Here is a 144,179-nt window from a genome sequence, read left to right on the forward strand (position 1 = left end):
CAAAGAAAACTGGTGGTTTCAAAATTATGCTTAAGCCAATTCTGCCTCAGGAAGGAGGGCTGCCCTGCCCCTAGGACCCAGAACTCTATGTTATCCTTCAGCTATATTATGGGGTCCATGAGCTAGCCCAAGAATAGACCAGCAAGCACAATAACTCTTTGGTGGGGAGATTTGTTCTCAGTTAACTAGGGCCCAGAGGACTTGGAACTGGGGCTTTCTAAGCCTGGTCCTTGGAACATGATGTTGAGATAGGAAGGTAATCTCCTCCGGGAATAAATTCAAACATCCAAAATGATTCCCTTTAGTATAACTATTGAAGAAGGAGATTCCCAGATATTCTCAAAGGTTTATCTTCAAGATAGTTGTACACCCATATTCATAGCAGCATTATTCCCAATAGCTAAAACATGGAAGCAATGCAAGTGGCCATCAGTGAATGGATGGATAAGCAAAATATGGTATATACATACAATGAAGCATTATTCAGCCCTAAAAAGGAAGGAAATTCTGACATATAGCTACAACATAGATGAACCTTGAGGATACTACGCTAAGTGAAATAAGCCAGTCACAAAACACAAACACCATATGATTCCGCTTATGTGAGGTAGGGAGAGTAGTCAGAATCATAGAGACAGAAAGTAGAATGGTGGTTGTCAGGGGCTGGGGGAGGAGGCAATGGGGAGTTAGTGTTAAACTGGTACAGAGTTTCAGTTTTACAAGATGAAAAGAGTTATGGAGATGGTTGCACAACATTATGAATTATTTAACACCACAGAATTGTACTCTTAAAATTACTAAGATGGTAAATTTTATGTTATGTATATTTTATCACAATAAAAAAATACACACACACAAATTTATCTTTAACCACTCACACCTGACCAGAGGCGAGGGTCTCTGAGCCAGAGGAACAGAGAATCTTGCAGTGGCTGCCTGGGTCCCTTGAAAGTTCTTCAGGGGTAAAGATGTAGCAATTCTTAAATAAGAGGCAGTGGAAAAATTAGATTCTATTTGTGAAAATGCCATGAAAGACAAGTTTTCAGGTCCATGCTGTGCCTTTTGTAGGAAGCAAAGTCCACCTAAGCAGCAATTCTCCCTTGGGCTGGAGGTTTTCCAACTTCCCTCAAAATAGAAGGGTGACAATGGCTGTGGGGAAGGTGGCATTTCTCAGGAGAATTTGCTCTCAGGAGTCCATGCCACGTGCTAGCATGATGTAGGGAACCCGGGTAATTCAGTGCACTGAAGATAAGGCTGGGATTCAAATCCCTCTCTGCCACTTACCAACTGAGGAATCTTGGAGAAATGGCTTAAGCCTTCTGAGCCTCAGGCTCCTCATCTGTAACAGATGTATCAGATAGCTTTTACTGAAGAACAAACTACCCGAGAACATGGTGGCTTACGATAAAAAGCACTAACTGTTTCTCATGATCCTCTAGGTTAGCTGGGCAGTTCCCCAGGTCTGAGCTGCCTCGGCTGGGGCTGGCTGGTCTAGGATGGCCTCACGTCTATGCCTGGGCCTCAGCTGGGATGGCTGAGACAGCTGGGGTCTTGCCCCACGTGGTCTCTAATCCTCCAGGAGGCTAGCCTATGCTTGTTCACACAGCAGGAAAATGGTTCAAAGCAGCAAGCGAGGGCAAGCCCTGATGTGTAAGCACTTTTCAAGCCCCTGCATGTGTTGTGTTTGCTAATACCCCGTTGGCCAAAGCAGGAAGATGGTCAATACCAGATTCAAAGGATGGAGAAACAGACTCCACCTCTTGATGGGATGAGGTCCAAAATATCGTAGCTATTTTTTGCAATCTGCCACTAAGAAGAATAACAAAACCTACCTCAGTGGGTCATTGTGAGGTTCACATGAGATAGCACATAGAAGTCAAGCTCTCGGCATGGTCCTGGCACATAGAAGGCCTTCCAGGAATGTGAGTCTCCTTTCCTCCTCTCTCTCCTTCCTGGTTAAGAACATGTCTTTATGAAAGACACCATGGGTCTGTGGGCTCTAAGTCCATTCTCTTGCAGAACACATAGAAATTGAAGCCATGTGGCACTTAACGAGAGATCAAATAGTGCCTTAAATGTCCCAGCACAGCAGCCTTGTCCCCAGAGCCTCGGGCAAGCCCCTGTGATGGGGCCTGCCCTGCCTGGTGCTCTGGGCCCCACTCTTCCCAGCCTGCTGCAGGTTGGTCTTTTTTTCGTTACAAATTGCTCATAAGCACAGGCATCCCCAGATGCCCGCATAAAAGCTGGTATTAAAGTTGTGTAATGGTGGTGGAGCCTTGTTATGATTAGAGCCGCAGTAAGCTGTTCCCCAGAGCTCGAGGCTCTAGTGGGAAAAGCCCTGGGAGGCTGCACACATTCACCAGTACAGTCTGATGCTCCCCACCCCAGTAAGGCTGGAGGGAGGAAGATACTGGGCTGTGCAATCTGATGGTGAATCAGCTATCAAGGGAAAAAGAATTAGCAGGGGGACAGAGATCTCTGAGGGGGGAGACCCCAAGGGACAGAAGATAAGCATTTGAGATCTTCAAAGCACTCTGCTGATGAGTTTTTTCTGAGGCAGGCACCACAGTCCTTGGCACCTGTCAGAGAATACTGTGCCCTGCATCTGGATGGCAGTTCACAGGGGACCAGCCTCCTTGTTCTCACAGCCCAGTGAGCTTGCAGTGCGTTAGCCCAATTTTACAGATGTGGACACTGAGGTTTTAGAACCCAATGTTATTCGTTCCCTAGGAATGCTCTTTTCTCTGCATTTGGTGGCCCCTCTTGTTTCTTGATCTTGAACCAGCTGTATTCACCAATGATGATAGTGCTGATGAAACATTAATTAATGACCTCCCAAATACACAATCTGTAACAAGTAAGAGTATGCGTTGTGTGTATGATTATATATTGGATGATAAATCATCCTTGGCTTCTTACCCTTGTAGCAACCAGAGTTTTTATGATGGCTGATGCAAATCTCGTGATGAATACTGTGCTCAATGGAAATGAGAAGCTACAAAAACCCAAGCCTGGAGGGTAAAAAAAGCTGCAAGCTAGGAAATGGGCCACTGCTTCTTAGAGCATTGGTCAGCACCAGAATGGCAGAGAAGGCAAGACAGCAGGCTAAGGCCAGCATTTGGAAGGCTATGATAATAAAGATAATACTATTGAACATTTATTAAACCTTTTCTGTGTGCCAGAAACTGTGCTAGAGGTTTGCCTGGATTGTTTCCTTTCATTATCACCAGCACCCATTAAGTATTACCACCATGTTTGGTGTTCCCTCATATCTGCTTCTCTTCTCCTAGGCACGATGTTGATTATGCTTCCCCATGTCCTTGCTGGAAGTAGGGCCATGTGGCCAGCTTTAACCAATGACTGGTGAATGGGAGTGATGTGCGTCACTTCTGAGCCGAAACATTTAATCATCTCTGTGAGGCACTCCAGAATCCTATTCCAATTGTGGAAACGGTGGTTGGCAGAGCTGGCACTTGGTTGAAACAGCCTGGGTTGCTGAGCTTCCATTTGGAGGACAACTGCCTTGGGAGGTCCTTGGACCTGTAGCCCACTTTGCTTAAACAAGAAATAAGCCTTTGTTGTTTAATGCACTGAAATCTTGGGGTTGTTACTGCAGCACAACCTAGCATGTTCTGCCTAGAAGACACCCTCATTCTACAGGTGAGGAAAGTAGGGCTCGGAGTAGGTCAGGAATTTGCCCAGGGCACGTGGATCGTAAGTGGGAACATTGGGGTTTGGGCCCAGATATGGCTCCAGAGCCCAAGCTCTTAAACGCCATGATATGATTCCACATGCAAAAGTCATGGCCAGCTAAGTCATGAGGGGACTTTTCAAGCTGGAGGCACCCTGATGACAGGAAGGTTTGCGGGAACCTGACCTGGCTTAGACATGGAGGGTGGGCTGGAGAAGGGGGATGAAGCATGTGTCCACGGCCAATCAGGTCACCTGAGGTTTGTGCTTCTCCAGCTTCTGCCTCATGGAGGGGCAGCCTTGTCACCTGCCGTGCCTGGCCTTGTCACCACTGATATTTGCTCGTCTGAGGAGAGGGCAGCAAGAACCGCTTCACCTTGGGAGCAGAGAGTGGCAGGATGAGAAGGGCCAGCTGGGTAAAGGTGGGGGAGATGCTGCCAGGGAGGGGGCAGAGAAATGCTCCATCCCTGTCCCACATCACCACAGCCCATGTTTCTGACAGCTGACTCAATGCCATCTTACCCTGACCTTCTCCTGGCAGAGACCTCCTCTACCTTACAGTGAATGCCACGTACCCTGGGTGGGGCGTGTCATTTGAATGAGTTTTTACTGTCTAGTTCAGCCAGATGGTTGTGGTGCTGGTTTATGGCAGTGTTTCCATGGCTTGTCTGGACATCGAACACCTGGGGCCACAGACCATACCCTGTCCCCTACCCGCCAAGATTCTCATGCAGTCGATTTGCTGTGGGGCCTTGAGCTCCCTGCACTTCACAAGCCCTCCAGAGGATGCTTGCCTTCTGGCAAGGTTTGGAAATGGTGCCTCACGCAGTGCCCTGTCTGACCGAGCTGTGGGAGAAGGTGTTATGGGTTTTTCTGGTGTCCTGCACACAGCACGGAGCCCTTGTCCCTGACCCCGCTGCAGCCAGCACGATTCTTTTGTCTATTTCATTCCTTTACATTTTAAAAATAGACTTTAGTTTGAGGAAAGGGTGATCCAGGGTTTTTTTCAAGATGAAAACCAATGGTTTAGTACGGATCTTTAAGAACCCATGTGAGAAAACGCTTTGAAGTCTCCCTCCTGGGAGCATCTGTGATTCTTTTGAGTAATGGTTTGCTTTTTCCCTTAGTGACGCTGTGACTCTGGTAACTGACAGTATTATCCTCTTTGCTCTGGCATCTGGGAAGCCCAGAGCCAAATTTATAGTTCCCCTTAGCAAAGATTTTATGTAGCAACCAGGATTCATCTTATTTTTCTACCCTCGTTTTTCAGTCGTTTGCTGTATTTTTTTCATCCTATGGGCCCTTCTATAAGCTTCCACAAATCCTGTTTGGAATGAGGTGGAGTGGACATAAATAAAGATAATTCTAGGGAAATAATTTTCCAGTTTCTTGGCTCAGAGTTTCAGCTTGTAGGAACAACAGCAGCTCTGAGAGGAAAGTCCAGCAAAGCGATCCTGTGGTACAGAGGGGAGCGATGCTCTTGGGATCATGGGACAGAGAGAGGCAGGTCCAGGGGGAACCCGATGCAGGCCAGGTTCTGGAACACTACCCTGTGGAGGGGTTAGTGTGGGTGGTGAAGGGCCACCTTCAGCAGGGCACAGTTCGCTCTTGTCCAGAACAGCTTTCTTAGCCCCTGAAACATTCAACGGTTGGGAGTTAACTCCTTTGGGTCTGGATAAGTCTTAATTTTTCAGAGTCTCAATGAAAGTGCAAACATCCCTGGGAAGGGAGCAAGCCTTGGCTGTCTCGGCTGGTTCCAGGGGAATCTCCAGAGGGGACGGGGAGCAAAATTCCTGAGCAAATGAGTGAGCCTGGCTGTCCCGGTCGAGCTGGAAGAGTGTGTATGTGCCTGGGAGAAGGAAGCAGAAACTGTGGCTCTTCCCTAAGGCGCTGGGCCCCATGTGGTCCTCCTTCAGCCTAGGACCGTGATGAGTAAGATGGAAAAAAGGCCCACTTGGCAGCTTTGCCAAAGACTGACTGGCAGAGTCTCCAGGTACTTCTGTTGCCCTTGAGAAGGATGGTGCCTGCTCCTTTTTAAGCTCCGCCCCTGTCCCCATGGAGGCAGCGACGGGCCAAGTGCTCAGAGGAGCCGCTCACCTCCGCAGCGTGAGGCTGTGTGAGGAGGCCCGGAGAGCGGGAACAGTGGACTGTGGAGGGAAGTGTTCAGAGTAAGAATGCGGAAGCGATGAGACACGCCAATTACAGTTCTTGGTCTCTCTGGCCTCTTGGCTCAAAGGTCCCCTGACTGTGGGGACTCGAGCCTGGTGGCCTTGCGGCCTCAGTGTCCCTGGTGGGATCTGACCCTGCCTTGGCCCTTCATGAGACACACGTGTGCGTGCGTGTGTCTGAGTGTGAGTGTGAGGCCCGGTGGGCACTCAGAGGCCCGCCGACGTCTATTACATGAAGAAACATCTGTTTTCTGCAGAACGTCCACAGTATCAGATGTTTTAGTGCAAGGAACCCATTTTTTTAATAAAACGAAAATGAGACATGGAAATCAAGGTAACCACATTTTAAATGTTTATGGAAGATAAAGGTTTAACCACAAGTCTTTCATCAAATGGAGGACAGTAGAAAAAAGTTTAGGGAATGCCCTTTGGCTGTCCTCGCCTGTGCGGTGAAACCTCACAGCGTCTCACCTCATATAGTACAGGGGCCCTCTGGGCAGCTGGAACTATTTAGCAATGTGTCTAAATGTTGCTGCACAGCAGCCCCACGATCGGGCCTGTCCGGCCACGACTTTTGGGAGGGAGAGATTTGCTCAAATGAAAAGCCCAGACTCAAGTGTGACGGGCAAATGGCACCCCAGGGTACGGAGCAGCGAGAGGCAGGAGGCCTTGCTGTGAGGATGCGCCTCTGGGCTTATCCCCGAGCTCTGAGGGGGTGAGCAGACGGAGACAGGAGGGCCCAGCCGACTTGCCCCTTTGTTGCTGGTTTCCTGAGGTCCGGGGGTGCTGGGTCCCCTTGAAGACAGAAGGAGTGAGTTTGAGTGTCTTTCTGAAGGTGCTGTGGAGGACTTTGTCTTCTTAGGGATCCATCACACATGCCTTTGGTGAAAATCCAAGTCCCGCCATCATTCCCACTCAGCAGCGTCACTGCTGGTGGACACAATGGAGCATTTTCTCTCGGTGACATGGTCCCGAGGATGGAAAGGAAGCTTTTTGCCCATTTCAGGGCTTCTTCCTCCCAAGGACTAATGCGCACTCATATTTTATCTCATTTTCTCAGCAGGAAGCTGTTTCCATGTTACAGATGAGAAAGTGGGGGTCCAAAACCTCTCGACACAGTTCTGAGGTTGCCTGCGGCACAAAGAGAAGGGCCGAGTCTTCCTGTGGGGGTTCAGAGAGGAAAATGGGGACTTGTGATGGGCTCCCCCCAGGGCGATGCCCCCTCCCCTCCTCTCTGCGGGACCTTGTGCCAGTTGCTCCTCTTTGGATCTAAAGTAACTTTTTCCATTTTAGAGCGATCCCTCAGCTTGCAGCCCCCTCGCAGGGACTTATCTCTCTCACCATCAGCCGCCATGTCCCCCTAAGCACATAAAGAGTAGGATGGAGTGAGGGATCAAGTTGAATTATGTGACCTGCAGTTTATGGTGGGGGCCCTCCGGACATCCGATCCAGTGTCTGAGCTCAGTTACCATGGCTCTGCCGCGGGCTGATTAGACTTTCCTGAAAGCGGAGCAGTTCTTGAGGGAGAGGATGCCGGGGAGGAGGAGGGAGGGGCCAAGACCTGTGAGCTCCGTGTGGCAGCTGGGCCTGGGCACACTTTGGGTCTCTGTGGCCTCGTCGCTGTTCAGATCCCTGAACAGCTCCAGTGGTGGTGGTGGCGGTGGCAGGGGTTGTTGGAGGAATGAAGTGAGATGGAGCCCACTGGGGGCTGCTTTGGCTTGCCAATGAACTGGGTTTAGGGACAAGAGGTATCTTTCTCCCCAACAGCCGAGTCCTTCTTGCTGAGTTAGCAGGAACTGAAATGTAAGAGGGTTTTCAACTGGGGCAGTGAAACCAAAGGTATTTCCTAGACTCCCAAACCTCTTATGCTATCAAATAAACTGAAGGATTCTGCTTGGCCTCCGAGCTCAGGCTTTGTTAGAGCTGCCACAGCCCAGCTGTTTGGCGAAGAGTCGCCCACAGAACAATGCTCTGTTTTCTTAGGCATACGATACAGGAATATTTGCAAAACTCCGAGACAGGCCACTCTAGTCACGATCCTTTCTGAGGGACCTTGCAGCCCGAGACTCGGATTCTGGGAGTCCCAGCATGCATTAGACTAACGTGGAAAGGCTTGAGGAACTCTAAAGCTTCTGTATCAGGTGTTAGAACAAACCCACGACTTAGAGCCAGGCCCAAGGTAGGGTCTCAATAAATATTTGTTGAATGAATAACTTTGAATAGGAATCAAGAGACCCAGATCCAGGTCCTGGTTCTGTCGTTTGCTGTTTTAAAATAAAACATGAACCTTCTGAGCCTCAGTGTCCCCTTCTGTGAAATAGCCTGCAAACCCCTGTCTGAGACGCCTCCGAGGGCTGCTATGAGGATCAAATGAGAGAGTGGTTGTGAAAGTGTATTACATCCTGCAAGGTCTTCAAATAAAGACCATATTACTGTCTCCTTTTGTTCTCAGAGGCTCCCCTGGATCACCAGCTCTGACCCTTGTTCACTCAAAGGCACCCAGCCCTTCTTGGACTGGTGTCTGTGCCTCCAGTGCCGACTCTTCGGGTAAGCCACTCTCTTAGTTTTCTCCAAAGGTATGCTGGAGGGCGGTCTCTCATGTGAGCCTTTCTACTGCTCTCAAGAGTGTGTGTGTGTGCACGTGTGTGCATGTGTGTGATGTGTATGTATGTGTAATGTGGGTGGTATGTGTGTGTGATGTATGATGTGTGTGTGTGTGATGTGGATGTGGATGGGATATAGTCTGATGAAGGAGAGCCCTTCACTTTCAAGCTCTTGGTTCCTCTCAACATTTGTCTTTCTCAGCTGAAGACCTCAGATCTTTAACGTAGCCCTGGACAACCATGTCTATCTCCACACCACCCTGTCTGCCAGCCCACTGGAAACAGTTTCAGCTCTCCAGGAAGGTGGAGCTCCTCTTCTTTGGGTCCAGCCTTGTCCTGGTTGGCAATAATAAAACAATGATGACTCATCTTGTCCTAGAACTTTCCATTTAGAAACCATTTCTCAATAATAAAATTGCTGCCATTGTCACAGTTACTATGCTAAGCACTTTACATGTCATAACAAATGACAAACTAAGAAAAAAAAGTGTGGCATTGATAAGGAAGGGTTAAAGTTTATAATATATAAAGAGCTCTTACAAATCAGTAAAAGATGTGTCCAAAAGAAAGGTGGACAAAGATCAGCAGTTTGCAAACAAAGAAATACATCAATCTCATTACTTCTCTCCACAGGCCAGTCCCCATTTCATGGATAAGGAAACTGAGGCCAGGGGAGGTTAAGAAACTAAAGTTACACAGTTAGTGCTCCTGAGCAAGACTATGAACCCAGATGGGTAGAACCCAGAGACGGGTATTATCATCCTAATTTTATAGATAAGAAGGCGGAACTTCTGTCCATCTACCTTTGAGCCCACACTACTTAAAGACGTGATTATCTGCTCTTGACGTCTGCTTAGCCAGTTTGCTGGCTGCCTGAGGAAGTGGTGGGTTTAGGAATTTGGGTTTGGGATAGTGATGGCTGGGAGTGCTTGGGCAGACTGAAGTTAACAATGGTCAGGTGTGGGTTCTGCCTCTCACACGGTCACCCAGCTGGTGAGTGGCCGAGCTGGGTCTCTGACCCAGGCCTTCTGAATGCAGAGCTGACCCTCAGTGCTGGGCCTTGTAACCTAGCCCTCCGCTGACTTTGGCCTCCAGCTCACCGCTCCACCCTGGCTGGGCATGGAGGATCCAGTGAAGTGTAAGCACAGCTTGATTTTTGCAGCCTGCCAAGCTGTGGTGGATACCTAATCTGGGGGGACCTCTGATTCCTGGACTCAGAAATTAGGATGTAAGGGCAGAAACCTAATAGCTAACCAAAGACAAGGTCTCTAATAAACCTAATAAGGTTTAAGTGTTTCTATTTGTAATCTGAAATGACCTGGCTGGGTTGCTGGGCTGGGCTGTAATATATGTTTGCTACCAGCTGCCGAGGGAGCCTTCCTGTCTGTATTATTAATATGATATAGGTCTTTGGTTTCCAGTATCATCTCTTTGGAATTTCTGTCTCAGATCCTGTGCAAATGAACATAATCCTCTGGCAGGAAAGGCGTTTTGGAGTCCTGGCATCAGGCTTGGGGCCTCTGGGTTTCACGTGAGGAATGCCAGATGCTGTCAGCATCTCCACACTAGAGGCATTGCCCTCCACCCATCCCCGACCATTAGGGTCTGAGTTTATCTCTGGACAGGGGGAAGGAAGACTTGGGGTGCTCTCACTGGGTGGGAGGAGGCTGCTGGCTCATGAGGGCTCTCATCCAGTGACTTTCCTAAGACAGAGGATGCAGAGCAATTTTCTGAATATCCCAGGATAACCAGAGAGGGTTGGGGTGGGGTCACAGCCCACCTTCCAAGTTTTTAATTAGCAGGATAAATCTTTACTCATAAATGAGACTGTGCTATACTTTCCCAATCATACCACATGTAGAATAATTGTTGGACATCCTAAGGAAAGTAGACACAGCTGCCTCCAGCCAGAGGAAGCTGCTGCCCCAGCAGCTGAGAGGATGTGGGTCTCAGTCCACCCGTAAGCCATCAGGGCCTGTGAGGTGTGACAACCAGCTGGTTGGGGAGCTCTGGCAGGGATACGTGGAATGGCTTAGCCGAAGATTGTCAGGCTGCCATTCATTTATTTTACATTTGCCCCACAGACATTACTGAGCCAGTGTGACAGGTGTCATGTTCAGTGCTGTGGATGGATACTGGGAGGGACACAAGCAGGTACATATTGTCCCTGGCCTCGTGGAACTGAGGGAGGCAGACACACAAGCAAATGTTTCTGTCACTGACTACCAGAGTGACCTTAAGCAAGTCACTTAACCTCTCTGAGCTTCACTTTCTGTCTGTCAAATGAGAATAAAGTGAATGTAACTGATGGGGTTGTTGTGAGGATGGAAGGAGGTCATGTTTATTACACAGCCTAGCTCAGTGACCGGCTAGTAGGAGGCACTTAAGTGGGGAGGCACCTGATCCACAGTGAAAGGCTGCTACAGGGTTATTGGGTTATCATTCCCCATCTCTTACTCTGCATTGCCTGATGATATTTTTACAGTGCTTTCCCAAAATGGAGTCTTCAAACAGTTGCATAAAATTATTTGGATGGGGTGGGAGGAAGGGAGAAAGTGAGAGGGGAGGAGGCTATTGCTAATGTACTGATTTGTCCTTTCCTATTCTTAGAACATTCTGGGGAAAGTAGACAAGGATGCTGGCAGCTGGAGGCTATTGGTCCAAGTTCTCTGTGCTAGTGTAGGCTTGGGGAGTATCTTTTTTCTAAGTTTTCAAGGTAATTCAGATGCAAAGCAACTTTGAGAAACACTGATGTGGTTGACACTTTGGGGGGTGACTTTCCTGTCTGTGTCCTACAGCCACAGGTCACAAAGGTGTATAGCCATAGGCCCTCTGCCAGCCACGTGGGAGGCACGAACTGACCCCAGCCCCCAGCCACAGCTGACTGGATAAGGGGTTGGCACCTGGGTTAAACCTTGACAATCAGCATTCCTTACCGAAAATCTGGAATAAGGGACCAAGAGATTCCATTCTTGTTTGGACTTTTGAACAAAGGAGAAATAAAAATTTAGCACAAGCAAGGAGGGTTTTTTCCACTATGTGGACTGAGTCAGCAGAGAGAGAAGAATGAAGTCATTGGGCGAGGAAGAAAGAGGATTGCTGGGAGCCTGATGGCCTTCCATTTTCTGATTCCAGCCCCTTCCTTGGGCTCAGCTGCTCCTGCCTTCAGGTTCCGTGAGACCTGCACTTGGGTGTTGAAGTTAGCATGAGTTGGTTTCTGTTTCTTGCAACCAAAACAGTTCGCCTTAATAAGAGCAGGGGAGCCTCTTTATTTTACTATGGAGAAGAAATGAGAGGGTTTGGAGGGTTGAGTGATTGCACCAGGGGCTCCAGAATGGATTTCATTAAGTTAGGGTTAAATATCACATCATCTCACTTAAACTAGTTTTTAGCATGGAGTCATCTCAAGCTTGGACCTGAAGCTTTGTGGTCTGCTTCCTATACCTGAGAAATGGAGTGTTCTTTCAATTCCACCCAGTCTGCAGCCCGAACGATAATGATGATGGTCCCTCACATTTGTACGGTGCTTTACAGTTTATAAAGCTGGGGTCACATTTGTAGGAAATCGCAAACACAGTTATTTAATTTGTTTATTCTGTGTATCTGCTGTGTTCCGAGCATTGTGCCATGTGCTATTTAAAATTGTCTTTTAGTTCGCAGAGGGCTCCTGCTAGAAACTTTGCAATCTGCATTTTCCCCCTTCGTGGATGATAGCACTAAAGAAAATTGGTTTAAAGGAAGAGAGAAAGTAGCTCCCATTGGCAATGGAGGAAGAAGCAGTGGGTGATGGAGGTCGGGAGTGGGACCACGTGCCCGGAAATGTCCGAGAACAGAAGTGATACGATCAAGACATATGCTTGTCTGATGGCAGAGGCTAGAGCCCTGGCTCTTGGTCTTTCCCAGGCGTTTGTGTTTCTAAATGGTGAAGTCGTCTCTGAGGGAACGGTCATACCGCAGTGGCCCAGGTTTGGTTCCTGTTATCACTGAAGCCATTTCTCCATCCGTAAAATGGGGTTGCTAACACTGCCACATATCAGTCAGGGTTCTCCAGAGAAAGAGATTTTAAGGAATTGACTGATGTGGTTGTGGAGGGGCAAGTCCCAAATCTGCAGGGTAGGCCTGCAGGCTGGTGGCCCAGGGAAGAGTGGCAGTCTGAGTCCAAAGGCCATCCTTCTGCTGGCAGAATTCTTTCTCACAGGGATGGCCTGTGTATGACAGGGAAGGCCAGTCTTTGTTCTATTTAGGCCTTCAACTGATGGGACGAGGCCCACCCACATGATGGAGGGTCGTCTCCTTCACTCAAAGTCCACTGATTTGAATGTTAATCTCATCCAAAAAATGCCTTCACAGAAACATCCAGAATAGTGTTTAACCAAAATATCTAGACACCATGGCCCAGCCAAGTAGACACAAAAAATTAACCATCACAGCTGGTCTCATAGGACAGGCTGAAGATTTCATTAGTCAGGAAACGTGAGAAGTGCTTTGTAAATGGTAAACTGCTCTATGTTTTAAGAGAGTGGGGAGCTCTGTGGTTCCTCCCCTACCCCCAAGAGACTGGCACACGGAGGGTTAAGGAGCCCCTGCCCCACTCTTCTTCCACCTGCTGTCTGAGCTGTCACTACCCCCTCCCCGACCCTCAGGTAAGGAGGGACTGGAGAGGGGCTGAAGTTGCCTGACACAGGATACTTCCTTCCTGCCTGGATTAGAGTCATATTGTCAATATCATGTCAGTGTTTACCAAATTAACAAATGGACTTCAAGTTAAACACTGGGCGATTTGTGAGATGGATTTTTAAAAATGTGACCGGGCTCAGGGGATCACTCACAGGTGATGGGCTGTTTGCCTTTTTTGGACTCCTGGCCTTTAACATCATGTCACTTTAAATTGCTTTTCACGGAAAACCGCCTCCCTGCCATTCCTCAGCCTCCTCAGAGAGCCTGGGGGCAGGCATTTCTGTGCACAGCTGGAGCATTGTCTTGCTGTGGGGCAAACTTCTTTCTTCTGGGCCCAACAGAGACAAATCTCCTCTGGTTAGTGGCTCCAGAATGGAAAATAAAGTGTGTTGAAACACTTCACTCCCCACCAGGAATTTCTACCAACAGAGCAGGGCTGAGCAGGGCTTCCAGCCAGCCATTACAGTCCGCTAATGAGTGGCGAAGAAAGCATAGGTTTCTCTGTGAGGTGGGTATGACACCAGCGTCTGGTCTGGTGTTGCTTTTGCATCTAGGTGTTGGCATGATGTCCACAGCGAAATACCCAGGGATGCGACCTCGTCTTCTCCTGGCAGTTGAGAAGCTGCCTCCGCGGGTCCAGCCTGCCCTGTTTGAGGGATGTGCTGACTTCAGTGCCTCTCAGCAATGGGAGACACCTTGAGCTCAAGGAGACAGTCTGCACCGAGAAGCGGACCTTTGGATAGACAAAGTGATGAATGTCTTTTCTAAATTTCCATACTGAGCTTCATTTTGTAGCCTATTAATTTTTAAATGCTATTTATTTTGGAAAGACGTTAAAAGGGAAGAAAGAAGTGGGTTTCAGCACCTTCCCCATGTGCTGGTCTGCAGTTGTTTCTGTAAGGCAGCACGGCAACCATTTGAAAAGTGAAAGACTTAGGTCAATTATTTTTCTTTCCTTGGCTTACTGGACAGCAAAGGGCTGGTTTAACTGAATTGACCAGTTGTTTGATGAATCAAGCAATCAGCAAATATTTGTTCTGTGAGGCCTGCGAGCAAGGCACTCACTGTTTGATTAAATTGTTTGATGAAACAGAACAAATAGACCTGTCTTCTAGGCTCCTTGTAGACACAGTCTAACCGTGTGCAGCTAATTGCCCTACCACCTCTAATTACAGTTACACACTCAAATGGAGCTCTTTTCCTTGAACCAAAAGTTAATCCTGGAAATCTGGTAATGCAATTACTATGCTTGTTTCAACAAGTGAGAGAGAGACGGAGGGAGGGAGGGAAATAGGGAGACAGAGAGAGAGAATATGAATATGCCTCATTTATGCAGCCCCACAATGAGTGAGACTTACAAAAGGACTTTTATATTCAAGGAGAAATGAAGGTCTGTAATTGAGCATGATCTGGTGTCCAAGATTTGGCTTTGAAAAGGGGCCGGAACCAACTTTCCTAAGTGGCATTTAATGTGCTCCCATGGGTTTAGCTTTTTCATTAGCTTAGTTTTTAATTGATGTCACAACTCAAAGTCAGGACCATATTTCAAGAAGGAAGGAAAGAATGAAAACACTCAGGAAACACACAAAACAACCACAAAACTCCAAACCACAACTGTGAAAAAACATGTCTTTCTTCTAAACATCATCTTAGTATGAGGCAAACTAATCTGTCAGATATGCTTGTCATATTCACATACTTTATAATCCAATATGTTCAGGCAAGAATTTTGGCACAACCTGCCAACAGCAATTCTGAACTTTTCTTGACACTTTGAAAGGCACATAATATGTTGGGGAGCAGGGGGAGGTGGGATTTTGAGGAGGACTTAGCCCTTTCAATTAGTACCTGAAGAGTCCTTTGGAGTAAGCGTCACCTAAGAACAGCCCTGGGGGGGGACCTGCCACAGGCATAGGGGGTGACCAGCCTTGAGCTCTGACAGCGGCTGTTGCATTAGCCACCACCTGGGGCTCTCCCCAGCACGTGAATCAGCAAGAGCTTTAAGCCTTACCCTCTCTCTGGGCTGACCTCTCTGGGAATGCCATCCAACTCAGCTCAGTCCACAGCGTCACAGAGTTGCATGGGACTGTTGTCATGATCTAATCCAGTGGATCTCAGTCTTGGCTGCACATTAGAATCACCTGGAATGCTTAAAAAAAGGAAAAAAACTGACGTCTGGTCTTACCTAATACTATTCAAGCAGATGCCCTGGAGTAGGCCTGGCTGTTGAGATTTTTCCTAAGTTCCCAGGTGACTCTAACATGATGCCAGCGTTGAGAACCATAGTCCCACCTCTCCTTTTATGGATGAGGAAACTGAGGCCCCCAGATGGAGGTGACTGCCAGTGTCAGGACCAGGACTCGTGTCCAGGCACAAGTCAACTTGGTTTGCTAGGTGGTTGTTGAACACCTGCCGAGTGTTCAGTCCTGCCCTGGGCACGGTGGGGTTACAAGAGGAAGCTGCAGCCTGCTCCCTGCCCTCGAGGAGCATACAGCCTCAGTGGGATGGCAGAACTAACGGGTGAAACAGTCAAATGAACACTGTAGGGCAATGTCTGGTCAAGAGCTGAGCTTCATAACATCAAATGCCAAGTCCAGACTGAAGTGTCCTGGAAGAGATGCCAGCAACACTGGTTGGAGTAGAGGGAAGCATTATTGGTCAGGAAGTCACAGGCAGAGCTCAGGATGGGGAGGCGTGGCCAGCAAAGGGAGGAGAGGGCACATTCCAGTGGGGAGAGCTGGGGTGACAACTTGGAGGTTGGAATGAGTGATGTGCAGGTCACGTGCTTTGGTGGCCTTTGCTGGAGAGAGAATAGGGCTTAAGGGAAGCATGTGGAGTTTGAGGAGGAAGTCAGGGCAGAGAGACTGGAGCTGCCAACAGGGGAAATGCAGTCGGCAGGTAAGGTAGAAGGTGACTGCCTGCTCCATGTGGAGGAAGGTTAAAGGCAGAAGGGACTCAACATGATGGTGTCTTTGGTGAGAAACTCTGTTCTGATTGGTTGGTGCCTAAGTTGTACCAATAGTTAACTATTTGAAGATCTCTGCATCGCATCCTTGGCCCTGTGGTGCCGGGTTCTTTGGGAGCATTATCTTTGGGGAGTCCTGTGCTACTGCAGGGAGGAGGCAAGTGAAGCTCAGTAACTGTCATGTGGATGGGGGTGTGGGTGTTCAGAGGTAAGTGGGTGAAGGAAGGCTTCAAGCCAGTGCTAATAAAAGCTCCATGTTCTCAGATATTCAGCTTGTGGTGCCTGCTGCAATCCACAGCAGTCGATGGACCGTGAGATTTGTGGGGCCTCTCCTCCCTTGTACACATCTTCTCCCTTGTCTTCTCTTTTCCCTAGACCTCTTGTGTGGTTATCTGCTTCCTCCCTTGATTCAATGGATCAAACTTGCCTTTACTGTGTTTTGTATAAGATCAGGTCCGAGGGCAGGGTCTTGGGGCCAGCATCCTGGGCCAAGAAGTAGCTTTTGGAAGGGGAAGGAAGATAAGGTTTCAGTACCAGATGTCCCTGTCCTTTAGGGCCATTTTGCTCAGAGCCCCTTAGGAGCCCACAGGAAGACAGGCGTTCCTCTTTGGTCCACTCTTCGGCTGTGCTGCCTCCTTTCACATCACATGTTTGTCACTTGATTGTGGTCTCCTCTATTTGCTCTCTAGGTGCGTGTGGTTCTTAAGAAGCCACTTCCATTCTGTAGAAGTCAGTCCTACCACAGCACTGTGTATGTCTTGGAAAGCCTCTGGGATCCTTGCTCTCCAAGCCCACTCCAAGGGCTTCTCCCAGGAAGCCTTCTAGGATTCCATTTTGCCTAACTTGATTCTAATGTGAAGCCAGCTCAGAATTCCCACCTACCAAAAAGTGGAGGAGAATAACCTAAGGATGATCTGGCCGTCTTGGATTTGTCTTCGTAAGAAAGCATTTCTCTTCATTTGATCGTGTTCCTTGTGCTTTAGCCCTGGGAGTACATAGCTGAAAGAGACCTAGAGATCACTTGATCCACCCCTTCACTTTATAGTCAGTGCAGATGAAAGACTAAGAAGAAGGGCCTGGTGTCACATTAACTGGGTTTAAATCTTGGTCCCACTGCTTTGAAGTTGCACGACCTTGGACACATCACTTACCTTTTTGAGCAGCTTTAATAATACTCCTTGTTTCATTGGGTGGTAGCCATATTTAAAGAAGATAATCCATATAAAGTACTTAGAATAGAGCCTCGCACATAAATATTATTTTATTATTATTGCTATAAACGAAGAAGGTGAGACATGGACATATTCTGTCGACTTGCTGGAAACTGGATACTGGATCCTGTGAACTATTTTGTAACTTGTCACGTTAGTTAAGTGGTTCTTAAAAAACTTTTCACCAAAGCATCCCTAATATCAGAGAAGAGTAGAAACGTAAATCCAAGGAATCTGGAGCTTAGCTCCATTCCATAAGAGTTAAATCTCTTGGACTTTTATGTTACCTTCAAAGACACTTGCAAATTTTGCATGTTATTTTTTAATGTTGCTATGTTTGTTCCAATATAGAAATAATGGTTTCCTCTCAAACTCTTTATAAAACAAGCTACCCTAAACGTAAGTGATGGTTAGTCATCGTATGGCGAGCATATTTAAGAGTGTGTAAGTCCAGTTTGAGGGCCATGAAGTTAGTATATGGAGCACTTTAGACAGCCAGCGACTGTTTCCTGAAGGATGGGATTGCAGACCTTGACAACAAGCAGGAGGGAGAAAGCTACACACATAAGCAGCACCTCCTCTCTGGGAAGCAGGTGAGGCCAGCCGTGTGAGATGATGATAACTTCATCCCTGAAAGCTGGCAGCTTTTTGTTCTTGGCAGACCCAGAGGCCCCTCTGTGTGACTCTCTGGGCTCCAGACTGGGGACTCTGGTCCTGTCATGCCCCGGGGAGGCCAGAGTCTGAAAGATGTAGCGTGACTTGATGCCTCGAGGCTGCCTGTGTGCTAAAACGGAGGCGAGACAGACTGTCAGCGTGGAAACCATGTGGTGACAGCTTCCTTCACCCTCCAGACCTGTCAGCTCATGGGGGAACTGACAGGTCTCAACTAATAGGGTAAACAAAGGCTTTGGAGCATGGAGGAGGAATGCCGGAATTCTTTCTTTAATGTTTCTCTATTCATAACATGTCACAGAGTTAACGCCTGGCCCGGTAGAGGTAGCAGTTCCTGGCTTTTAAGATCTCCCAAGGGTGGTGAAGGGAGAAGGCCAGAGGCTGAGCTCAGAGTCAGAGCAGCTGTCTTGATGCTAGGCCAGGCATCTGGCCACTTCTTGGAAAGTCCATGGCTTCCACGGTTGCATATTTGAGCATAAAGTCCAGACTCTAGCCTGGTGGTCGAGGCCCGGTCATGGCCATTGTCCAGCTTTATCTGCCCCTGATTCCAGTGCTCCTCATACTCGCTCACCTTTCCCATCCCAGAAATTCAGTTCCAGTTCTCTTTGTTGATCTAGACAGCTTCCAGGAAAAGCCACCTCAGCTTTGCCTTATCAGAGATCTAGCCAGTGTATACACATTCTCATTTGGCTCCAGAAAAGCGGCCAGCTTTTCTGGATCAAATCCCCCCTACCTTGGGTGTTTCTGCCTTCTGGGCCTCTTTCCTATCCACCCACCCTTGAAAGGCAGAACCCCTTTCCAGAGCTAGGATGGCAGTAATACAGTACTTCTGTGCTATTACTTAAAAAGACAAATGGCCTGTTAGCCTTTTAGGATGTAATTTAAAAGCCATTTGTCTAGTGGTAATAACTGGAAATGGACTTCCTCTGTAGGCCAGTATGACTTCCTCCAGGAGCGAGCGATCGGCTAATGGCGACCAGTTGGCCGCGTCTGTTCTCAGACTTGCCCACTGTTTCTTTCCACTAGAAAGCTCAGAGAGGAGAAAACGGCATTTTGAGGGGCCTGTGAGCTCACAGACGGCTTTGGAGAAAGGCCGACGCCTTCTCTGGAGCCACACAGCTGCTCTCATCTGTCTTACATACTGAGAGGAGCAGGAATGAAAGTAGGTTCAAAGGGCTGGGGACCGTGATGGTTTTAACAGCCAAATCTCACCAGTCAGAACCCTTGAAATCTGAAAAAGCGGGGCTTCAAGAATCTGCAAGCAAATTTGAGTTATCTGGCTTTGGTGTAACTCCGAAGTGACATTTCTCAGACGACTGAGGCTCTTTGCTGTAGATAGCAAAGCTTTTATTTTAACCATTCAAAATAGACAGTTTTCAAGAATGTGTTACCTGTGCCTCTTCTTTAACAGAATTGTTACAGATGTTAAATGTTCATTGATGATGCATGGCCATTACTTTGAATGTCAGTTTTAAAGACTTTGTCTCCTCTTTGCTATTCTTTTGTTCATTATATGATATTTTACAATTATCTGACTTTATCTTGGTATTTAATGTACATTTACTCCTTATTTAGTGGGGGGAAAATGATGGAAACATCCCAAGTGGTAAAATAAATGATTGTGTATTCACTCAATGGGTTGCTCTGTGACCTTTGAAAATGATATAGAAGACTGTTGCTGTAGAGATTGGAATATTGGGAAGAGGTTTGTGCAATATCACTGAGATGCAATAGGCTGCTAAGCTGTAGCTTCACTGGCATGGCCCCTGCGCCTGGAAATCCTAGAGAGCTCTGATTCCAGACTCTTAAAATGTATGAGGATGTCAAAGTACTTCGCCTGAGATGAAAGTTCTGTGCATTCAGTTAAAGGATTCCAGGTAAAGGAAGCAACATTCCCTGATCACCTAGCAGGTGCCAGACACTGTTTTAGGAGCTTTCATTTGTGACCTCTGTTGATCCTGAGAATGATGCCCTGAGGTCACCTGTGTTCAATGGATGGGGAAGCCAAAGCTAAGACAGGTTGTGTAGGTTGCTCAGATTCACACAGTTGAAAGACAGTGGAACTAGGATTTGATATAAATAAAACTGACTCCAAAGTCCATGTTCTTTCTACTACACTGTACCAATTATCTATTGCCTCAATAATACTCCATGGTGCATAGCAAACAACTGCAAAACCTCAACGGCATACAACAATAAGTGCATATTGCTCACCGCCCTGGGGTCAGCAGGGAGTCACCCAGGCACTTCTGTTTTTCTTGGCGGGGCTCACTCACACGTCTGGTGGCTTACTGGCCATCGGTTGATCTAGGCTGGCCTTGTCTGGGACAACAGGGTGACCCGGTTCCACTCCACATGTCTTTCATCCTTCAGCAGGCTAGCCTGGGCGTGTTTCCGTGGCAATGGCACAGGTGGAAGAGAGCAAGAGGAATCACACAGGCTGCTTGAGGCTAGGCTGGGAACCGGCACGTGGTCATTTCTAAATTGAAATTCACATGGTCGTTCGGCACATGGCCAAACCAAGTCACGTGATCCAACTCAGAGTCAGGGGTGGGGAATATACTCCTCCTCTTTTATGGAAGGATCTGCAAAATTATGTGGCAAAGGATGTGGATCCAGGGAAGGGTGAAAAATTGGAGCTATTAAAGCATTCAGCCACAAACAACATGCTGCCTTATTCAGGCAGGTGTTCTGAGGGCTTCATCTAGGTGTTCACCTAAGGTTTCTGAGGCTTTGGTAAAGTATGAATGATGGGGTGGGGACAAGAAGGTGGTTGAGGGGAGAGGAGGGAGACAGATATATGTTTAAGCAGAATAATGTCGTTCTGTAGTATGCTACTAGTATATTGAGGGGAAGATTCGTCCATCCTTAAATTTGGGAGATGCTGAATAAATCGAAGTTCAGGTTTATCTGCTGCGCTATTTCTCAGTACCTTCAATATTTCAACGTGCAATGTGAATACATGGGGGGAGTACTAAATATTTCCCAAACTAATTTGACCATGGGATTCTTTTTACACAGCCTACCTATTAACATCTCTTAGAAAAAATGTTCTGGGAAACCCCAGTTTTGGAAACACTGGACGAGGTGATTTTTAGGGTGACTTTCGACACCACATTCATGTTGTGATATGGGGGTGCACTCTGCGACTGTCAAGGGAAGGAGAGGGTTTTTGCTGGTGGTGCTGTGTGTTTTTTCCGTCCCTCTGCTAAATAGACCCAGATTCATGACCAGAAAGAAAACAGACAGGAGTGTTTCCACAGCACTTCTTTGGGTGTCGGCAGGTACCGTGGTACCGCTGTTAGTGCTTTTTCCTGCCAGCTTCTGCCTGCCAGATGCCGCATCTGTGCAAGGGACTGAAGGACATGTGTGCTGTGAATAGTACAGTGCGTGAGCTTTGTGGAAGCTCCCTGCTCTCAGATATTTTTCCACTTCCCAGGGGCTATCGTGATATTTGTGTGTGCTGAGACTCCTGCAAGGCTTTCCTTCCCGGAACTGCTGTCGCATCCATAAAGTCGCAGGAGGAAAAGCAGCTCAATTTGAAGAACGGTTGTCACACACTCGAGGAACGTGTTCTTGGATACAATCAACCTTGTGAATTAGAAGTGATGATTCTTCTCGATTTGGTAAGCGGGACCACAAATTTCTACTTGTCAATCTTTGTTAACCTTGTTCACAGCCCTGTATGTACATGAAAATACCAAAGTAACATTAAAAACAAAAAAATCTGTAACTCAGACTTTTCACTGAAAAGTGGTTGGAGTTTTCTAAGGGGGGCTTCACTGCTTGTGCTGATTCACCCTCAGCTGAAGGCTGAGCGTGGCTGCCCCGGGCTCTGCCTCGTGGCCGTTCTGGCTCACCCTGCCACTTGCCTGGGAGCCCCGCTCAGCGAGGACTGAAAGGTGATGACACCGCTTCGGTTCCCCTTTGCTGCCACCTGGGCAGCTGAAGGACCGGGTCCATGGGCCTCGTTCCTGCCCTCCACCCCCATCCTTTGGAACTGCATCCATTAATCCCCACCTTGGACCCTGCTGTCTAGAAGTACCAGCCACCCAGCCTGCTGGGAGTTCTGGCAGGGAGTTTGGTGGTGGCTTGTAACAAACAGCACCAGACAACTGACTCTTACTTTCCTCCAGAGGCTTAACAAAAATGATCGTAGCTGTTTGGCAGGGTTAGAAATGATCCATTGTCCCCCTCTTCCAATGAGCTCCGTGTCTGATATGGGCACAGTGCTCATTGTTCTGGGGTTCACACCCCCTGCCTGTGTGAGAGTGGGTGAACTAGTGCTCTTTGGAACTTTGTGTTCATTTACATAACACATTTCTGAGGTGCATGTAAGTTATGCATGAGTCTGTGTCGTGAATCATTTGAAATTTAAATTGAACACCATAATTTTTTCTTATTCCTCAGTTTTCCCTCTCTTTCCCACCTGAGCTCATGCAACACTTCAGAAGCCACTTAAGTCTCTTCTCCCGACTTTTTACTTTAATTTGTGTGTGTGTTGGGGGGGGGGGTGCTCAGAAGCCCAGGTGGAGTAGGGCATCTTCCCTGAGGTCGCTTAATGGGCCACTGGAGGATCTGAGTGACCCCAGGAGTCCCTGCCCACAAGCCCTTCCTCTCTCCTCATCTTCTTTTCTCCAGGCTTGGTGCCCTGTCTCTGCTACAAAAGCTAATTGATGAGGTGGCCAGGCCATCTGTGCTCAGGCTTCTGAGAGCCTTTCCCAGAATTCCACCAGGCAAGGGCACTCTATATATTGATTAATGTCCAATGATGCTTTCCCTTTGCCAACTAGAATTCTCAAAAGCCGAGAAGGATTCTTTCTCACACACAAGAAGGTGTGAGTTGAAGAACTACAGAGGACAGAACTCTAATTAGTTCTCATCAGGGTTTCCCCCTGCGGGAATTCCTCTCCCGGGCCTGCTCCATCCTGCACCCCCCTCCCCCACCGTGTCATGACCTGAGCAAAAGGCAAGTTCAGTTCCCACAGGTGCAGAGATCCCACTCTCCTAAATGAGGGAGAAGAGGAAAGTGATGAGAGCCGATATCCCTGCTCCCGAAAACAGGAAGCAGGCTGGGTAGATTGACCTGATATGGAGCTATCAGACTGCCGCTCGCTCACACTGGGGCTTTTATCACTGCCAGTCATCAGCACTCTGGCAAGCTCATGAATAATGCATGTCCCAGTGATTTCCTTCCTTATTTGCTAGCTTGAGGCAATATTGATGAAAAAAAGTCTACACAGCTGAGCTGTGTTGTGGTAACATTTATTTCAAATGATTGCAAGACAGAATACACAGAGGTTTATCTTTACATCCGTGTGTTGATGTCTGTCGTCGGTGGACAATGACATTGGTTTAAGGGGTCACCGTGGTTATTCAGCAATGTTTTTCAAATCAAAGCTTGGTTCAGATTGGAGCCCCATGGTAGGGTGAAATAGCGTTGTGGTGGTGATGGACCAGGAAGACAGAGTGGAGTGGGAGGAGGTGGGGGTGGACTGGAAGGAATTACAAGTAGGGAAACTGAGCCGTCGAGTTATCGGTAAAGTCTCTTGTTCTTCAGCTGAGGGCTCTCTCTCTCTCTCTGCCATGGATGCAAAGCCCCTCCTGGCTGCACCAGTCTCCATGCCCAAGGAGCAAATGTGACGATGATATGTGGGTCATGCTCCCGCAAGGGGACTGAAACAACAAAACAACATCAGTGCCAACCAGTGTTGGTGACCATGAGGCTGAGCTTGGAGAAAGAAGAGGTCAAGTGGGGCTGGGGTATCAGAAATTCCCATGGGTGGCCCTGTCCTGCTGAGCTGCCAGGACCCGCCATGTGCCAGTGAGTGCCTGGCATCCTCACCTGCTGAAGGCTCCTGGCTCAGAGCCTGTTGACTTCCTTTATGATTCTCAAGAGCTGACAGAGAGAAGTGCATACCTGGAATTACTGTGCTGATGGCAGGCCTGGGGCACCCAGCCCTGCTCACCTCCCCACCACCTCAGGCGAGCCAGAGACACACTTCCAATTTGACAGGCTGTCATGGCCTCCCACTTAATTATACTGTCACACAAGCTTTTAGGGATTCCGAGAAGAGAGCCCTCTTCGGGGAAATTTAATTCTCCTCCCAGACCACTCACTGCCTCCACTTAGCCCTCTCCGCCCCTCACCACGCTGGTCTTTCCCTTTAAAAGCTCAAGAGAAAGTTCAGCAAGTGCCAGACGCCTGCTTGGTGTTGAAGGAGGGTCTGACAGGAGGAGGAGGTGGCTCCTCCCCTAATCCTACCTTAGACCTCCCTCTCCTGGGCACTCAAGGCTCAGGCGTTCATCTCCTGGGGCGGGTAATGGCGGAGGTCGAGAGGTCACTGACGTCCTGGAGAGAACCCAAAATGTTGTGGAGCTTCAGAGGGGTAGAGGGCACTGTACAGCTGTCAGGGTGACCCACTGTAGCGGTAGTGGGTAGTCAGTGGGTAGTCAGTGGGTGGGAGAGACTCAACCCACTGACTCAACCCTCTTACCAGTTAATAATCAGGACCCCAAATTCTCATTCATACGGCCCCCTACTATTTTGAAGGCGTTTTCACATACAGTCACGCACTACATAATGACATTTTGGCCCATGACTGACCGTATGTATGATGGTGGTCCCGTAAGATTAGTACCATGTAGCCTAGGTGGCTAGTAGGCTATACCGTCCAGGTTTAAGCAAGTACACTCGATGATGTTCCACAATGGCAAAATCGCTTAACAACGTGTTTTTCAAAATGCGTCTCCATCAAGTGAATCATGTATAGTGTTATGTGAACTGCCCCAAAAGTCTAGAAATTTCCCCCACATCATTCATTCAGTTGTCTTATCTAGTAATAGTTTAAACTCTCTCTCTTTCCTTCAATTCCAAACGTGTGAAAAAAAGAAGGTTCCATCCCCGCTGCCTCCACTTCCTGACTTACGATCCTCCTCCACATTGACTGGAGCGGTCTTCTTCAAGGTGACCGCTAATGTTCAGGTCTAATCCTAGGGCCATTTCTGAGTCCTCACTGGCTGTGGTGCATGTTTTTCCTGTTACCAGTTTCTAATTCCCCTCCACCTCCTCCCACTCCACCCCCACCTCCTCCCAGTCCACCCCCACCTCCTCCCAGTCCACCCCTACCTCTTCTCAATGCACCCCACTCCTCCCAGTGCACCTCCACCTCCTCCCAGTGTATCCCCCACCATGTTCAAGCTGGTAACATGGTTAACCCAAAGAAATGGGTTTCTAATGGTGTCATTCTAGGCATCAGATGCAGATAATATTTTGGGTCAGGCAACAATGCTAAGTGGTTCTTTAAAATCTTTCCCTTTGGACAACCACTGACTTGGCTCACATACAGAGGCAGCCCTTGCTCCCTGTTGCTAGTGACACTGGGAAGTCACTGAGCACTGAGTCTCGCCCACTTTCATCTCTTTGGTCCCCAGGTGGGCTTGGAGGCCTCAGTGCTCTGTGTTTTGGACTTCTAGTTTCCCCGTTTGCTGAGCAGCAAATGGAACTGAGAGTTCGCACCTTCTCCCCCAACCTCGTTGAGTGGGCAGCTGGAAGCTGGAACTCCTTTCAGACTTGAGTCTTTGCTTTTGCTCACCTACAAAGGAAAAGGCTGGAAGAGAAGGCGTATTTCCTCTACAGGGCGTGGAGAGCTGGAGCATGCGCCAGCCGACTCTCGTTTATTTGAAATTGCTCCGTGGTGCAAGGCCTTCTAATCGATCATTCCTCTGCAGATGTCAATGGGAGAAATGTGAGTTCCGTATTTACAAAGCTAGAAAAATGGGGGCTTGTCCCCCGCCTCCCAGGTGTGTATTTATGCACTGATGAATGACCCCAAAGTGGGTTTATTATAGAAAACGTCCGTGCCAAAGCCAGGAGCCTTGCATCTGGAAACACAGTCTGACAATTAGGCCTCTGAGCCTGGAGGCCTTGCTCAGGCTCCATGTTCCTTTCCTGGCTGTGACTGTCACATCCTCAAAGACGGGGAAACCCAAGAGTTCTGGAATTTGAATCCTCATTGTTTCCACAGTAGTGTCCCCTGAGATCGCTTTTTGTTCTATTTTGGTTTTGTTTGTTTGTTTGTTTTTGGCACTGGGAGTGGAGCTTTAAAAATCTTGGAAGCCAATACAATTCAGTGCAGGAGAACAAAACTCTTACTTTAGTCTTGTCCCGAGAGGAGTCATGAGGAATAAGGAGCAAATGTTCAAAAGACCCTTTGAAGTAGTTGGATGGGGAGTTGGGGCGTCACAGACTTGGGGTGTCCTGATTGGATGGGCATGTCCCAGGAGCCTGGCCCTCCGCGGCTCCACCTTGGGGAACGTGCATGCCTGGGCCAAGAGGCGACCCCTGACCCTGGCTTCTGTCCCCTCCTTCTCCCCTCCAAACCAGCATCTCCTTTCTTGCCCTCTAAACAATGGCACCCTTTGTCTTAAAAAGGACGCTGAAACAGGAATCACACTTGCAAAGTAACATTTACGAAAAGGGACAGCAGTGAAAAATTAGCAGTGGCTAAGTCAAAAATGGAGTGTTCTGCTGTGGCTCCTGGAGATCTTCCTCCTTTCGCAGGGCGTCCCCAGGTGAAGTCTGAGCGGAGTGACATCTGACTAATCGGTGTCTTGAGTTTCATGCTACGGAAAAAACCAGCTGTTGTGAAAGGGTTAAAAATGAGCTCTCTTGGTAAGAGCCCCAAGCGACAAGCACGTTCAGTTTCAGTCGGGAAGAAAGACAAGTGTTTGGTTAGTAACTGGATATGGCTGGAGCTGGGTTCTGGCCTCGGGTCCCTCTGCAGGTTGAGAGCTGGGGATGGCCCAGTTCTTGTGGTTCTTTGGAGGTGGAATCGAGACAGGCGGCCCTGGAAGGCAGCGCCTGGAAAGTGCCGCCCACCTCACCTTTACACGGAAGGAAACCAGGCCCAGAGAGGGCTTGGGTCTTGACCCAGGTTATCCTAGTCAGTGGCACAGCAAAGACAAGAGTGGGAAGGTCTCGCTTCCAGTCCCAGAGTCCTTTCTGGAAAGCACTGGGTTGTATAGACATGGATTCCGGCAGGCATGGACTCAGGGTTGGTTCAGCCTCTTCTCGGCTGGGTTGTCCTCTTTCTCCTTCATCTTTTTCCCCCTCTATCCTAGATCCTCAACTGTGAAGAGAGGTTCAAAACAGCTCTTTGGCTGGCTATTAAATGAGACAGTACATATAAAGACCAGAGGCTAGCGGGCTCAGAAAATGTCCATTCTTGGGCTAGCAGGGATGCTCCCACGCTTAGGACGGTTGGTGCGGATGGAACAGCCACTTCTGAATCAGTAGGGATATAAATGGAGCCTCAGAAAACCAAACATCTCTGCTGAGATCCTCCATACTCTGTGCACAGCCCCTTAGCCGAGGAACCCCGCGTTAGAGGAAAAAGCAAAGGGGCCAGGAGAATGGGAGAGCCTTTTCTGAGCGAAAAGGACTCACCGCAGAGAAGCGCCGAGTTAACGACACCCAGAGCAGGCCTGTGAAGTCAGAGAGGCCTGGAGATTAGAAGCCCGGGAGGAAATAATGCTTTTCTTGTCTTGGCGGCTGCAGTGCGGGGGCAGAGGGGGAGCAACAGCTGGCGGGCATATGCAGCCTGTTAGGGGCACGCTCCCGTCAGACAGAAGGAAATCCTGCTCGGTGCTGGCAGGCCCGCAGCAGCCACTGGGGAGCAGGCGGCCCGGGGTCTCAGGGAATCAGAGCCGTTGCTGCCAAGGCTTGGGGCCCTGTGTGTCCCGCCCCCGCCCCCCCCCCCCCCCCCCCCCCCCCCCCCCCACCGTGGCTGCCTGAGCAGGGGGCCTCCCTCCCCAGCCGCATGCCCCTAAGGCCCTTCCCCTTCCCAGGAGGTGTCAGATCCAGTGATGCTATCGATAGAAACGCTGAGGAAGCTTGGGGTTTGTTTTGCATTGACTTCAAAATGCCCGTGAATCCCCCCTGGCCTCTGGCTGTGCCTGGAGGGGCGACTTTGGCCCGCTCTGTAGCCTGGAACCCTTCTCCCAGCCAGGCCAGACAGTGAGCGGCCTTCTTGTTCCTCCTCCCCCTTTTCTTTGGTTTTCTTTCACCCGCCAAGGGATCAAACTCCTGAGAGGTGAGCCAGGGCCCTCTTGGACCCTCAGCCTCTGAGCCGTTGGCCCGTGTGACAAGATGCCCAACATTAGGGTCTGCTAATTAATCAGAAAACTGGCTCCCTGTTGGCCTGTAGCTTTTTACAAACCTGAATTAAACGAAGTGTTTATGTGACAGATATGTGGGAGGGATTTCAGATATAATCACCATCAATCTGGCTGCAGCCAAAATAAATTCTGTGAAAAGTAAAACAAACTATTGCACAGACAAAGTAGGCCTTAGGGGTCTCCAGCAATAATCTGTGTTTTCTTATTTAGCCGAGTCTAATATTTCTGCTTTTTTCATCGGAGATAGGATCTCTGCGCACAGGGCACTCTTGCTGCAGCTGACTGGGCTGGACACCCGCTTCCCTCCTGCCAAGTGGAGGAGAGGGGAAGGGATGTTGCATTTTCACATTTAAATTCCTAGTTCAAATAAACCAGCTCCGGCTGGGCACAGGGTGGGGTGGGGGCGGGACATGGGGTGGAGGGCTCGCTACAGTCTCCTCCCCTCCAGCCTGCCTGGCTTAGAGCTGAGGTAGAAATCTCAGAGACCCTGATCCCTCCAGGGGCTGGGTGAGGAGGCCCTCAGTGTGAGTGGGCGGTGTGAGGCTTTCCGAGCTCCCTCTCCTTCGGTTATTTCAGCACACCCGTGAGGAAAGAATGAGGAAATTGAAGCTCTTTCATAGTGACAGCTCGCCCAGCTCTCAATCGCCCAGCCTTGACCCTGACTCTGAAAGCCCCGGTCTCTCTCCACAATGCCTTGCGAAATAAAGAGGAACCAGGCTCAGCCACTCCTCTCTGGGAAGAAGCCTTGGGCACCTGGGTCAGCCCTGCCTAGCCGCCCTGCTCAGCATCCCTCCCTCTCGCACAGCGGAGGCTGCTTCCTGCCCCTGCTCCAGCTCTCCCCCTTGGGCTCAGCTTGTCCCCACTCCACAGACCAGGCCTGGAGTGAGGGAGGGGGTGCTGAGGTCTCCAGACTAGAGCTGCTCGTCCATCCTTCAGGTCTGGTTCCCAGAACAGCTCTGGCTCCTCTCCGTCTACCAGCCTCAGACCCCAGCAGCCCCCAAGCTTAGAGACTCCAGCTTGCTCCATGCAGATGTCTGGGTGCTTAGAGCCAGCTCTCCAGCCCGCTTGCACCCAGGCTTGGCATGCTTGCTGAGATTCCACAGCTGCAGGGAAACCCCCTCCTCCCCCGACCCCTGCCCCACTGCTCAGCCTTCACCTGGGCCTGGGTCTAGAAGCAGCCGTGCCCGTTGAACGCTACGCCTGCCCATCTGCCCTGAATCCCTGTCCTGTTCTTGTGCTGTGGCATCGGTGGAGCCGGTGCCACCTTCCGTCCCTCCTCAACATCTAGATTTGCTTCATGTTGCACTCGCACTGCGACTCCTTCCTGAGTCTGAGATGTGGAAGCCCCTCTGAACATCGACTGCGGGGGATATGTTTTCCTGTTTTTTCCCATCTGCTTCTCTGTTTCTCTTTGCAAGAACCCCATAAAAAGGCCCATGTCCAGGGGAAAAGATACCAGATCAGTGGTTCAGGCGAGAGCTGCCCCTTCTCCCCTCGACAAATAACGGGACAGAGTCCCTGCTTCCCAACAAGCCAGCAGCACCAAAAAGAGTCGATTATTGCGGTTAGGTTTAAATACGTTTGGATAGACCAGAGAGAAGACCCCTCTATGAAACAAAAGTGTGGTTGTAACTTTGCAAGCTCTTGAGTCACTTTAGTATTTATTGAGGAACTTCTGTGTGCCTGACACTGTTCCAGGCTCTTGGGATACAACAGCGAATTATAAATCCCTGCCCGCCTGGAGTTTATATTCTAGCAGGTGCAGGCAGGTGATAAATAGTAATCATAAACAATAAGAAGTGTATACAGTGTGATAGGAGGCAAAAAAGTCCAACTAACAAAACAGAGCAAGGTAAGAATGACTGGAAGTACTGGACTGGGGGGTGGGTTCTGTATTCAAATAGGGTATTTGGGGCAGGCCTATTCGAGAAGGTGATGTTTGAATATAAACTTGAGGGAGGAGAGGAAGTTAGCCATGAGTGTATCTGGGGAAGTGTGTTCCAGGCAGAGGGAACAGCCAGTGCAAAGGCCCTGAGGCAGGACTATGTCTGACATGTTTAAGGAACAGTAGGAAGGCCAGAGGGGCCAGAGTGAAGAGAGCAATGGGGAAAGAAGAAGGAGGTGCTGTCAGAAAGATGACAGGGCCCAGATCACGCAGGGCCTTGCAGGCACCGTAAGCACTTGGACTTTTTTCTGTCCCTACTCAAGTAAATTCATAAAGGCCAGTCTCTCTCATTAGTCAAGCTAGAGTTCAAGAAATTCAAGAAATATTCCTTGACTTTCTATGCCTGGTCCTGAGGCGTACATTGATGAGTAAGGCAGTCTGCCTTCAGGAAGTTCAGGTTTGAATCACAGTGTTGCGGCAGCATGGTGCAGAGGAAAGAGCACTGGGCTGGGGGTTAGGAGACCTGGGTTCTAGTCCTGCCTTTCCATTTAACCTTGGCCACTGGCCAAACCTCAGCTTCCTGTTGCTGCAGATAATTACCTATGCCCTGGTCACCTCCTAGGTGCTGTGCTGATCAATGAATTAAGAAATGTAGACTCTTTGAAAACTGAACAGCCCTGTCTAAGCAGGAGGGGATTAGGAGATGCGGTTCCACACGGTCCTTGCCTGGTTCCCCTTCCTTAGGCCCGGTAGACTCGGTCTGTGTTCTCATCTTTGCAGCGCCCACTGCTCTTTCCATGACCTCATTGGCACTCACTTCGCCTGGTGAGAACCACCATTGCCATTCATTCAGGTTGATGCAAATCTCCAGCATGAAAAATACATTGAGGGGTGCCTGCTTTGCAAAGGAAATTTACCCATTCCTTCTCTAGTTCATGCTTCTCTGATCAGATAAAGCTGCATTTGGTGCTAACTTTTAAGTCAAGTATGCACAGCTCCAACCAACAATAACAAAAACAGGCCCACAGGTTGCCGAGCACGGCGAGCTTTTAGAACACATTCAGACAGTGCGACGATATTAATAGGGAGACGTGTATCTCATTTCAGGCTACAAAGCAGATCCCACAGTGGGACATGGAAATGCTGGGTGCTTCAAGGTTAGCTTAAGCTGAAGAGAGGGACTTGGCTGGAATACAGACACGCCAGAGGCTGTGTCCCAGATGCTGAGCTTCCAGCTCTAATGGCACAGTCTGTCAACTCGGCTCTGTTTTGAGTAGAATTGGACACTCAATGATGGCCAAAAACGGCAGTTGACTAAAATAATGAAGCTACGTGCAGACAATGATGGAGGCAGAGAAAGATGGAGCTGGACGGGCCCTTTGGAAATCATCTCGAATGCTCTTCCTTTACGTTACAGGTGAGGACACCAAGACCGGCAGGTCACATGGCAACTGCAATAATGATGAGACTCCAATGTCATTTTCACCGTGGGTGCATTTGCCTCCTCCGGAGTCTCAGCATTCCAAATATCTCAAGCTATCCTTTTTGTGTGAGAGTGGCCCTCCGGACCCCTGACTAGCAGAATGGACACTGGAGATTTTGAGATTGAGTCATGGAGATGGACTGTGTCGGTCGCAGTGGAAAGGGCATTGAATGAGGAGTCCAAAGACCTGGCCTGAGGCCTGGCTCTGGACTTATTTGCTGGGTGACAATTATCTCTCCATCTGTTTTCTCAACTGCAAAACATGAAGTGTCACTAACAGAATGTGCATTAAAGGACTCTGAACACTGAAACTATGCATGTGGATTTTTATGACTATTGTTTTCCAACTCTCTTTTCCAGATTCCAGCATGTCATTTGTGAGGACATGCTTCTAAATTAGGGGTGAGGTCTCTGAACAGGGGGTGTAGGGAAGCTGGCTGTCCCCAAACGGACCCTTGGCCTTCCTGGTCATTGTATGCAGGGCTCTTCACCATCGGAGTCCCCCCACACCCCCATACATCCTATCACCCACACTCCAGTTCTCCAGCCTTCTCATCAGTTGCCAAGTTGGTCCTCAAGTTTGCAAATTTCTCTTCTTCACCTGGGGAACTCCTCCTATCCTTTAAAATGGCAGCTTCATGGCCTCCATAGGACCATTCCCAGCTCCCCTAGACATATTAGTTGCTATCTTCTTTGTGTAGTAGTGAAGAGAATGAACACTAGAGCCAGACCATGTGAATTTCAATCCCAGCTCTACCATCTACTAGGGCCTTGCCTTGGGCACATTATTTAGCCTCTCTGTGTCTCAGTTTCCTCGTTTATACAATGGGGATAATAACACTAGATCATAGGGTTACTCTGGGGAGTAAGTGAGTTAGTATAAGTTAATGCATTTAGAACAATGCCTGGTATGTGGTAAGTGCCACATAAATATTTGTTACTATTATTAGAGTACATATTGTATCATGTGCAATATAATGGTTCACAGAGCTGCCTCCCCTACTCAGACTATTAGAGCCAGAATGGAGCCTTCTTTTCCTCTGTTGTCAGTGCTTAACACCATGTCAGGAACATATTAAGTGCTCAAAAAATACTTGTTGGATAAGTCGTTGGGCATAGTCTATGTGGTTATGTCCATGACATCACTCTTGCCATTTTTTTCATTTACTATAAAGTAAAGTTCATAGGACAAAAAAATCTGCCAACTATCCTTCTGATACTGCATATGAATTTTCTTGTGGTTTTAAAAATACCCTAAATCTCATTCTTGCTTAAATAACAAAAGAAAGATGTCATGGAATTTTAGCCAGTAGAACTATAATGTAAAAACAAGTGAAACTCAATTGGTAATAAATCTTTCCGCTCAGAGTTGTGGTCCCAGCCACACTGTTCTTGAAATGGTTTCAAGAACAGAGTCCGAGGCTCGGTTATATTTGGAGAGTAAAGGAAGAGCCTCTCCACAGTCTTTGGGACCATATGGTGTGAAAGAGTACAGACAACTTAGACAGTGAACACAGCCCCCAGAAGGAGACAGATGAGCTGAGGATATGCAGCATGAGGGGGAGGCCAGAGTGGGGCTGGGGTTATCATTTCCTGGGAGAAGTAGATTTTAAGCTGCTGGTTCCACTTCGTGCTCTTCAGCTGTTGCTGTGCGCAGTATCTTGAAACTGACACCTGAGAGACTGTCTATCTGCCAGTTTGGGTTTGGGGTGAGAGTGCTGTGGGGGAAACATCTATCTTCTTATTGTATTCTTAATTTTCTAAGTCCAATTGTATTCTTAAATACAACAACATACACTCTCTCTGAGGGACTGTAGGGTTCAAGTTCAACCACATTTTCTCTTTCTGATAGTCACTAGTGAAGATAATCTAATAAATGGTCGCATTTGACAATATTTAGATATTAGCCAAAGCAATGATGAAAATATGTATGTTTATGAATATAACATCCATGTGTGGTTATATTAATATTTAAACAATTTAAATGAGGGATGGATAATTAGGAATATCAACATACCCTCTTCATCTATTTTATAACATGATTTTCAGGCCAATAGGCACACAACAGGATCCACCCAGTGAGCCGAGGAAGGGGTATGAGAAATTGTCTTCAAAGATGGCTGCCAACAATTCCTCCCCTCCCTAGGTGTGCGTGTTGTGCCTCCCAGCAAGAGGTGGAGTCTATTTCTCCTCCCCTTGAATCTGGGCTGGCCATATGACTTGCTTTGGCCAAGAGAATTCGGCAGAAGCAATGCTTTGCCAGTTCTGAGCCTTGTAAGAGGCCCTCAAGAGGCCTGATAGTGTCCACGTTCACTCTCTTAGAGCCTTGAGCCACCATGTAAGGACATCTCACTATCCTGCTGGAGAGGAGGACCTGCCAACCCCGGCTATTCCAGCCTCTCTAACCAAGGTGCCGGGCCCGGGAGTGTGAAGCCATCTTGCATCCTCCTGCCCCAGTCACGATCCTCCCCCTTAACACCACTTGGAAAAGAGATGAGCTGTCTCCTGAAAACCCTGTTCAAATGATGCCATCATGAGCAAATAGTTGTTGTTTTGAGCCACTTTTATTTGGAAGGTTGTGACACAGCGACACATACCTGAAACAAGATGGCACCAAGTCTACGTCCGTGTAGATCTCTTCCTATTTGATCCGCTCTTTGGATTCTGACAAGATGGGAAAAATCTCGAGTGCCTCTCTCCCCATTGCTCATGGCAGACACTGCTAGTTGACACACCTCTCTTTCCCGTTCAGCGCAGATACTGTCTTCAGCCTCACCACAGAGCTCTGACAACTACTACTAAGCCATTGATGTAGGCCTTTGAACTGAAATGATTTGTCACTCTAGGATCACTCATCATGTTTCCAGAGTTTCTGTCAATGAGAGGAAAAGGGGAGTGGTGGACCCTAGTAATCCATTAGCACCTCCTAGAATCATGGAATGTTAGAGATGATAGAATCTTAGAGATCATCTAAGCTAAGTGGTTCTGAACCCTGGCTGCAGATTGAAATTACCTGGGCTGCTTTAAAAATTGAACCAACGCCTGGGGTTCACCCCCCCAGTGGTTCGGATTCAACTGGGCCTCAGTATTTTAAAATATGCACATTCCTTAGGAGCGAAGAAATTTGACTTCACAGATTGGGGCCCAAAGGGGCGGATCACAGCTGGCTGAGCCCTGTTGAGGAATAATTATGAAGATTCTTGGGATTTCGGGGTCAGACAGTCCAAGGACTCTGAGCATCGGAAAGAGGGGAAGGTTTCCAAAAGGGAAAATGAGGATTCAAGTGATGGAGAGGAGAGAAGGGCAGGCACTCAGGAGAGCCAGCTTCTGGGTCAGAAGATACACATCCCTTTCCTTCTGTCAGGAAAAGCCAGCAGCTGATCTGTGAGGGCAGGTTTTGATATGTGGCTCCAGATGTGAGTGGAAGATACGGTCTATGTTTTGAGGTTTTTCCTGTAGAGAATTTCTTAAACCTCAGACTCAATTGTCAAAAAGAGCTGAATCGAAGTACGAAGCGCACAGAGATGTGTTTGACACAATAGGGTCAGAAAAGTTCAGGGTGCCTTCTCTCTTGGCAAGTTTGGCAGGAATGTTAAACTATAGTGAGAGGACTGGAAACCTTATGACAGTAAAATTTTAAGGCTTCATTTTTTGTAAAATATGACTTGCTGTCAAGTATATGAGTTGGTAGCTTTGATGCAAATATATAGTAAATCTCACCTCTTTACTGAAATCTGAAGAGATTTTCTGCATATAAATAAAACCATGAGTGCGATAAAATTGCTTTTGATCACCTCACATGAAAGGTGTTAGGAACTTTCAAACTGTTACCATAATTAAAGTGCTATGGGATGAAAAAAAATTTTACTTGATCATCTCTCCTCCGCCCCTTCTTAAAAGGGGTTTGTGGAGAAAAGCACACTCACCCACTTCACTATCGTTTTGACCCTAACTTTGTAGTTTGAAGAAAAGTTACAGCTTTTAGTGACAGCAGGAAAATTGTGTTGCAGTTGAAAACACTACAAACCATGAATGACATTGGAATGTGCAAAAATGAACCAAGTTTCTCCTCATATCCTCAGCTGAAATGGGTGACTTGTAAAGGGCTCATTTTTGTTGATAAAGGAGTTGCCTGGAGACTTTCCTTCCTTCTTTTACTGGACCTTTCTTGATCTCCTGTCTGTGGGGTCACAGTGGGGAATAATCTTTGCCTGGCTTGTTCTTTCTACAGGTCTTTTTTAAAATCACTTTTTGTATTTGCTTTATATACTAAGCACAGTTTTTATTCTGCAGTCGTAGGCTAAGAATGGGAGAAGGATCATTACTCCAGCAAATACTCCCATCCGCTCACACTGGGAGCATCACAATGGCTGCCTTGTTGGTCATCCTGGCTCTGTCTCACCTGCTCCAGTTCATCCCACACTGTTTTGAGACTTAATAGTCAGAAGCTTGACTCTGCATATGCCACTGCTCCACTCAGATTTTTAAGGGATTCCGTTTTGCTTACAAAATAAAGCTCAAACGCCTTAGCCTGGTCTTCAAGACCCTCTATAATTGAGTCCAAAGTTATCTCTGGCACTTGCCTCACTTGCCGCCTTGGATCCAGCCTTCCTGCTTTACTTCCTCCTGCTCCCATTTCTGGCACCTTGACTTCCATCCTGCCAGAAATGTCCTCCTCCCTCTGGTACAATTCCTGCAAGGTCCACCTCACTCCCACCTCCACTGGGAAGCTTTCCTCAGTTACTCCATCCAAATCCCTTGAGCTTTGGTTGGAATTATTTGATATTTAGTATACATTGACTTACATTTTTATTTCTTTTTTACATATGTGCCTTATTTTCCTTTCTGGATGGTGAGATTTCATTCATTTACTCAACAAATATTTGTGGTGGACTAACCATGTGTGAGGTCTTGGTTTCCATGTGGGAATGCTGCAGTGAATAAGACAGACATGGTTCCCGCCCTACAGAGCTTCTAGTCTAGTGAGCAACAATAAGCATTCAGTGCGACAAGTGCTATGTAGGGGATAGTACTGGATGTCATGGGAGAACATAAGAGGACCACTTAACCATACTCAGGGAGGCAGAGAGGCCTCCTAGAAAGAGTGATGCCCTAAGTGAGACTTAAAGGATGGAGAGGAATTAACTAGGCAAAGATGTTTGCAAGCCTAATGGGAAAGATATGCAATGCACAACAGCAGATGGGTAATAAGAAAAAATAAGAATCAAATTGAAATGCTAGAAATGAAAGACATGGTAACAGAGATGAAGAATGCTTTTAGTGGGCTCATTAGTAAGCCAAGGAAAGAATCATTGAACATGAAGATCTACCTTTAGGAAGTTACCCAAACCAAAGCACGTGCACACGCACACAAACAAACATAAGAAAGAAAAACAGAACAGAGCGTGAAAAATCTGTGGGACAATATCAAATGGTCTAACATACATGTAAATTACCATTCTAGAAAGAGAAGAGGGGCTGGCCCTGTGGACGAGTGGTTGGGTTCGCGCGCTCCGCTGCAGGCGGCCCAGTGTTTCCTTGGTTCAAATCCTGGGCACAGACATGGCACTGATCGTCAGGCCACGCTGAGGCGGCATCCCACATGCCACAACTAGAAGGACCCACAATGAAGAATATACAACTATGTACCAGGGGGCTTAGGGGAGAAAAAGGAAAAAAATAAAAAATCTTAGAAAGAGAAGAGAGAGAAAAAAGCCCAAAGAAATATTTAAAGAAACAATGGCTGAGAATTTTCCAAAGTTAATTATAAAAAATACCCATGGATCTAAAAAGCTCAGAGAACATTAAACAGAATAAGTACAAAAACAAAACAAAACAAAACAAAATAACCTAGGCAGATTATATTCAAACTGTTGAAAGCCAAGGATAAAGAGAAAAGCTTGAAGACAATGAAGAAGAAAAAAAGACATTATATACAGAGGAACAAAGATAAAAAATTACAGCAGACTTCTTGTCAGAAACTATGTAAGCCAGAAGATGATGAAGTGACATCGTTAAAGTGCTGATGGGGAAAAAACCCTGTCAACTAGAATTTTATACCCAGTGGAAAGACATTTCAAAAATGAAGGAAAAAATACTTTCTCAGACAAACTAAGGTATTGCCAAACACAAGTGAAAAATGGAGATGGTATCCCACTACTGTTTAATCCATTAGTAGTGAGCTGAGAAGCTGATCATTTTTTTTTATGTTTAGTATTGACTTATAGTTTGTCTTATATGATTTGCCAATTCATATCTTTCACCCATTTTTCTATTTTTCTATTTGTATTTTTCCTGTATATTTCCTTACATATTTTGAAAACCAATCCTTTGTTATATATGTAGCAAATATCTTTTTGTAATGTTACTTTTCTTTTTGTATCTTTATGGTGACTTCTCTTGACAGAATTTGACAATTTGACAAAATTAAATTTAATCATTTTTTCCTGTATAGTTTTTGCATAGGCTTTTCCTATGTCACTTTCTCTAAGATTTTCTTCTAAGGTTTTATAGTTTTGTATCTTATTTAATCCTTTAATCCTTCTGGCACTTATATTTTTGAATAGTGAAAAGTAGTGATGTAAATTAATTTCTCCCAATGGTCAGTAAATTGGCCCGATACCATTCTTTGAATAGTCAGTCTATCCTTTCCCTATTGATTCAAAATGCCACATTTATCATGTAATACATTCCTATATGTTCATGGCTCAGTTTCTAGCTTCACTTTTATGTCCTTTTGAGCTATTCTGTACCAGTGTCACAAGGTTTTATTTCCCATAGCTTTATATTATGTTTTGATATTGTGATAGGCCTTGGCCAGGCTTGTCCTGCTCAGCTCCTCCCAGTAGGTAAATGCCTGAAATTTTGAAAAAGGAGTTCCGAAAGAGAGCACATGCTCTTCTACATTTCTGAAGTAGTCCAACAGACCGTGGGCTTTAGGAGGACTGGTGATGATAACCAGGCATCACACACGACCTGTCAGAGTGTCTTAGGGCACCCAGGCATGTTTGATGCCTGGTTATTATCATTCGATTTGTGTTTAGTGCAGCAATATGGCATTATGGCAATATAGCAAGAAATTGAACCTGATGATAGGTCTGGATAATGTGGCTTACCAAAAGTGGTTTTGTAAAAACCATTCTAGAGTTTTGAGGTGTTGTGGCTGGGGACCTATGGGCTCCAGAAAACACTGTTCAAGACTTTTCATCACCTGGAAGTTTCCCCCTGGCAGGCTGACCAGCACTCAAGCCTGTCTCTCATGGTGGAATTAAGGTAAACTCGAGAAGCTGTGCTCCCCAAGTTCTCCTGGTTGTTGCATTCTCTTATCTTTTAAGGTTATTGCAATGACATGTAATTTGTATACTACCTGTGTGCCTGAGGGTTCCTTCTTACTCAACTTCAAGCCCAGCCTCTGTTGGACTACTTCAGACACTTAGAACAGCATGCTCTCTCTTTTAGAACTTCTTTTTCAAAATTGTTCTGGATATTCTCACACATTTTTTCTTCTAGAAGAATTTTAGAATCAGTTTGTCAGTTCTTTGAAAAATCCCACTGGGAATTTGATTGTGATTTCACTGAATTTATAGATTAATTTAGGGGGAACAACCATCTTTATGATGCCAAGTCTTTCCAACCAGATACATGAAGATTTTCTCCACTTGGGGGGAGGGATTTCTTTTATGTCTTTTAGTAAAATTTTATCATTTTCTTTTTCATTTATATCTTGAACATTTTTAGTTTATTGTTAGATATTTTGTACTTTTGTGGCTTTTGGGAATAATATCCTTATTCAGGACATTTTGTAATAGTTATTGTAGAATAGAGGCATGCTATTGTTTTCATCTGTTAATACTGTGCTTGGCCTCCTAAACTGAACTCTGTGAATTATGATAGATTACATCAGATTCTCTTGCATCTTCTAGATACACAATTATATTGTCTGAAAATATTGACAGTTTTGTCTTTTCCTTTAAAATCCTTATGTCTTATTTCATTTTCTGATCATTTAAGTGGCTAGGACTTCCAGGTCAATGTGAAATAGCCTTGGGCATCCTTGTCTCATTCTAATACCAGTAAGAATAATTCTCTTGTTTCATCATTAGGTATGATATTTGCTCTAGGTTTTTGGCTGACATTCTTTATCAAGAAAAGAAAAATTTTCTTCTATTTCCAACTTGCTAAGAGTTTCTTGGGAACAAGTGTTAAATTTCTTGAAATAACTTTTCTGCTTCTCTTGAGATAATCATATAATTTTTCTCTTCTAGCCAACATTTTGAAATGTTGACCCAAAATTGCATTTGAGGGAGTAAATGTTATTTTATTTTTCCTAGTTGTGGGAATAATGCTTTTGGTTTGTTTATAAATACTTAAATGAGACAGGCAGTCTTTGGTTTGCCTGAAAACTAACTGCTCAAAGGTCTCCTCTGACTCCATTGTTCTATTGTTTTTGTCCCTAGCGATGGAGTTTGTGGTCATCCTCTGCGAAAGATTTATTGTAGATTATTTAGGGGAAACCAAGAATATTTGGGACATATCCTTAACCTTTAAAAGTTGGCATCACAGAGGACAACCAGGGCACACCAACTGGTGATGGGCACCTGTGGGAAACACAAACCTACGTTTGAGGTGGGCTGAGGGGTTTGAAAAGGGGTTATCCATGACCCACAAGAGAATTGTGTGTGGTTCATCTTCATGTAAGAAAACATGGAAAAGTACACACGATTACGTAAGAGTAGAGAGGATGTGCCTTCTTGGAGTGAGTCAATCCAAAATCCAGGACACAGACAGGAGGCTAAGGTTCTTTTGGTTTACATGACGACAGGAGGCCGATTTCCCATGACGTTAATGAAGCTTAAGCTTCAGCGCCCCTCACTTAAAAGGGTCCCTTCCAAGGCTCTGCGCCCCATTTTGTATTTGTAATTTTGTATTCTTTTCCTTAAAGAGAGACCTCAAGTTGTATAAGCCTTAGACCCCCACAGAATCTGAGTCCTAATGACGACCTCAGCCACCAAGCCTGGACCCAGGGCTCTGAAAGCCCTTTCTGGCAACTCTGATAATTCTCTCCGTTTAGCAATTAGAGTGGGTGGCAGATTAAATTACCCTGTTGCTTCCCAGCTGGGCTGGAGAACTGTGGCCTGACACTGAAGCTGGTGGGTGTCACATGGAACCAGTGCTCAGCTATCTCACACTTTTCTCTCTGTGGCGGCACGTGACCAAATTCATTATTAACGCTGAGCTGATCTGGTTACCTTGATTGACACTAAGTGATTTCAGCCCCGGCCCTATTTGTCTTCGTGCAGAAAATGACTGCTGCTGAGCTCAAGGCTGATTTCCCTCTTCACACGCGTTCGGGGCTGTCACTGCAGAGCTACGCACCCTGACATCAAAATCCGACCCACGGGCTTTGGAAGACAGCGAATGACATCACGGGCAAAGAATGGTGTCAGCGTCGTTTTGTTTTTTCCTTCTCTTTCTGAACTCTGACAGAGAAGTAGTTTGTCTAGAATTTGCAACACTTTCAGGCGAGGAAAAGGAAGAATGAAGAGTAGCAGTACTCATTTAGCACACACAGAAAACTAGTTTCCGGGACATACTTCTCTGTCCTCCTGATTTCTCTTGTTACTATTAAGGTTAATTAAAATATTTTTTTATTTATTAGGGCTTTGGTGTTTAATTAATAAGACAAATCATTAACCTGCTATTGAATAAAATTTTAACCTCTTGGTAGAATAAAACATTCCTTAATAGAACACTTATTTTTATTTATAGAACCAAAAAGGAAGATATCACCTACAAGAAACTCCATCCTTAACTCTGATACCATTTCCCAGGGTTGCTGGGCATATAAGTCTGTGAACGACTGACTGTTACGGTTACAATGTTATGCTATGTGAATTCCTAATGCATGTAAGAAATACAGCAAACCCAGTGACACAGGTAAAAATCGGATTTTGCTAGTTTATAAACTTCAATTAGGAAACTTAGATGGAAGGGAAAATTTTAGCCTTAAGAAATTGAACAGAGTTATAGTGGCTTAAAGTAAACTATTGCCCTACCTCATAGGATTTAGTTATTTTGAATGAAGTAACAGTTAATAAATTTAACAAGCAGTTGTGTTCATGGATGGATCCTCTGGACTTGGGAATAAAGAAAAGGAGTGTTAAAAAAAAACTCCACCTTTTGCCATTGTTGTTCATGTTGTAGTGCACACATCGGATTCTCTCTTTATTGCTGGCGCAGAGAGGTGCGACCCTCTTGCAGAATCCATAACTGGCGGGTTTTGGGGCAGAGAAGCGATAAAGCTCACTGAAACAACTACCCACCTGTAGAAAGAGTTCTTGTACCAGACTGAGTTGGGGGAACGGGGAGGCAGAGCTACCGTTCAGCTTCAAATCACCAAGTCATAACTGCCGATTCGGCTCCTCCCCTCTTGGATCTCTGCCTTCTCTCCAGGGGCAATGACAATGAGATGGGCTGGCTTCCCATTAGACAGAGAAACAGGAGGGCGTGTCCACTGACCTAGGGAAAATATCTCATGAAAACGTGGTTTCTTTTATATAGAGAGGCGTAAAAAAATGCATGTAAACAAGCGTTTTTTATTTGAACATTAAATTTTATTGGTACAGAGCATGTGTTTTGTTATACTAGTGACTAATGCCTTTTAAAAATGAGATTTTGAAATGCCATTCTGCTTATGTAAGGAGACAAAGAGCTTTTGGAACATTGTTCTGGTGCGAACCCCTATAATAATAGCTGAGTAACAACAAGACAATTTGAGGTGCCAAAAATATTTTCTGCAGAGCCCTCCATTAAGTGGAAAGACATTTTGGCTTCTTTCCTTAATGTTATCCAAATGGCTCTTGTCTGAGAAACCTCTCTAATAGACCTCAAACTTTATCAGTCTGTAAATATTGGTGTGCAAAAGTATTTATTTGCATGAAGATACCCTCATTGGTCCTTATTTTCCAGTCTAACGGGATTAATAGGAGAGTAATTTATTCAAAAACATTTAGTTCAAAATAAATTTATCTATGAAAGAAAGAGGAGGAAAAATCTAGGAATGAAACTTAATAAACACACTGAAAGTTGCTTATTACCAAAGAAAAAATTATCTTTATGCCAACTCTGACTGTCTTACGAAGTCTTGGTTGTGACCCCTGATCGTGATTTGCCTTTTGTAGGAAAGCGCTTTTTAGACTGAAGATGAATCCTGGACGTTGGCGGTTATGGATGGTGATGATCTCATTTGCGGGAGCCCACTCGTTCACGGGGACAACAGGAAACGCCAAAGAGGTAAGGTAAAAAAAGATACTTTCAACAAGGAAAAAAAAAGTCTTGAAACAATGAATGTGGTTGGAAATGAATATTTTCCAAGGTTGGTAGTTTCTTGCACCGTGAAGTGTATGGACAGATGAGTCCCTGGTCACATTCACCTGGAGCCACAGGGGTCAGCCTCCTCAGGTCCTGCTGGGCGCCAGAAGCTGGCATCTTGTGGAGGTGTGTGTCATAGCATTTCCCAGCCTCTGGAAGATTTGGACTTGGGTCGTCAGGGAAAATCTTCCCATTTTTGGATTTCACAAGGATCCTGAAGTCTGCAGGGTATGTATGTTGAAAAAAAGTGATAATTTCTCTTTATCATGAAGCAAACCCAGTACTGGTTCCATTGGAATTAGTGGGGTTTTGGTTCATCCCCCCCAATTTTAAAGTTGGTGTCATTCCGGGCGACCTTGGTCTTCTCAAATTGTTGCTTTTTTCTGAGCTGAAGTGATCACAGGCCTGATCTGTGTTCTGTCCTGAAAGAAAACAGAACACCTTCAATTTACTTTACGGCGGAAAGCTCCCGGGCTTTGAAAAGTGACAGCCTTAGGTTTGAATCCGGGTTCTTCAATTTACTAGTTGTGTAGCTGTGGGCACATTTGCCTCAGTTTCCTTGCTTGTGAATGGGGAAAATGATCCTCCTTTTCCCTACAGTGTGAAGAGTAAATGAGAGAATATGTGGAAATCACCAGGCACGCAGTAGATACCCAATCAGTGTTCTTCCTCATCCCTCCACACCTTTTTCGGGAAGGCCTTTCCTGACGGATAAATCCACGTTCTGGAGGCCACGAAACCCTTTTTATGTTTCTGGATTGTCAGGTCCTACAGATGGTGCTTTGATTTGAAATGGCTCTCAAAGTCTCCGCCGTTCTTCACAGTCTCAATAGCGCCTTGAGGGAGGCAGAGCCCAGGCTGGGGGCCTCCTGGTTACAATGCACTATGCTCTCATTTGCCGAGCCCCTTCCTAAGAGGGAGAGAAGCTCTAGGTCTCTGTTCTTAACCCCTGGGCTCCTCCTGGAGGGAGGAAAGGAGTTCCCCAACCACAGTCCCTCGGACCTCTTGCTTCAAAGGGATGTAGTGTCAATGGTTGTGTTAATGGCAGAGTTTCGGGCATGGGCATGACGGGGCCATAGGAAGACTGTGGGAGGAAGATGCTTTTGAGAGGCGAGGCATTCCCTGAACCCCACTGATCCCACCATGTAGAAGGCTGCCTCTTCCACCTGAACACCAGGTGGGCTCTGGCCAAGCCCTCCTGCTGACTCTACCAGACAATACAAAACATAGGGAACACAAGCAGGGATCCTGGCCCGGTCAAATTCCAGGTCAATTATTAATGCAGCAACTATTTACTGAGCACCTTTTTCCCCAGGACAGATAGGTTTTGCCCATTGTTCCACAGCAACCACACTAAAGGACCCACTGTTGACATCAATGTACTGATCCAGGGATCCATGGATGGGTGTCTGAGAGTAGACGAATCCCCTGAAACTGTGTGCCAAACAGTGTTGTGCATGTGTCTGTGCACTTCTGGGAAGAACACCCAGAACTTTCATTAGCTTCTCAGAAAGTAAGGAACCCCCTGCTGAATGTGAACTGAATGTTCTCCGTATAATCAGCCGGGCCCATAGAAATCTTGGCTCCAAATTCCCTCCTGGGCGTCTAGATAGACAAAATATCATGACCCAGGTTGTGCTCACCATTCCCCAGAAGCCCATGCCCAGTGACTGAACACTGAGTGGTATTTGCTGGACCTCCTTCCAACCACTGCTCCCTGGACCATCACCTGGTTGTAGGCTGGTCTGCATTCAGCTCACGATAAATCATTTCCAACCATCTAGAACTAAGCCATATTCCGGGCTAAAGTTATAGAAAGAGCATTGAGCTTGGCCATGAAGGGTGGTGCTCTGGGCTGTGCTTGGCCTCTGCTCTCCTCCTGAGGCTGCAGAGCCGTGTGCACCTCCCTGATTAATGCACCCAGCACAGTGCCTGGTGCCCAGAAGGTGCTCAGCTCCTGTTCATGGGTTGAAGTGAAGAGGGACTGTGATAATCCTAGCCCGGGGCTGGGAGAATGATAGACGATCTTCTGCTCAAGGTTTGGGTGGGTTGGTGGGGAGTGAGAGAAGGCTTTCTGGAGGAGGGGCCTTAGAGGTAGGGCTGGAAGGAATGGTTGAAGGTAGACCTGTGAATATGGGAACAAAGGGCTTCTAAGTGAGGGAAGTGCCTTGGGTAGGAAAGCACAGGGCAGGGGGGTGCAGGGCAAGAGTGAGCAGCTTGGTTAGGTGGCTCCAGGAGTGCCTGGAAAGGAGTGGCCAACTTGGGTTGGAAAGCCAGTGGGTGCCCACTGCTCTGTGCCCTCCTCACCCAAGTGCTGAGCGATGGGCCTGGCTATCCCCCTTGGCTGGGCCACTGAGCTGCACCTGCGCCCAATTCCTGTGGGTTTATTGGCCAACGCCCCTGGCCAGGGCGACCCAACAAGGCTCAGAGCAGAGACAGGTTATACTCTTTACAGCTAAAACATCACTGGGCACAGTGGAAGGTGCTCCTGCTGATTGGTTCCCAGGGCTCACGTAGACCACTATCAGAGGCAGGCAGGGAGCAGATCTAGCATTCCTGAGGCAGCTCATAGCCTTTCCTGGGGGAGCACGTCATCATTTCTAAGCCCCGTTCACCTCTCATAAAGAAATAAAGTGGGGCAGTCTCATTGGATTTGAGATAGAATTTTTTTTCTCTCCTTCCGCTCCAGCCCTCTCACCTCCCTCCCCAAATTTCAGCTTATCTATCTCCAGCTGGTCTTTAGCATTTTCAATGTTATAACTCCTCACCACAGAGAAAAGATTCTAGGAGGTAATAAACATTGAAATTGTTGCTTAGTAGCCTCTGTGACTCAGATCTCCTTTAAAAACTAGTTCAAATGTCTTACTTCCTCCAGGCAGCCTCCTTGGATTGCCTTTCCCAGAGATTTTGATTCCTTTGTGATGGCCTTGCTATTATATAGGAGATTCTCTTCTATTACAGCTAGTCCTAAAGGAACATTGTGAATACTTCAGGCGCTGGCCCTTTAAAGCATCAATTCTCTTGAATTACGAGTCTAAAGAAAAAATTAAGACGATAAGTACCATAAGACCCTAAGTCCTGTTTTAGGTTGAGGACAAGGGGTGGGGGATTCTGATGTCCCCTCTCTGCCTTTGTGTGGGGACTGTCTCCTCCATCAGCCCGGGTACTTCAGTCCTCCCTCTCTTTCTCTCCAGAGTGCTCAGCCCGGGCTTGCTGTGGGGGAGGGTAAGCTGCACAGTAGATGGTGGACAGGCGGTGTGCAGCCCAGGCCCCGCAGCCCACTTCCCCATAGGAAGCCAAGCATCACTGATGGTCAGAGGACGCCAGAGGGGTTTGTGGCCTGAAAGTCCTGAGGACCCTTGGTCTGTGTGGGCACCGCCTGTTGTCTGCAGCTCAGAGGGCGCAGTTCCGAGGGGACGGTGTAGGACTTCCCTCTGCTTGGCTCTCGGAGAGCGGTGGGGTCAGGACAGCACTGGAAGGCTGTGGTGCAGAAAGACATCTTGGTTCCCCCACCCCCACCGAATGCCTCCTCCTGGGTCCAGACCCATGCTATCCCAGCTAGGAGTGAAAAAATGTTCCAGATAAGGGGAAGGGCTAAGCCAAGGCTGGGAAGCAGCATGAGTGCATTCACAGGTAAAGATTTTTCATTACAAACTTAAATAGTTATTGCAAAAGGTGCAATTTCTAGCGTATTGAAAATTTGGCAGTTACAAAACTGTAACATTATGCTTTTAAATGTATCCAATGAATTATAAATACCATCGTAATTTGATACTCACCATCATCTATTTAAAAAATACATGAACAAGCTCTTCTTTATTGTTCTTGTATTGTTCCTATTTCTCCTTGAATCTGCATTTCCATTCCACTTCCCCTGGGGAATTTTATCCTAATATATTTTTGTGCTTATCATATTCATTGCAATAAAAATGTGTATATATTGAAATCAACTTTCAAAATCTCCTGTGATGGTAAGCTCTAAGTGTTAAAAATCTTTCTGGATTATCCATTAAAATAATTCGTATTATACAGTTGATCAAAATATCATAAATATAATATAAATTTTAAAAAATATTTAACAAAAATACAATGTATTGGAAATGCGTCTCAATGACATGGGAAGCCTTTGTTTTTTGTTTGTCCTTCTATCCGTGGATGAGTATTACTTATTGAGAGCATGAGTCAGTGTTTAGCTTCAATTCTATTCCTATTTTCCTTTCTTGTGGATTGATATGCTGAGAAAATGTGCTCACAAAAATAGGATGGGAACAGAAAGAATTTTGCTATAGCAATGATACTCATTCTTTGAACTTCCTCCCAGTTATATAGCAAAATCACCTGGTGACTTATCATCAAAAATTATTTTTAGGGGGCTGGTCCTGTGGCTGAATGCTCGAGTTCACTTACTGTGCTTTGGTGGCCCAGAGTTTCACCGGTTCGGATCCTGGGCGTGGACCTAGCACCGCTCATCAGGCCACGCTGAGGCGGCATCTCACACAGCACAACCAGAAGGACCTACAACTAGAATGTACAACTATGTACTGGGGGCATATAGGGAGGAGAAGAAGAAGGGAAAAAAAAGAAGAAAAGATCGGCAACAGATGTTAGCTCAGGTGCCAATCTTAACAACAACAACAACAAATCCAATGCCTTAGATGGGCATTAGGCAGATCCTTAAAAAAAAAAAAATTATTTTTAATGATCTGTCAGCTGACAATTCAGTTAAGTCCTCCATTCATTTAGTTAAATGCGAAGAACGGAGAATTAACTAACTGGGAAAGTTTATTCTTGGTCACTGTACTCATTCGGTTTCTCAATTTCTAGAAAGATATATGAAAAAGGCTCTCCTATGACTTACGGAATGACTGTCAATTATATCCTGTCACTTTTTTGACATAGAAGTGCCTTGTTTAACCTGATATACTCTGAAAGGGTTAGAAAAATCAAAATAGTGTTAATTTTAATATATCTTACTGATACAAAGCTTTGTAAATAAAAAGTTTATGTATATATATGTACACACACAAAACACACACACACACTCTTGGAACTGTAGATTTAGCTCATTCAACTTGTGGATTTTCTTCACCATTTAACTTAATTAATGAAACCAAAACTCTGTGTCAGACCAAATGTATAACAATGGGGACAAAGAACAGGTTCTTTAGAAGCAACCTCCTAGGGGAAATGGGGAGATGTTGGTCAAGTGGTACAAGTTTCAGTTATGCAAGGTCAATTAAGTTCTGCAGGTCTGACGTACAGCAATATGAGTCTAGTTAACAATATTGTATTGTATACTTGAAATTTGCCAGGAGTGTAGATCTTAAGCATTCTCATCACACGTGCAAAAAAAGAAGTATAAAGAAAATGTAGTAACTATGTGAGGGCATGGATTTGTTAATTAGCTTGAATGTGGTGATTATTTCACAATGCATCTATACAGATACATATACATATATATCTCTCTCAAATCATCCACTTGTACATCTTAGATATATACAGTTTTTATTTGTCAATTATATCTCAACAAACCTGGGAGAAAAAAGTGACTTCCAATCAAGTAAAGGGGAAGGGAATTAGCTGCTCGCTCTCTCTCTCTCTGTCTCTCACACACACACACACACAGCACAGTTTGTTTTACCAATTGTAAAAACTATAAGTAAACATACTTGAATGCATATTTCTTCTAAAATCTAGCACTAAGAACAAGAAAAAAATACTGAACAGCCGTGTGTAATATGAAGAAATTTGCATTCTTTTTATTCCTTCTACCCGTTCCCATCTATTTCTTCTGTGTGTGTGTTGTGTGATCTGGAACATGAGGAACCAATATATTACTCTTAAATTATGAACATTTTACATTATTTATATTCTCTTTCAAAAATTAAGTGCTATTTACATGTTATGACACTGTGTTTACGATGGTCATTTAGACTTAGTTCCATGCTTCAGTAACTTCATGCCTGCCAGCACTCCTTGATGTTCTGACCTGCTCCTTCTGTGACTGGTTTTACCTCACTTCTCGGTTGGCTGGAGTAAATCTTTAAAGCAGTCTTCTCAGGAAAGATATTCCTGAGGCTATCTGAGAATGTTGTTTCTGAAACATTCATACATGAATGATAAAACTGTGCTTTGGGGGGCTGGCTGGTAGCATAGTGGTTGGGTTTACATGCTCTGCTCGGCAGCCTGGGGTTTGCCAGTTGGGATCCTGGGCACAGACATACACCCCACTCATCAAGCCATGCTGAGGCGGCATCCCACATAGAAGAACTAGAAGGAGTTAAAACTAGGATATACAACTATGTGTTGGGGCTTTGGGGAGAAAAAAACAAAAAAACTGCAATTTGGTTAAGTTAAAAATGTCTTTCCCTTAAAACCTTGGAGATGGTATGTCATTGTTTTTTGTCCTTGTTGAGATATTTGAAGGCTGTTTGATTTTTCTTCATTTGGCTATGACTATTTTTTATTGCTGATAGAATTTTTTTTATTTATCTTTCTGTTCCAGCATCCTTCCGGGATATGTCTACTTATTGGTCTCTTAATTGATTTGGCCTGTGCAGTAGGTTGAATAATGTCCCTTCAAAATTCCTTGGAACATCAAAATGTGAACTTATTTGGAAGTGAGGTCTTTGCAGATGTGATTTGTTAAAAGATTTTGTGATGAAATCATCCTGGATTTGGGGCGCCCAAAATCCAATAACCGGTGTCCTTACAAAAGATGAGAGGATACAGAGACACACCACAGAGAAGAAGACCAAGTGAAGACGCAGGCAAGATTGGAGTTATCCTGCCACAAGTCAAGGATCAATGAGGGCCGCCAGAAGCTGGAAGAGGCAAGGAAGGATTCTTCTCTAGAGCCTTTGGAGGGAGCGTGGTCCTGCTGATGGGTCGATTTTGGTCTTCCAGCCTCTAGAACTGTGAGAGAACAAATTGCTTGTGTTTTAAGCACCCAGTTTGTGGTACTTCACTATGGCAGCCCTGGGAAACTAATGTAGTCTGGAATGCAGGAGTCCTTTCAATTTACAATTTTTTTAGGTCAGTACTTTGATTATTGTTCTAGTTTTTTCTTCAAGTCACCTATCATTCATAAGTATGATTTCTCTTCTCTGTCTTTCATATCTATTATATTCTCTCTCATTATTTTCATCTCTTTATCTTTTCCCTCTGCATTCTGAGAGAGCTTCTTGAGTGTAGGAAAAATTGTGAAAGACAGAAATGGGCAAAAGATCACTGGATGTCCTTTCAGTGGAATGTTGGGTGTTGAATAGAGGACTCTTCATGGTTATCGGATCCAATAAGGTCCTAAGCCGTTCATTTTCTTTTTTCTAGGCTATATTACAACTCTGCAATATGCAGAAAACTGGTAGCAATGCAGGTGATTCTCGTCCATATGAACGGGGAAAGGAAAGAGGGAAGCAGTGAGGCAGGAGGAAGGTCTGAGCACCTACTGGGGAGAAGGGCTCCCAAAAAGAGTGTTCACAGAATCCTACCTTTTCCTGAACCACCGATTTTTTGAGGACTGGCCCCATGCCTAGTGGAATTCTTAATTTTTCTCCAGCATCTTGATTATCACTCTTAAATGATTCACTGTGTATTAGTGTAGCTTAAGCATTTGCCAAGGTGTACAAGAAAAAAAAATAGTTTCTGGAATTTGGATCTTTTAATCACTGCTCCAGACTGATTCTGGGAACTGAGAGGCACCATCTGCAAAAGGCTTTTGGAGGAAATGGGTGGGAAGAGGAGTGGGTGGAGCTGTCAGGGAGAAGAATATGTCCCCAGATCCATTAGAGCAGTCCAGTCTGCTGTCCCGCTAGACCGAGCAGCCGCTTTGAGGAGAAAACCATTTTGCGGCGTCCTCACCAAGCCTAGATATTTTAACTTCATTTCCAGGTCCATCCTTGCCGTTCCTTCCTTGATTTATTTTGTTTTTTTGGCTGTCGTAACATGGAAAATCTGTTCCCTTTTCAAACAAACAGCATTGAAGAAGATAGGACAGGAGAAAGTTCTCACTCAGAGCCTCTCTAAGCTTCCAGAAGAGAAGCTGCTTCTTCCACTCCCAGGCCTCTTAGGGAACGAGGAAGAGGGACCTTAGTCTTATAGATACACATTTGTGTCAAGTTCCACCTTCTCTGTAAAGTCTGCCCTGGCCTCCAGCCCACTATCTTTTCTCTATCCCCTCTGAACTCCCACCTCACTCACTTTTCTACACATTTTTACACTTAATTCTGGACTTGGGTGAATTATATAAATCATACCATTTTCCAATATGGAATTCTTGTTTTTTCAGCTCCTTAACAGCAAGGATCTTATTCTGGCTTCCTTTCTGTTAACCATAATCCTTGGCCCGAGGCTGGATTCACAGTAATATAGCGGTTACTTGAGTTGACCCAAATTCAAGCCATCGCCTGGCCACTGGCAATAATACAACATGATTTACGTTTCTGAGGATAGATCAAGAACATTCAGAAGTGGTCAGACTCTGAGCTCCCCTGAGGCCCTACAATAGTTTCATAGGGAATTACACCAGTCCCACAAGTGTTGCCTCCAAAACTCCCATGCAGGGGCCTGGTACTGGGGAATCGTCCCACCCCCATAGGAAGAGTTTTTCAACCTACTTATGTCAGCCCACCTGCAAAATCTTTCATGGAGCTTGGCCATCCTGAGCTGGCATTTCTTCCCCAGTTCCTCCACCCCACTCTCTCTTCAAAAAAAGTTAGCTTCCTCATTGCTCTCTGGCTCTCCCCCCATCTCCTCTCTCTTGCCTTCTCTGAATTTTGGAGAAAGTAAGGCAAGATGCTGACTTTTTGGAAAGATACATTTTATCATGCCAAGGAAGAATCTATTTATTCCTTTTTTAGTAGGAATTTTTTTTCTTTAATCTGGAATGAATGTTGAATTTTACTCAAATGCCTTTTCAGTATCTATGGAAGTAATTAAGTTTTCTCCTTAGATCTTTTAATGTGGTGAATCATATTAACACATTTTCTAATATCAAGCCATCCTTGCATTCCCAGAATAAATCCCACTTAGATATTATTCTGCAAATGTACCACACGAATCTATTTATTAATAATTTATTTAGGAATTTGCCTCAGTATTTATTTGTGAGTCCGGCCTGTATTTTTCTTTTTTGTGCTGTATTTATTAGATTTAGGTATCAGTCTTAGGCTGCTTCAAACAACTCACTTGTAAGTTCTGGCAGCCAGCCTCCAGAATGGCCCCCAATGATCCCCACCTCCTATTTAATCCCTTATGTACCCCTCCTACACTGTAGCAATTTGTTTGTGTGACTAATAGCACATCACAGAATGTCACTTCTGAGATGAGGTTATAAAATACTATGGCTTCTGTCTTGAGTGTTTTCTTGCATTTTGACCCTCTCTCTGATCACTTTCTCCAGGAGAAGCAAGCTGCCATGTTGTGGAGATGCTCACGTGGCAAGAAACTGAAGCCTCTAGCCAGCAGCCAGCAAGGAACGGGATTGCCATCAGCCACATGAGTGATCCCAGAAGCAGATCCTCCCCCAGTCACATCTTGAGATGACTGGAGCCCTGTCTGGCCATGTGACTACCACCGTATGGGAGATGCTGATCCATAGCCACCCAGCCAAGCTGCTCCTGGATTCCTGACCCACAGAAACTGAGATAACAAGTGTTTGTTGTTTAAAGTCACTAAGTTTTGGGGTAATTTGTTATGCAGCATTAGATAATGAATGTGTAAGTTTTTCTTTATTTTAAATTTTCCAAAGTAGTTTACACAGCATTGGAGGTAAGATTTGTTGTAGGCCTTGAGTAATAGATACAATTTAGCTCCACGGAGATACAGGAGAAAGGCATTCGAGGACTAGGAATTAATGAAAACTGAGGTAAAAGTGTGTGTAAGTAACAGACCTTTATAAAACACTTCGCTCAACACAGCAGAATACACATTCTTCTGAAGCACACATGGAACATTCTCCAGTATGGACCATGTGCTGGGCCATAAATCAAGGCTCAATAAATTTGAAAATACTGAAAACATACAAATTATGTTCTCTGATTACAATAGCATGAAACTAGAAATTAAATAATAGGGAAAAATTGGGAAATTCACAAACATGCAGAAATTAAACAACACACTACTAAATAACCAATGGATCAAAGATGAAATCACAAGGGAAATTAGAAGATACTTTGAGATGAGTGAAAATAAAACATAGCATACCAAAGCAGTGCTTAGAGGGAATTTTGTAGTTATAAACACTTCAACTGAAAAAGAAGAAAAATCTCAAATAGCTAACCTTCTACCTTAAGACACTGGAAAAAGAAGAGCAAACCAAACCCAAAGCAGACAGAAGGAAGGAAATGTAAAGATTAGAGCATAAATTAATGAAACAGAGGATAGAAAGACAATAGAGAAAAAGCAACAAAAGTAAAAGTTATTTTTTTGAGAAGATAAATGAAATTGACAAGGCTTTAACTAAACTGATCAAGAAAAAAAGATAGAAGACTCAAAAGCCAGAAATTAAAGAAAGGATAAATTTATAAATCAATTGAATTGAAATTCATAAATTCCTAGAAAGACACAAACTACCATAACTGACTCAAGAAGAGTAGAAAATCGGAATTGACTTAAAACAAGTACAGAGATTGAATTAGTAATTTTAAAATTTCCCACAAAGAAAATTCCCTCGACCAGATGGCTTCGCTGGTGAATTCTAACACATTTAAAGAAGAATTAATACCAATTCTTCACAAACTCTCCCAAAAATACAAGAGGAGGAAACACTTCTCAACTCATTCTGTGAAGCCAGTATTATCATGATAGCAAAATCAGGCAAAGACATCATGAGAAAAGAAAACTACAGACCAATAGCTCTTATGAATACAGATAGAAAGACCCTCAACAAAGTACTAGCAGATTGAATCCAGCAATATATAAAAAGATACACCAAGACCAAGTAGGATTTATCCTGAAATACAAGGTTGGTTTAACATGTGAAAATCTATTAATGTAATATACCACATCAGTAGAATGAAAGACAAAAACTCCGTGATCCTCTCAGTAGACAGAGGAAAAGCATCTGACAAAATTCAACAGCCTTAATGATAAAAACACTCAAGAAACCAGGAATAGAAGGGAACCTCCTCAATCTGATAAAGAGCATCTACAAATCCCACAGCTAACAACATACTTAACAGTAACAGACTAAACGTAACCCCCTAAGCTTTGGGACAAAACAAGCATGTCTACTCTCATCACTTCTATACAATGTTGTACTGGAGGTTCTAGCCAGGAAAATTAGGCAAGAAAAGAAATAAGGGACATCAACATTGGAAGGAAGAAGCAAAACTACTTCCATTCACCGATGATATGATTTATATATAGAACACCTAAACAACCCGCAAAAAAACTAGTAACTCTAATAAATACGTTCAGCAAAGTTGTAGGATACATGATCAATATACAAAAATCAATCGTATCTCTAAACAGTGACAATGAGTAAACTGAAAATGAAATTAAGAAAACAATTCCACGTACAATAGCGTCAAAAAAAATAGGAACAAATTTGACAAAAGTAGTATAAAATTTATACTCTGAAAACTATAAAATATTGTTGAAAGAAATTAAGGACCTAAATAAACAGAAATGCTCATGGACATAATATTGCTAAGATGGCAATACTCCCCAAATTGAGCTAAGATTCAACATAATACTTATCAAAATCCCCATTGATTTCATTGCAGAAATTGACAATCCTAAAATTCATATGAAAATGCAAAGGACCCAGATTAGCCAAAGTAATCTTAAAAATGAGGAACAAAGTTGGAAAGCTTACACTGCCAGATTTCAAAACTTACTAAAAAGCTATAATAATCAAGACAATATGGTAGTGCGTATGGATGGACATACAGATCAATGGAACAGAATTGAGAGTCCAGAAATAAACCCTCAACTTTATGGTCAATTGATTTTTGACAAGCGTATCAAGACAATTAAACTGGGGAAAGAACAGTCTTTTCAGTGGTGCTGAGCCAACGGGATAGCCACATACATAAGAATGCTGTTGAATCCCGACCTCTCACCACAATAAAAATTTACTCAAAAATGGCATCAAAATGAAAAACTTTTGTGCTTCAAAAGACGTCATCAAGAAAGGGAAAAGACAACCCACAGAATGGGAGAAAATGTCTGCGAATCGTATATCTGGTAACTCTTACGACTCAATAATAAGACGACAAATAACTCTATTTAAAAATGAGTAAAGGATCTGAATAGACATTTCTCCAATGAGGATATACAACTGACCGATAAGCACATGAAAAGAAGCTCAAGTTAGCCATCAGGAAATGCAAATCAAACCACAGTGAGATGCCATTGCACACCCTCTAGAATAGCGTTAATTGAAAACATAGATAATAACAAGTCTTGGTAAGGATGTGAAAAAATCAAACTCTCGTGCCCTGCTGGTGGAAATTCAAAAAGGTTTGGAGAATGTTCTGGCAGTTCCTCAAATGGTTAATCATAGTTACCATATGACCCAACAATTCCATTCCTAGGTATCTACCTGACAAATGAAAACATATGTTCACACAAAAACCTCTACATAAAAATTCATTTTGCCTGAGCCCTCCCATGTGAGGAGTTCCTAAGGATGCTTTGTGCCTCCATGCGACTTTCGGCGCTAGGCTAACGCCTTGGGAGGGTACAACTAGAAAAGAGAAAGGTGGCCTGCTGTAGGTGTGCTTGGCTTTCCTGGGTGACCTGAGTGCAAAATGCCATGTGCTTCCGAGGCAAGGGGCAGTTTGTTATTTAAAAGGCAAAGGAAACTCACTGCCCTGACTGCACTCCCAGGAGCTCGGCTGAGACTAGTCACCCACAAGGCCTGGCCCTCCATGGAGCTGCCTGCCCAGCTTCTCTGAGGTTCTTCTGGGGACAATCATGAGCCAGCTGCCCTGGCCCTGGCAGAACCCCCAGTGGGGGCACATGGGAACAGCTTGCTGGGGAGTCACATTTAGTAAAGATCTGGGCCTCTCTCTCCCTCAGCACAGAATGAGCCTCGGTGGGCTCTGAGCACCTCCTTCCCCAAATCCCGACAGGCTGTCCTACTGTGCTAGGAGTGGAGGGGGGAGTGTCCTGGGCAGACAGGGGCAGAGGCAGTCATGTCAGTGGAGGGGTGAGGCAGGAACGTGTTGGCTGGTTGTAAAACAAGGGGAAAAACATAACAAATGCAGGGAGAGATGTGAGAAAAGACAGAAGTGCAATTCATGGGACCTGGCGAGCGCGGGTAGGGCTGTGCGTGGCCCACACCCTGGGTCGTCTCAGCTTGTTCCTAGCTTTCTCAGATTCCTCTCTGCCCTCTTCTCGGAGTTTGCTGTCAGCATTACCTGGGTTTACGTATCAGCGCTGCCACTTACTACCTCTGGGTCTTTGGGCAATTTATTCCCTGAGCCTTGGTGTCCTTGCCTATAAAGTAGGTGGAATGCCACCATAGCCCACTCACAGGGGCGCTGTGAAGGTTAAAGGAGGCGATGCGTAAAGCACCTAGAGCTAAGGGGCATCGTAGGTGCTCAATAAATGATCTCTATCCTATTATAGATATTTTCAAATTTATCGTTAACATAACACAGTTTACCATCTTAACCATTTTCAGGTCTACAATTCAGTGGCATTACGTACATTTATAACGTTGTGCATCTCCACTATTTCTAGAACTTTTTCATCATCCCAAACAGAAACTCTGTACACGTTAAGCAATAACTCCCCACTCTCCCCTCCCCTCAGCCCCTGGTAACCTCTCACCTCTTCACTGTCTCTGAGTTTGTCTATTCTAGATATTTCTTGAGTTTGTCTATTCTAGCTATTTCTTGTGAGTAAAATCATATATTTGTCCTTTGTGTCTGGCTTATTTTACCTAGCATAATGTTTTCAAGTTTCATCCATGTTGTAGCATATAGCAGAATTCCGTTCCTCCTTAAGGTTGAATAATATTTCATGTATGAATTTACCACATTTCGTTTATCCATTTAGCTGTTGGTGGACATTTGGGTCATTTCCACCTTTTGGCCATTGTACCTGTTCTAAATGTTACAGTCACTCACTATGAAGGCGTGGTTGAGTGTGGGGGATCAGAGCTCAGACCCTGGAGCCACACTTCCTGAAGCCCGTCCTTTTCCTTGCCATCCTGGGATGGTCTTAACCTCTTTATGCTTCAGTTTTCTCCTCTGTGAAATAGGGCTTCTAGGCCCTTCTGCTCAGGGCCCTTGTGAGGAGGAAATGAGTCCACACGTGTAGAGTAGTTACGATAGTTTCTGGCACCCGGGCAGCATTCAGGCAGGTCAGCTGTTATCACTGTGTTGGGAGTTGATGCTTTTACTGGGGTACCGCATAGGAGGCCTGTTTGGGTGGACTGTGGTTTTCTCACCTTTGGAAACTGGTGGTGGAAGATGGAGAAATGCACAACTGGAAAGTGCTAGAGGTGAGAGACTTTGGAGATCTACTCAAACTTCCTCCTTTTACCAATGGGGAAACTGAGGCCCAGAAAAGATGAGGACACGGCCAGAGTGACAAAGTCAGAGCTGGAGCCAGGCACCTGCTCCCAATGTCTAGACCTTGGCCTTGGCTCCCAGCCTGGCCTCACCAGCTCCCCTCTCCTGCTAGGTCCCCCTCTGTGAATACTTCCCCTCTCCGAAGATCACCAAGTGGCGGGGCTGCTTCACCCAGCAGGATTCTGCTCCAATGTAGGGGACTTCGGGACCCACCTGCCCTTTAACCTTAGCTCAGACACAGGCCCGCTGTTTGCTGCACTCTGAACACCACCTCCCCTTTCTCTTACCCACTTCTGCCCGGCTGGTGGCGGGGAGGGAGAGGGAGCGTGAAAAAGCTTTGCCTGAGAGGGTCTTTTCTGGCAGGGCAGGGAGTGGGCAGGGAGGAGCCAGACCCGGCCAGCTGGAGGTGGTGAGACTGTGGTTGTTTTGGGATTAGGTACCTGCACTCAGTAAGCACATCTGTGGTTCAGCTGTTTGTGTTCCCTTTGTTCATTTCGTTGATTTTCTCTGAGGTTGTTTTTAGAGAATTCCAGCCTGTCTGAGCTCTGCAAAGGGGGACAGAAGGGGTGGGGTGCAGCCCACACCTGGGCAGGAGAACAAGGTGACTTAGTGGCAATGAGAACAAAAGAGCAGTGCCAGGGAGGACAAAAACACCAGGGGAGGGAAAGGCACCAGCTGCCAAACCGTCCCCACCCCCTGGAAAGACTTCTCCCTGGAGCTCTTTGACGAAAGAATTTTTTGTTTGTTTGTTTATTCGGAGATGAAATCTCCCCTCTTTTAAGGAATTAATCCAACATAAAGAAGTTTTACCCACCTGGGTATGGTGGGGGGACCACTTGCAGCTCCTGCCCACAGCTCATTTGGGAAGGAAGATCAGGAGGAAAGGGTAAGGTCAAAGGGCAGCTTCAGGGAGGAGAGGGGAAAGGGCACGGCAGGAGTGAAGGGGTAGAGGGGGAAATGGCGAAATTTGGAACTCTCGTGTTTATGACTCCAGTGTAAATCTTTGCCTTTTCCTTCTCTATCATTTTCTCCTCTTCCCCGTGTGCTAGTCATCTGTCCTGGTGTGCTAGTCATCAGCACAGGAAAGATTTTTTTCTTCAGAGCCCTTGAAATGCTGGTGGATGGACTGGATGGTTATGACCTAGCCCCTTCCTTGCCTCCCAACCCTCACTCAAGACAGATTCATTTGGGGCTGGGGCTGGGCGGCAGGAGAGGACTGCAGGTGAGGAGAGGTGGGCTGCCCTCGGGGTGGGTCTGAGTGGGCCTGCTGTTGGAAGGCTTCCCTAGCACAGGAGATGGCTCACCTCTGTGGTCCTGGCTGCCATGAAAACAGACACCCAGTGATAGGGCAGAGGGAGGAAGGGAAGGACCCTGGCACGGTCCAGCAGCTGAAAGTGAGAAGCTGATAATAGCAAGAAGGCCTGAAATGCACCCCAGGGTAATGGAGCCTCTGGCACAAGCCCACTGGGAAAGGAGGCCACATCCGGCCTGCCAGTGGCTCTGTACAAACGTGGGGCACAGGCACTCAGTGTCACCAGCATGTTCCCAACCACCCCTGGAGCTGGAGGCTGGGAGGGGCTCTAATCTCCAGGCCATGGGGCAGGCCAGTTCTCACCTTCCAGAGTGAGGGACAGAACATCCAAGGCCATCTCTTCCTGGGCCTGGGTCTGCACCAGGCTCCACTTTCCCCAAGATGACAACCTAGGAGCTGCCCTTGGACTTCGTATTAGCTCAGAGGGTAGTTTGAGAGCTCTGTGGGCCCCTGAATGCTCATGGCAATGACAGCCAACCCTTATACTGCTCTTACCCCGTGCCAGGCACTGTTCTGAGAGGCTTTGTCTGAATGATCTCATTGAAGCCTCATAACAACCCTACAAGACAGGAGTTACCTCCATTTTATAGATGAGGAACCCAGGCAGAGCTAGGATTCAAATGCAGCAGTTTGACTCCAGAGCAGTGCCCTCCACTGCTGGGCAGCACTGCCCTGTTGCTGCAGAGCACAAGCCAGCGTGGAGATTTGGCCTTAACTGTCCACGGAGAAACCACACTTCCTAGACATGTTGCCTGTGGGTGTTTAGTTGGTTCAGGTGACAGCATGCCATCAGAGTTGATGGCTACCTAACTTAGAGCAGGGAGGGGCCTCCTCCAACCCCACCCCCTCCTAAGGCTATGCAGCCAGACCTGGAGAGGTTGTCTGGGGTTGCACGCCTAGAAAATGATGAAATAAGGATCAGATCTGAAGTCTCTGACATTATCCTTCCAATTGCTCTATGGTATCCTTCTTTCTCTAGGAAAATAAGGCTGTGTCGCTCCCCATGACACTCTTCCTCAGTTCTGTCCACCCAGCCTCCATAGTGGAAAGCAGGGGTTGTGGGGATGGGTGACAGCTATCTGCTAGAGATTTCCTGTGGGGCGGGGGCCATGTTGACCGGATCCCAGTTCTTGCCCTGGGTCTGGCGCCTAGAGAGCCCCCTCCATCTGGTAAAGAGGATCGAGGAGAACTGGAGAGAATTTTCAGTCCATGCCTCCCTGGTCTTCCTCCTCCTCAGCTGAGGGCCTGTCAATGTCGCTGGGGGCCCTTTGACCTGGGAACCAGGGTAGGCGGGCCTCACCCTGGACCTTGCCCAGAGCTCAGCTTGGGCTGCATTAGGATCAAGCTCTTGGTCAGGTGTCAGAGAAGAGTCTTGGGCCTGGGGCAGAGTTACCTCCAGAGGTACAGGAGCTTCACCAGGTGATCATCACAGGTGGTGGCAAAGGCTTTGGATGAAGTGTCCAACTGGTTTAGCACTCTTTTAGTATTTCTCTTATTTTGTGGATTTATGTCATTTACCTGTTAAGGATCTGCCCTGCCTTAATCTCTGTTCCTTGAGGAATGACAGGCCAGATGAGTTGCTTGTTTGTTTGTTTTGTGTGTTTAAGGGCTGTCCTCTTGTCTTCTGTGCTGGGCTCAGCTGGTCTTGCTGCTGGGCCCTCAGCCCACAGGCCAAGGTGGGCAGACTAGAGCCCTTGTGATGCTTGGATTAAGATGCAGAGCACGTCTCAGCTGTCAGATAGGAGGCCCACACTCTCGTCTGTGTGTGGTTAGAGGAGCCTGGGGATAGTTCCCTGACCCAAGAGATCCCGACTCCACACACCTGAGGGTCCTAACCGGCACCAGTAGATACAAGGTGGTGTCCCTTCTTCAATCAACTTTCTCTCTCTTTTTTTTTTATCATTAGTAACTTATTTTACTTTATTTTTTTTAATGTAGTAAAAACGCATAACATGAAATCTAACAACAAATTTTTAAATGTACTGTTAACCGTATGCACCTTGTTATACAGCAGATCTCTAGAACTTTTTCATCTTGCATGACTGAAACTCTGTACCCATTAAACATCAATTCCCCATCGTCCCCACCCCCAGCCCCTGACAGTCACCATTTCTACTTTCTGTTTCTAATAGTTTGACTACTTTAGATACCTCATGTAAGCAAAATCAGGAAGTGTTTGTCCTTGTGTGACTGATTTATTTCACTTAGCATAATATCCTCAAGATTCACCCATGTTGTAACATATCACAGGATCCTTCTTTTTTTTTTTTTTTTTTAAGATTTTATTTTTTCCTTTTTCTCCCCAAAGCCCCCCGGTACATAGTTGTGTATTCTTCGTTGTGGGTTCCTCTAGTTGTGGCATGTGGGACGCTGCCTCAGCGTGGTCTGACGAGCAGTGCCATGTCCGCGCCCAGGATTCGAACCGTCGAAACACTGGGCCGCCTTCAGCGGAGCGCACGAACTTAACCACTCGGCCACGGGGCCAGCCCCAGGATCCTTCTTTTTTAAGGTTGAATAATATTCCATTCTATGTATATGCCACATTTTCTTTATCCGTTCATTGATCAAAGCACATTTAGGTTGTTTCCACACCTTGGCTGTTGTGAATAGTATTGCAATGAACATGGGAGTGTTAATATCTCTCCAAAATCTTGATTTCAATTCTTTCGGAGAAATACCCAGAGGTAGGATTGCTGGATCATACAGTAGTTCTATTTTTAATTTTTTGAGGAACCTCCATATTGTTTTCCATAGTGACTGTACCAACAGAGTGCAAGCGTTCCAATTCCTCCACATCCTGGCCAGCACTTGTTATTTTCTGGGTTATTTTTGTTTTTGATAGTGGCCATTCTAACAGGTGTGATATCTCATTGTTGTTTTTATTTTCTTTTCCCTGATCATTACTGATGTTGAGCGTCTTTTCATATACCTGTTAGCCATTTGTATATCTTCTCTGGAGAAATGTCCATTCAAATCCTTTGCCCATTTTTTAACTGGGTTATCTGGGTTTTTTTGTTGTTGCTGAGTTGTAGGAGTTTCTTATATATTTTGGAGATTAACCCTTTATCAGATATACTGCTTGCAAATATTTTCTCCCATTCCCTAGGTTGCCTTTTCACTCTGTTGACTGTTTTCTTTGCTGTGCTAAAGCTTTTTAGTTTTCTGTAGTTCTACTTGGCTATTTTTGCTTTTGGTGCCTGTACTTTTGACATCATATCCAAGAAATCATTGCCAAGATCAATGTCATGAAGGTTTTCCCCTATAATTTCTTGTAGAATTTTTGTGTGTATGTGAGGAAGACTGGCCCTGAACTAACATCTGTGCCACTCTTCCTCTATTTTGTGTGGGATGCCACCACAGTGTGGCTTGACAAGTGGTGCTAGGTCTGTGCCTGGGATCCAAACCTGCAAACCCCGGGCCACCAAAGTGAAGCACACGAACTTAACCACTACACCACAAGGCTGGCCCCTCTTCTAGGATTTTTACAGCTTACATTAAGTCTTTAATCCACTTTGAGTCGATTTTTGTGTTTGGTGTAACATAAGGATCCAATTTAATCCTTTTGCCTATGGATATCCAGTTTTCCCAATACCATTTGGTGAAGAGACTCTCCTTTTCTCGTTGTGTATTCTTGGCAACTTTGTTGAAGATCGCTTGACCATATATGTGTGGGTTTATTTCTGGGTTCTCTAGTCTGTCCCATTGGTCTGTATATCTGTCCTTATACTAATATCATACCATTTTGATTTTGTAATATATTTGGAAGTCAGGAAATGTGGTGCCTCCAGCTTTGCTCTTTCTCAAGATTGATTTGGCTGTTTGGGTTCTTTGTGGATCCATATGAGTTTTAGGATTGTTTTTTTCTGTTTCTACACAAAATGCCATTGGAATTTTGATAATAATTGCATTGGCTCTGGTAGTATGGACATTTAAAAACAATATTAGGTCTTTCAATCCATGAATGAGAAATGTGTTTCCAATTGTTTGTGTCTTCTTTTAATTTCTTTCTGCAGTGTTTTGTAGTTTTCAGTGTACAAGTTTTTAAGTTTATTTCTAAGTATTCTGTTCTTTTAGATGCTATTGTAAACGAGATTTTTTTCTTGATTTCTTTCAGACTCTTTGTTGTTAGCATATAAAAATGCAACTAGTGGAGTGACGTCAGCAAGATGGCAGGGTAGGAAGCCCTGTATTCTCTTCCCCTCCACAAACACACTGATTCAGCAACAATTCATAGGCAAATTCCCTTTGTGAGAAATCCATAAACTATTTAAATGCTCCTCCACTCCAGGTGAACATGAAACCAGACTCACTGAAGCAGAGGGGAGATATGGGACACCCTACCCCTTTCAGAGTGCCATACAATCAGGAAGAGAACCCCATCTCGCAGCTTCTCCCAGGGGAAGGGAAAGAGTTTTTGTATGAAATTGAATTTAAGTTGTTATTAGCCTAAAATAGACTATTAGAAGATATTTTATGTAAGCCCCAAACCACACACACACAAAGTACCTGTAGAAGTTACACAAAAGAAAAAGAGAAAGGAATCAAAGCATATCTATATAAAAAATCAACAAAACACGAAGGAAGACAGCAAGAGAGGAGAAGAGAAACAAAACAGCTACAAGACTAATAGAAAACAATTAACAAAAGGGCAATAGCAAATCTTTCCCTATCAATAATTACTTGAAATGTAAATGGATTAAACTCCCCAATCAAAAGAGTAGCTGAGTATCATATAAAAAACAAAACCCAACTACATATTGTCTACAAGAAACTCACTTTAGATTGAGGGACACACATAGGCTGGAAGTAAAGGAATGGAAAAGGATATTCCATGCATATGGTAATCAAAAGAGAGTAGGGATAGCTATACTTACATCAGACAAAATAGACTTTAAGTCAAAAACTATCCTGAGAGATAAAAAATGACATTATATAATGATAAAAGGGTCACTCTGCCAGGAAGATATAAAAATTATAAATACATATATGTACACAACATCACAGCACCTAAGTATATGAAGCAAACATTGACAGAGCTGAAAGGAGAAATAGACAGCAATACAATAAGAGGAGGAGACTTCAATACCCCATTTTGATGATGGGTAGATAATCCAGACACAAGATCAATAAGGAAAGAGAAGACTTAAACAGCAAAGACCAAATGGATCTGTAAGACATATACAGAATATTTCACCTAACAACAGAAGAAAACATATTCTTCTCAGGTGCACATAGAACATTCATCAAGATAAACCATGTTAGGTCACAAAACAAACTTTAACAAATTTAAGAAGATTGAAATCATACCAAGTATCTATTCTGACCATGATGGAATGAAGCTAGATATCAATAGCAGTAGGAACACTGGAAAATTCACAAATATGTGGAAATTAAACAACATACTCTTGAACAACCATTGGGTAGAAGAAGAAGTCAAGAAAGACATCAGAAAATACTTCAGGACAAACAAAAACACAGCATACCAAAACTTATGAGATGCAGCAAAAGCAGTACTAAGAGGAAGTTTATTGTGATAAATGCCTACATCAAAAAAGAAAAAAGATCTTAAATAAACAACCTAACTTTACACCTCAAGGAGCTAGATAAAGAAGAATAAACCAAGCCCAAAGTTAGCAGAATGAGGGAAATAAAGATCAGAGCAGAAATAAATGAAAGTGACCAGAAACACAATAGAAAAGATCAACAAACTGTTCATTTTTAAAAAAATAAACAAAATTGACAAACCCTTAGCTAGACTGAGAAAAAAAGAGAAGACTCAAATAAATAAAATCAGAAATGAAAGAAGAGACATTATAACTGACTCCATAGAAATAAAAAGAATCCTGAGAGACTACTATTAAGAATTATACACTAACAAACTGGATAACCTAGAAGAAACGGATAAATTCCTAGAAACATACAACCTACCAAGGTGAAATCACGAAGAAACAGAAAGTCTGATACCTATAACTAGTATGGAGATTGAATCAGTAATCAAAACCTTCCTAATAAAGAAAAGGACAGGACTAGACGGCTTTACTGGTTAATTCTACCAAGCATTTAAAGAAGAATTAACACCAATCCTTCTCAAACTCTTCCAAAAAATTGAAAAGGAGGAAACACTTCCAAATTCATTTTCTGATGTCAGCATTACCCTGATACCAGAGCCAGACAAAGATACCACAGGAGGAGAAAATTACAGGCTAATGTCCCTGATGAATATAAATGCAAAAATCTTCAACAAAATACAGCAGTCCCCTCTTATCCATGGGGGATACGTTTCAAGACGCCCAAGAGATGCCTGAAACTGCAGATAGCACCGAACCCTATATATACTGTTTTTTTCCTATACATGTTTACCTACAACAAAGTTTACTATGTAAATTAGGCACAGCAAGAGATTAACAAAAGTAACTAATAACAAAATAGAACAATTATAACAATATACTGTAATAAAAGTCATGTGAATGTGGTTTCTCTCTCTCTCTATCTCAAAACATCTTATTGTACTCTACCCATCCTTCTTCTTGTGATGATGTGAGATGACAAAATGTCCGTGTGATAAGATGAAGTGAGGTGAATAACATAGACTTTGTGATGTAGTGTTAGGCTACTTTTGACCTTCCAACAATACATCAGAAGGAGGATCATCTGCTTCCAGACCAGGTTGACTGCAGGTAACTGAAACCACAGAAAGTAAAACTGTGGCTAAGCAGGGACTGCTGTACTAACAAACTGAATCCAAGCACATTAAAAGGATTATACACCATGACCAAGGGGGATTTACCCCTGGGATGCAAGGATGTTCAACATACGAAAATCAATTATGTGATATACCACATTAACAGAATAAAGAGTTAAAAAATCACATATTGTATCAATAGATATCAGAAAGCATTTGACAAAATTCAACATCCTTTCATGATAAGGAAAAAAAAAGCATCTCAACATAGTAGGAATAGAAAGAAAGTCCCCCAACATAATAAAGGCCGTATAAGAAAAGCCCACAGCTGACATCATACTCAATGGTGAACAAACGGAAAGCTTTTCTTCTAAGATTAGGAAAAAGGCAAGAATGCCCACTTTAACTATTTCTATTCACGATATCACTGGAAGTCCTAGCCAGAGCAATTATGCAACAAAAAGAAATAAAAGGCATTGGAATCAGAAGTGAAGAAGTAAAATTGTCTCTGTCTGCAGATGACATGATCTTATAAACAGAAAACCCTAAATCAACAAACAAAAACTATCGGAATAAATGAATTCAGTAAAGTTGCAGGATACAAAATTAACATATAAAAGTCAGTTGTATTTCTATACACTAATGACGTATTATCTGAAAAACAAATTAGGGAAACAACTCTGTTTACATAGCACCAAAAAAAAATAGGAGTAACTTTAACTAGACAGTGAAAGACTCATACACTAAAAACTAAGAAACATTGCTGAAAGAAATTTTAAAAGATACAAATGGAAACATATCCCATGTTAACAGATTAAAAAACAATATTTTTATTATTACAATGTATACCCAAAGCAATCTACAGAGCTAATGCTATCCCCATCAAAATTCCAATGGCATTTTTTTGCAGAAATAGAAAAAACAGTCCTAAAATTCATATGGGACCACAAAAGACTCAAATAGACAAATGAATCTTGAGAAAGAAGAACACAGCTGGAGGCGCCCCAATTCCTGACTTCCAAATACATTACAAAGCTACAGCAATCAAAACGGTGTGAGACTGGCCTAAAGACAGACATGTAGCCCAATGGAACAGAATAGAGAGCCCAGATACAAACCCATGCATATGCTCAAATGATCTTCAACAACAGTACCAAGAATACACAATGGGGAAAGGATAGTCTCTTCAACAAACGGTATTGGGTAAACTGGATATCCACATACAAAAGAATTAAATTGACCCTTGGATTAAACACTTAATGTAAGACCTGAAACCATAAAACTCCTAGAAGAAAATATAGGGGAAAACCTTCATGACATTGATCTTGGCAATGATTTCCTGCATGTGACACCAAAAGTACAGGCACCAAAAGCAGAAATAGACAAATAGAACTATAGCAAAGTAAAAGCTTCTGCACAGCAAAAGAAGCAATCAACAGAGTGAAAAGGCAACCTATGGAATGGGAGAAAGTATTTGTAAACAATACATCTGGTAAAGGGTTAATCTGCACAATATGTAAGAAACTCTACAACTCAACAACAACAAAAACCCCCAGATAACCCAGATAAAAAGTGGGCAAAGGGTTCTTTGGGAAGCATTTTGCAGAGGAGGCTGAGCTGTGCCAAACCTTCATCTCAGGATATCCAGATAGCATCTCAAGACGCCTAAGAGACCCGTGCTGCTATACATCGGAAGGCTGACGGACTTTCCCCCTGGAGGAGGTGGAAATAGGTGAAAACTCTCCGACCCCCAACCCCCGGACAGCCTAGTACCTGCAAGAGGCTCTCTTCCAGCGGACTCCCCCATAGCATCGCCACACACCAAGGGCGGGAGTGTGCACTCACCAGCGGAGCGACGGTGGAAACAGGTGACAACAGCCCTACCCAAGCCCCCCGCGATTACATCTAAGCCCAGGGGGAATCTCCAGGGTCCCGCACCCACCAGCAGGGAAGGCCTCTACTCGCCATTAGCACGGAGGCCCTTCCCAGAAACCAGAACAAAGGGAAGCTCCCAGCAAGAGGATTCCCCGGCACAGCACCAGACCACCAGCTGCTGCTGGGCCCTCAGTCTCCGGCCCTGCACAGGTTGGTGCAGGAGGTGCCCGGACTTCCCGTGGATGTGCTTGGGGACTGGGTGGAGAGCTCCAGTGCCCAGTTCTGCGGCCCAGGGGGAAGCTCCAGGGTCCCGCACCCCACCCCTGCAGGGAAAGCCTCTGCTTGCCATTAGCAGGGAGGCCCCACCCAGAAACCAGTACAAAGGGAAGCTCCCTGCGAGCGGATTCCCCGGCATGGCACCAGCCCACCAGCTGCTGCTGGGCCCACGGTCTCCAGCTGTGCACGGGTTGGTGCAGGGGGTGCCCGGACTTCCCGTGGACGTGCTTGGGGATGGGGTTGGAGCTCCAGCACCTGGCTCTGCAGCCCGGGCCGAGGCTCCGGAGTCCTGCACCCACCTGGCAGGGAAAGCCTCTGCTCACCGTTAGCAGGGAGGTCCCACCCAGAAACCAGGACAAAGGGAAGCTCCCAGTGAGTGGATTCCCTGACACGGCACCAGCCAGCCAGCTGCTGCTGGGCCCAAGGTCTCTGGCCGTGCACGGGTCAGTGCAGAGGGTGCCTGGACTTCCCGTGGATGTGCTTGGGGACTGGGTGGAGCTCCAACGCCTGGCTCTGCAGCCCGGGGGGAGGCTCCAGTGTCCCGCACCCCCCCCAGCAGGGAGGGCCTCTGCTCACCATTGGCAGGGAGGCCCCGCCCAGCGTTCGAAACACCAGGAAGCTCCCTAGAGCAGAATTCCCCGCAAGGCAGCGGCTTACCAGCCACTGCCAGGCCCACGGACTCTGGCCGTGTCCCAGATGAGGCAAGGGGCTCCCAGAGATCCCGTGAGAGTGGTGTGGGGCAGAGTGGAGCTCTGGTGAAATGGCTACGTGGCGCAGGGGGGACCTCCAGGTTCCTACAGCAGGCTCAGCTAAAGCCTATGAACAGCACTAGTGGAGAGGTCCCGACTGGCAATCACAAGGCGGGAAGGCCTTGGGGCAAAAGTAGCACAGCTAGGCGAGCTAACGACAGACTGCAGAAGATACCCATAGCTCTGCTGGGACCTATAGTGGACAAGTGAGATCTTGTGGGCTCTGACAGTGACAGAGCTGCGATTATAGGTGATCCTGCTCCCGGCTGCTGGGAAAGCCCATAACACTGCTGCAGATCACAAGGAGGGAGCGCGTCTAAGTGGGCTGCAACAGAAGGCACCAGCAGCCTGAGGCCCCCTTGTGATTGCCCCCACAACCGACGAAGGACCCGACAGGACCACTGTGACTATGAGGAGGGGTCCAGGTCCAGTCAGTAACAGCTGACAGGGTTCCTGGTTGGTGCAGTCTAAACAGCTGCCCCCCCCCCACACACACACACCAGTCGCAACAAGTGGAAGCAGCGACTAAACTCTATCTCTATGAGGAGGCACAAATCCACGCCAGAAAGCAGTATGAAAAAATATATTAAATCTCCAGAACAGAAGGAAAATGATAAGCACCCAGAAAACAATCCCAAAGACAATGAAATTTATAACCTAAATGATGATGATTTCAAAACTGCCATTATTAAAAAAAACTCAACGAGTTAAAAGAGAATTCAGATAGACAACTCAATAAGTTCAGGAGCTATGTAACAAAAGAGCTTGACATTATAAAGAAGAACCAATTAGAAATACTGGAGATGAAGAACACAATGGAGGAGATTAAGAAAAATCTGGACTCTCTGAACAGTAGGGTCGATAATATGGAGGACAGAATTAGCAATTTGGAGGATAGGAATATAGAAATGCTGCAGACAGAGGAGGAGAGAGAACTAAGACTAAAAAGAAATGAAGAAACTCTCCGAGAATTATCCGACTCAATTAGGAGATGCAACATAAGGATTATAGGTATACCAGAGGGAGAAGAGAAGGAGAAGGGAGCAGAAGGCCTGTTCAGAGAAATAATAGCTGAGAACTTTCCAAACTTGGGAAGAGAGATGGAACTTCATGTGACAGAAGCCAATAGATCTCCAAACTTTATTAATGCAAGAAGACCAACCCCAAGGCATATAGTAGTGAAACTAGCAAAAGTCAACGACAAAGAGAAAATACTAAGGGCAGCCAGGCAGAAGAAAATAACTTACAAAGGAAACCCCATAAGGCTATCAGCAGATTTCTCAGGAGATACCTTACAGGCTAGAAGAGATTGGAATGAAATATTCAAAACTCTGAAGGACAAAAACTTGCAGCCAAGAATACTCTAGCCAGCAAAAATATCCTTCAAATACAATGGAGAAATAAAAACGTTCCCAGATAAACAAAAGTTAAGGGAGTTCATCACCACAAAACCTTCTCTTCAAGAAATGCTCAGGAAGAACCTCATTCCTGAAAAATCAAAAAAAGGAAAGGGCTCACAAAATCCAGAACAAAGGAGATAAGCAGAAGGACAATAACACAAAGTAACAGCTCTCCATCAGGACAAAATGCAAAAGAACCAGAAAACAAGTGATAAAATGGCAACAGTAGGCCCCTACGTTTCAATAATCACTCTAAACGTGAATGGATTGAGCTCTCCAATCAAAAGGCACAGAATGGCAGGATGGATCAAGATCCAACAATATGCTGCCTCCAGGAAACACACCTCAGCCCCAAAGACAAACACAGACTCAAAGTGAAGGGATGGAAGACAATACTCCAAGCTAATAATGAACAAAAGAAAGCAGGTGTTGCCATACTTATATCAGACAAAGTAGACTTCAAAGCAAAACAGATGAAGAAAGACAAAGAGGGGCAGTATATAATGATAAAAGGGACGATCCACCAAGATGACATAACACTTATATATGCACCTAACACAGGAGCACCAAAATTCGTAAAGAAACTATTAACAAAACTAAAAGGAGACATCAACAGCAATACAATAATAGTAGGGGACCTCAACACCCCATTAACACCAATGGACAGATCATCCAGACATAAAATCAACAAGAAAATCATAGAATTAAATGAAAAATTAGATCAGATGGACCTAATAGATATATATAGGACACTTCATCCAAAAACAGCAGGTTACACATTCTTCTCAAGCGCTCATGGAACATTCTCAAGGATAGACCATATCTTGGGAAACAAAGCAAGCATCAATAAGTTCAAGAGGGTTGAAATAATATCAAGCATCTTTTCTGATCATAATGCTGTGAAACTAGAAATCAACTACAAGAATAAAGCTGGGAAAGGGACAAAAATGTGGAGACTAAACAACATGCTACTGAACAAACAATGGATTATTGAAGAAATTAAAGAAGAAATCAAATATTATCTGGAGACAAATAAAAATGAAAACACACCGTACCAAATGATTTGGGTTGCAGCAAAGGCAGTCCTAAGAGGGAAATTCATTGCAATACAGGCTCACCTCAATAAGCAAGAAAAATCTTACATAAACATCCTCAAACGACACCTAACGGAATTAGAAAAAGAAGAGCAAACAAAGCCCAAAGTCAGTAGAAGGAGGGAAATAATAAAAATTAGAGCAGAAATAAATGATATTGAAACAAAAAAGACAGTAGAAAGGATCAATGAAACAAAGAGTTGGTTATTTGAAAAAATTAACAAAATTGACAAACCCTTTGCCAGACTCACTAAAAAAAGAGAGAAGTCTCAAATAAATAAAATTAGAAATGAGAGAGGAAAAATCACAACAGATACAGAAGAAATACAAGCGATCATAAGAGAATACTATGAAAAACTGTATGCCAACAAATTGAACAACGTAGAAGAAATGGATAAATTCCTAGACTCATACAACCTCCCCAAACTGAATCAGGAAGAAATAGAGAATCTGCATAGACCAATCACAAGTAAAGAAATAGAAACAGTAATCAAAAACCTCCCCAAAAATAAGAGTCCAGGACCACACGGCTTCTCTGGAGAATTCTACCAAACATTCAAAGAAGATTTAATACCTATCCTTCTCAAACTATTCCAGAAAATAGAAGAAGATGGAGCACTCCCTAATACATTCTATGAAGCCAACATCACCCTGATCCCCAAACCTGACAAGGACAACACAAAGAAGGAAAACTACAGGCCAATAGCACTGATCAACATAGATGCAAAAATCCTCAACAAAATTTTGGCAAACCGAATACAGCAATACGTCAAAAAGATTATACACCATGATCAAGTGGGATTTATACCAGGGACACAGGGATGGTTCAACATCCGCAAGTCAATCAACGTGATTCACTACATTAACAAAATGAGAAACAAAAACCACATGATCATCTCGATAGATGCAGAGAAAGCATTAGACAAGATCCAACATCCACTTATGATAAAAACCCTCAATAAAATAGGTATAGAAGGAAAGTACCTCAACATAATAAAGGCCATATATGACAAACCCACAGCCAACATCATACTCAATGGACAAAAACTGAAACCCATCCCTCTCAGAACAGGAACAAGACAAGGGTGCCCACTTTCACCACTCTTATTCAACATAGTACTGGAGGTTTTGGCCAGAGCAATTTGGCAGGAAAAAGAAATAAAAGGAATCCAAATAGGCAACGAAGAAGTAAAACTCTTGCTGTTTGCAGATGACATGATCTTACATATAGAAAACCCGAAAGAATCCATAGAAAAACTATTAGAAACAATCAACAACTACAGCAAAGTTGCAGGGTATAAAATCAACATACACAAATCAGTAGCATTTCTATATGCTAACAATGAACTAACAGAAAAAGATCTCAAGAACTCAATCCCATTCACGATCCCAACAAAAAGAATAAAATACCTTGGGATAAATTTAACCAAGGAAGTGAAAGATATATACAACGAAAACTACAAGACTTTCTTGAAAGAAATCGACGACGACGTCAAGAGATGGAAAGACATTCCATGCACATGTCTTGGAAGAATAAACATAGCTAAAATGTCCATACTACCTAAAGCAATCTACAGATTCAACGCTATCCCAATCAGAATTCCAATGTCATTCTTCACAGAAATTGAACAAAGAATCCTAAAATTCATAAGGGGCAACAAAAGACCCCGAATTGCTAAAGCAATCCTGAGAAAGAAGAACACAGCTGGAGGCATCACAATCCCTAACTTCAAAACATACTACAAAGCCACAGTAATCAAAACAGCATGGTACTGGTACAAAAACAGATGCACAGATCAATGGAACAGAATTGAAAGCCCAGAAATAAAACCACACATCTATGGACAGCTAATCTTTGACAAAGGAGCTGAGGGCCTACAATGGAGGAAAGAAAGTCTCTTCAAAAAATGGTGCTGGGAAAACTGGACAGCCACATATAAAAGAATGAAAATCAACCATTCTTTTTCACCATTTACTAAAATAAACTCAAAATGGATCAAAGACCTAAGGATTAGGCCTGAAACAATAAGTCTTCTAGAAGAGAATATCGGCAGTACGCTCTTTGACATCAGCTTCAAAAGAATCTTTTCGGACACCGTAACCCCTCACATGAGGGAAACAATAGAAAAAATAAACAAATGGGACTTCATCAGACTAAAAAGCTTCTTCAAGGCGAGAGAAAACAGGATTGAAACAAAAAAACAGCCCACTAATTGGGAAAAAATATTCACAAGTTATTTATCCAACAAAGGGTTAATCTCCATAATATACAAAGAACTCACACAACTCAACAACAAAAAATCAAACAACCCAATTACAAAATGGGCAGGGGACATGAACAGACATTTCTCCAAAGAAGGTATACGGATGGCCAATAGACACATGAAAAGATGTTCATCATCACTAATCATCAGGGAAATGCACATCAAAACTACACTAAGATATCACCTTACATGTGTTAGAATGGCAAAAATATCCAAAAGCAAGAGTGACAAATCTTGGAGAGGCTGTGGAGAAAAAGGAACCCTCATACACTGTTGGTGGGAATGCAAACTGGTGCAGCCACTATGGAAAACAGTATGGAGATTCCTCAAAAAGTTAAGAATAGAAATACCTTATGACCCAGCCATCCCACTACTGGGTATCTATCCTAAGAACCTGAAATCAGCAATTCCAAAAGTCCCATGCACCCCTATGTTCATCGCAGCATTATTCACAATAGCCAAGATGTGGAAGCAACCTAAGTGCCCAGCAACTGATGATTGGATAAAGAAGATATGGTATATATATACAATGGAATACTACTCAGCCATAAAAAAGGACAAAGTCGTCCCATTCACAACAACATGTATAGACCTTGAGGGTATTATGTTGAGTGAAATAAGCCAGACAGGGAAGACGAACTCTGTATGACTCCACTCATAGGTGGTAGTTAACATATGGACAAAGAGAACTGATCGGTGGTTACCAGGGGAAAGGGCGGTGGGGGGAGGGCACTAGGGGTGAAGTGGTGTACCTACAACATGACTAATAATAATGTACAACTGTAATTTCACAAGGTTGTTAACTATCAAAACCTTAATAAAAAAATAAAAAATAAAAATAAAATAATGGGCAAAGGATTTGAATGGATATTTCTCCAAGGAAGATATAGAGACGGCCAACAGATATATGAAAAGATGCTCAACATCATTAATGGTCAGGGAAAAGGAAATGAAAACCACAATGACATAGCACCTGATGCTTGTCAGGATGGCCATTATCAAAAAACAAGACAAAAAACAAGCGTTGGTGAGGATGTGGAGAAGTTGGAACCCTTGTACACTGTTGGTGGGAATGCAAGATGGTGCAGTCACTATGGAAAACAATATGGAGGTTCCTCCAAAAGTTAAAAATAGAACTACCATGTGATCCAGCAATTCCACTTCTTGGTGTTTATCTAGAAGAATTGAAATCAGGATCTCAGGATCTCAGAGAGATATTAGCACTCCCACGTTCATTGCAGCACTATTCACGATAGCCAAGGTATGGAAACAACCTAAATGTATTTTGACCAATGAATGGATAAAGAAAAGTGGAATATACATAGAATGGAATATTAGTCAACCTTAAAAAAGAAGGAAATCCTGTGATATGTTACAACATAGATGAACTTTGAGGACATTATGCAAAGTGAAATTAGCTAGTCACAGAAAGACAAATACTGCTTCGTTCCACTTATATTAGGTGTCTAAAATAGTCAAATTCATAGAATTAAAGAATCGAATGGTGTTTTTCAGGGACTAGGGGGAGGGTGAAATGGGGGGTTACTAATCAATGGGCATGAAGTTTTAGTTAAGCAAGGAGAGTAAGTTCTAGAGGTTTGTTGTACAAAATTGTACCTATAGTCCATAATATTGTAATGTACACTTAACAGTTTGTTAAGAGGGTAGATCTCATGTTAAGTTTTCTTATCAGAATAAAATAATTCTTTTTTATAAATGCAACTGATTTTATATGTTGATTTTGTATCCTGCAGCTTTGCTGAATTCATTTATTAGTTCTGATAGTTTCTTTGTGGAATATTCAGCAATTTCTACATATAAGATTATGTCATCTGCGAACAGAGATAATTTTCCTTCTTCCTTTCCTATCTGGATGCCTTTTATTTCTTTTTCTTGTCTAATTCCTCTGTCTAGGACTTCCTGTTCTATGTTGAATAGAAGTGGTATGAGTGGGCATCCTCTGCTTGTTCCTGAACTTACAGAAAGATTCAGTGGAGAAGCCATTGAATTGGCAATCAATCAGTCAACCAACAAATACAAAGTGTTAACTGTGGTTCAAAGGTTCTTGATTTTTATTCTTTCTAACTTGTTTGTGTAATTATTTCGTTACTTTGGGCCCTGTTCTAACTCCATATAAAATGAGGGAGCTGCATTAGATTTTAAGGTCCTGTCAAATTTAGTGTTCTTCTACATCTATGATTTCAATAATATTATTTAGAACCTACTAGACATTCAACCAATGGAAGGTAGAAGAGAAGAAATATCACTCAATTCTTGATCTATCAGCAACATCTATCAAGCAATTATTGTACGATAGAAGGTACTAGGCAAGAAGCATCCTTGTTTCCTGCTGTGGAGGAGTTTACAGTCTGAAAGAAAGGGAAGACACACATGTGTGGGAAGTTCAGTATCAGTAAGAGAAACTAACAGTGCAGCACAAGAACGCAGCACAAGATTCCTCGCAAAATGAAGGACACAGGAGCAGTTGTCATGTGAAAGCGGTTCACAGAGTAGCTGATACAGCAAGACTTATTCCTAACAAAAGGATACCAGCAAAAGACATTGCCAACATGAGTGGCATTATGAAGAATTATGTCAGGCTTTCAGAGGAGAGAACTGGCTAGAATTGTTGGGGATGGGTTTTGGAAGAGATGTATGTATAGCGAACATTTGCTGGGGCTTGGCTCCCCTGTGTCCATTCTCCCTTATTTTGAAAACTACCCTGATTTCTTTCTGGGAGGCACCCGTTCTGCCCTCATCAGTGAAGGAACTACAGGTTGGGTTACGTGGGAGCACATTTCTCCCTCCATCCCCTGACCATAAGATTGGTCCAGGGATGGACCTATGACCCATTCACAGCCAAGGAACACACGCAACGTCTCCTGGGGCTATTAGGAGAGCAGAAAGTTCTCCTTCTCACTGGGCTTGACCTCGGAGTTTATTTTGCAATGCAAACTTCTTGCCACCAGAAGTATAGAGCCTGTATGAGTGTGGCACCAACATGGAGGAAGCAAGACCAAGAGACAACACCACGAGCTAGTGACTCCATGCGAGACCCTGAATCAAGCCGTGCCTGAAGACAAACCTATCCCCTGGACTTTTCAACTGCATAGTCAATACACTTTCTTTCTCCTTCTATGAACTTGGGTTGGTTTTCTCAAAAAAGAAAGAATTTTGTTGCAATGTAAGCCTAGATTTGGGCGGATGGAGGTGCATAAAGAGGGTAATCCAGGCAGACAGTGCTATGTGAACTGGGTGTGTGACAAGGGTAAGGATGTGTTATCCATGGAGTGTGTGGAAGCTGACTGGGAGAAAGGGTCTGGGTGGACAGTGTGCAAAATGCCCAGAAGAGAACACGTCCTTTCATTTCTCTGGGTGAATTTATCTATTTGGACAAATCCAGTGGGATTGCTGGGGACTGGCATGAAATGGAAGGACAAAGATAGAGAGAGATGGAATTCTAAAAATAACAGAATAACAACAACAAATGTTTCCTAAACACTTACTACATGCTACGCACTATGCTAAGCACTTTTCCATTAATCTTTTCAATAGCCATGAAGCATTATTATTTCTCCATTTTACAGTTGAAGAAACTGCTGCCCAAAGAATTGGCCCAAAGTGACCTAGTTAATAATTGCTAGAGCTGGGATTTTAACCGGAAAGCGCCAGCTGACTAGAGCCTGCGTTCTTAACCTGCCCACTCCTGCTTCCACAGATGTGGCCTCGGCCTTGGTGCAGCCACGGGCCAGCATCGTGGTGGTGGAGGAAAAGGAGGCAATGGGCCAGGGGAGAACACAGAATTCAAATAGTTTTTCCAGAGCTGGCCCTGTTTTGACTATTTGTCCATTTTTGCTCAGTTTTTTTTAAAGTTTGCTATTGGACAAATGTTGAAACTCTGACTCCCCTGTCCTCAGTTAGCAACAGTCCTGGGGACCAGCGGATGACTCCAGGCGACTGCTCCTGGTCAGGTCTGACAACCTCCTGGGTTGGCTGAAGACATTCAGAGGGGAGAAAGGCCATCTGGACAAGCCCCCGGCTGGCTCCGGCCGGCTCCCTCCACCTCTCTGTCTCTTTCCGCCTCTGTATCTCCTTCCCTTGGATTGCCTCAGGAAAGGGAAAGCAGAAATGTTTTTTAAAAAGGAGTTTAATGAAACTAAACACGTGTATTTCCAAGTATTGACATTGGGTTTGTGCTTCTCCCAGCCCTGCCATTTGGGACAAGTCTCTAACCGCCTCTCTTTGCCCAACAGTCTAATGCAAACAGACCATAAAAAAAATAAACTTTCCCCCCGAATATTATCTTAGGCCTCATTTTATCATGCTTCCTTGAGCTGTCTCTGGAAAAGGGAAGAGTAAAGAATGTGGGTTTTAGTTGGTGCAGGTCTGGAGAGGGCCCCGTCACCCGTTCTCCAGATGTGGTCTATTTCCTAAGACATTCACTGTCCAGCCCATTTCCACTTGGGCCTCACTTAGGCCTTTCTCATCAATTCTCCAGTTCTTGTTTATTCACCTGTAAAATGGGCTCCTAACACCTGTCTACAAGGTTGCCATAGCTCTGAGGTGGCAAACACAAGTACCTTTGGGATTCAGAAAACAGGGCAGGTATCACAGAAGAGGGGGTAGTGGGCTCTGATCTAACCGGAGAGAAAATGCCCCTGACCCAAATGTAGTCTCATTCAGCTTAAAACAAACCAAAAAACACTCTTGCTGGCCAAAACAAAACATCATTGCAAGCTGGGTTTGGGCTTGAGGCTACCTGTTTTCAGCCCCACAAGGATTGTGACAGAATATTGGAGAGCAGTGGCTTAACATCCAAGCTACCTGTAGGATGGGGTGAGGCCCACAATTTATCTTCTATGAGGGGGGATAATGAGCACCTTCCCTCTTTGAAGGTGAACTCTGACGGGGTGGGGAGACGGGGAGAAGATCTGAGGACATGCAGGGCCTGGGTGAACTCTTAGGGGGTTGAAGGCGTAGTGAGAGAAGCCTCAGCTGATGGAGGCCATCTTGGTCTTTGTGACAGTTTTGCCAAATTCAGACCTTAGCAACTTACCTGGCTGTGACTGAGCTTTGAGCTCTGGGGGAAAAAAATCAAGCATTTACCCTGATTTTCCTGTTTGAACTGTACCACCAGTAACCAAATAGTAGAAGAAGGGAAGTTCCGACTTGGAATTTCACCATCTGAAACCCCAAATAAATCGATGGATCTAGGCTGAATCTTGGCATTGAACATCATCAACTGTTCATAATACCAAAAAGTATGTTGTAGATGATTATGTACTTTTTGGTGCCCAAATGCACCACCGCCTATGAAGTCATCTTGCCGAAAATAATCAAACTCAAATTTGATCAACCTATAGATCCAATTAGCAATTTAGAGGAACGTTTAGACAACACCCGGGGGACACAAGCCACAAAGTCTGTACCGTGGGACACTCTAAAAATGACCCCTTTTCTTTTCACCTTCAAACTTTACTTTACTTGGGAAACTATACAAATTCATTATTTTAATATTTAAAGACTATGGTACTATAGTAGAGACACTTAAATATTGTAATATACATTTAGAAATTAAATATAATAAAATCAACACGACACTATATAAAAATTCATATGTACACTTCAACTAAGTCCAGGGTCTGGACATAGCCCCCTGGAAATGGGTGGACCTTTCCAGGAGATTGTCCACAGGGTACACGATGGGACTGGGTTTCCTTACAGGAGGTCCATTTAGAAGCTGCCGGTCACAATATCTAGCCAGCTCCATCATAAATATTTTGAGAAAAATTTTTGCAAACTCGTTTCCTACACAACAACTAAGGCTCCTTCAGATGGAATGAAGATGAATCTGGAAGCATCCTCTGGGTGAGGACGCATAAATCCGCCAGGATTAAATTACTCCTTGTCGGTGAAGCTATCTGCCACATTGCGAGTATCACAGATATCACAGATGATAAAGAAAGTCTTCAGCAAATAAATTCACAACAAGAAGGGGGGTGGATAGGAAATCTGTACATTAAAAGAGACTTAAAAATATTTTAAAAGTAAAACCAAACCACAATGTTGAGGGATGCACATGTGGATGATATAATGCTATAAAGAAAAACAGGAGGTCATTATCATAAAAGGCAAGTAAGTGGTACCTGATACAAGGCAGATGGGGTCTGTGGTGGGACAGGGTATGGCAGGAGCTTTGGGGGCAGCTGACCAAGTTCTGTTTCTTGATTTGGGTGGAGGTTGTAGGAATATTCACCTTTTAATAAACTATACCTATTTTCTGTATTTGTGCAGTTTGTTTTTTACTATACAAAGATTTTTTGTTTGTTTTTAGTACATGCCCCTAATTCATTCTCTACTCTTCCTCCCATCAATGTGGAGCTCTTTTCACTATTAGCTGCCAATTTCTGGGTTCTGAATTCTGCCCAGAGCCCTATCCTCCTTTTCCTAGGTTCTCTCCTAGTTATATATCATATCACTCAGGATGGGCTGTTTTGCTGCAGAAACAAACAACCCTAAGATCTCTATAGCTTAAAACAAAGGTTTACTTCTTGCTTATGCTACACGTCTCTGACATCTTAGCAGGGGCTCTGCTCATCTTAATTGCTCAGGGACCCGGGCTAACAGAGCAACCACCTTCTCAGATATCTTCAGGGGCTGTGCCAGTGCTGACCGGCAATCAAATGCTTTGGCGTGGAAGTCATACGTGTAACTTCTGCTCACAATTCATCGGCCAGAAAAAATCACATGCAACCACCCAGCCACAAGGTGGGTGAAGTGCAGTGCTATGAATGTGCTCAGAGATATTTGGTAAACAACATTCACAAAACAGTCCTTGCTTTGCATGGTTCTGATATGCACAAGTTTCGGTTACCATGATTTAGTTAACAACAATCCCTAGCAAAAAGGTTCAAATTTCAGTCACCACAGTATATGACTGTAATCGCATAAAGTACAAATCTCACTGCCTGCTCATCAGACTACAGACCATTACATAAACAATAGATGCACAGCGTGATGTGACCAATTGCATCACTTCTTTCAAAGTCTGTCTGTGATTCATCACCGCTCGTCTGTTACTCAGTTCAGGCACAGACAGCAAAGCATGTAGCTGTGTTGTCTCTTTATCTCCCTGTGATAAGCCCACATGACAGTTTACAAAAATGGATAATTGATAGAGGGTTAGCTAACAAAAATAAAAGTACAACAAAGAAACAAAAAGTGAAAATGCTGGAAGTGAAATTGGATGTGATTAGAAGATTTGAAAATGGCAATAGCAAAGCAAACAGGATGAGATTTGGGGGTGCTAGAAGCAATGGTGCCAACCAGATTGGGAAAAGGCCAATGAGCACAAAAAACAAGGTGGAGTCACTTGATCATCTTTTTGTTTAAATTGTACCAGAAACAGAAAGCTGCTTATGGTTGAAATGGAGTATTTTCTTCTACTTTCCACTGAAGACTGTAATATTTTAAAATCCTAATTAGTCTGGCTAGCATTCAGGCCAAAGCATTGAAGTTAGTTGCCGCATTGAAAAAAAAAAAAGGTAATTACAAGGAGACTGAAAAAGAACCTTTCACTGCCAATAAAGGTTGGTTTCTTCATTTCAGAACTCGACTTGAGTTGATTGACGTTAAGCTACTGGTGAAGCTGCTAGCACAGGAAAGGATGCTGCTGTGAAAGGTGCACCCAGATTCGAAGAAAATGAAGACGTCCCAGAGGAAGTGATGCCGGCAAAAATCTTCACCTTAAAGGGATGCTCATTTCATGGCGTTGCAGAAGCAGAGGATAAAATATTGCAAGCTCATCCAGGCTTAGAAAGAAGTACGACAACGCACCAAGACATAGAAAAGATGCTTGCTCCACATCATAACGTGTACAACGAGGGAAGAAGGCAAGAATTGTTCAAACTATTTCTGTTAAGTTTTTTATAAAGAAATAAAACACTTTAATTCTCAACGTTTCTAACGTTTTAAATTGCAGGGTAACAAGTAAATATCAGTTTTACTAATTTTTTACTTCCCAAAGCATTTATAACCAACAGAGAGTTTTTAATGTTTTGACAACTTACACAGTCAGTTTTATGGTCCTGCACTATCGTGCCAAGTGGAGACTGCCTGTATACATACCTGGTTTGTGTGGAGTTAGATTACAATTCCTCTGCATCTATCTGTGCCAACTCAGTTATGTGGAGTCTAAGGAAACTTCTGGAAAAAGAACCTGACCCACGAGGATTAGGCAGATATAGGGGCTCCAGGTATAGTTTGGAAGTTGTTATTCAACCTCGACCTGATCCAGCCACCTTGATGGCCTGCATGTGACTGCGAGTGGGACAGAGCTTTGCAGGCAATATGAGATGATCTGCATGCAGTTAGGGTCCGTGCTATTCTGCTGTGGGATCCAGTTAAAAAAATGTCTAGAGATAAAGGGAACATGTTTCTTTACTCATTCCATGAGGGTGGGTGTTAGATGTATCAAGCTACAAACGAAGCAGAGACTCAAACCCTGGTCAGGTTTGAGCATCCATGAGGTCTCCTGGGACCATCTGGGTCTTGTGACAATGAGGAAACACCCAGAGGCTGTCTGATGCCCAAGAGCAGCACTGCCAGTGGGAGCCACCACTCCTGAAGAGTGTGGAGGGGGCCATCAGCTCTGGGGTGTCGGTAGTGGCTTCAGAGGAGGCTTGAGAGCAGTGGCTGGGCTGTCGTTTGAACCGTTGAGAACATGTGGGCTCCAGAGGGTCACCAAGATGTTCTGGGGAGCAAGCAGGGGATGGTGAGTGGAAAGAGCCCTGCCAGGGGCTGAGGCCCCAAAGCTACACTTACGGAGAGCTCCAAGCTAGTACAATTCAGACTATGGGAATGTGACCTCATTTTCCACACTGGCAGTGAGGCCTGGGGACGTCAGGGTTGTTTACAGATAGGGTGGCCGTATAATTTATCATTTAAACTAGAAATATTTTTAAAGTAAAAGGGATTGCGGTGGGTAATTAAACCTTTTAATAATTAAAGGCACAAACAGATTGTCGTAGGCAAGCCCAGCCATGCAGTCACCTGAGTTACAGATGGAATCCAAGCAATTGGATTAATGAAAAGACATGAATTTGCCCTCACTGGGTGTTGCAGGCTGGGGTCCCTGGAAGTGGACTTTGAGACGAAGGTTAGTGTGCAGGACGTTCGTTAGGGACCGCTCCCAGACCGGCACCTGTGGAAGGGCAGGAAGAAGAGCAGGGTTGGGCAGAGTCTGCAAGGCAGTCCAATGGTCTGATAAAAGGCCTCGGCTGACCTCAGCTCCCCATGGGAAGCTCTGGGGCTGGGATGACCTTCAGAGTTACTGCATGTTGGGGTGAGGGGGGATGGGCCTCTACTCTCCTCAGTAACTGGTCATCGGAAGCAGCTGTCCCCAGTGGCTCTCTGGCTGAGGGCAGATTTCCGGGGACGGCTGACAGCTGGCAGCACTCCCAGCAGTCCTACAGAAGAGTCAGGGTGGCATCTCACCGCATTCCCTATCCTAAGGGAGAGGAGAGTTTGAATAAAAGTATTATGAAGATGTATGCTTTAAGTCCAACCTTTAGGCAAGTCCCGCCGAGGGAAGATCCTGTTGCGTCCGCTTTGAAGAAGAGTTGAGGCTCAATGTACTTGGCATACCAAGTGCTTTTCTGCAAGTGACATTACCAAAAAGGGGCACTTATTCTCTCAAATCAATAAAATGGTACCAATCTTTTTGGGACTGCTTAGAAAACCTTTTCTCGAAGGTAAATTTCTACCCAAATCTATTTGGTAATGTTTGTATTTAAGACACTTATGTAGGGCTTACTATATTCCAGGCACAGTGTGATGCACTGTTGAAATATTAACCCATTTAATTCTCATTACAAATCCATGAAGTGGGCACTACAGACAAAGAAACAGAAACCCCAAGGCTAAGTAATCTGCCTCCAGCAGTGGTGCCTGGTCAAGGGGATTTGGACCCAAATATTATGTCTCCAGAGGCTGTGCTTGTAACCATTATGCCATGCTGGCTCTTGAATCCACCATTTAATTTAGTAGATACTATATCACCGCAAATAAATTTAACAAGTATTTATTGAGTTCCTATCAGTTGCTCATGTCCAGTCTTTGAAGGAAATGAAAATCTCTAGGTGATGCAAAGAAATAAAATACTAATAATAACAACAACAGCAATATCTAACACATCGTGAGCTTTTAGTCTGGGCCAGGCACTGTCCTAACAGCTTGCCATGCCTCACGTCCCTGAACCATGCAGACGACTTAGTGTCTGTCTGGAAGGAGATTCCCATTAATTGGGAAGCGAGACGGGAAATAGCTACATAACCACATGTAAGACGTGGATGGTGATAAAGGGCCCTGATGCAGGACAGGTTGTCACTGGGTGAAATAGTCAGAGAAGGACAGGCTGCGTTCAGATGTAGGGACTTAAACCCTGAAAAGATTACAGGGTGTCCCCTCTAGGTACTCAAAAACTAAGCAATACCATAAACAAGAAAATGAGAGTATACAAATACAGGAAAATTCATATTTTTCCCATTATGATTATTTCAGTACTTTTAAAAAGAAATTTTCTGGTAACAAATTCTTTCCAGACGACGCTGTTAGTTGCCCATGCTTTGCTGGTGCTAAATTTGGTGTGGTCTAGGTAATTCAGTCCTGGAAAAAGAAGAGCGTCTTGTGGACCTGTAGAGTCAGCAAGCTTCGTGGATCCTGAAGGATGGATAGAACTAACAGAAGGGAGAGAGGAGGCAAGGATGTGCCCCGATGGAGGAACAGTGAGGAACTGCGAACACTGGCCTCACTGGAGCACGTGGTGCATGCGGGGGAGCAGCTATGTTGGGCAGATAGATTGGGACCATATTGTCCTGGTCAAGGGGTTTGTAATATATCCCATAAGCAACAGGACTCTATGGGAGGTGAACGCAGTTTCGTCCTGTTGTTGTCTTTCCTCCCCTAAGTCTGAATGCCCAGGCAGCTAAGGTGCTCAAAGCCCCATGGAGCAGGAGCCCCAAGCCATGGGAGCCTGCCGTCCCTGGTCACCCCAGTGGCAGCTTGCCTGTGCCGTGGCTCTGACTCTGCAGCCACTGTGAACACCCAGGGCCTTCCTCACTGCCCAGTGCCCTCCCAAAGGGGCCCTCCCAGCTCAAGGGTCTGGGTGGCTGTCCAGAGTTGGGGGCTCTCAGCCTCCCTCCACCCCGCTACCCCATGGTTCCATACAGAGGCCCATCAGGTATAAATACTCCAGCCATTCCGGTTTCATCTTTCCTTCCTTCTGCCAAACTGTTAAAATACTTTATTCTACAAACACATCACAAACAAATCCAATCTTGCAACCGCTCTGACCTGAAGCCTGCGCAAGGCAGAAGAATGGCAAGAATGCACTGTGGTGCATTTGAAGAAAAGGCCCAGGGCTCAGCTGTAGCATCAGATAATGAAGGGAGACTCAAATTTTTAAAGACCCAAGACAGCAATGCCATGTCACAGGCTCTCTTTCTCCCCGTAACAGTGGGATCGTAATCGCCGTTTTGATTACACAGATCACACAGTTGTCTACCCTGTCACGTGGTTTCAGCTGCTGTCCTAAATTGATGCCCTATTAAGAAATTTCCAGGTTATTGGTGGTTGCTTCCTTTTCTGAAGAAAAATTCAAACATTGTTTTTCCACCTTCGTTTTATGCATTCAAGTCAAATCCTCTGGCTCCTCTCTTTGGTAGAGTGAAAAAGCCCGACCTGGCTAAATGCAGGATGGAAATGTTTGTGGAACTTTTGGCTGGGCGATGGTGAGAGGAGCTTGCAGCTGGGGAGGCTCTGAAGACCCAGAGGAGCCGGGTGCCGACCACTGCAGGTGCGGTTGGGTGTGATTTTTCAGACTGCAAGCTTTCCTCCTTGGCCTTGGATTACACTAGCTGGATTCACATTATGTTCTGTCCCTCAGGCCCAGGTCAGCCCTTTCCATGAAGCCTTCCACGAGCCCTGCCAGGCCACAGTGACCTGTCTCTGCACGCACAGCAGCCAGATCGGGTACAGCGTGACCCGGGATTCAGCTGCATGCTCTCATTGCTAAGCTGAGAGCCTTGGTTCCTTAAGAAGATGAAAAGCCTGCTGAGGGCAAAGACCATATTTTCTCAGCACTGGGTTAAGCGTGGGTGAATGAAATATAATTATACCAATTAACAAATGGGTCGGCCAAGACCTTTCCGGGGGGTGCAATCTATTATAAATAACAAGACGGAAAACGCATATTAACTGGATTCTTCTCAGAGAGAGTATGAAGGGCAAGCAGTACATACTTTGGTCTGTCTCATGGGAAGAGGGAAAGTGTGGCTGGGAGAGACCCTCGGGGGCATTCTATAGATAGTTGATACACTTTTTTCTAAGGAGTTTACTAGTTTGAACCAGAGGCAAACTGGTTGGGGAGACAGAAGGAAGACTGGACTGCTTGTCCCTCATCCCCAGGCAAAGCTGGCATGGCCTCTAAATACATGTGCCCAAATGTGTTTGAAGGGCACTGTGCTAGGAGCCTGCCTGGCTCACTGTTCTCCATCCGACCTGGTAACTGTACCACAAACATAGTGTGCTCTTAATCCATCTTTTTAAAAATAATGAATGCACAAAAGGAATTGAAGTGAAATAGTCAAGCTTTTCTTCCTAGAGGAAAACGATCTTAAGGCATTGATCATGTTGAACTCTCTTTTGGTTGAGAGGGAAGAGGGAAGCTGCTTCTGGAGTTCACGTTCTCTGGCCTTCCTAGTCACAATGTGGTCCACGGACAGAGTCCGTATCACTTGGAAGCTTGTTGGAAATGCAGCATCTCCGCCCCCACCCCAGACCTCCTGGATCCGAGTCTGAATTTTAAAGAGGTTCATATGCACTGCTCTATAGAACACAGACGCTATAACCTAATAGTCTAAATCTAGAATTTGGAACTACAAATAAATCCCTAATGTGAATAATGCCATCTGCAAACCATCTCTCAAGCTATGAGTCTTTATTGAAATCTGCCACGTGCCTAGTCCTGAGTTAGGCACTGCAGGAAAGAAAGAGGCCGGGCAGGTCCAGCGAGGAAGGGCCCGCACTGTGGGATTTCAACCCCAAACCCTGCCCACCCCTCCCTGTACCAGCCCTGACTGAGGCGCCGGCTCTTGCCTAACTGAATTCATTGTAGCACAGCCCCTGGAGTGACACCAGTCACACGGACGGCCCTTGTTTTCAGCAATAACAAGTCATTAAGATTGAGCTAGCAAATCTTCAGGGAAGACAGCCCAGTTCTAACCTCCGTCATAACATTTTTCTTTGGCGATGAAGCATTGCCGGGTTTGTTGAAAGCTCATTCAGTGTGGCTACAGCTCAAGCACTCAGGCCTTCCCCAGGTCCAGGGCGGGGGACGAGGGGGTGGGAAGGTGGAGGCTGCAACCCTGGCCTGTTAGCCCAGAAGCACAGCTGTGCTGTTGAAGCCTATGCTCCCTGCCTTGTATCTTGAGAACAGAGCTGTTTTAGATACTATGTATAAAACTGTAGATTCTGGAGTCAGATCACCCTGACTCCATTTCCAGGCTCTGCCACTTGCTAGCTGTGTGACCTGGTGCCAGCCTCAATTTTCCAGCTCTTAATAAAGTGATACTTTATTTCCTGCTTAATTTGGAAGTCAATTTATCTTTTTTCTCTCTTGTGTGGATTGTGTTTTGATGTTGTATCTAAGAAATCTTTGCCAAGGTCATAAAAATGTTCTCCTGCGTTTCCTTCTAGACGTTGTATAATCTAAGGTTTTATGTTTAGGTCTATGATCCAATTTTAGTTTTGAATATCCTAAAAGGTATGGAGAGTAAAGAGAGGTACTTTTCTCTTCTTTTCTTTCTTCCTTCTTTCTTTTTTTTAATCCCCCCTTCCCCCCTCCTTTCCTTCTCTCTTTCATTTCTTTCCTTCCTTTCTTTCCTTCTTTCTTTCTTTTCTTTTCTTTTTGACATATGGGTTATGTAATTGTTCCAGTACCACTTATTGAAAAGACCATCCTTTCTCCCTTGACTTGCCCTTGCACTTTTGTAAAAAGTCACTGACAATATATTTGCAAGTCTATTTTGGAACACTCTCTTTTGTTCTATTGATCTCTTTGTCTGTCCTTTGGCCAGAACTACACTGTTCTGATTTCAGTAGCTTTATGGCAATTCTTGAAACCAGGCAGAAGACTACTGACCTTGTTCTTCTCTATAAAAACTATCTTGGCAGTCCTAGCTTGGTTCTATTTCAGCATAAATTTTATAATTGGCCTGTTAATTGCTACAGAAAAGCCTGCTGGGAATTTGCATTGAATCTATAGATAAATTTGGAGAAAATTGACTTCTTTACAACATTGATTCTTCTAATCCATGAACAAAGAATATTCTCCATCTATTTATGTCTTTAATTTCTCTCAGCAATATTCTATAGTTTTCAGTGTATAGATCTTGCCTATCTTTTGTTAAATTTATTCCTAAGTCTTTTTTGTCACTCTTGTAAATTAACATTTTTAGTTTCATTTTCTAATTGTTTGCTGCAAGTCTATAAAAATAAAATGAATTTTTGTATATTAACTTTGTAACATGACCTTGCTAAATTCATTTGTTTAGTTCCAGTAATAGTTTCGTAAATTCTTTAGAACTTTCTATGTAAGAAATCATGTCATCTGAAAATAGAGACCGCTTTAATTCTTGCTTTCTGATCTTTAAACCTTTTGTTTCTTTTGTTGCCTTATTGCAATGGCTAGAATCACAAGGACAATGTTGGACAGAAGTGGTAACAGTGGACGTCCTTGCCTTGTTTCTAAACTTACTGGGAAAGTATTCACTATTTCATCACTAAGAATACCCTTGGTCAGAGTGAGGAAGTTCCTTTCCAGTCCTAGATTGTCGAGAGTTTTTATTATAAATGCATGCTAAACGCTGTCAACTGCTTTCTCTGCATCCATCAAAATGATCGTATGGTTTTTCTCCTCTGTTCTGTTAATAGGGTGAGTTCCATTGATTGATTTTTTAATATTAAATCAACCTTGCATTCCTGGGATAAACCCTCATTGTTCATGATGTTTCTTCTTTCTTATATGTTGTTAGGTTTAATCTGCTAATATTTTGTAAAGAATTTTTACATCTATGTTCATAAGGGATATCTGCCTCTTTTTTATGTGTGTGTGTCAGATTTCAGTATTAAAGTTTAGCGGCACTTTAAAGCAAGTCTGGAAGCAGACCCCAGCCTCCTCTATCTTTTGATAGATATCTTTTGTAAGTTTGGTGTTATTTCTTCTTTGAACGTTTGCTAGAATTTACCAGTGAAATAACCTGCATTTAGAATTCAGGTTTTCTGTTTCATTTTGTATAAACATTAGTGATTTATATTTTTAAAAAATTTCTCCATTTCATCTAGTTTGTGAAAATCATTGGTATAAAGATCTTCAAACAACTCATATTCTCTTTTTATTGCTTTAATGTTTGTAACATCTGTGGTGACAATCCCTCTTTCACTCCTGATATTGGTAATTTGTGTTCTCTCTTTTTCTTCAGCACTCTAACAAAATTTATCAAATTTTTTTTTTGTTCTTTACAAATAAACAACTTTGAGGCTTGCTAATTTTCTTTATTGCTTGCCTGTTTCTTATTACCTTCCTTTCTGCTCTCATATGTATTATGTTATTTGTTCTATTTTCGTTTAACTTGGATTCACCGTGGAATCTTAAGTCAATGAATTTAGACCTTTCTTCTTTTCTAATATAAGCATTTAAAGCCAAAAAATTCTCTCTGAGCACTGCTTCAGCAGCATCCCACAAATTTTGTTGTATTTTCACTATCATTAAGTTTTACATATTTTCTAGTTTCTCTGTAATTTCTTCTTTCACCCATGGGTTGTTTAGAGTGTGTGTTTAATTTCCTAACATTTAGGTTTTCCCTTAACCTTACTTTTATTGAGTCCGAATTTAATTACATTGTGTTTAGAGGATACATGCTACTGTTATTTCAATCCTTTTTATTTTATTAGGACTTGTTTTATAGCCCAGGATATGATCTCTCTTGGTGAATGTGTGCAGCTTAAAAGAACGTGTGCCCTTCAGTTGTCAGGCATGGTGTTATAGATACCAATTAAGTTAAGGGGTTGATAAAGTTGTTACAGACCCTCTACATCTTTACTGAATTGTCTAGTGGTTCTATCTATTTCAGAGAAAGGTGTTAAAATATCCTACTATAATTGTAAAATTTTCTCTTTCTTCTACTTCTTCTTCTTCTTCTTCTTCTTCTTCTTCTTTTTTGGTGAGGAAGATTGGCCCCAAGCTAACATCTGTTGCCCATCTTCCTCTTTTTGCTTGAGGAAGAGTGACCCTGAGCTAACATCTGTGCCAATATTCCTCTATTTTCTATGTTGGTTGCCACCACAGCATGGCTTGATGAGTGGTGTAGGTCCACACCCAGGATCTGAATGCACAAATGCTGAGTCGCTAAAGCGGAATGCACCTAACTTAACTACTATGCCACTGGGCCAGCCCCTCTATTTCTTCTTTTATTCTGTCAATTTTTGCTTCATGTATCTTGAGGTTCTATTCTTAGGCACATACACATTTATGATTATTATGTTTTCCTTATTAGCTGATCTTTTATATTTAATGTTCATCTCTTTTTTTGAATTTATTTTTAACTTTATGAGGAATAACTGACAAATATTATTGTATATATTTAAAGTGTACAACATGATGATTTGTTATACATATGTATTGTAGAATAATTACCAAGATCAAGACAATGACTACATCTGTCACCCCACATAGTTAACTTTTTTTGTGTGGTGAGAAAGCTTAAGATCTACTCTCAGCAAATTTCAAGTATGCAATACCATATTATTAACTATAGGCACCATGTGTACATTAGGTCCTCAGAACTTACTCTTCTTGTAACTGAAAATTTGTGCCCTTTGACCTATATCATCCCATTTCCCCCTCCTCCTCACTCCTAGCAACCACCATTCTATTCTCTGTTTCTATGAACTTGGTTTTTTTTTTTAGATTCCACACATTAGTGATACCATACAGTATTTGTCTTTGTCTGTCTTATTTCACTTAGCATAATGCCCTCCAGATTCATCCATGTTGTAGCAAATGGCAGATTTTTCTTCTTTTTTATGGCTGAATAATATTCCATTGTACATATACGCCACATTTTCTTTATCCCTTCACATTCCCCAGAAGGCTACTGTGGATGCAAGCTCATTTCATTGTCCCCAGTTCTTTCTTCTAAGCCACCGGAGGATTTTGAAGAGCTTGCTTGCTCCATCTGCTTTGCCAACTCAACTAAGAAAGGAAATCTCTTCTGTTTCCTAGGAGTTTCTTATTCCCAAAGACAGCAAGAATAAGAGGAAAGAAATCATTCCTGAATAATCCATCGAGTTGCTTTATTTAAAAAACCATTGCTGTTTCTAAAACTAGGATGCATGTTTTGAACTCTCCTGCCTGAAACCTAGGCTGGGAAACATCACGTAATTAGAAAACACTCGCTTAACAAGAGCTGGGAGCCAGCGGGAGTGCCTTCATCCTTCCCAAGCACCGGACAGGGAAAGACATAAGCAGAAGCACGTGGTGTTGGCGTGTGCTTTTATTGAGTGAGATGTGATGTTCAGAAAGTCTACAGCACGTATCCCGAGTGGAAATTCTTTCAGTAACAGTGCATTAGCCAGCCGGCCCTCGCTTCCCACCATCCCCCATTTCCTCCTTGTTCTTTCTTATACACAGTCATGGAATACGAGCACCTCCCCTTGGCTGGGTCACAGTGGGGCGTCACCTTCTTGACCCCCTCAGAGAATGTTTGCAGTGTTTTGCTATTTTCTCTGCTGGGTGCACTTGTGATAACAGGATGAGGCCCACTCTACTCTGGGGCTTCCTTGGTTGACAGGGCTCAATTCAGACACTAGTTCTCTTAAAATATTAAAATAAGTCACAAACACCCGCCCCCTACCTCCAACTTCCTCATCCTGTTTCCTTCTGCCCTCCTTCCTCCTCCCCAAACAAGTGATGATCTAAAATCTGTTGGTAAAGGGTTTGCTACCTGGAGTGTGAGTTTCTCTACTTGTGAGTGTTTTTCCTGCCTCAGGCTCCCTGGGTCTTTGGCACGCAGAGCACGTGTCAAGAACAGAGCAGAGCATCTGGGTCAGAGGGAGAGGTGCCCATCCAGGCCAGGGAGAGGGTACAGTTTCCAAGTCGCCTGGACAGCATGGCTGCTCAGCTTTCCTCCTGGCAGGTCTCAAAGCCGTTTGGACAATGATGTGTGTGTACCCCAGCGAGCATCGGCAGTGGTCCTGCAGGAGGCAACAGGGGTCTGGAGGCCCTCGTGAAAACGCCCAGAACATCCTCATCCTGGGAAACAATGACACAGGCAAAACTGTCACTGTGTCCATGTCACAAGGGTCTGCTACTGTGCATAAGCTTAGTTACAAGAGCTAAAAATGAGCTTTCGGTCGAAGGCCCCCTCCGTGTCTATCTGCCTCCTGCTCCCCACGTCACGCTAGACCATGATGCCTCCCTGAAATTTTAGAGATTTGTCTTCTCACTAGGGAAATTAAAAAAAAAATCTTCCCTTTCCAGATTCCTCTGCTGTGTGGACTGCATGAGGAGATGTCTGTAAGAAATTGTGGGTAGATATCTCAGACAGAAAAAAAAAGCACTTTAAATTGACAAATCAGTCCAAACCACTAAGGTTATAACTCTTTTTTTCCTTTTCCAGCAGAATAGTAAAACAGATGTGTTATTGGCAGCTCATTAGTGCGAAGGAGAGGCGGTCTCCAGCATGACATCAGCCCACCGCTTGACCCAAATCTATTATTTCGCCAGAGAGCCTTACCCTGCCGCCTTTCCAACCGTATAGAAGACACACACGGGGGAGCGGGGAAGAAGGCATAAATAAGACACAGATTGGAGACTTTTTGATGTGTTTAGCACAGTTTTTGTGACTTCCTTTAATACCACAGACCTTGCCTTCTTCCACCATTAGGAGAACAAAAGACAAGCCTGAGATGGGGGTGGGAAGCAGGGGGTAGGGGGACCGATTCGATAAAAAGTTGTGTTTGCCTAATTAGCATTTTTAATTCAAACCCTGCAAAGGGGAGGCAAAAATGGGAAGAGAAGAATGCATACCACAGCTGAGGAACTTCAGATATAAAAAGTCCCTTCATTAAGCCAGTTGTTTTTTAATTCAAAATTGAACTTAAATAAAGAGCGACCTATAGGCAGCTGTTTCTAATATGGAGTCCCCACCGCACATGAAAGACGCATTTATTCCTGCAGCAGCCTCCCTACCCTTGGGTGTTATCAGCTGAACATGTTTTGAACCTACCTAATGCATTTGAGGTAGCTTGGGTTTATTTTTCTTTCAATAAAATAAATGGTTTTGTAATTAAATTTCTGCACTGCCTGTGCTTAATGGTTACATTGACAAGTGCTAATGTATGGCAAGAGAATGAGCTTGAAATGAAACATGCTGTTTTCGAATCTGCAAGCAATTTTGCAACGGGGCAATCAAACCCCTCGTGCCAGCGAAACATTTTCATTAATCTGTTCTTGGCGCCCCTGCCCATTGGCCGGCTGGCCCAGCGACGACACGTTTTAGCTCCCTCTTTGCCCACCCCCCACTCTGCCTTTTTTCTCAGACACACACACACACACACACACACACACACAAATATCATGAAGCGAGCCGTTGTTTGAAACCATTTTGTGGTCTCTGGCAGGCGGGCCGGTGGAAATTCGCTGACTTTACACCGTGAAATGTTGCAGCTGTCTCCACCGAAGGGACTGGCTGCCTCGACGTTTCAGTCCCTGGCAGCCCGTCAACAAGAAAATCTGTCCCTCTGTTTTCCCTTTTTTTTTTTTAAAACTTTCCCCCCTTAGCTAAATTTATTTTTGAGTAAATCTTCTCATAGAAAATAGAGAACGGCTATTACATATCTGGACTTGGTCTGTGCAAACCACTTCAGGCCGTGGCAAAGGACGTGGCCTTCCAGCCTTGCACTTGTAGAAGGTTCGTGAATGGAAACCTGGATGGCGGTGGTGGCCTTTGCTGGGTCATCTTCTGCCCGCCGCCTGGGGAGGGGAGCCTGCAGCTCGTGCTCAGGCCTGCACAGGTACAGGCAGTGGGCAGGTGATCTCTGGCCCTGTCCTTTCCCCAAAAGGCCTGTGTTTCATCTGACCACTAGAGGGATGTCTTCCCAGGGCAGTGGCTGCTTGGAGCCTCCTAGGCCCCCACATCAAAAGCCAAGAAGGGTGTACAAGGCCCGCAAGCTGTCTGGGGTATGGGGAGATGGAGAGCAATGGGGTCTCTGGCTCAGTGGCTGCCCACAAGGTGTGCAACTCAGCATTTTCCCTCCAGGCTGGGGGAGAGGAGCCAGAGGCTGCCCGCATGAATGCTGACTCACCCCATCAGGGCAGGCCAGAATTACAAGCCGTCCCACCCCAGCACAGCTTTCCCTTGCTGTGTGCTAGGACAGCCTTGAGGGGAAGGGCTTCCGTGCGGTCCCGGCCTCCCAGTGGACGGTAGAGGAGACGGCTGCTTGTGCTGGTTTTCAGGAGCATGAGGAAAGATCTCAACATCCCAGAACTCGCCTGCCTGTTTCCTAAGGTGTGAATTGCCTTTAATAAGGGATAAACCTTTCATTTCATAGGAGGCTTGACTGGAAGTCCTTGGGAAAGAGACATAGGGACTCGGACCTCCACTATGGTACAAATGATGGACAAGGCAAAGCCCACCATGAGAGGGTGAAAGAAAAAGCACTAGAATTAACTAGTGGCTGAAGGGCAGGAGGAGAGCTCTAGGAAAGGGGCGAGAGCAAAGAACTGGGGGACCAGCGTCACAGCCAACGGACACCTTCACACCTAGGGAGAAGTAGAAAGTTCCTTGGTTAAATGGCTGCTGGTAGACTTAGGGAAGAGATAGAGTCTTGATCTTATCAAGGGTAAAGGGGCAGAGGAGAGGCCCATGTCCCAGAAAGAGAAAGGAAAGATAGTGAGGAAGCAAAGCTGGAGGGCTACTCACACGAGTCTTGGCAGAGTCTCAGCCTGGATTCTGATGAAACCAAGATATAAATATTATGAGAACGCTGTCATCTACCACTCAGTCTACCATGAAACTGATTATACTTATTACTCCCACACAACAGTGGGACACTTTAGTCATTCATTCACTCATGCATTCAGCAAATAATAAGTTCTCACCATGTGCAAGCCATGCTGCTAGGTCTTTCAGGGTATAAGCATAACAAAGACATGGTCTGCCCTCTCAAGGATGCAGTAGTACTGTAATGGAGATACAAACAAAATGCAATGTGACTTCAGAGGAGGAAGTCAGCTGTGCCAGGAGGAAGAGAAAGCTTCATGGAAGAGGCGAGCCTTAAAGATGAGTAGGATTTCAAAAGGGGAGAAAGATGTTCCAAGGTAAGGAACCAGCATAAGCATGAAAGGAACCAGCATAACGTGAAAATATGAAAGTAAAAGTTGTATCTGGAGAATGATGGGTGGTCCCAAATGAAAGGAGGACAAGATAAATGCCTTTGGGGTGAGTGTGTGTGTGTGTGTGTGTGGATGTGTGTGTGGATGTGTGTATGGATGCGTTTTGGTGGGGGTGGGAAGGGAGGTGGGAAATGGAATTGAATGGCCATATTGAGAGCCATGGTCAGCAAGCTACAGAAGGCACGCTTTATGTTGCAAACCACAGCCACCCCTTAAAGGTGTTGGAGCCTTGAGGATGGGGGTGAATGAGTGGGGGAGTGGTGATGTGACCCAATCTATGTATTCATAATAGACCCTGTGAGCCATAAAAAAAGGGCAAGCTGAGGAGGGAACATACTGGAGGCAGGCAGACCAGAGTCTATTTCAAAAGCCCAGGTTAGAGAGGAAGAGGGCTGGCCAAGCACAGACAGTGTTCCTGGAGAGAGGGGATGGATGCTGGAGACCCAGCAGAGGTCAGGGGCAATCAATTGGATGTGGTGGGAGGAAGGGAAGCACCAGCAAGTAGTTTGTTATCTTCAGGTTCCTAGGAAGACGCTCATGGCCGTGACAGAGACAGGGAACTCAGAGATAGAAGTGGTTTGCGGGGAGGGAGAGAAGAAAACACCATCCAATTGGACATGTGGTGTTGGAGTTCCTGGCCATGACTTTCATGAGACAATATCCCAGGGACAGTAGAGGGAAGAATGGACCAGAATAGGAGAAATGTAGAACTCTGAGGAATATCCACATGGAGAGGTGCCAATGCCACATACAAGAGGGAGCAGCAGGGAATGTAGGAGATGAGCCAAGAAGAAAAGGGAGGAGAGTTTCGACAAGAAGAGCTGGAAGACATTTCTGATGCTTCAAGGATGCCCCTTAAGGGAAGGTGGTGAGGTGGTTGGTCTTGGCAATAAAGAGGACAATGGTTATCTCTGGGAGGACAGTCCCAGAGATAGTAGTAAGTAAAAGGGAAGTTGAGTGGGAAGTCAGAAGTAGAGGCAGCAGGATTTAAAGAAGTTTCCCACTGACTGGTGAAAGGAAAGTTTTCTTGGGTGATGGGCCCTTGAACAATATTCAGTAAGGAATCGGTAAGGAGAGAGAGATTGGAAAGGTACCAGACAGGGGACTCTCTGATGGAGCATGACCATGGAAGACACAGAAAGGGGTGGAGGGGTTGACCTTGGAAAGCAGCAGGAAGAAGGGGTGATGGGCCAGAAATGTTGAGATAAAGGCAGGGCAGGGTGAGAGTATTGGCAGCCTCTTGGGGAAGGAACTAAGATCATGCGCAGAGAGTGGGGGGTGGTAAGAGTGGGTGGCTTGGAAATTTGAGGCAGGAAATGGGATAGAAAGTCAAGCAGGATTGAATAATAGGGCCTTGAGCAGCGCTGAGAACCAAGCTAGAGTTGGAAACCTGGTTCTGCAGCGGCCCAGTGCGCATGGCCGTGACATGCGCTCCAGCCGTTCCTGGCCATCTGGAAGCAGGAGCAGAAGCAGGCAACAGGTGGTGGGATACTCTGCTAGGGATGCCACCACAGCTGCAGTGGTACCAGAGGCAAGGACCTCAGGCCAACCAGGGAGAATTTGACAGCAGGAAGCCTTTTGGGTGACATGTGTGAGCTTCACCTCCAAGACTGGTGCAACCTTGTCTTGGGCTGAAATTTGGAGAATCAATTTGAAAAAATTTTAAATAAAAATTACATACCACTGCAGAAAGAATTGTAAACTAGAAGTTTAGAAAACGAACTCCCATTGCAGCTTCTCCTTCTCCCCCTCGGCTTGCCATGCTGTGTGATCCAGCAGATCACTTGTTACATCGTTTCTCCTAGGCACCTACCTCTGGGACACCTTCTATGATTTACTAGCTTCCCAGAAAAAGAGATGCTATTTAAATAAAGGTAACCTCACTGAGAAAGAGGATTGAGTCTACAAAATTCTCTAGTTCTTGCCCTCCTGTTGCAGTGGTAAAACAAAGCAAAACCAACCAAACAAACAAACAAAAAGAGTTTTGCAGAAACCTCGTCGGTCTTTTGACTTGTTCTTGCTATTCATTGGGGCGGTCAAAGCTAAACTGATACCGAACCAATTTGACCCGGTTCCATTGGGAAAGTAAACCCTGTCAGAGCTGTGGTCGGTCTTCACCCTCCACGTAGATGGAGGATCCCGGCATTGGTTACAATCGCCTCCAGTGCTGACTCTTCTATGAGGGCAGCATCCTAGTCTTGACCAGAGTGGAGGAAGGATCGGAAGAGCTCAGGCTGGCTGTCCAGGGTCAGGAAGGCTCAAGCAGGGGACAAGCCCAGTAGAGGGGGCACAGTGCACCTTGGGTGCTGTCCACTATGACCTTACTGATAAGGGGCAGTGATTGCATGGGGTCTGTTCTTCCATGCGCCCTTCAGGCATCTCCAAGTCCCTCTGCAAAGCCCTAGGGAGACTTTTGAAGCCATTCTTCCCTCCTGTTAACTTTAAGCTCAGGCGCTCTGCCATCAGCAGGCCAGAGTGAGACAAAGAAAGTCAGAGCCCAAGAAAGGCCTCCACAGGGTCAGCACCCGGGGTTCTGTCCAGCCTAGAATCTCGTGACTTCTGAGATACCCAGGCACAGTTTGGGGCAGGGACTATGAGGAGCCTTTACCACAGCCTTGAAAGGCAGAGCGTGGGCTGAGCATCCCGGGAACAGCTTCCACGATATCTCCTGATTCTCCAGTGAGCCCTTCGTATTTTCCGTCAAGGCCATGTCTAGGAAGAGTGAAGCTCATAAGTTGACTTCCCACTGTCTAAAATGTACACATCTTTCTCTCCCAAAAGAACCACTTCACCAGCTTGAATTTGTTGACCCACCAAAGAGAAGTAAATGATTGTGATTGGGATGTGCGACCTGCTAAATCCTTTGCTAAGTGTTCCCTTTTGCTACATTGTTTCACAGCACACCTATTATTTAGGCAGCATTATCCCCATTTTACAGGTGAGGAGCTGGGTTTGAATCATATCTAGATTAAAGCCCAAGCCTGTTCTCCAGATTTCCTCTTACTGCCAAACCCATAATACCTTTATCTGCTGAGCTATAGCAACCTCTGTCTTCCCAAAGGGGAGTCCTCCTAGTCTAACGCTCCATGTTGGTTTCTGTGAGCAAGAGGGCTGGACAATCACACATGTTGGCTGGAAACACACAAATCTCTCAAGTATTCATTGAGACCTACGACATGCTCAGCAAGGGGAGAAAGAGAGCCCGTCTACAAGAACATAGCTACCTGCTTTGGAATACAGAAAAACACATCCACTTGCCTCATCTTCCTTGCAGCCAGGCCCTGGAGACACAGTTTGTCATTTCAAGATGCAGAACAAACATCAGGAAATAACTCTGAGGACCCAGTGAGCTGCGAGGAGCCCCTTACTACACACCATCCTGTAGCAGTGAGTCTTAGAGCAACCTTCTTCAGTGGTGGGGAATGTGCCAGTGGGAGGCAGGCATTCTTAGAGCCCCCAGCTGGCTGTACCCTGCTTTGCTTCTTTGATGTCCCCACTGGAACCTGGAGGGAGTGGCTGACATTGGAAGAGCGAAATGGGATTGTTCTGGTGATAAGAAGCAAGCTAGCTCAGCGTGCTGGGCAGCTCATGCTTTAGGTAGCAGAACTGACTGAGCATCACGATTCACCCTTCGGCCCTTGTTAACACTTCCAGGAAGGAAGCCGCACCGAGGAAGGAAGGGAAGAGGGAGGGAAGCGAGGACAATTCCCACAGTGTGAAGGTGCCTGGGCTGGGATGGGGGAGGGCAGAACCTGAAGGCTGGCTGCTGAGAGGGCCAGGGAAGGCTGGGTGCTTTGGGACCAAAGTGCTCATTTTGAGAAATTTCTTAATGACTTTACGTCCTGAGGGAGGCGTGTGAGCAATGCCTGGCGCCAGCCATGCTTACACGGGGCCTTCTGTCCAGATGGAAATGTGTAGGGAGTGAGGGAGGAGAGTGAGAAGAGAACGAGTGGCTGCTGAAGGTGACTGATGGCCTTGGGACGGCAAATCTGGCTCCTGTGGGATCGAGTTTTACTGGAACAAGACACAAAGATTAGTGACTTTCAGGTGAGAAAGAACCCCAGTTCCGGGCTTCTGGAACAAAGTTTCTTTGTGGTTCTTTGAGAGTTTCATTTGTGTTCTCCACCTCCAGACCTGTGCTCATGACCTTTCTTCCTTCTTTGCACATGTCCAAATCTGATAAGGCCAACTCAAGCCTTCATAAAGACCTCTTCATGCAGCCATTCCTGATGGTTGGAACTGGCGCCTCCCACCCCTGACCTGCTGACCTGCCACAGGCAGAAATGATGTTTGTTTGAGATTCCCCAACAGGGAGATGAGTTCAGGATGAATGCCTGTCTTCTCAGAGCCTCAATGTTACTCAAAGATTCTGGGCGAATAAATTTATAAGATTTAATATAGTAAAACATTTTATGGAGTCAAATACAAAATAGACAAGAATGTTTATATTAAAGCTGAGACTTAACAGAAATCTCATGAATGTGGAGGGCCACTTTGGGCCATACCCAGTTGGACACAAGCTTGCTCTCCTCTGCACTGGGGAACTTCAGCAGAAGCATTGGAGAAGCAGACAGTGTGATGTCAGGGGACATGGGGAGGCCCCCTTCTCTTTATAGAGGCTGGGTGATGGAGAGGTGAAGCCTTGCTGATTAAGAGCAAATGGAAATGGTTTCATCAAACTGCAGTTAAAAAATAACAACTGCCGGGGCTGGCCCAGTGGCACAGCAGTTAAGTTCACACATTCCGCTTTGGTGGCCCAGGGTCCACCGGTCTGGATCCCGGGTGCGGACATGACACTGCCTGGCAAGCCATGCTGTGGTAGGCGTCCCACATATAAAGTAGAGGAACATGGGCACGGATGTGAGCTCAGGGCCAGTCTTATCGAGGTCCAGGATATGGTCCAGGTCTACTGGACTCTTACGTACTGTGCCATGCCACTGTGGGGCTATGAAGGAAGACACGCACAATGTACATCTCCACAACTCATCATAGGCCCGCCCTAATATCTCGTGATTCTTGTGTTGGCCCCAAATGTTGACCTCCACAGTTGCAGGTACAGACCCCAGCTCCAATAGGGAGCTCAGTTTGTCCCACTGGTTCCTTCCCATCCTGGGGCTCCTGGGCCAGGTGTGTGGGGACCTCACCCCCTGCACAGATATCTGGAAGGTCTCACAGGGCCCCAGCTTGATTTATCTAACCAGAGATAAAGCGACTGCTTTGGTCCATCCCTTTACAATTTTGAGAATCGCCAAGTCAGATCTAAGTGTCCATAAGCAAGAGATAAGGATCAGTTTAGAGGGCAGCCAGGGGATGGCTGGTTGTCAATCCACTCTGCACACGGAGAACTCAGAGTTCTCAGGGTGCGAAATCAAGGTTGAAGCCTAACAGCTCATCTCCAAGGACTTTTCCATCGAGTAAGTGTCCTGCTTGATATTTTTCCTTGCGGTCACAGTGAGGAACGCTGGTTATTTTTAATTCACACACCACAACCATTGCATTCATTTAATCCCACAGCATTTTATTATGTGTCTGACCTGGGAAAATGTGTGGCTGCGGGGCGGGGGGGCATGCGGGGATGGTGAGGAGGCCTTCATTTTTCTCTCCTCTTTCAGCTTTTCCTTTCCTTGGCACTTCCCTGCAGAGGGAGTGGGTTTTGACATCCCACGTACACTTTTCCACTATCTGCTCAGATTTGCCCCGTCTCCCAAAAGGCCCTTCTAACTTTACATTGCACAAATTCATGTCCCGGGGACTTGCCAAATCTGTCAAGTCCTAACGTTTTCCTTGGCAGGGACCGCGCCACCCCACTGAAATGGGTCGGGTGATCCATCGGGCCTTGGTGCCGCTTCTCAGGGCGCCGAGTGCAGCCGCTGGGACTTTCCTGAAACCCTTCCCAGGCTCCGCGGGCTCTGGCATGCCCTGCGTCCCCGCCTCTTCCAAGCCCGCTGGCTTCCTGGAGCATCAGCTGACTTCGGCGCCTCTCAGGCCCAGGGCCCGCAGGAACGTCATGAAGTTTTAAGCTTTATCTTCATCACCTCTACCCAATTCACCCAGCACCCTTGCCTTGTTCTCTCCCAACTACCCCTTGTGGTGGCTCCAATCTTTCGGGTCAGAGGGGAAAATTCATTCATCCCCTCAACCAGTATTTGTACAGAGTATTACACACTCTCTTCATTGTCCTAGGCACTTAACTATGAACCAGGTAGGGAACAAAACAACCACAGAGCCCGGCCCTCATGGCGCTTACATTCTAATTCATCTGATAAACTTTTAAAATGAAATTGTTAGAATTTTATATGCTCCTCCTCCTGGAACTTCTGCTTCTTAAAAAGAGTCTGGAGAAGTATAGTTTAACCTCCCCCAAAATGAAGTACCAATGGCCCAATTCCTGGTGTTTGCGGGGCAATATTTGGGACTGAGAGACCACTTTGGTCCTCTGGAACACAGCTTGACAAGCTCTGGCTCCTGGACAGCCCATACCTGTTTTGTATGGCCCACCAGCTAAGAATGGTGTTCACACCATTAAATAGTTAGAAAAAATCAGTAGAAGAGTAATATTTCGTGACATGTGGACACTGTATGACACTCCCATTTCTGTGTCCAAACATGTTACTGGAGGACTGCCTCGCCCATTCATTTACGCCACGTCTGCGGCCACTTTCACGCTGCAACGGCAGAGTTCAGTAGTTGTGAGATTGCATGTGGTCCCTAAAGCCCAAAGCCTTTACTTTCTGGCCTTTTACAGAAAGTTTGCTGACCGCTGCTCTAGAATCATGCGGTAAAGACAGCTATTTATTTCCTGTGTGCATAGAGCTTGTCCAGTCAGGCAAGCAGGAGTCTCTCTTTCTCAATGTGCCTGTGGAAGAGAATCGTAAAGCGGACTTTATGTTGGAGGCTGAGAACTTGTTGCTGACATCTGTTTTCTCTTCAGCACACACGGAGACAAGCCCTCCTGGGAAGTGTCTGACAAAGGCAGGATTCCTTCCCGGCAGAATCTCCAAGGTTATTTGCTGAGTTCAGGAGCAAACTTCACCTTGGGAGGTTCTGGGCTCCTTAGGGGGGTGTGAGTGGGGGTCTAATCCATGCTCTCAACCCTACAAGTTTAAATAATAGTATTTATGTCTGTAGAAAGAACCAGGACTAGCAGTCAGAGGAAATGGGTTCAAATCCCCACTCTGCCACTTAATTAGTTGTGTGGCATTGGGTAAATTATTTAACCTGTGGAAAGGAGCCGCAGCTCCCTAATCTGTGCAAGGGCCAGCCTTGCCTACCTCAAAAGGCTGTTAAGAGAAAAGAATGCGATGATAAGCATGAAGGTGCTTTGTACACTGGACAGCAGCATGCAAATACATCGTCTTTTCTCTTTCCATGGATGGGGAGCAACATTGGCTGAATTCTCATCCTTCATTCTTCTTTGTCTGTGGAGACACCGTCAGAGTCAAGGTCAGAGACCTAGAATGGCGTTCTCCTTGACCTCAGTCAGGGGCTCTGCCTGTCCTGAGGCCCCACCTCCCACTCCTCATCCCGGGTTCCACCTCCTCTCTGGAGTCAGTTTTGGGGATTCTCAACTATGTGGGGGCATCAGCCTCACACAACCAAACAGGAACCATGGCAACACTCCTATGATTCTTCCCACAGGGTCCTGTCTCTTAGTTTGGAGGATGCCACAGCTGCCCTCCATCAAACGCCCCAAACCCCGTACAACGTATGATGGAGCTACCAGCTGCAGCCCCCTGCAGGGTCTATTTGCTTATTTCTGCCCCCAGTCTGTCACCCTCTCAAGTCCAATGAGTTTTTTCCCCACTATGTACCCCTGATTATCCTAAATCCCACAGCTATCTTTTTCAGGTAGTTTAGGGTTGGGGAAAAGGTGAAATGTGCATAAAGGAATTATTTTTAAAAATTAAAATCTTTCGAGGCTGGCCCCATGGCCGAGCGGTTAAGTTTGTGCGCTCCGCTGCAGATGGCCCAGTGTTTCGTTGGTTCGAATCCTGGGTGCGGACATGGCACTGCTCATCAGGCCACGCTGAGGCAGCGTCCCACATGCCACAACTAGAAGGACCGACAACGAAGACTATACAACTATGTACCAGGGGGCTTTGGGGAGAAAAAGGAAAAAATAAAATCTTTAAAAAAAAAAAAAATTAAAATCTTTCGACAGATGGACATCATGTGCCTCCAGTTGTGAAACCCTGAGAAGGACACAACATTGCCTGTGGAAGAAGATTCCAGTAAAGAATACATACAATAGAACATCTTTCAGCCATAGAAAGGCATGAAATTCTGACACATGCTACAATACGGATGAGCCTTGAAGACATTACATTAAGTGAAACAAACCAGACACAAAAGGACAAACATTGTATGATTCGACTACATGAGGTACCTAGGGCAGTGAAATTCATAGAGAAAGAAAGTAGAATAGTGGTTATCAGGGACTAGGGAGAGGGGAGAATGGGAGTTAGTGTTTAATGGGGACAGAGTTTCAGTTTTAGAGATGAAAAATTCAGGAGATGGATGGTGGTGATGGTTGCACAACAATGTGAATGTACTAAATGCTACTGAACTGTACGCTTAAAATACTTAAAATGGTAAATTTTATGTTATGTATATTTTACCACAATAAATTTTTTGATTAAAAAAAGAAAAAAAAATTTTAAATCTCCCCCCCTTACTGGACCATGAGCATCTTAGGGGCAGAGACTATTTCTCTTCTGCTGCCCTCCACTGTGTCATTATCATCTACATGGTACCTGGCACATGGTAGGGGCTCAATAAACTTTCTTTGCATGAAGGAATGAATGAATGGTATCTTAGGATTTAGTGACAAGACTGGGGTCATTCTATTGATAACTTTCACGAGTTTATACATATCCCTTCTATGAGAAATACAGCATTCTACACACAGTAGGCGCCTAATACACGTCAGTAGACGGTGACAACAATGAACACGAGGTTGAAAAGTCCGTCCCCCAAATCTCAAAGCCAAATGAACAGAACAAGATATATGAATAGGGCTAAGTTTAACAATATCTTTTTAAAAAACTTTCTTTCACGAGAGGGCTAGTAACTTGTACTTCATATTTTGTTCAAGGATTTAGTTGCCATAACATAATGATAACTTGGAAATTTGACATGTGATGTGGGAAGTTTGGGGTGGCTGGTTCACTGGTTGCATCTCCTGAGAAAATTCTCAAACTAGGAAAAAACACTCTGACAGTGACACACAAAGGCTGGTACTTATAATTACTGTCCTCAGTGTTTAGGGGAAAGAAGTTTTAATTATGGGCTGAAGAACAGATGTCAAATCCCCAGCCATCCTTCTGCCGTTTACTGTTTGTTATGTCACCCTGGAGCCCGTCCATGCCGGCAGCAATTTTCATGGGAAGCATCAGTGTGTGGCCAGAAGTGCATGGTGATGGATGGGCTCACGTGAGGATAGCTGGAAGGCCGGGCCTCGGGCTTCCGTTGGCTCTGGCCTTCTTTGCTTCTTTGGTCACTTTGTTTCCCTTCCCCCACAGCCCTCCTCCATCACTTTCATCTTCCCCTACAGAGCTGGATTTTCACAAGAAATGTGGACTCTCATTTCAGTTCCTGCAGCACTGGCTCGTCAAATACAGAAGAGAAGCCTGCAGAAACACCTCTGCTCAGGATGTCCGTGTTGTCCATGACACCCATGGGTAGCGAGAATTCTAAGAAGGGAGAGGGCCATCTCCTGGACAGCAGAGGGAAGAGGTGAGTGGCTTTCTTGGTCTTTTCACTTGGCACCCCAGGAGAGAACCCTTTAGCCATCCTGACCTTGTCCAGTCACTCCAGTGCTTCCTGGGGCTCTTTCCAGGTTTGCTGGCTGGCTCAGCCATTTCCACCAGCAGACCTGATCACCCATCTCCCTTACTCTTCTGAACTAAGCATGGATAATTCCCCTTCCGTTTTATTTAAACTAAGATAATGCTGGGATTTTGCAGAAGGAACTTTGCCAGAAATCTAAGGAAAAACCCAAACATTTGGAACAGTTTCCTAAGCCTGGTGGACTTCATTAGTCAAGATCCCTGGTCCTTCTCCTGTTCCTATTTAACTCAGTTCCTAGACCAGCTATGCAAAGCCCTAACCTGATAGGCACATGTTAGCTTTAGTAGATACAGCCGGTTCCAGAATGGCTATCCCATTTTCCACTCCCATAGCAGTGAGGAGAGTCCCATGGCTCAAGATGCTGGCCCTCCTCTGTTGTTGCCTGTCTTTTTTATTTCACTCACTTTGGTGGGTATGTATTAGTATCAAGTTGTGATTTTAATTTATATTTCCCTGAAGAAAAGCATGTGGAGCACCTTTGCTTGTATTTCTGAGACATTAGATTATCCTCTTTTGTAAAGTGCATTTCAAGTTTTTTGCACAGTTTTACCTGGAGATAAGCCCTTTGTCAGCTATAGCTATTTTAAAAATCTTCTGCTCGTCCGCAGCTTGCCTCTGTTCTCTTACGCTTCACACTCAGATGGCCAATGACATCTTCCTGTAATATAAAACCAGAGAGTTAGAAAGACTGACTCTACAGTACGGCCAGCTGCTTTTACTTGATTGCATTTCCAAATCACATTTCAGAAAGTCAATAATATTTATAATTCAGCACCACAGAAGGTGCCCTTGTGTCCCCTCTCAATCAATACTCCCCTGAAAAAGTAAATTCTATCCTGACCTCTATCACCATAGATTTGTTTTGCCTGTTCTTGACTTTCACATGAATGGCATCATACAATGTGTACTCTTTGTGTCTGGCTCCCTTTGCTCTACATTATGTCTGTGAGATTCCTTTACTTTGTGTGTTGCAATAGTTTGCTCTTTTTCATTGCTATATGATATTCCAGTTTATAAATACACTGCAGTTTAGATTGTTTCCACATTGGTGCTACAACGAATAAAGTTGATATATAGTCATGTAAATTTATATAATATTTATATTTATAAACGTAAAATACATGAAGCTATATTCTTGTATGTCTTTTGATGGCCAAATGCAATCTTGGGCCTATACCTAGGAATGGAGTTGCTGGGTCCTAGGGTATGAATGGTGCTTTTATTTTAGTAGATACTGCAAGTTTTCCAAAGTGGTTGTACCAGTGTATATTCCCACACACAGCGTATGAGAATTTCAGTTGTTCCACTTCCTCTCTAACACTTGGTATTGTCAATGTTGTTGTTTTTAATTTTGGCCCTTCAGCAATGTGTATGTCTCAGCGAAGTTTTAATTTGCATTTTCCTGATGACTAATGACATGAGCACCTTTTCATAAGCTTGTTGGCCACTTGGATGTCTTCTTTTGTGAAGTGTCTGTTGAGTCTTTTGTACATTCATAAACTTTGGTTTGTTTGTATTTTTCTTATTGATTTGTCAGAGTTCTTTATATATTCTAGATATGAATCCTTTGTCAGATATAAGTGTTGTGAATATATTTCTCACAGTCTGTGGTTTGCCTTTTCATTCTCTTAATGATGTCTTTGATGAACGGAAGTTCTTAATCTGAATCAAGTGCAATTTATCAATTGTTTCTTTGCCTTCAGGGAGACACTCTGCCTTGGGTTCCCTCTCTGCTCTTGGCTCCCAGGCTGCAGGCTCCCTCCCCTTCCCACAGATCCCTTCTGCTCTGTTGCTGTCGATTCCCTGGATGGAGGCTGAAGCTGTTACTCTTCTTTGGATAACCAGAATCTCTCTTTTTCTGTTTCATGCCTGGACTTATTTCTTCTGTGGCCATAGATCTTGATGGCTGGAACTATGCATCCTCCCAGGGGACTCCCTGTCTGTTATCAGCAGTCAGTACTGCTTCCCTAGCTTCCTCTGCATTTCATGGTCCAGTCTGAGCCCCACCCTGGGCTCACTTACCAAGCAGAGGTGATGCACTCATCCTTATCAAGTCCTTCCTGGCTCTGGCTACATACCCTGCTACTTTGACAGGTGACCTTTGACACCCTTCAGTTTTCTCTCATCAAGGGAACACTTCTCAGGATCTCCATTCTACGGGATTACAATAGAAAGTTACTTATCACCTCAGGACCAAGATCTAACATCACAGGCTCAACATTTAAACTTCAAATTTAAGCCCAGCATAATCCAACCAAAGTTGATTCAAATGGCTATGAGCATCTCATTGCATATCTCGAAAGTACCACTAGAACTGCCCCTCTTTCTCCTTCTAAGGAGTTCTCCACTTGGAAGCGAAGTGATTTGGAAATGCAATCAAGTAAAAGCAGAAGTCCATAAACTTGGAAGTGAAAAAATTACATCTTCATTTCTACTAAACTCTATTTGAAAATTAGCATGTCTTTTCATTATGAATGCAGACAACAGACTACAACCTTAGCAGTGCCTGTACTGTGTCACCAAGAGCAATCCCAGATACCTCCACATCACATTGGAGTTGTTGACAATATTTTGAATTATCATTCACACTTGTCACTATTTCAGTGTTACAGAAGTTAGTAGTCCCACCACTAGATCTTGCATTTAACGTGTTAAAAAAAGAAGCAAATATAATACTATCTCACAAATTTGTTTCTTAAAAATATTCTGATAATTTTATTTCAACGTAATTCAGGCCCTTAAAAATATTATTCTGAGAAGGAACCCATAGGATTTACAAAACTGCAAAAAGGGTCCCAGGAATGATAAAGGTGAAAAAGCTCCTGTGGATGAGAGATTCTCTTAAACCCGTAGCAACTTAAAGTCACACGGTCACCAGCAGCTGTGCTTCCGGGTTGGGTGGTGCCTACTGTCTGCACCATCCTCGTTAACATGTTGCTTTGGGGGGCGGGGGGGGGGGGGGGTCGGAGAAGCTCAAGGGGCCCAGGCATGTGGCTCCACTTTTCTCTGGATTCTGGCATTCCAGGGATTCTGAAAGAACAGGGCATCTCTTCTGCAGGTCAGAGGAAATGGGTAGCTATCCAGCTAAATAGATTTCATGCTTGACTTCAGGGGAATAGCCCAAATGATGATCTGTTTGGGAGAGTAAATTAAAGAGGTAAGCGGGCATGCTGGTTTTATTTGGTTTAACTTTTGCTAGTCTAGTTGCTCCCCTAAGCATTTCAAAAGAAGAATATAGGTTGTCAGACTGCTTTTCCCAGCATTGCTCTCTCTCCCACCCCTCAATTCAAATTTTGGCCAAATCCTGCTTTTCAGGAGGCACTGACCTTGGATTAGCTTGAAGGGAAGGATCTCTTCTCTCTGCAGGCCAATTGAAACATGACACTTTCTTTTCTCGCAACTCCGTATACTGAGTCCTGATTTCACTCACTCCTCCCATCCTTATCTCTCCTAATCACTAGCCTTCCTTGCATTTCGTGGACCAGAATGCTCATGAAGAAGAGGTATCTTCCCTTCCTAGGAACAATGCTTCTATATTCTCATTTGATGTTGAATAAAATGTAAAATGGGAGCGGTTTGGTAACATCATGTGTGAGTCCATTTTCTTGACTCATGCCTTGAAGAGCCAGCAAGATTTCCAGGTCCTTAAAATTGAAGATGGATACTTCATATTGCTATCTAAAAATCCGTAAACAGCCTATTTCTCTTTGACTCCCCCCACCCCTATCCTGTACCTTCCACCCTCCTAATGCATCCTAACCTTCCATTTCATCATACAAGCCACTGGAATGGTTGTGAGTGGGATGAAAGACACTTCCATTGACACCTTTGTCTCCTGCAAAGAACGGTGTTGACATGGCTACAACCACCTTCTCCTCCCTTCTCCCCATTAAAGTCACTTATTTTGAATGTTTGTGTTATTTTCAAAGAAAAGAGACTGTAGCAGACTCTGCTCATGACATTCTTCCAAGGAGCTGTAAGTTCTCTATAAAAAGCTAAGCTGTCATTTTTTGTTATCAGGACTACTAGCCAAATTGTTGAAGTTGACAGACTTTTATTAGTTGTTTTTGCAATACCCTGTCTTACTATGGAGACAAATAGGGGAACTCTGCTTTCACACTGGCTTTGTTTTAAAGTTCTTAGATGTGTAACACAAATGAATGGTTTTGAGCTGTTTCCAACCTGCAGTGATGGATGTCAGTTTCTTGGACACTACTCTGAAATCTGGGACTCTGAGCAGTGTTGTAATGATTGAAGGCAAGCCGTCCTGGACTGAGCAGTGGACTCTGGGTCAGGACCAGAACTCAGCAGTTCTAGTGCTGACCCTTCCTCTAACTAATGTGTGACCTTGGGTAGGTCCTTTAATGTTTTTGGTCCCCAGTCAACTCATCTATAAACGAGAGAGGAGGCCTAGATGAGATCTATGTGCCTTCCAGCTCTGCCATTTTATTATTCTAATAAATGAATCACAAAATAGTCACACAAACATCCCAATTAGAGCAATCAAGAAAAATAACTGTGATTCTGTTTTATATGGTATTAAAGATTCCCTTTTGACTTTTGAGCCTCTTAACGACTAAATATGTGTACCCCTGAAACTACTGGATCCCTGTAAACTATTTTTTAAAATTGATTTTGGACCAGTAAGAAATCCCGTGTCTTATTATCCGGGTCTCAGATTCTGAGTTATGAGAAGCTCTATTTAAAATGGTATGTTTTTCTTGCAGCAATTGTTAAGTGGTCAGATTTTATGATGTTTTAACATTCATTGCCATTCATTATCTAAACACTCTTCTACAATCCAGTGAGTGTGTGAGGTTAATAAGTAGAATGGAATTCATTCCGGGTTTGATTTCATCTGCTGATTCTAGTGGAAGGCCTCTCTCATATCACTTCCTTCTTTCTCAACATGGTTAAGGCAATGAGACTTGGAAAAGCTCAGACTCTGCTCATGATCTTAAATCTCTGTAACTTCGGGGAAGGAAAAAATGTGGCTCTGTGTCCTCATCCCCAAGTTTAACAACTGTAAAGCACGGTGGCATTTCACATGAAGAGAAATCTATTCATTGTCATTCTATTTTTTTAAGGTTTTATTTTTTATTTTCTCTCCCCAAAGCCCCCCCGGTACATAGTTGTATATTTTAGTTGTGGGTCCTTCTAGTTCTGGCATGTGGGACGCTGCCTCAGCGTGGTTTGATGAGCAGTGCCATGTCCGCTCCCAGGATTCGAACTGACAAAACACTGGGCCGCCTGCAGAGGAGCGCACAAACTTAACCACTCGGCCACGGGGCCAGGCCCCATTGTCACTCTATTTTTTGAGTGATTAAAATATTCACCGTATTGCTTTCTTACTTTTCAAATACAGGATTTTCCCCCCTGTATAATGCTCATAAGACCTAATCATGTTTTAATGTTATATTCCATTTATTTGTTTGATTTTATAATGCTCCAAGAAAGAATAACGGGGGAAAATGGCTTCAGAGTACACAATGACATTTCACAGTCCAGCTGCATCTCAGGCGAAGGCAGCCCTGATCAAGCCGCTACTGAACGCAACACTTCGCCCGTTTAAGATTATGGGGTGCCACTGACCGATCCTTGGAAGGCTGTGTCCTTTTCGTCAAGTCATTCCCCCATTGAACAAGGCTCTCTCTCCCCTACCTTCCCATTTCTGGCTCCACCACCACCACTCCCTCCTGAGTTCACACTAACACTTGTACTTGGACTATATTTTCCAAAACATATACTTAGAGTTTCGTTTACTGATTGCTTTGCTGCACTCCAAATGGCCCAGCATTTTGTCGATGAAAGAGTGTAAATCATGCCTTACGTGGGATACAGTAGGATGTGATGTTTAGAGAAAGGAAAATATGCTTCCTTATAGAAGCACCAGGCACTAAACCATCTGGATTGGAGAGAAAAATTTCAGTCATTTATCCTGATGTTTTGTCTACATAGTACCAAACATCTGGAACCTGGGTGACAGACTGAATTTTTCACTTCACATCCAGATGTTTTTGTATTATGCTGAAATAACCCAAAGAAGTCAGCTACATTTTTAAGAATTGAAATAGTAAAAGCATAAAAGTTATACTAATTTCATTTATTAAGTTTTGAGATAGAAAAGATGAATGAAATAGAAGCAAACTTCTGGTTGGTTCTTTATGCAATATGCTAGTTTTTTTAAAAAGCCACATGTTTTGTAACTCAACTATAAGAAATAAAAGAATTATGAAGGAATATCCCCAGAAATAGTCTGTCACTAAAAATATAACGATTTGGATTGTTGTTCAACAGTTGAAATGCTCAGATCCTGAAAATTCAGGTAAGACTTGGTCAGTTAAAAGATAAGAAATCACTCTCAAAAATAGTAGCTTAACAGCTTAAGAAATGAGAGTTTCACTCCAAGAGACTCTCTGGGAATACACTTATTCCTTGCACGCAAATGGGAAGGCATGGTCAATAGGTTATCAAGGTTTTCCAAGGAGACTTCACAGACTTTTAAGAGATGCGTTTCTGAGAAGTACTTTTAATAGTTCAAAATGGAAAATCAGATTCCAACCACCAGAGCCACCTTGAACATCTGTCACAAGAACACGAGCAGAAAGGAAAGTTTAAACATTCTGCAACACAACCATTTGAAAAACAAAAATTGTGTTCTTTTGAGAATTTCTCTCGTTCTGTCTCACATTAAATGGAGTTGGGTCTAATGCTTATTAGAAGACATATTTAGAACATACGTCTTATATTAGAAGACATGGCATTTAATCTAGCTCTCAACTGCCAACAGGCTTTGTGGGCATTTCTATGCCATGAAATTTCCAATATATTTTTCATTATTTCCACAAAGGCATATAGAGTGTGCACATGACACATAGCTGTACTGTTGAGCTGAACTGGCCTGATGCAGCGTTTTTGCTGACTCAGCACATGGTTTCTCTTTTTCCAGATTACTAAAACAACTTTCCTCTGGACTAAAGGCTTTGCAGAAAGCAACGGGCAATAGAAATACAGAGAGGCCTTATTGTCACCCTGATTATACCAAGTCTGAAGGCAAATGCAAAATCAGGCCCAATTTTTCCAGCTTTAGAGAATAAAAAAGATTCCCCTTGCCTGTCCCCCACCCCTGGCGCCCGTGGGAGTCATATTTACTTGGAATACAGCTTGTTTTTCACCCATCAATTTGTACCAGGCCTCTTCCCCTTGGGGTGAGACTCTGATGCAGGTTGCCTTGCTTTTTTTATGCTTTGTGTGGAGTATTTTAAGCAAGGCAGGTCAATCTCGGTTTTATGGTCTAGCACCAGCAAACATTTAAGAGCTGTACACCGAGGAAGCCGCACATCCTAGACATTGCATAGACACTTGTAGGGCCGGGGGTGACCTGGGGTCACAGCACTTGTCCACTTTCTCTGCCTGATTGATTCAGTGCTGGAGCCTCCAGACAGTTAGGGTTGTGAATGCATGCGGACCACAACCTACACGCTAAACCGCAATGGTCGGTTTTTATACACATCGACCGTTCTCAAAGTTCGGTTCTGTTCCCTGACACATTCAGCAGTCTGGCGCGTTGGGAATCGCTGGCTCCAGGGTAGCACGTGGAACAGGGTCAGGAAGAAGACTGTGAACCTCCGGTCTCCCCAAAGCCCCCCACTTCCCCCACCTTTAGCCTCCCCCACGACCAACTCGCTAATCAATGCAAATGTCGTAGGAGGCCAGGCCCGCAATTGGCATTCCAGAGTGCACAGACCACCAGCCGAGCTTTAAATAAGTGCAGATGTGACGGGCAGGAGAGCCAGGGAGGGCCGCCTCTCCGTCCCGCACCTCCCTCCGCGCGCAGGCCGGTGCACACCGCCCCGGGCCCTGGCTGTGTGCACAGGGCGCCCGCGGCGGCTGCAGGGAGTATGTCCGGGGGGAATGGGGTGCGCACCAAGTAACAGGAGAGGGAACGGAGGCCCCCGAGTTCGAGGGCAGCGCGGGAATGGTGTGAGCCCCGTCGTCCATAACTTCCTCGGCCCCACTGCTTCTTCCCTAAAGTGGCTGGAGAGTAACACACCCTCGTCGCCAGCCCGGGCCTCCAAGGGCCCGACTGCCGGGCCGTGCTCGGGAAATCCCGAACCTGGCTGGCTCGGACCGCTGGGGAGGCTTCGCTCTTCCACCGGAGGGATGCGCTCCTGCCCGCGATACCCCAAAGTCTGCATCTTCTCCCCTGCTTATCCCCACCCCACCCCACCCCACCCCACCCCACGCGGAAATTCACCTTCCCGTCCCAACCCCAGCCCAGCTCCAGAGCGCAGAGCTGGGCGCCGAGACCAAAGGGCGCTGTTGGAGACGTCCCGGTCTGCGGGCAGCAGTGTGCGGTCCGGAGAGGGCGGGCGGAGGCAAAGGGAGAGGTCAACCCCAGGCCAGTCCCCAAACTCGGGTTAAGGTCGAGGGGCGCTTCCCTGGGGCGGGATTCGGCCCGCGAGCTCAAGGCGCGGGGCAGCTCATCTCCGCAAAGAGCCGGCGCAAGTAGTGACCCGCAGGCCCCGCTGTAGCCGGACTCCAGGCTCCGCGTCTAAAGGGCTTAGAGGAAAACAGACGAAAGAGACAAGAGAAAAAACGGAGCCTCGCGCAGTCTTTGGTGTTTCGTCTGCCCTGAGCCTGGTTCGAATTTATTCACGAACATCCCCTCAACTCCCCTGTCTCGGGGCAGCTCCACTAACCCCGTACGGTCCCGGGGCTCCCAGCCCGCGAGGCCACCCTAACCTACGGTCTCGTCCTCTAACCCAGGCCCTTGGGGTCCGAGCAAACCCCCTTTCACCTATCCCCGCTTGTCACCGCGGGCACCACTCCCGTGCCCCAGGAGGGTGGCGGTAGTCAGAGCTGTCCACCTCCGCGGCCCGACGAGGCGTCCAGACCCCACAGCACCCTCGCCCCAGGGACCCCACCCCAGGCCCGGTGCATTCCGGTCTCCCCGCGCCCCGCCGCTGCGGGAGCGGCTCCCCTCGGAAACCTGCCGGCGGGAGGGGCCGGCCGCCGCGCCTGGTGCAGGCCCTCCTCCGCAGAGCGGCCCTGCAGCCCAGCCCGGTCGCCCCGGGCCTTCGATCGGCCTCCAGACACCCGTTTCGGGGCCTCTCTTTACCCGGCGCCCCAGCGCCTCTGGACACCCCGTCGGCCGCGGGCACGCTCGGCAGGACGCCGCGCAGAGACCGCCTGCCGGAGCCCCGGGGCTGCGAGCGTTACCCCGCGCCGCCGGCCGGCCCGGGCGTCCCTCCCTCCCCGCCCGGCGCGGCGCGAAGGGCTCCGGGCGGGAACCGCCGGTCCCAGAGGGCACCGCACCCTCCGCGCGGCAGCCCCACAGCGCCCGGAGCCACGTGCACCGACCAGGCGCCGCACCCGGCCCGGGTCCCTGCTGTCCCCGGCGCCGGAAGGAGCCTCCGCGCCGCCACCCGGGGTGCGCGCCGCCGCCGCCAGCCTGCCGCGCCCGCCGGCACCTGCACCCGCCTCTGCCTCTTGCCTTTCCATCCGCGCGTAGAAATGCCTCGAACTTTAAAAAAAATGTGTTTTTCAGAGTCAGGCACGAAAGAAATGAGGGGAATACGACAATGCGAGCGCCAAGGCACAGAAACGCCAGCCGGCCCAGAGCGACCTTGCTTGGCGCAGAGACTCTTACCGAGCGGGAGAGGCAGCAGCGACGGGTGTGCGGAAAGGGGAGCGATTCGTAAAAGAGAGAGTGATGAACACCTCCGAGTTATATCGAAAACCTATCCAAACCCTTCATTTCTGTTTGTGGACCTGGCCTAAGTGAAATGCCAATTGTAAGCAAAACCAAAAACTTGCATTTATTGATGCAAGTCCTCTTAAAAGAGGCCAACGGGAGTACGAGGCACATGGCAATTAAGTTGCTAGGTGAAGCAGCTACTATACTATACGTTACGGAGACGTTCTAAAGAGTTTTTCTATTATATTTTAAAGTGCAAAATTAGCTAAGCAACTTTCCCAAGAGTAAACAATCCCAGATAATATGGTTACTTTCCTAATGTAAAAATTCTTGGTGACGTGTCACCTAAAACAGTACTCACAAGGTTTCCGATTGTGTCACGTAAACAGCGGACTATAACCAGGCTAAAGAACTAAGACCCCTTATGTAAATACCTGATTCCGTCATTCAAAAATAGTTGTTGGTTTGTGTAGTAAATCTAAATAACAGGGCCAAGTTTGGCTACCCTTTCATGAATATCTCAACTTTCCTCCGACCCCAAGGAAGACAAACTCCAATGTCAGTATTTTGTTCTTTAGAGGGAATAAATTGTCCTTTCATCCGCCTGAGGTGCTCAGGAATGAGATGTGCTAACCATTCATATGAGGATATTTTGGAAGATGGTGCAGGTGTGGGCTGACTTAAATTACTCGCTTTTGTGTTTTTCTAAAAGGTCAAATGAAGGATCTGGTTTTCGGGAAGGCAGAGAGAATACGATTTCCTGACATGAGTTAAAATGCCCATGTGCCCAGCCTCAGATGGAGGAGATAATACAGACCTGATAAGGCATTTAGCTGATGTACCCTGAAAAATGATGTGCCTATCAGCATGCATATCATCAATCAAAAATTATTTAATGTTTGCTTTCAATTAACCAAATGACTCCACCATTTGGAGAGTTTTCACAAATAAGCGATTAGTAAAATGATCAGTAAAATCTTCCACACTCTCTCATTCATTTAATGGTAAATGATTGAGCAGTACTTTAACTAGTAGGAATATTTAGTAGTTTGGGAATTAGTGCTGCAGTTAAAAATAGAATGCAAGAATTTCACAGTTAAATTTTCTAAACTAGTAGAAAATATTAACAGAATTACTCAAGGGTTTTTTTTTTTTTAATCATTTTGGAACAAAGACTAAATTTAGGAAACAAATCAGAACAGCTCTAACATCTGAAGACATAAGCAAGTTGAGCATATGGTTTCTGGAATGATTTTCTATATAAAATAGCTTAGTGGCCTTAAAAAAAACTCTGCTTAATTAAACGCATAAAATTGGCCATATTAAGATTTTTTTTGTCTTATATAACTAGAATTCCTTGCATACCAATATAGGAAACTAACAGCTAACTTGGCTATATTCCCTAAGTATCAGTAATTTAAATGAATATAATTGACCTTATTAAGATGAATCATAGGACATAAAAGCTAGTGAGGAAAACTCTTTATATACAATTATGCAGATCAGTAATAGTTTTTAAGTCACTAATAGCTACACATAAATTTTCTGGGTTGAGGGAGAGACTGTAAATCTATCTTGTATAATTTTCTAGCCATCTTTTAATATGAGATAAATTATAGCATATAAACATCCTTGGGATCTGTTTTACTATAAGGAAATAATTTCCTTTGCTGTCAGAGATACCCATGAGGGCAAATTTTTATTATATATTTGAGAGCTGTTAAATCTGATAATTAAACACATAATTTCAAACCATTTCTCAGAAAAGTTCTCAGACTATTAATAGTATTTTATTTCTGAGAGATGCATTTAAAAATACAAAATTAGTGGCATTAATATTGGATTTTCTCAACTAAGAATCTGTACATAGAACAGGAAATATGTGCAAATAAAAACTAAGGATCAAGGTCCAGGTAAAGAAGGACGTTAAAAATTATGCAGGGCAGAAAAAGAAGCTGTTTTCCGAACAATTCTTGCAGTGTTTTCTCTCTTAAGGTCTGCCCTTTACAAGGATGAAACTGTTCAGGGATCTGCTCCCCAACTTCGCACAACTGCAGCTGTGTGTATGTGTTGTGTGTGCGTGCGTGTGTGTGTGTGTGTGTGTGTTTCAATCTCCATCTGCCTTTGCAGGGCAAAGAAATAAAGGAAGAAGGAAAATCTTGAGCTACTCTGACACACATAAAGACTTATAGTTTATTAATCGGAGAATTTAACTTATCCCCTCCGCTATTCATCTGAAATTAATTAAGTGTGTAGAATTACAAGGTGGGTGTATCTGAGACAGCAGGCCCTACCCGGACTAATCAAAAGGGCACATGTTGAATGAGCACAATTTAGTTAAGGTTAATCCAGTGAAGATGATACCTCCCTGGTCTTAATTACTCTAGGTGATAGATGGTGGAATGGGAAAATAGGAAGGAAGGGAAATTCAGTCCTACTGAATACCAGGATTTTCTAATTTAATTTAGCTCTCTGTTTTCACAGAAGCAAACAGTTTCCATTCAGAGGGCAGGACCACACTCTTTGGGTTCCTGTTTAAGGTGGGTAAAAGAAAAAAGTAATTGCACGCATATTTTAAGAAAAATAAATGGAAAACAAATATGTAGCTTTCAAAGGTGTTGGTGATAATGTGCCTTTCCTTACAGACATGTCAGTTCAGAATTTTATTACAGCTCAGTGAATTCTTTGTGATTTCTGCTGGGGGTTGGTTGCTTTTTTGAACTTTCTCCTGAGTGCCGAGAGACGGTCAACATGCTGAAATCAGTAGAGACATTTCTGTACCTACAAGACTTCATTAATGAAACGAACACATATGTATTATTAAAAACAATACGCTTTAAACTATTAATAAGTACACAGCTAACCACTATGGATGAATTGCACAAACATAATGTTGAGCAAAAGAAGCAGATGCAAGAATACACACATTATGATTCCATTTAAATAAAGCTCAAAAACAGACAACACAGATCTATAGTGTTACCAGTCAGGATACTGATTACCCTCAGGGGAGCGGTCTGCAACTGGAACGTGGAACAAGAGGGGCTTCTGGGGGCGATGACAATGTTCTCTTTCTCAAGCTGGGTCCTGGTTACACAGGTGTGTCCACTTTATGACAACTGATGGAGCTTATGAATTTGTGAACTTACGATTTGCACATTTTTCTGTATATACATTTTATTTCAATAAAACATTTACTTTACAAAATGAAAATGAATAAGAGAAAACATTACTAAGAAGTAAGGGAATGAGATAGTAGGACAACACATTTTTTAAAGAGGGGTGAGGGCTGAGGGTATAATTCCAGAAGAGAGAAAATGCATCAAAATATCTAGCAAAATATTATTAACAAAGTCTTAATGTGTTCACTTTGCCACCTTAATATCTACACACCCACAAACAGATTATTCCTCAGTATCCAGACCTCACCAAATATCTGGATCTTTCTTGTTTCTTTTGCATGTTACAATCGAAGTCTGATTAAGGGGTTCAAGAGCCTTATTCTTTGTCACTGTTTAAAATGCAGCCCTCCCCCCCCCAAAAAAGCTCATTTTCTCCTTGCACATGCATTAAAAAATCATCAGATGATTTCCTCGTTCTCAGTTTTGTGATGTATTTTCTGTTCAAGAGGGGGTATCTGTTTCTGATTTATTAGCATTTGATCCCCTAGTTTCCTGCCATTGATCAAGCCTAATACTTAACTCAGCTGATGAGTTTTATATGAAAACTGATATTTCAGGAAGACAGAAGGTTGAACCCATTTTTAATAGTTTTTTCCCTTCATCTCTTTCAGAGTTTGACATGCACGGGAGACACCTAGCAAAGCCCAAAACTGTATTTATTTTTCACCACATCTCCCTGGTATAAAACTTTTTGAAAGTAAAATTCATATTTATCAGTAGAAGAGATGTTTGTCCAGTGTCATTCACATCCTGTCAACTGTATACACATTTACACCCTCTCGCCAAAACATGCCTTCGCCCCACCGCTGTCCGCCATTCAATCTCCAGCAAAGTCATGGGGAATGAGGTCAACTCCTTGGACACATCTGTATTTGATCAGTTTGCACAAAATGGGGGCCTTCCTAACGCTGGACTTCCCCGACGTCCGCCACGACAATAGTTGATTCACCCCCGCTGCCTGAGCCTCCCTCAGGAGACTTTTTTTTCTCTAAGACTATACAATACCCAGGCTAAATTCGAGTCTAAGGAGCCGAGGGGCATTTGCAGTTCCTCTCCTTCCAAGCTGGCAGCATCGTGGGGGAGAATTTCCCTTCTTCACCTGGGAAGATGTTGTTCTAGTTCTTGCTAAAGCTGGGATGGTTTGTGGTCCTTGATCCATTTCAGGACTGGGAAAGAGTGGCAAATAGAACCTGATCAGAAAGTCATCAACATGTTGACAGTATTTCAACCGTTCTAGACCCTGATAGGGTCGGTTCTGTGCTCCCAGGTGCACATCCATGGAGGATTAGCATTTGCCTCTGTGTGTATGTGAGTGTGTGTCTGTTTTTTCTCTCTTTTTTTCCCCCAACCCTATTTTCAGCATTGAATTGTCAACATGCTATTCCAACAGAAAACCTAAAGGATAACTCTGAAGCCTCTTTTTTTTAAAGCGAAAAACAACTTTTAAGATAGACTGATAGCCCCGAGACGGTATTTTGTTAAGCAGATATACATTTTATTCACTTCAATAGAATGGCAATTTAAATGCAAATCAAAAATTGAGGAAAAATCTAGTGTAAACTTTTAAATTAAACATCAACCTGAAGACAGCACGGAAGAAGTTTCATTAAAGTTTGGGGCATGCTTAAATTCATTCTACTGGTAGAGCATTTAGAAAATTCCCCAGCAAGTGTTTACAAAATTTGTTTACCACATTTTAAAAATATATGGGGCTGACTGTCCTTCATTTACAAAGAGGGTGGACCAGGAGGCTGAAAAGACGAGGTAATCAGTTACCTTTCCCCTGACGCGCTTCTGAACGAGCAGGAGGCGAGAGACCCACGAGACAGTCCCCTTCTTCAGGAGCTGTCCGTCCAGTTGAGAGGACAAAGCAAAAATAGGCAAAAATGTAAATAACAGGAAAAAGCAAGAAATCTCAGACAGTCAGTAAGTGGCACAGCCACTAACGTGCAGATTATCCATCCTTTCCCCACGCTAAGCGGATCAAAACCGGTTCTTAGTTTAAGGCTGAAGGCGCTGCTTTTGGTCCCATCGCAGATCGCGATGCTGTTGCTTCCCCTTCATCCCATCATCAGCTGTGCTGGGGTCAGACAGACCTGCATTATAATCCCAGCACTTCTGGGACCTAGGGCAAGGTACTGAGCCGCTCTGTGCCTTAGGTTCCTTCCCTGTAAATAATGGTGCCACCTCAAGGGACAGGTGGATCAATGAGACGGTGTGCGCAAAGTGCTCAAAGCAGTGTCTGGCGCATGCAGCATGCCCAGCACAGTCAGCGCTGACTGGTTCTTCCTCTTCCTGCCCTTCCGCATCCCTCCCACGTCAGCCAGTCGAGTTGTGTTTGACTCTACTGATTCAGTGTGGATGAAAAGGAATTGAAACACTTCAGTAAGCTGCTTTTTACTGCTCACTGCTTCAAGAGAACTGGCTGTCTCCAACACAACCCGACTCAACAGGGATGCAAATTTAGGGTGATTCATATCACCGTGTTTTCCCCTAAGTGCAAAATAACGTAGTGTACAAATAAAGGAACAGCTTTCTCCACCACAAAAGGATGAACTTTTAAAGGTCTTGCAATTGGTGTAGAAATCCTTCTTGGTGCCAGGGCCAATGTTTGGTCCCAAATGTCAATATGCTGGAAAGCCTGACCTTCTTGCATAGTTTTAACTGGTTTCATGCAAGTGACTCAAATGCTTTTTCCCACCTCTGTCTAGTCACACATCTTGGGCAGTTTTCTTACTCATCTCTGCTTCTGAGTCGCCTGATGGCCAAAGGACCCCATTGCCTTCTTTCTCCAGCGATCCCCCTTCTCAGGCGGGGCTTCCTCCTGTCCACATCTTCTGTGTCTGCCTCTGGCTTTTCGAGACACTGTGCATCTCCTGCACTGCCCCTGGCCACTTGCCCCCAGCAGCTTCCTTCTCCATACAGTCCAAACTACTCCTTTCTTCCTTCTTGGCCATCCAGGCCACTCTGCAGCATTAGCCTCTGTTCCCACTCTCTTTGGAATAACACCCTGGTAGTCACCTTTAGGGTTGGAAGCATTAGCCCTCTTGAGAACTCTTCTTTTGAAATCAGACTTTCCCAAGTTTCTCCCTTTGCTTTGCTCCCCAAACCCAGCTCATTGTACCCTTGACCTTTGCTCTGTCTCCCTTCTCTGGTTTTCCTGTTCATGATACTTCTCTGTCCTTGAGTGAAAGCGGGCGCTGAGGGGAGTGAGGAAGGAGAGTAGCCTTCCTTGGTTTGTCATGTCTTCCTCCTTCTACTGATCCATTATGACAATGCTGGAGCCTGCCACAACCTCCTCCTTCAGAATCGCTTCTGGGAAATCTGCTTAACCCCACCTACCTGCCTGCCAGCACCATCTAAAAGCGTCGTACATTCCAGGTGAGTGTGTTGACACTGTCCCTTGTCCAGGTATGGAAACCCCTTTACTTTTGTGTCGTGTCTTCAGGGATGTTTCTTGACAAGAGCTGTGCCTAATTCAGTTTTTTACAGAACCGGGCGTGTTGCTGTCATTGGATTAAAAGTCCCATCCAATTCTGTTAAATCCAGTTAATTTAAAAAGTGAAGATGATTTGAGGTTGCTCTGAGCAGTAAAGAAAAAGCAGAGAGGATGCCACATCTCTGGCCCCATGATGGAAGATGAACACACATGAAAGAAACAGAGCCAGATCTGCGTGACCGAGAGAGGTGCTAGGGCACCAGCCTTGGAGGGAGAAGCTCCCCCGGGGGGGGGGGGGGAGTCCAGGCCTGTCTGTGTCCCAGGAGCTTTAGGGGGTGGAAAGGAGTGTTCACAATGACTCATACTTGGTGTCCAATTTACTAAGTTTTAAGCAATTGTTTTGAAAATATTCACACACTACTGAGTCACTAACAACTCAAAAACATCAACTTAACAAATTGGATTCCCCCTAACAAGTAAACATTTTTGCACACTTTTGCAATTAAAGTCTTCACAAGTCTAATGTATCAGAATCTCCTAATTGCTTTAATCACCTTAAAAAAATAAATCAACAATAATTTGATGACACAAAACCCACCAGTTCACTTACACTAAAATCTTACAAAGGGGCTAACACCCTACATTTCAGTGTAATTTTTCTTTTTCTTTGTTTTCATTTTAATTGTTAACTTTTTAGTTCTTTGTTCTTCGCCTTGGGTATGATTTTTACTCAACTACCCTACTGAGTCAGAGTTATTTTCCAAACCAAATTAAGGTTGCACGTACAGCCTTGGAAGGTCTTGATTCAGAACAAGGAACAAGCGACTTGGGTGTGTTTCCGAGGGCAGAGTCTGGCTGGCCAGGCACTTTATTATACAGAGACTTTATTCATTACATCAGAACTGTACAAATCATAGGTTCTGACCAAACAGATACATTTTTATTGTTTTGATCTTAATCTTTTCCCCCAAATGATGCTTGCTCTGAATATCTTACCTTATCCATAGTACAGTCTCATACAAGTCAACTTTGTAACTGCCTCTTCTGGGCATCTTCTCTTCATTTTACAGCGGGTGTAAGCCTATTTTGCTATTGCTGGTGCTCAGTGAGTCCTCGTCCACTTCCATTTCAACTCAGATGTTTGGTAAATTTGGGTTACCAAAACTCTAGAGCTGAGGTATGGATGCTTCATGCTCCACTAACTAACCACGCGAACTCAGGCAGGTCACTTTCCCTGAGCTCCAGCTTCCTATCCTGGACTCCACTTCTGAAGTCCAGTCAGCTGTCACCATCTGTAATGGTTGGCTTCTCAAGTGGCAAAATGTATGTGACATACAACTAGTGCTGTAGCCTTCCAGGGAGGGTGTGACCAGTGTGAGGTGGACCTGGGGAAGTCTAGTGATGGAGTTGATGGGATAAGCAAGATTGAAGGATGGTTAGGGTCCAATCGGAAGAGAAAAAGAGAAAGGGCAGTCTAGAGAGGGGAAAAAACATGAGCAAAAGCCTTGCAGCAGGAATGAGGGGGTCTCAAAAGAAGTGGAATGCAAAATAAAAATATTCAAGAGAAACCATAGTAGTGGAGATACTACCGGAAGGGATATGCATATTTACTAATGGTGAACCTTGGGCATGTCTCTCCTGGCAGCTCTGTTATCTGTTACCTAAACATTTTTCCTACTTGTCAATTATGTATAGGATTTCCCTTGAGGATATAAGTTCAAATCCAGACACACTTTAGCAAAAGTGTGTGTAGTCTCTCTATCTGCTTTGTGCCCGGGGTTGGAGGGGAAGGGTACCATGTGCCAGAGCCTGAGGTTTATGAGTGCAGTGACTCTGCCACCTTTCCCTCTTCTTGCTCAGCCTCTGCTCTCCGTTTCAGTTTTCTTTGCTATGAGACCAACCCCTCCAAAACACAGTGGCTTAAGACAACAATTTACTATCTTTCATGACTCTGTGGCTTAGCTGGATTCAGCCAGACAGTTTTACTCCACATGATATCAGCTGGGGTCACTCACTTGGCTGCATTCAGCTGCTAGATGGGAAGCTTCATGCGTATGTCTGGTGCCTTGGTGCTTCCCCACGCAGTCCTTCCTCCTGTTGGACTCTCTCCCAACATGGTGGTTTTAGGATGGCCAAACTTCTTACACAGCCACTGGCTTCCAAGAGGGAGGAAGCAGAAGCTGCCTTAAGAAGGCCTGCATTTGGGAGTTCCAGAATGTCATCTCCATGGCATTTTATTGTTCAAAGCAAGTCACAAGGTCAGCCCAGATGAAACAGACCTCTAGATGGGAGGAGGAGTGTGTACAGAAGAGGGTTTGGCAGTAGCCATCTTTGAGGACTATCTGCTTCATCTCCTCCCCTCTGCCTGGTTGTGCATGCAAGCTGCTGGAGGGATAAAAACAACAACAGCAGCCGGCAAATAGACCTCAGAGCCAACAGCAGTCCCCAGGCCAGGTGTTAGAATCTCCCATCTGTGAGCCACTGCAATAAATGCTGGCAGCTCTGCTCGTTTTGACTCTTCATCACACACCTTTGGTTACTGCTCTGTTTCTCAAGTGTGAGTCTTTTTTTCCTCTAATTAGACCAAAAGCTCCCAGGGGCAGGACCACCTGTTCTTCTCCCCTGTGGCTAACTATATCTTGAGTCAGGCTGACAGGTTCTGAAGGAAGTGAATTTGTATAAAGTTCCATGCATTCGTATTTCTTGAGCACTAACTGGAGGTCTGGAGTTATATCCGTGAACAAAGTGCCCGCACTCATAGAGCTTACATCATTATTGATAATGGTAATGATGACCACAATCATATCTACTACGCACTGAGCACCTATTCTGTCTCTGCCAGATATTGGACCTGTTACTTTATGTACATTATGTCCTTAATCTCGCCAACAGCTCTGTGAAGAGAAGTTACTCTGGTCCTCTTTTACAGAAGAAGAAACCAAGACTTTAAAGAGATTATATAATGTCCCCCAGGCCAGAGTGTATCAGTGACAGAGCCAGGATCCAAATCTGAGACTATGTGTCTCTGATGTGGGGCCATGACCTCCATTCTGTTACTAGCTAGCCATGCAGAACACTGATGCTCAATGCACAGTTTTCAGTTATCCCAAGAATATCACGACATTACCAAAATAAAAATACCAGACAAGCATGTGCAGGCATGTGCGTGTGTAAGAGAAGGCAGCTGATACTGGGAAACCCAACAACCCTAACATTGTGAAGCAGTGGTTCTCAATGCGGTCCATGAGTCAAAACTATTTTCTTAACAGTATTGGACATCATTTGCCTTTTTCATTCTCTTGCTCTCACAAGTGTGCACTGGAGTTTTCTGTATACTTGTGATGTCACATCAGACTGGATGCAGAGCATGTATAAAAATCAAACTGACTTCAAATAAATTAGACGTTAAAAAAGATTTTCACAAATGAAAAGAATGCTGGGCTTCTCACTAGGTTTTTGTTGTTGTTGTTTCTGAATATGTAGTTGCTTTTCATAAAAGTATTATTTATATTAACATATAATGGGACTTACTGATATTATTTTTAAATGAATTAATAAAAAATATTTAAAAATTTTCACTGCAAAAATGAAAATTATTGATAGATATAATTTATATAAACAAAAGCTAATTGGAGTCTGTGATAATTTTTAAGGGTATGAAAAGGAGTCCTGAGAACAGAGTTTGAGAATACTGCTGTTATGTGCTGCAGCTGTGGGGGAAATGTTGCAAACCTCTGGCTCAGTGGGAGAAGCTAAAGGTACAAGTCCTTTGCTAGAGTTTTGGTAAGCATTTTCAAAGATGTAAATGAGGTGAAATGAGATGCTCTGGGGGGCTGAGAGGAGGAGCCCCTTGGAACCATGAAGAACTCATTGAAAGTGGGAGTCAAGCAGGCTGTATCTCTCCCCACCCCTGCAGTCCAGAAGCCCCCCAAGAAATTCAAAGGGTGAGGCGTGCTTTGTCCGTTGCAGGTTACGGCGGCAGTCATTTGCTATGGAGACTGAAACTCCCCTTTGTGCTTGAGAGCCAACACTTTAGAAAACACCACCCTGGCAGACAGTTGCATAGCTCTGATGGCTGAGGACCCAATATCTCCACACAGATTTGGTTCAAAAAAGAAACTAAGCAAAGCAACATCTACTCATCAGCCTTGTTCTCCCAAAGCAGCCAACAACCACCCCTCCATTTCCCTACCTCCCTTTATTTCTTCCCCCTATCTGGCCCAGATCTCTGAATAAGGACCAGGAGAACAGAGGCTTGTGAGTGGATGCTGCGAAGGAGGAAATCCATTGCTTGATCATTGTTGAACTCCCTGTCTTTTTCTCCAACATCCTGCGTTTGGGATAGACAGTCCCACTGAACAACTCGAATAGACCAAGTCACACATTTAGTTCTCCCTAAAACTTTGCCATGGTTGTGAAGATGCCAAGGAAGGTGTGAATGAAACATCTACACAAGAGGCCTGGTCTACACAGCCCAGCCTCACCATCTGACCTTCAATTAGATTAGAGGAGCAGATGACCGCAGACTGGCAGCATGCGGAACAGCCCCAGGCTAACCAGTGAGGTTTGCTAACGGGCTGTCAAGTTATGAAGCGGCTCATCCCTAAAGGTGGGCTTCTGGGCCCTGGGACAAACTATAATAAAGTGAGCCCAGGGAAAAAGGATTCAAGCCTTAGCCCCCAAGGACGAATCATTGCTTCCCATAGGAAATGGGCACATAGTTTTTTTTCCTGTCCTCACCACGAGCACCTCTTTACCTCTCTCCTTTCCTATTCTTTGCTTGTCTCCTTCGTCTCCCGCTCCTACTGCTTTCCAACACATTTCTTCCCCGCACACTCTCCCTTCCTCTTCTAGGCTTTAGGCCTGGAATCCACGGATGTGACTTGGCGTTGCCGGAGACCCCAAAGAGCAGAAGGGGCAGGAGGGGCTGCTGAGCCTGCGTCCTAATATAGAAGACAGTAGAGGCGGGTGGGGAAGAATGGGGGAGGCAGAATTAGAGGCAGCAAAGTGCCTTCAGTTTCAGAAAATAAGAAGCATGTGAATCTCATCTTGCATGGATTTTCTTTAATTTGATTAGGATAATGATGCTGTCTTTATGCAACCCCAATCATAGAGATAAATGTATCTGAATATTTAGTGTCACGCCAACCACATATTGACTTGTTGACAATGCTTGTCTAAAAGGATCTTAAAACTACAAAGTAATGCATCTCTAATGGTGGGACCCCACTCATTGAGACAGATTGGCATGAGTGACATTTGGGTAGAAGAGCTATTCCAGTCCTCTCCAGCTACGCCAAAGGGGCAACCATGGGTCTAATTATGTAAGAGGCAGCCTGTGTCCATTTCCATCTGAATGCATTTATTTGTAAATAAAATGACTTCTGGTGAGTTATGGTCTACAACCAAGAGCTATAGGGCCTTACATTTTGCATTGGTGATCCATTTTTTAAAAACTGAGAATTGCTCCAGCAAAAGGTGACCTCTTAAGATCTTCAAGCCCTATCCATGGAAATGAGTTGTCTGGGTGACTTGGCTCCATGCACAGAGGAATAGAGCAGCATCTATTCATTCATTCATGCAAAACAAATATTTAATAAGTGGAGGAAGAAGAAAGGCAATGAGGAAAGGGACCTCGGGGCTTTTGAGCGGGCTGGAGGAGGGGCGTCACCAGCTTCACAGTTAGCACTGAGCTTCCTAGCCAGCAGGACCAGCTTTGGAACCACAACCAGTCTTTGAGAGAAGCCTCCCTGCTTTAGAGCAAAGAATGAACCCCCAGGAAAGGAGAGAATGAAAAGGAGGAGGGAAACCTGTGGGCTCGACAGTGTCAGCTCATCACTCAAAATGGTACCTCAAGAAATGTCTCCCTGGCTTTGCCTTTACAGTTTGGCAGAAAAGAGCCCTCAGAAGCTCTTCGCATGAGTATGACTCATTTCTCTCTTGAGCAGGTCGAGCAGGAGCCGTCTGCTGAGGTCTGCTGGGAGGGGAGTCAGAAAGGCCCCCCAGGCTCTCCCACTGGCCCCTCTCTGATGCTGGCTTACTCTTCTGGTAGAAGCGCTGGGTCCTAAAATACAAACCCAGCTGGGATAAGCAACAGATGAAGTCTTGAGCAGCCATTAAGTCCCAGCAGGGCTGTGGCAAGAAAGCGGCAGCTGATAAAGGAAAGGGTACCTGGTATCTGGGATCAGAAGGCTTGAATTCAAATCTTACCACTTCTTAGTGGCATGATCTGGGGCAGGCCACTGAAGCTGTTTGAGAGACAGGTATTTATTTCCCTCATCACTGGTGAAACAGAGAGAATATCACAGGCTGATGTGAGAGTTAAGAGAGAAGATTTGTTAAATATGTTTTTCACATATAGAACACAGTAACGTCAGACATTATTACACAATTTTATCAGGGCTTTTTGTGAGTGACAGCTAGCTGGGAGAAAGTTTATCAAGAGGACTGTAGAGGAGAGAGAGAGGAAGAGAAGGAGTGAGCCCCCCACAGAGGGGATATGGTCTAAGGCAGACTGGCTTGGGAGGGGTGCTGGGCACTTGCAAGGCACAAGAAGGTTGCGGGGAAATAGGGGAGGGGTCTTGAGGGGAGAAGTGGGCACAGAAGAAAAGCAGGGAAGATGCCCAAATCAATCAGCCAGTTTGGTGATTTGTCTGAGGCTGGGGCTCAGCTTTAGTTGCTGAAGTTCAGACTCTGGAAGATCCTTGAGAAGTGATGTGTAGAGGCCTGGGGCCTGCTCCCTGGGGCCAGGGACAGCTCCAGAAAGGGGCAGGGAAGTCATGGGACTCTCAGGCCTCCAGTCTAAGGTGGCTTTTGGAGGAAAGCTTGGGGTTTTCCCACTGCCATTCTCCAGGCTGGGGTGAGGGTCTACCCTGGGCCTGCCATGGGCTGGAGAACTCTCCAGGCCCTTCTTTGGGGCCAGAGGAGCATTGGGTCAGAAGGCGCTCAGCCTGGGGCATTTGGACCAAGTGCTTTGCCCACCCACTGGGGACCTACAGAGCAGGGTGAGGTGGGCCACAGAACCCCCATATTTAGCTCACAACTGATTAAGAAACCACTTCTAATGGAGACCTGTCTTCCAATTCTGAAAGCTTGGGCATCCTGGCTTATCTGGACTTCTGAGGCAGTCAAGGTTTTACCCAGGGAAACACATCCAGTTGTGAGGGGCGGAGGGAGGACTCAGGAAAATCACTTTAAACTAACTTTAGACTGCCTCTTCCAGCAGGGGAGTTCCGTAGGCCCCAGCTATGCTATTGCAGCCTGGAGGTTTGAAGGGCAAATCCCCCCAAACACCGGCACCGCCGCAGTAACCGCTCTCAGAGCTCACTCCTGGGCCACGAGGCTCTTACCACATTGTAAACTATACATTTGCAAATCTCACAGCTAATCCACAGTACAGCCTGTGTGCAATCTAATATGGGTCTCAAAGCCCGGAGGCACCCTTGTGGCACAGGCAGACCCTGTCTTAAGCCTCACACTGAAAAGTACAACTGGTTAGCCAGACTGCAAAATATGTAACTTGAAGTCCCCTTGCCATGAGAACCACGTCTCTGGAATTTCCTGGCTTCGGGAGGGGTGGCGTTCAATTTCTAACCTTTGCTTTCTGTTGGTGGAGCTCTTGCATTTTATTCCTGGGGTCATTTCTGTGTTTGGTAGGGAGGCGAGGGGGCAGGGAGAAAGGAATGAAAGAGTCTCGATAGAAAAACAACGAGCCCGAGGCTGCCAGGAGCGCGCTGTGGAGCCCCATCAGGGCCTGGCGCGGTGGGCTCGTGGACGAAGCAATACAGACAGAGGCCACGGAAGCGTTCCGTCTGCCTCAGCCCCACACGCACATTGGGACAGGTTTTCCCACAGCCCGAGAATTGTGGCAAAATGAGAACAGCTGTCATATCAGGTCAAGAACGCTGGCTTTGGGGCCAAGAAAGCTCATTTCCAGCCCTGCCTTTACCACTCGCTACTGAGGGAACTTTGGAAAATCTCTGGCTGGCTGAGCTTCAACTTCCTCCCTAGTAAATGGGGCTAAGGCACCTGGCAGAGACTTGTGAGGACTGGACAAAGTAAATGAGGGAAAGCAGGACCCCCACAAGCTCATCTAGGGACCTCTTTGGAATATCTGGGTTCAGCAACATTTCCTCTGCAGCTTAGCCCAGGAACAAATCCAACATCCAATGAGCAGCTACATGTGCTGGCTTCCTTGCTTGGCCATGAGGGCTACACTGAGGAGGGTGAGCAAGGCCACCATGAATGCACAATCGAGTGCAGAGGACAAGCCACCAACGTCCTCAAAGATGACTAACATGACAAGGCATCTTTTGCTAAGAATCAGTAAATGTTGAAAAGAACTGGGAGGAGAGAAGAATGAGCATTCGACAGTAGATGATAGAGTCTTTCAGAGAGAAAAGAACCCTTCGGAATGCTTCATCCGGTTCTCTTTGACATCCTGGAATATTTCTTGCCCCCCAAACTTCTAACCAAATGTGCCCAAATTCAAAAAGTCACAGGATCCTTAATGTGAACAGTTTGAATAAACATTTCCAGATTAAACTGGCTTCAGGGAAAGCTGGCGTCTTTAGCCTCACGGTTTTGTCTTTCATGCCCCAAGTCTGTAGGCTCTGGCACCATGCAGAGTGGGGCAAGTTCCTGCCTCACGGATACATAGCCGTTAGAATTTTAGCGTTCTGGATGTGCTCTGTTTTAAAAAAATTATCGAATGTCATCATATGATTCAATGTCTTGGCTCCTGCCCGAGAAAGGCTGAGGTCTCCTCTGAGGGAATTTCTTGTTGATAGCTGAGGCCTTCAGATTGGGACCAAGCCACACGTCCCGTCTCCCCTGCAGCCCTGAGGTTCAAGCTGCAGCCACCAGGGAGGATTGGAGTTACAACTTAAAGAGCGCAGTGACATTTAAAAAATATCTGAGCGCTCCTGTCGTTGCCTGAAAAACGTCTCCAGGCCTTTCCCGGTGTGAATATTACACGACAAGGGCCCCATCCTGCAGAGTTACTTCCAATCTGAGTGATTTCTGAAGGTCACACCAAGGCTGGAGGTTTAGATGAAGCTGCATTAACAGTGAGGAAGCATGGTGTGCCTATGAGCCAGGAGTGGCATTTCTGTGGCGAGCTAGGTTACTGGATATTAAAGCAAAACCAGGGATAAGTAACAAGAGAGACAGAACAACAGAGGAAAATGACTCTAAGGAAATACAGCAACGTATTTACAGTGGCTGTCTTTGTGAAAATGGTATGATGGGTGACGTCTATTTTTTCTTCATACTTTTCTGCCGTGAAAATTGATAATTAGGAAAATTCCAAATAACTATTAATTTAAAAATAAAACAAAAATACAAGTGTTCTTTTGAATCCAAATCCCTCAGGGGCTTGATTCTGTATTATTTTAGGCAAGTTCCTTAACTCTTTTTAAGTTTCAGTTTTCTCATCTGTAAATTGAAAACAACAGTAATACTGCCAACCTCAAAGTGTTGTTGTGAGGATTAAACGCAGGAAACCAGGTCACGATGTTAGAGGAACAGCTGGCATTTGGTAAATCTCAATAAGTTTTAGTTGTTCATCATCATCCCTCATTTCTTGGAATTAAAAAAATGTATATATGGAATGAGGAGTTGGTGCCATCCCTTCTGGATAGTAAAGGGAGAGTAATTCAAGCCTTAGCACCATGGTAATAAGGTCTATTGTTCCCAAACAGGCAGAGCCAAAGCATGCTAATGTGAGAAATGGTCTTCCCCCGATGTGAGAGTAAGCTGTAGCACCTTTAAATCTTTAAATCATTGCTTGGTTTGGTGTGTTTACTTTTTCTAGTAAGGAAAATAACCATGTCTTTCTAGTAGGGAGTTGAACTGGAACTGAAGGATCCACATTCACCCTAATAAGAGCAGAACACAATCCACCCCTTTGGAGTATGTGTGACAGAGCAAAGTTTCCATAAGCATCTGGCCCAAGTTTTGCAAGGAATGTGGTACTAAGGGGCAGAATCTCCTCCCTTTGTAGGGAGGGAGAGCTGTTGTAGGAAGAATAGAGGCATCTGACCCAGGAACTTTAAGAAGATGGTGGCAGAGATTGCTCATGGGCCCCCAATATCCATCTCTTCTTCTTGCTTTAGTAACATATCCTTGGATTTTAACTGGCCACATGGGCACCCAGAATACAGACACATTTCCCAACCTCCCTGGTATCTCAGTGTAGCCATGTGACTAGGTTTTGGCCAATAGGATGTGAACAGAAGTGATGTGTGCAACTTCTGGGTCATGTCCCTAGAAGGAAGGAGGATGGTTGCTCTTCTCCCTTGATCCCTCCTCCCGCTGGCAGACTGTAGACATGATGGCAGGAGAGCCGGAGTGGCTCCTGCATCACAAAAGGGAAGCTGTGCGCTGAGGAGAGCAGAACAACAAGACAGGAGTCAGTTTCACACACTGTAAAGCTGTCATAATAGCCATGGACTGTTCATGCTCAGACTGTTAGAGGGAGAAAAATCAACTCCTATCTTGTTTAAGCCACTGTTACTTTGGGTTTTGTTACAAGAGCCAGACCTGTATTCTACTTAATACAGGGAACAAGAGGAATAAAAGACAAGAAACTGGATTTGGAAGAGGAAAGTTAGGTGGGTGAGAATGTCCACGGAGGACCTTCCTTGCAATAGCCTAAGCCCGAAAGGGCCATTGGTTCAGAATAAGGAACTGGTTGAACATTTGGAGAGTCGACCCTTGTCCCTTCCGTACTTGATATCACTCACTGGAAAGCTGCCCAACCTCAGGAAAGAACTTGTATACCCAGGCCTGTTTGGTCCCCTGGGATTTTGTAGGACAAGTTGGCCTGGGGAAGTAGAAGTCTTTTCTGCCCTTTGGAGAAAGCAGTACTCTTCAAAGTTTGGACCACAAACTAGTGCAAGCCCTCAAACTGTTTGTACCCAGCTCCCATGAGATGAGTATAAAAGTTCAGGGTAAGCGATCAGCAACTTTTACAGCAATTTGACGTTGCTTCAACATCTGAGCATGTGATTATTTTTCTAGAAATTCACTTTTTTTGTATTTGACAAAAATATTATTCTCAGTGGATTGGAAATAAAAATACCGGTTCTTTACTACAGATGGCTTAGAAAGTGGAAGGAGGGCTAAAATTGCATTGAGAATGTACTCCAGGTATGAGAATTCCATGAACGATGACTTTTACAAGTTAGGAAGGTGTGACAGCTGAAGAGAAAAATTAAGAGCCCTGCTACTCTTACTACCGTTAGTTCAACTCGGGACTGTGCCATCACTTGTGGGCAGAAGGAGAAGTAGAACTCATTATTAAACATCCTTAGTTAGCCAAGCACACCGAGTCTATGCGAAAATAGAATTTTCAAGAAGGTAGAATCGTGACCTTCATACAAATACGAAATGAAAATGTGTCAAGGATTTTATTTAACTCATTAAATGAGGGAACCAGCAAGATGTTGAAACTAATTTAAACAATAATTTAAAGAACAGGTAGACATGTGTATAGGAAATCAGAAGTCTAACATGAATTTGCTAATTATTTGCAAAACTAGTTAATATCCTGTAACACGAAGCAGTGTGATGTTCAGGATAATTTTTGCAACAGAGTCGAAATAATTGTGTCTCTACTGGGCAAAATGTATTTTATCTCCATAGATAAGAATCACTTGCATCTATGAATTTTCTACCTTGAACTTCTGCCCCTACAGAGTTGTCAATTAGCCTAGTTAATAGACAATCAAAGGTGCATCCCCTTTTGAGTCGGATAATCCCTAGAGGGTCCATCAGATAACACGGGGTGCTCCAGTGAACAGAACGCACACCCGGTAAAAACAAACAACTCTTCTTTTCCAAGTATGGCTTTCACTCCCAATCTGCAGCAGGGTGGGAAACCAGGTGAATCTCTGCCTGTTTGACCTGCCCCCCCAGCTCTTCATTAGACCATTGAGGAGCAAAAGGATCAGCAGGTCCTTTGATCATGGCTCCTGGGGTTGTCCCATGGGCTACCTCTCTCTCCATACCGAGGAAACAAAATCGTCACTGTGAATTCTTCTTTACTTTAACCCTTTGTCCCCTAACCCTTGGGTCCTACAGGCTCTCCCTAGCCTCTGATAAATGTCAGCCTTCTTTTCATTTCCATCTCATTCCATTCTGAGGAAGGGGGGCCTTTAGCTCCTAGAAGTAGAACATCTGCAAGACAATTTAAGTATCATTTTGCAAAGAGCTCTATCAAATTCCTTGAGGTGTACCACTAAATGCCCTTTCACAGTGTGTACCAGGTCCCAACGTGGGGACAGATGGAAACAGTGTATGAAGAGTAGAGAAATCCCATCCCATCACAGTGGACGTTTGCATCCAGCACTCGCCTCCACACCCATGCCATCCACCACAGCACCGTGTTTGCGGATGACTCTGGAGCCTTTCGCACTCTGGGAGGCTAAAATTCTATTTATTCCTCTCCAAGCAGGCAAAGCTGTTTGAATCAGAGGCACTGAGGCTGGTGCAATTAGGCAGGGCAGAAGACTGGCAACAGCTAGAGCCTGATGGACCTGATGGAAATCCAGGATCAGCCATGTGTTACTTGTATAGTTTCTTGCAAGTCACTGAAAACTTCTTGGGATCTCAGTTTCCTCAAATTACCTACCTGCAAGGGGTTTTACAAGGATGAGCAATAATGAATGTGAATTACCTGGCACACCCTCCATGCTCAATACGTGGTAGTTACTATTATTATAAGAGAGAGTTCACTGAGGGCCAGGATAGTCCTGTAAGAGACGGGACTTTAGGCAGTGAAGAATAGGGAAAGAGGAGAGATGGAGAAGGAAAATGGGAGGGGGGAGGGCATTCCAGGTAGCGGGCATTCCATGAGCAAAGGCAGGGAAGCAGAAATGAACACATTCACTTCAGAAGACGGCCAGGAGACTAATGAGTGTAGGAGAGAAGTGGGACCAAAGGTGGGGCAAAGGGGCTGGCAAGCTGAGACAAGGAGTTTGGACTTGAGGCAGCACAGAAGGGATCTGTGGAAGGTTCTGGAGTTCATGCAGGTCTTGTATTGTACAGTTGTTTCCCTTTACTGCAGCGCAGCAGAAATACCAACATACATAAAACCCCCTCTCATCACTCTCCTTCCTCCTCAACAGGACGGGGGTCCCTCACATCTTGATGCAGTTCAGGGTAGAGCTGCCTCCCAGCTGCCAGAGGCTCTGCAACTAACTCCTCGAGGGGAATTCAGATCGTGGTCTTAATTCATCGTGTGTCTGGGAAGACATGTGAAGGCCAGCCAACCAGTTCATCTTTCAAATGAGGCTTATTTCACCAAACTTTGAAAGTTGGAGTCAGGGCGGCCACCATAATTACTGCCGTGTAACACAAACCTACAAGTACACTCTGTTACCATCTTCAGAACGTGCCTAACGGAGGTGACCTCCAGGAAGACTGAAAGGCACAAAGTTATTATTTTTGACCATCAAATTGGCATTTGTGCTAACATTGGCTAACTGCTCAGCCACAGATAGAGTTTAAAAAAACATGAAGGCGCCTATGATTTACTCTCTAAATGTCAGGTGAAGATTATTAACCTGATGGTAATAAATTCTTAAAGAGGCAAATTGCTAGCATCTTCTAAATCAGACATAAGCAGCAGTGTGTGTGTTCAGCGGGTTCTATAGGTGAGTTCCTATTTCTGAGAAATGTTTTATGTCCCAGTGCTTTCTAAAACAACTTCAGATTATGTGGCTTTCAAAGATAGCAATGTCAACTTCCAAGCCGATTCAGGAAAGAAAAGGGAGCCACATTTTATGTTTAAATTTTTTTAAATTTTTTTATTTTTAATTTTTTGAATTTTATGTTTTCAGTGTGAAAACATCTTGTGGAGAATTTATAATCTAAGCAAACCTTACAGAAACTTTTGTAATTTGTATTTAGCTTATGCTATACTACTTTGCACATGAGCGTGAGGTGCTGGGCAGAAATTCTCAATTTGTACTTGTAGGGGTATTTTATTTCCGTCACGAGATTATAATGTCACTAAAGGAAATAAACACATTTCTGTTTCTTTTGAGTTTCCCACTAATACCTGATACAAGGTTCTTCATCTACTGTGTGCGTTGTGAACGAGTGAATGCTATTAGTGATGCTCTCAGCAGCTCGTAACAAAATGCAAAACTAAACGCAGCTTAAACAACAGGGGTGTTTACCAGCTCACACAGCAAGAAGGTGGAAGGCAGGGCAGGAGCAGGGTTGGCTAGTGCAGAGACTCACCCATGACAGTAGCACCAGCCTCTTTCCATTTTTCTGCTCCACCATCTTTTGCATATGGATTTTCTTACTCATCACACGCCACACCCAAATGCAGGAATTGCCATTTCTCTTTGCTCTTCTCTTAAGGAGGAAAATCTTTCCCAGAAGCCTCAGGCCAAGTTCCCCTGAGCTCCCATTGGTCAGGACTGGGTCACATGACCAGTCCTAAGCAATCATTTTGAACTTCTTTGGCGAGAGATGGTCACTGTTAATCAGGAAGCAACAGAAGCTTGGTATTGAAGAGGCCACCAAGAGTCTGTCACTTATCTATGTGTAAAGGATGTCTCTAATGTGAGGTGAGTGATAACAGTGGGGGAAAAACAAGTTTCAGAAGTTGCGTGGTGCAGGGACAGGTTGCGAATCATGGATGCCAAGTGCCTGGTTTGAAGAAAATTCCCCAATCCCTCCAGGCCTGAAAATTTGGAAGTCACTACAGAAAGCAGCAGAGTATCAAGTTGGCCCTGTAGAAAGTTCTGTTTACTACTCAGTTCTGTAAATTGGTTAAAACAATTAAAAAAGGCTATGCCCATCGTGGTCATCCTTGAGATACTGGCTGCTGTACATATGTGTTCCATTACCTGTCCAGCTTCATAAAAGCATGAAGTACTTTGCAGCCAATCTTGCTTGCAAATGAAATGTATAATAGTAGGTTATTTGCAAAGATACAGAGTAAGTCATAGTTAGTTGACATATGGTATGATGCAATTGTGTCACATTATAAAAAGGCTGAAAGGCTAGCAGTCTAATGAAGCCATCAGCTGAAAGAATTAGCCTCTCTTCAGGAGATGCATGTGACAGCATCAAGTATCTGGACCAATTAGGACAGAAGGATCTGGGTATTTGGACGTCTGGAAGAAGAAGTCCTAAATGACCTCTAAGTAACTGAAATCAACAGAATATACAATATATACATTGTATATTATATGGGCATACCTCGTTTTATTACACTCTGCTTTATTGTGCTTTGCAAATATTGTGTTTTTTACAAGACCCTCCACCAGCAAAAAGATTATGACTCACTGAAGGCTCAGATGATGGTTAGCAGTTTTTAGCAATGAAGATATATACATTTGTTTTTTAGACATAATGCTGTTGCACGCTTAATAGACTACAGTATAGTGTAAACATAACTTTTATATGCACTGGAAAACCAAAAAATTTGTGTGACTGGCTTTATTGCAATAGTCTTATTATTTTGGTGGTCTGTAACCAAACCTGCAGTATCTCTGAGGTTTGTTGGTATAATATATATTATGTAATATACAATGTATAACAATACTATATAACATTTATAACACATACATAGATATTAGATAGAACAGAATAGTAATATTTCAATTTATAACAAATGACTTTAATTTCTCTTTTATGTTAGATATGTCAGCTTATGTCACTAAGACAAAAGAGAAAACCTGTGCAATCATTCTAGCAACATAGGTTGATAGATTTGACGTATAGAAATCATGCCAGTGAAATGTATTGCACCAATGTAACAAGAATAGAAGTATCCGTGTAAAGCAAAAGGACATTATATTTGCTAGGCTGCTGCAGACAGGAGCCTCATTTCCCTGGTATTATCTGGCTTTTCTGGGACATGGCTCTCAAAAGCAGAGTTTTCTTAGGTATTACACACTCACGACAGGCTAAATCCTTAGGAAAACCTTGGTACCTCTGTGGGCAACTTCACAAAGCTGTTAAGTGTTCATTGCTCTTAAAGTATTTGGCAAAAGTCAACACCTGAATTCCAGTCTGCTCCACCTGCCTTGAGGAACTGGGGATGAGACGGCTCTTGGGAAGAGCAGATCCTACTCATCCCTCCGGCCTGCACCTGCTCTAACCCAACTCATAACACCCAACACGCTTAGCATACAAGAGACCTCCTGGCAGCCCTTCTGCCCTTCCTCCTTCCATTTTGTAAACAGAGCACCTACACACAGGAACTCAAACACAGAGAGGGTAGAAAGAGAAGGTATGGACACTGTTCTCATCTCAAAGAGCTCAAGGAAGACAAAACCACTCATGAGCTAAATGGTGGTGGGCAAATTGAACTGAGTGTGGGCATCTTCTTCCCCTCCCCATCCTCGCCCTTGAAGTTCTTGGGTCTCCCTGGGTATTCTCTCAGAGGTGACTTGCACCCCACTCTTGACCCAAACCAGAACACTCTCAGTGGGCAAAAGAAGCGGCTCTGGAGGGTGGAGCTCTAGAAAAAAACCACCAGCATTCTCTGAATGTGGAGCTCCCAGGGCAACAGCGAAGTAAACATTGTCACGGAGAGGCTGTGATTCCTCCTGAGCACACCCAGTGTACAATTGCAGGCAGGCCTTAGTCATGCTACATGACGACGGGGTGAGATAAACACAGAGACTCTGTGTTTAACATTTCCGTCCGTGGGGCCGCTGGGGCCTCTTCTGAGGGCACAACACACTAGTCTTGCCAACATTCCTTTTTTCCCATCCCTGCTCTCAGCCAGGGAGGGAAGAGCAGGACACCACTTCCTCCCTTACCCCTAACGCCCAAGCCCACTGAGGAGTTGAGATGTAGGTGGTGAGTTAATGTGTCACATCCAAGCTGGGCAGAGCTCCTGGGTTTGCTGCAGGGCCAGCTTCATGGGCACGAGACCTGTGCCGTACAGGGCCCCACCCGTAGATGGGCCCTGGGCTTAGATGGGCCTGTGCTTGGTTTAATGCTCTGCTGTCACAGTCTTAAAATTCTCAACGATTTTTGAACAAGGAGCCTCACCTTTTCATTTTGCACCGCGCCTCACAAATTATGCAGCCAGTCCTATTTGCCATGTGGTCCTTAAAGGGGTTGCACCCTTTCCTCCTCCTGTCTCCAGAAAGTGCAACTCCCCCATTTCCAACTTTCATTTTCGTAGAACCATTAAGTCACCTGAGGCACACTCCCAGGCAGACCCGGTGGGGCAGGAAACTCCGTCCTGACTGCCAGGGGAGAAGCTAAAAATGAGACAGACGCATGCTCTGGGTGTGCAACCCTCACCCCTCCCTCCAGACTGTTCCCAGCCCAAGACCTTCCATCCCACTTCCTGAGAGGTCCCTCCTCTCAGTCAATCAGCGTGTGCTTACTGCTTATGGCTATTGAGAGCTCTGTGTGTGAGCGGTAAGATAGGAAAGAATGGCACTTTACCCTCATGGAGTGTAATATCTACTCGGGCAGACAACAGTTGGCAGACAAAGTCACGGTATATGCTGAGTGCCAATGAAGACCAGTGGCGATAAAGAGATCAGGGAAGAAGAGCTCAGCATGGGCTGGGATGGTCAGAACTTCATGGATGAGGTCATGGTCTGACCTTATCTCCATCTCTTCCCACAGACCAACCTTTAACCTTAGCTCGTCCTCTCACAGAAACATGCTACTGAGAAGAAGGAGGGGTGAGGGGGGTTGGGAGAGGATCTGAAGGCCCTCATCTCTAGAAAATAAAACAACTGCCACCATGCTCCCTGTTGGTGAGGATAGAGGACAGATGAAGGGAAACTTCTTCTTCTTCTAAATAATTAACTCAACAGCATCTCATTCAGAGCAGAACAATCAATTCTGATGAGGAGGAAGTGATGACCCCTAAGATGGGTGATACTCTGAAACTTCTCATGGACCACAGAGGTTTGCTTACCAATAATTAGTTTAATGCTCACTTCTTTATACCAGCAGCACAAATTCTCTGTACCACACAATTTAGGATAGAGTTCATTTATTTGGAAAAACCTGATGCTCTGGAACTTTCTTCATGAATGTGAATCTTCCCTTTTTTTTTTTCTTTTAACCAATTGCTTTCTAATAAAACAAACATTTATAGATCAGTCACTATATGCCAGAGACTATGCAATGGGCTTACTACAGATGATCACTTGTAGATCTCACATCTGTATAAGTAGATACTGTTTGTTATGGGCTGAATGTGTCCCCCAAATATATATGCTGAAGCCTAATCCCGCGAAGTGATGGCATTAGGAGGGGGTGCCTTTGGGAGGTGATTAGGTCGTGAGGGTGGAGCCCTCATGAATGGAGTTAGTGACCTTATAAAAGAGAGCCAGAGAGCTCTTCCAGCCCTTTCCGCCATGTGAGGACAACAGCAAGAAAACAGCTGTCTATGACCCAGGAAGCAGGCTCTCACCAGACTCCGCCTCTGCCGGCACCTTGATCTTGGACTTCTCAGCCTACAGAACTGTGAGAAATAAATGTTTGCTGTTTAAGCCGCCCAGTCTATGGTACTTTTGGTATAGCAGCCTGAACTAAGATACTACTATTATCTTTAATTTACAAATGAGGACAGCATGGCACAGAGAGAGTAAGTAACTTGCTCAACGTCCCTCAGATACAAGGTCGTGGATCCAAGATTTGCACCCTGGCAGTTTGGCACAGAGCTTGTCTTCTAAGTTATCTCCCCATCTCATACATCTCCATTTTGCCTGGAATTGAGCATAAAATAAATACTTTAGATTGATAGGTTCACTAGAGAAGTGAGAGACCATTGGAAATTCAGAACCAGTCCATGCTCTGGGCCTTTGACCTCACTCTGCAGACCTCTTCTCTTCACTTGGTTGAGGGTGAGGTTGTCTTCAGGTTCTTGAACCCACCTGGAGAGTTTCTATCTCTTTTAATGTCAGTTAAATTAAATGTGGCATTTGAAGATTCTACCAAATGTCGAGCATCTTAGATGTATCTTAGAAGATGCTAAGAAGCATTTGCAAATTTCCATGGACCACGTTGCCTGTGGTTACAGATCAGTCAGTCATTTACTTGTTCTGCATAGAAAGTTCTCTGAATAAGGCATGCCAGCTCAGGACCCTTCCTCCTCTTGGTTATTGCAAACTCTTATTGTCCTAGAGTTTCCTCAACCAGTGTTCTCACCTTATGGCTGAGTAGAAAGGGTGATGGACTCCCTGGGCCAAAATAATAATAAGGGCAGCCACCGTTTATCAGCATTTGTCTTTAAATACAAACAGTCCTCACTTTGCATGGTTGTGCTGGACTGTAAAAACGACCATGTAAGCTGAAACCCTGCAAAGCAATCTTAATAATCATGGGGGAAGATCATAATTGTTCTGTGATCTTTAACATTTTTTGTCAAAACATTAATAACTCTCTTACTGTCAGTTATAAATGTTTATTGAAATTAAGAAATTAATAAAACTAATATTTACTTAGTACATTGTAGTTTAAAACTTTAGAAACATTGAGAATTAACGTATTATGTTTCTCTGTAAAAAACCTATCAAGAGAAGTTTGAATAGTACTTGCCTCCTTCTCATCACAAAACGTATGATACAGAGTAAGCAACTTTTCTACGCATTGACAGATTGTCATACTCCTTTCTAAGCTTGGATCAGCTTCCAAACCTTTGTTCTTTGGGCTTTCAATGTTGTGAAGTATCTCTGAGAGTTCCTTTCACGTGAAGTTTTCTGCTGACTTCACTTCCTCTGGGACATCTTCATCCTTTTTGTCACAACCACTCTCGTCGTTTATGTCACCAAGTTTGCCTTCACTAAGATCCTCCTGCTGCCTACCAGAGTCTCTAGAAGAGTGACGTTGTCAATATTCCCACGGTCAGCTATTTCTTCTCTAGCTCCATTTATGTTGGATTCAAATTTCACTTCCAGATTATCATTTCTGTTTCTTTGCTGCACTTTCATCTTTCTTGGCCAGCGCCCTCCTTTGAATATCATGTAGTTTACCAATGGAAGGCAAGGAAATAGCACAGCCACGCACTTCGCTGTCTGTGCGTGAGCCGAGTAACGGATGCGCAGTGACCAGTCACCCACAGGCTTTGAAAGCCAGAAAGGAAGAAGTGACACAACTGGTCACTGATCATGACATGCCTCTGTCAGTTACTCTGAGATCTGTGGATTGAAGAGCTACCAGAGAATTTTGTACTTTATGCAATTATTCATAGTTAATACACATGGTAACTGAAATTCAAATCATGTCTTTGGGGACTGGTGTTGTTGAACTAAACTGAGGTAACTGAAATTCATGCTTATTTGAACTCTACAAAGTGAGTACCATCTGTATGTTATCTCATTTAATGCTCACAGTAGCCTTATAAAGGATGAAGGTGATGCCATTTATTGTACCCATGTATAGATGAGGAGGCTTAGGGAGGCCAACTAACTCCCACACCCTGGCACATGGCAAGGCAGTGACGGAGCTGGGATTCGGGAGCCTGCACTCCTCACCCCGACTCCACAGGGCCTTGATTTGGAAGGAGGAAGGTAGTTGTGCGTTTCCCTGGAGGCCGCCTCATCACACAAAGGGCTTTTGCAGCCTCATCACACTCCTTGTTTTGGGCTACATGGCCGCTTTGACCTAGGTCTGATTTAAACTTCCCCAATGTCCTTCACGTTGACAGGTGGCTTGGCTTACCACCCACCGAGGCAGCTAAGACAGGATTTTCATGTCCATTTGAAATAGCAAGAAATGGAGTCCCGGAAAAAGGAAGAGCGTAGAGCATGCAGCAGGTTGCTAGGGCACTTTTGCAGGGCTGCACCCTCTGATGCCCACAGCTAGAGCCTGAACAGGGACCAGCCCTGAAACTGGGGTGGCTGGGGGCTGCATAGACAGCTGTTGCTCTGCCCCACACCCTCCCCACCCCTCACTGGCCACACCTTTGGGGCTCCCCACCCCGTCCCAATAGCAGGAAAGCCTGCTCTCACTCACTTGACCCAGCCCAGATAGAAGGATGTTTCTCATTAATAGGATCAAAAAAGGCATCTCTCTAAGAACAAAAGAAAACGTGGCTTTATTTGCCAAGGTCACCCCCCTCAAAAGCTCTCTAGAAAGCGTACAAAATCGTTAAATTATCAAAACATTAATTAGATTGTTAAATAAGACTGACGCTAATCCTCAAAGCATGCAGGGCAGGCCCTTTGATGGATCTGGCCTCATGGCTTTAGGGTCCACGGGCACTTCCTCTGCAGAAAGTTGCACTCTTAGGGGGAACAGCTGAAAAAAAAGCTAGTCATTCTGTAGAGACACCACCGGCCCCAGCAGAGTCAGACTTGGCGATGGGCCCCTCTGACCACCACAGCCACAAGAGCGCCCTCCTCACCTCCAGCTTCCCCTGCTCCCAGGGTCTGTATCTTCCCTCCTAACTCTGGAAACACGTGATTATATCCTGTGACTTCAGCTCACAGATCCGTGTGTTTGAGTCTGTCCCTTCAAATATGTTGTAAGCATCTTGAAGGCAGTGACCAGCTATTACATGCTCTATTCTCAACAGTACAGACTTTAAAAATTGGACTAAAAGAAACCTTTCATTTCTACTTTATTTTTCTCCCTACTTTCTGTCTGCCCCAGCTCATGTGAAAGGGAATGTGACCTGGAAATTGGCCTCACTTGCTAGTCCACATGCTGACACGGTATTCTCAGTTTAGGCCCCAGAGTCAAATCCATGGCCTGCTGCAAGGAGTTTCTGTCCCGCAAATATGGATGAGAAGATACTGTAAGCCAGGCTGTGCACCTGTGATTCAAGTGAGGCAGGGGAAAACGAACCTTTCTGCTTCCCTGCTCCCAAAATTTCTTCTTCTACTTTTTAGACTAAAAGTCCACAGATTGTTTGGACCTGTTGGAATAGGACTGATAAGAGAAAAAATGTCAAAAAAAAAACACCGTGTGTTGGGCAATTTGAACCAACTAATTTTAAAAATCATCATTTATTGGATGCCTATGAATTGTCAGACGTTGTGATAGGAATTTTCTGAAGTCTGAAGAGAAATTCTCATTCTGCAAATGAGAAAGCAGCTTCAAAGAGATTATGTAACTTCTCCAAGTGTAACCAGTAAGGCAAGAAGGAGGATTTGATTCAGTTCTGTCTGATTCCCCCCAGGGTCTGTCAGCTGTTAACCTCTGATTCCCGCTTTAACTGCTTTCCTAGCATGGGTGCAGCTCTGCTCTTTCCAGTCCTCTTTCCTCTCCTTTTGTCCCTTTAGCAAATGCTAAGTACCCAAGGTCTGCTCTGGGCCAGAGTGACTGGACTAGGAGTACCGGGAAGAACTAAGGGTCCACTTGAAGTCAATGCTCATGAACATGAATGTGAACTGTGGCTGTTTTACTCCAGCCACAGTCAGCTGCGTGCGTGCAGGCATGGAAGCTTCAATTCAAAAGAACTGAGGTTTTGCCAGGGATATACTGAAGGGAGAAGAAGCCAGGGAGCTGAGAGGAGGGGTTCTAATCATAGACTGTGGAATCTAAGATGAGAAAGAAGGAAACGGCATTGGAAAAGTAGTGAGAGCAACGAGTTAGAGGTTCCAGTGGGGCTAACTCAGAGCTGGCGCTGGTCCACAATGTGTCTTCATTGCGTTAGATACACGCTTCCCCTCTAAGTGAAACTGTCCCACAGTTGTGCAAAGAAAAAGCTGCCACTTCCCCTGGGTGGATAAAGCCATGAGCCAGGGTACACAATGTCATTTCTGGAGTTTGGGCTGGATTTCAGGGCCCACTTGTCCCCTTGGCCAAGGACTTTTTGTGCAGTACACAAAATGCATAACTGTACATGGTAGCCCTGGGTCAAAGGATTGTTGGGGCTGAGTACTAGAGGGATGTGCTACAAGACAGCAGGTGGTGATCCCAGAGTGGGAAGATGAACTCGAGACTGTGAAAGGATCGCAGTCATCAGAATGAGAAGGTTATAAGGTGTGAGTGTCTGTGATAAGATTGGGGACGAGGTATTGGAGCGGAGGTTGTCACGAAATGGAGAAGTTCGGGTGCTGGAAGGATCATCCTCATGGATACTGAAATCACCAAAAATTATAGCGGCAGAGTGTGGGAAACAGTGCAGTGAGCTGGGACTCTGTGGATGACTATGACAAGAGACCATCGTGGGATCTATAGGCGGATGGCGTGTGCTTCAAAGCAGGCATTTTAGAGAGGAGAGAGGAACAGTGGTGCCCGAACAGCACTGAGAATCAGGGAGGACCCCCTACCCCAAATCCAGATCCAGGGGCACTAGTGACGGAAAAGAAACAGGCCCCACTTGGCGGCTGCAGAGGAAGCTGTGTCCTGAGTGGAAAGCCAGCATTCAGTTAGAGCAAGAGAGTGAAGAGAGCATTCAGGGAGAAGAAAAGATGGAGGGGATTTTACTTACCGTAAACCAGGAGATCCAGAGAGCTT

This window comes from Equus quagga, chromosome 5 (assembly GCF_021613505.1).
Source record: "Equus quagga isolate Etosha38 chromosome 5, UCLA_HA_Equagga_1.0, whole genome shotgun sequence".
NCBI classification, from domain to species: domain Eukaryota; kingdom Metazoa; phylum Chordata; class Mammalia; order Perissodactyla; family Equidae; genus Equus; species Equus quagga.